The sequence below is a fragment of the Drosophila innubila genome (assembly GCF_004354385.1).
Source record: "Drosophila innubila isolate TH190305 chromosome 2R unlocalized genomic scaffold, UK_Dinn_1.0 1_C_2R, whole genome shotgun sequence".
Taxonomy (NCBI): domain Eukaryota; kingdom Metazoa; phylum Arthropoda; class Insecta; order Diptera; family Drosophilidae; genus Drosophila; species Drosophila innubila.
This window is the reverse complement of record NW_022995374.1, coordinates 18,708,394-18,848,486: the sequence shown is the minus strand read 5'-3', so window position 1 is coordinate 18,848,486 and position 140,093 is coordinate 18,708,394. Positions and strand designations below refer to the sequence as shown.

Sequence of the window (140,093 nt, the reverse complement as noted above, 5' to 3'; positions counted from 1 at the left end):
AATGGGAGGATAACAATAAGCAGGAACAGCAAACGACAGACGCTTAAGCAGTTGCAGGAGCTAAACTGGAGAAAAAGCTGCAGCAAAGTGGCAAAGTTCACGCCAACCCTCTCGGAAGGGATGGAAGGGGCGGAAAGTAACCCGAGAAATACCCAAAGAGGATAATAATGCGAATGCGAATGCGAGAGAGACTAAAAACAAATATGTGAGACTCGATCTGTGGCTGCCCCTTCTAGGGAAGTGTGTGTGGCAAGCGCGCGAGGCAGCAACAAACAGAAAATAGAATCAAATAGCAATAAAACGAAACGGAATCCCCTTAATGCGGCGTGTAAACAAAAGAGGCACGTGACACGCCTTCTCCCGCCCCTTCAAAGCACTGAGAACTATAAAACTTGTGTCCTGCTGCCGCCGGACAAATTACCAAGTGAAGATTATCCGAACAGAGGCTGCAGCACAACAAAACATGCAACCGCCTTTCGGCAAGGAATCACGTGGGTAAATAAAACTATTTTCACCAAACACAGTTACGAACTGGCTGTTCCCAGTTCCAGACATTTCAGAGGCTTTATTTGCCCTTGAATAGCTGTCAAGTCGTGTCCTCTTTACAAATCGTTGCAGATTCTCAAATCAAATACAATATTTTGTGAGCATGAAGAAATGTGCAACAATATAAAAGACATAAAAGTATCTGATGTGTCCGAGAAGTGTCCATTGGATTCTGTTGCAAGCTGCAATACTTTGCCGCAGTCCGCAACAAAAGCAACTCCAAGTCCGACACTTCCCTCTCTCCCTCTCTCCCTCTCTCCCTACCTCCTCCCGCCCTCCCATTGTCTGTTGAACGATTTGCTGCCACATTTTGGGGCATTTCCTTCATTGCTGCAACGCTTTCACTCTGCACTCCTATTGTCAGCCCTTTTCCGATGTCATGAAAGAAGCAGGAAATTTACAGAGGCAGAAGAAGAGAGAGAAGGGAGGGGTTGGCAGGAGGTGCTGCCATTTACAGTTGAAATGCCTTTAATTTTGATATTTGTGATTCAGTTTCTTCTTCTGCTGCATCTGGTGGAGATTCCCTTTGGCCAGTTGCCAGCTTTCCATTGCCTCACGTATTGCCAAGTGGTTAATTACATCGCTAAATGGAGAATTACAGCATTGGCAGCACATGGGGCAACAGCCTGCAAATTGGCCCAAAGCAAATGGCCAACTGCACTTCATTTTATGCGTCACAATTTGCTTTTAGTCTTTCTCATTCCACAATCTCCGATAGGATTGCCTTCTTAGACTAAACAGGATTACAACTAGACTGGGAACAATCAAGATTTTTATGAGTAAAGTTATGAAGTCCGAAAGATAATAATGGGCCAACACTTGATGCTTGGCACTAATTCAAAATCCGCCAACAAGTTGGACAGACGCCGGAGGCCAAGGCCAAGTTGGCTCAGTAGTTGGCCGTAAACTAAGAGACAGAGAGCTACACTGAGAGAAATGGCCAGCAATCATTCACGACAATCACTTTTTACGATATTATGAGTATTCCTATTGGCCAAAACAAACTTCAGACACGCAACGAGCTAAGAAAGTCAGGCGAGTAAATTGTTTGATGCTTTGAGGCACAAACTGAGAAGCAACCGCTGGTGGAAGGAGTTAGGAGTAAGAGAGGAAGTGGTCGGAAGCGACGGGAAACTTTGCTTGCCAACAGCAGTAGCCATCAAATGTCGGACGGGACTTCGAGACGGGGATGTCGGCAAAGGGCCAAAAGGATAAACAGCGTTGCAATATGAAAGATCTGCCTCTATGCAGGACACGAGGTGGGAGAGGGAAGAGAAGGAGAGAGGGCACAGGAATAAGGAGAACTTCTTTGCTCAATGCTATTACTCCTCGTTCTTATTTGTCTGGATGGAGTCTGAAAACAGTGCCAAATTCATATGATTGAAAAAGCTATAGGACCAGACACTATTCTGAAAATGGGGTTTGGGGCTGTAACTGAGGGAGCATGTTGTGGGGATGTCGGACTATGGAAGCTGTACCAAAGTAAATGAAGCGTGTCGCTTTGTTTTCCTTTGATTTAGTTTTATGAGTCTACATCGGATGTAATTGAATTATGCAACTTGTCGCCCAACGTCAGACGACTTTATTAGCATTCGATCGTAAAAAGAGTCTAAATTGGAGGATTGGGGATGACGATGACGATGACGATGACGATGAAAGCCATGATGACTATGACGATGTTGTTGATAATAGAGTGGATGCGGCTGTTGCACAAACAGACAGCCTGTGGCAAGTATAGATGGATGCGGAAACAGAGGGAGATGGCAACATGGTTACGCTTTTTAGCGGTGATATTTGAATTTAGATGCCTTGTTCTTGCTCGCGATGAAATGAGTTGGAAAATATGTCTGCGGTTGCCCGTCAGTCCATCTATATCCACATCCACATCGATATCCTGTCGTATCCGAGGAGAGACTCAATGAACGCAAACGAATTTCCATAACTCAATAAAGGGAGGCATTAGCTGATAAAGAGCCGTTGTCAGAGGACTCACTGTACTCTGCTGATGATGAATGATGACATTGGAACATAACTTGTCGTCCAATGAAGTCAATGGAATCAGCAATAATATGAAAATTTGAGCTGCAACGTCAGACAGATAACAAAGCGATAAACACATCGTATCCGAGTTCTATTTGGAATCATAATTAATAAGGAACTGAAACTTAGCCCAAAAGAATGAGAGAGAGAGAGAGAGAGAGAGAGAAGAGATACACACAATTACTGTCAGGTTAATTCCCAAATGAGAAAGAAAAGTTGTCGGAATGAAAACGAGTTTTGTTTCATGTTCTTGAGACCTGCCCATAATTAATATGCGAGTTTCCATGGAGCAATCTGTCATTTTGGATAAGAAGTGGAAGCGAAAGTCACACCAACCCCTCGATTAGTCCCTGTTACCATTACAAGCCCTTAGACAAGCCATGTGGTAAGTGGCAAGAGGCATGTGGCATGTGCCACAAGGACAGATTCGGATGCAGACAGCTCGCTCCAGTGGCTTCCAATTACAGTTTGCACTTCCACAGAACATCACTGTATCGCTGGACTCTGACTCTGAATGTCAGTTGAGTTTCAGAAAGAGTTTAAAACTGAAGCCATTGACAAATTGAAATCAAAGACACCCTGTATCTTCCCCTCGCTTCCATATATGCTTTCCTGCAATTGGAGTCCCAGTTGAGAGGTCTGGCATCATTTGTGTTGTTTGTGTCCTGTTGGACAAGGACTAAGCTGTGTAAATGACGGCTGCAGTTGGCCTGGTCAACAGAGATGGCTCACGCATTGACACTGCAGCTTACAGGACTCAAATGATATCGTAATTCCAATCAACTCGAGTGAGCGAATTGATGACGAAGAAGATAAGGGAATTCTCGAGTTAACACAACAAGTTGAAGACCAGTCATGAGAAGATTATTGCAGCCATCGACTGGAGGAGAATAAAGCTGAGGGGAAGCCAAGACAAAGGTTCCTCCTCTTCAACTCAAAGCTCGTTCAACTTCAACTCCAAGACGCGTCGCAAAGTTACCCAAAAATACTCACGTCCTATGAACGTGACCAAAATGTTTGGCCATAAATTAGCAAAATATGAAAATGGTTAAATGAAACCCACAAATAAAAGAAGAAACTCGTACTAAAGTTTCTCCGTTTACCAGTCAGTTAGTGAGTTCATATGTTTTCTGAGTTGAGAGTTGAGTTTGCACGAAACCTTTGAAAAATTCATCAATGAGTCGTGAGGCGTTAACTTTTCTCCTCTTCCATCCACGCTCTCTTTTCTCTTAGCCACTAGACATTAACCCCAATAGGCTAAGTGGCGCATTAGGTCAGTGGGGAAGGCTTCAACAGTGTCTGTCTGTATTCATGTCCAAGTCACTCGTCACTCCACTGTTTTGCCCATTCAGAAGTTTTCCCTATTCAACCATTCGCTCGTTTGGGGCATTCACTCAATACAAATGAAAATGAAAATGAAAATGGCAATGGAAATAGAAGGAAAACGCAACCGAGTTGCACTGCTGCGTGGTCAGTTATAATTAGGAGCGCTTTTAGGGTTTTATGAGCTAAGCGATTAGCGCCAAGAGCCAACAGAAAATGGCCAGAAGAAAGAAGAAAGGCCAAGAGAAGGAAACGCTTTCAAGCTGACCCACTCCGAGGAAATGTTGACTTTAGTCTTAGGGCCAGAAGGGATGTCTTCTTCATCCTCCCTCCTCCTCTGCACAATTTCAATATTGTTAATTGGCGACATGGTTATAGAGAATTCCAGGAACCCAAGTGACCCATAAACATATCGGTTACAGCTGTATCCCAATTCAAAGTAGCTCTAAGTTATGTTCGCAATGTTTGTCTATACCCAAAAGGGAGGACGGACGCTTAAAGGGGACTTGAAATGGGCACGGTTTTGGGTCACGGGTTGTGGATACACATAAGTCATTGGAAACAGGTTTACATATCTTCCTCTGTTTCTGGATCTGATGTAGAGCTGATTAATTGGCCATAAACCCAACGATTATTATCATAATTCTGAAACAGGGAAGATTCGACTTAAGGAAGTTCTTAAATAAACACATTTGGAAAAAGTGTAAGACTGGACCAAGGGAGTATAAAAGTAAGGAGAAGACGCAGAGGAACGTTTACCGTTATGTTTGTCCTCCCCTGACATTTTCCTGTTGAACTGTTGATTTTCATTTGAAGTTACCCGAAACTCACAGAGCTACCCCATAATCAAGGGGATGTGGATGCGGTTCCTGCACGGGAAGGGAACGGAACGGAATGGGTTGGAACGGGGCAGGAGAGCACAAGAGAAGGGCAACTCGCAGAGCTGTAATTGCTTAATTTGATTACGTGCCGCCGTAAAAAGCAGAACAGGAAATTTGCACACACACTACACAACATACACACACACACACACACACACTCGGTCTGCACTCGGTAATGAAGTTGATTCGCCGTTTGGATGGATGGTTGAATGGATGGATTGGTGGATAGATGGATAGGCAGTTAGCAGGCAGGTTGCCCACCGGTTGTTAGAGAAGTTTCCTTTCCTCGGTTCCCTGTCCTCGCACAGTCTGGCAGCTCCCGCGATTTTAAACTGTATCCCAGATTCCCCAACAACTTAATTTATGATTCGGCTGAAGCTGAAACCCTTTTGGCCCAATGTCGCCAACAACAGTGCGGACAACAACAACAACAAGAAGTGCTAAGTAACTGTAAATTCAGTGGCAACAATGGCGTCAAAGGCACGAAATGGAAAACCGTTAAGTTAAGTTCGCTTCGGTTCGTTTCTCTCATGCGATAATTAGAAGCGACCTCCGCACGCTCAATTAGAAGATTGTAAGCATTACACCCAACGGAGGAGAGGACGAGGAAGGGAGTGGAAGGGGAAGGAATTGGGACACGAATATATGAGTATAAACACTCTCTAACAGAAATGCAGTAACAACAAGTAGCAGGCAAAATGGCCGCAGTGTTGAAGGCAAAACACGCGACAAACTGCAGTTGAAAGGGAGTAAAGGAAGGTGTAGGAGGAACAGGGAGGAGAATGGAGAAGGAAAGATGTAGGGAGAGATTAGGCCGGAACACAGGCATACAGTGGGGTAAAGAGGCAAACGGCGACTCAAATGTCTTAATTAACTGTTATTTGAACTCTCGACCAAATCGACGGGAGCACGACAGTGCAGTGGGAGGGAGGTAGATAGAACTAGAACAGGAGGTGGAACGGGAGTAGGAGAGAGAGTGGGAGTGGGGGTGGGAGGGAAAGGGAAAGGGAGAGTTACTGCCTCTGCTTGTCGCCATTGTTGCCACTAAATAATGCCGAGGATGTCGACGTCATGCCACAACTTATTTATGATTTGCAATTATTTTAGAGAGGCTCGCTTCGGTTCAAGGCAGAAGTAGAGAGAGAGAGGGAGAGGGAAGAGGGGGAGGAGCTGAACTTATCTGATTTCGGGATACACGAAGTGTGCATAAACGTGAACACGTCGCCATCATCAACACACACACACACACACACAAACTAGGACACACATGTGAGTTTGGTTTGGTTTTTGTTTTTTTTTTTTTGGTGGCGCCGCCAGACGAAAGTGTTGGCTAGATAAATGACAAGGGAGGAGGGATGAGGAGGGTGCCAAGGGGTTGCTGCAGGGACTGGGACAGAGACTGGGGTTACATGTCACTTGGCCATAAAAAAGTTTATGTCTGCCATGAGCCAAAAACAATTTGCATATATTTTCAACTGGATAACAACTTAATTTGGACTGAGACAATTGTGTAGGGATAGAGAGGAGGATGCCGGAACAAATGGAGGAGTAAAGGGAGTTGACTGGCTGTCATAGCAATTAAAGTGAACGAACAACAGCTCGTTGAAAGGGTTATTTAATAAAAGAAATGCTCTATGATTTCCCTTTACATTTGATCGCAATCCAATTGCATTTTTATAGACTGTTATTAAAAGTAGTGTGAGTCTATTAGATCATCAAAATACTGTGTCTGCCACAGTCCAGTTCACTCCACTATATCCTTTCAAATTGCTTTTGCAATTTATGAATATTTTTATTGCACGAGTATTTTATGAATATTTTATAAAAGGAAATATCTGGCATTCATATTGTTAATATTGAATGCGTCTCATTGTCAGATGCTTTATTAGCTTTTCACACGGTAAAATTCCATTTTTCTTGCATTTCCATTTTTTTTTACCTTTCTCACATTTTGCACCTTTCGTTTGAATTCGCAGCGGGGGGCTTACACTTGCATTGAAATTGCTTTTCAACATATTTTTTTTTGTTTTCTACTTAGCCTTTTACCTTCACAAAAAAGTGCTGAAGAGAGGGATGAGTGGGATGAGAGGGGGGAGAGGAGGGGAGGGGGAAGACAGACTGGTAGCTGGGAGATCTTTTCGCTGCACCCAAATGCAATTTATTTGCTGTCGCGAGCATTAAACGCGCTGCGCTGACTTTTGACTGACGCCATATTTTCCGCCACATTTGCGGCGCGGCGCGACTTCCGCTGCTTTATGGCTACAGCTGACACGCCCACCGCCCACCGCCCACACAGCCCACACGGCTCGTTCATTTTTCAAAACTGTCAGTTGTGCACAATTCACCATTTCCATCTCCAGCTCCTTTGCTTTCAACTCCTCCTTTTGCCACGCTTAATCCTGCATTCTCCATTGGATTTTGGAGTATTCATTGTGCGAGTGTCGCACTTTGTGCTTAGCCATCGAAGTGTGGAGTTAATGGCCAGCGCACACTCTTAACATGGCTTTCACAGCTCCAAGACCTTAATTACACAAAAAGGCAACAACTTCTAGAGGAACAGGGAAAGGGAAAGGGAAACGGAAAGAAGTGTGAGGCGTTTGCTGAAAATGGGAATTATGCAGCATTTTTCATTAAAGTGGCAAACGGCATTGTGTGTGTGTGTGTGTGTGTGTGCCCCCGTGGCGGAAGTGGAAGTGCGACGGAAGTGAAGCGGATGTTGCCAAAGCAAAGGCAAAGGCAAAAGACGGCGACATCGACAAACCTTTGTGAAGCGTCGTCCTCTGGATGGATTTGTGTGGCTGACAGGTTTACAGCTGTTCCCGCTCCTGTTGCAGTTGCTCCTTATCCGCCTCCTTAGCCTCCTGCTACTTCTCCAGTTACTTCTCTAGTTTCATCTCTACACAGTCAAAAATAAAGTCACATTACCAGTATTAAATCCATCCCAGACGGAGCCAAAAATTCCATAATTTTGGAAATATTATACTTGACTATATTTAGTTTTAAAAATTATTATTTAATTTTTTTTTTCATTGTTAGACATATTTAAATTTTGTATTATTTTTATTGTCTTACATCCTAGGGCCACAAAATTTCCTTATATATTAAAACACTAGCCACAATAAATAAAGCTGGTTACAATTTTTTATTTGCACAATTTTTTAAATATTTACATTATTGATTCAGCAAATATTTAAAGTATTAAGGCTCTATGTATTAAATCAAATATTTTAGATATATTGCCATTTTTATGCTAAGTCACAACTATTTAATTCGCGTATAGTCCTAATTATTTTTAAATAGTAAAAAGTGTATTATAAAATCAAGAGTTTTTAACTTGCATTATTTTTCTCAGTGTAGCTTTTACTGGTGAACATGGCATAACATGTTCACTAGGATTTCGTGTTCGTTTTCGTGTTCAGAGTCAACTTGAAATTAGCATAATCAACATGAAAAGGCGGCACACACACACACACACACACACACACAGAGTTATAGACATGGCCAGGATATATACAGGACTAAGCAACTCACTCAAGTCCTTTTGCAAGTGTGCCTTGGGGCTGAACTGAACTGAGCTGAGCTGAGCTGAGCGGACTGCCTCTCTCAGCTGTGGTCGAGCTGCTTTTTGGAGCGCCTTTAATTACACAGCGTTGCACAAATGATGAGTTGGCAAATTCCTGTGCAGTGGGCGTGTCCTTCTGTGGCAAGTGGGTGGTCGGGGGGATGACTAAGAGATTGCAAAAAGGGTCCGCAGCCAGAGAAAACCAAACTAGACGAGAACAGACCCAGAACCAGACCTAAGCCAAACAACAGAGAGTAGACAAAGCGATTAGTAATCGTATTTTATGGAGTGCAGAAAAAGATGCAGAGCAAAGTGGGGGCAAATTCAGGGGCTCAAATTGAGATAAACTTGAAATAAAGTGGATGAAAATGAATCGCATAATAAAAAGATGCCAGCCAGATGAGATGAATTTGGATAATATATACAAATATACGAGTATATTCGCTTTTGTATTCGTTACAAGTCACTCCGACGATAAGTGGAAAGTTAAAGGGATTCCAAGCTAAAGCCAAGGGGAGAAATTCAATTGTTGTTCCAAAGTTTGCCTTTTGTTCCTTCAGGACAATTGGTTCAACAATAGACCCTTCAATTATGAACAACAACGAGCAAGTGAACGAGTGTGAAGGTTAAAAGCAGCCTACAAATGTCAACAAAGATTGATTTCATTGCACACCAACACTTTTCTCCATTTTCCTCTTCTTCCTCTTCCTCTTCCACTTTCCAGCCAAGATCTTTGTTTGTGGCAAGGGATTAGAGCTCCTACATGTATGTGCCCCCCCGTTGGAGATAGGGACTGAGAAAGCAAACGAAATTAATTTCATGCCTCACAGATCTCAAATTGAAAATAATTGTTGTTGAAAGAGAAAAAAATGGGAGAGAAATCGACAAACAATTGCAAGAGGGAAAAGTCCCAGACATATTTCCCACAACATTGATGTAAAGCTGCAAAAAGAAAAGGTGTAAATGGGGAACATAATAAAGTTTAAAGATACAGCAAGAAAAATTAAAAAGAGAGTATGGAGAAGGGAGAAGCAGAGAGTTTTTTTTTCTGAAATTCCAATTAAAAAGCAAAGTTCTCTTTTAATTATTATTACTAAGATTATTCAGAAAATAATCGAAAATGTAAAAAAAATTTTAAATTTAACATCAACAAAATTAATTTTATTTATGAAGTATAAATTTAATAAATTACGTATTTTTTTTGAGTACTAACTCGAATTTAAAAAAAATAATATACTCGTAAAGAAATAGAAAATTGTTAATCTATAAAGTAAAACGCTAAGAAATCCCCAATTCAAAGGTAATAAAATAAATTTGAGCAAATAAAGAGAGAAATGATATACATTTTGAGCTTAAAGTCGACAAGTGTAATCGACTTTCTCTACAATCAATTTGAGCCTTAACCACGACAAAGTTTTCCATAATATTTGATTGGCCAATTGTCATGTCTTTGTGCAATGTTGCAATTAAAATATGTGGTTTTGTCACTAAGGAGCCAACTCCCAGTGTCTTCGATTGAATTGTTGGGTGAGTTGTGTGTGTTTTTGCATGAAAAGTGCACTTCAAAGTGCAAGTTTGATACTCTTAATTGTGGGAGAAGTTTCCGAGTGCTGCCCCAAGGACTTGCAACTCATCAAAGATTCAAGTAATGTGTGTGCGGTTGTGTGTGTTGTTCCTGAACAAGGACTTCCGGAACAAACTCTTGAAGCAAAGTCAAAGCGAAGACGAAGGTACGAAGACCAGGCCAACATAGTCAATGTGGTTAGATGGTTCGGGTGCTTTTGGGTGGTGTTTTCTTCTGTTTCTGTTTCTGTTGCTGCTTCTGCTGCATTGATAATGTAAATACATGTGCGAAACAGAGCACCTGAGTTATCAGTCGAGGCAATTGACTCAGCTGAAAGGGAGTTTGCACGCTTGCACAACAATAAAAACCGAAATGATACAAATTGAGCACCCCTCAATAGGGTGGGTACTACATTATGCGTTGTGGTATTGATCCAAAATTGAATGCAAATGGCGGCCGTGTGCCGTGTGCCGTGCAAAACGCAGCTCAAATGAATCAAAATGAATCAAACGTGGCCTTATACACGTGGGAAATTCACAGCCGGCGAACTTCTCATACTCGTACTCGTACTTTCGGTAGAGAAATTGGTATTGGCATTGCAAACTTGGCAACAAACAGAGCACTTACTTGTCTAAATCGGAGAGTCAGAGTCAGAGACAGAGACAGAGTTCTGCTAAATCATTCAGCGGCCATTAAACTGGCAACTGGCAACTTGTAACTAGAAAACCGGCAACTGGCAAAGGGTATTGGCCAAGTCGAGTGGGTGGCTGCTTTGGCTATGCACTTGGCTAAGTGTCATTGACTTTCTCCGTAACTTAAAGCTGTTGCATGCTGGTCAGACTCTGGTCAGACTCTGCCAGTCCGGTCGTAATTCCTGTAGATAACTATGAGGGCCGAGACATGAAAAGCCATTACATCTTATCTCGGCCAATTGCTTTCGGTCGCACTGGTCGGTCGGCTCTTGGCTCTCGGCTCTGTTAGCTGGAAAAGCCATTTACCGACTGAGGGAATTTATGCAGAGGCCACGGCCAAAAGCCAAACATGCGAATAATTTAAATCAGCTGCAAGCAACACCTGTGAAAATTCCTACCTATCAGCACTTGACGATTTACGTAGGGGAATTCCCCGTTTTCCTTTTCCGACATTTGCCACTGGAATTTCAAGTATTTTCTTAAAGCAGCGGCAAAAATAGAAATGAAAGAATAGTCTATCCAATTCACTTCCTCTCTATCGTACATCATGCATATTCTTTCTTTTTGGCTGTGCTATGCCTCTTCCTCTTCCCATCACTTTTATGACTTTATATTGTATGTGGCAACTTCATTGGGTTGTTGTTGCTGCTGTTGTCGTCGGCAGATTTTACGACCATGATGGCGCATTACATTTTATGGCTTATCAAAGAGACCCTCCAACTACAATATTCCAATGCCGCAACCCAAACAAGGACCTTCCCCCACCCCACCCCTCCACTCCACTCATTTGCCACTTGCCACGAAAGTCATTCAATTGTTGGTTAACTGTAAATTGGCTGTGTGCTGCATGTGCGACGAGCGTTAATTGAATTTCGCGTCAAACAAAAGACTCTTCGGGCTGAAATGAAATGTGGCTTGTCACACGAACCGTCGAAAGTGTCCCCCGGAAAGATTCACGGATTCACATTTGAGTTAATATGACTCTGGGCTCTTATAATGAAATTTCCTTGATGAAAAACCATTGTCACATGTAACACTTTATTTTCTTTCAACTCAGAAAAAGGGAGGGGAAATTTGCAAAGCAATTTTAACAACAACAACTATAATAATAAGGTTGAAAAGTTTATTTAATATCTAGATTTAATATCTAGATATATTATTATTTTATTTTTGTAATTTGGCTCTTGGTCTAATCTTATTCTTATTTTTTCAGGAAAACAGATCTCAAAACTTCAACTTCTTAATATAACTCTGCTAAAACTGAACCCATTTCTCCCCGCATTATTTTTCTAAATTTTATTTGAATACATAATTATTTTGCATGTAAATTTAAATAACAATTTAAGGTAATTTTTCTTGAATTCAGTTTTTTTTAAAATAATATTCTTTCTAAGAAGAATTAAGATTTTTCAGTTCTTAAAATTGAATAGCTTTGTTAAAACTAAACCGAAAAGCTCGGAAAATCGTTCTGATCATGATTTCAAATCAAAATAATTGTGCACGTAAATTTGATTGAAACTTTTGGTTTGGGTGAATTCTAATTTTTTGTTGTTGGATAATTAAAACATTTTCCAAATTTTGTTGTTTTCATGATGGTTATTTTTTTTTAAAGTGTTTCGGTGTCTAGATTCATTCATCATCTAAATTTTAGTTGATAATAAATTCAAAGGTTGGCCACATTATAAGACTTTTTTTGTTAAAGTCTCAACTTATTTAACTTTGCAAAAATGTAATAGATTTTCAAGAGATTTTCTCAGTTATGCAACGTAAATTATAAGTGCAACTACAGGCTTAAGAATAGAATTTGCAACTACAGCCTTGTCTCCCTTTAAATATATATTCAATATGGTAATTGTTTCAGCCAGAATGCAGAAGCTGTAGTAAAAAAGTGTGGGACGAGAATTATGCAAGCAATTTTGATTGAGAAAATTATTATTATAAATTTCTATTGAATATTCGTGAATGTGTGTGTGTGTGTGTGTTGAGTGTATTAAATGCAATTGTTGGTTTGCAATCAATGCCAATTAAAATCATTATCAATCTGGTTATGGTGAATGTATTTTTGTGTCTGTTATTGATCTCTATATTAAACACAGACACACACTAAACCACAAGTAAAACAAATGAATTTTACAAGGATTAACAATTACAAATCTGCATGGCAATTGATTTAAATGGAAATTAAAATTTAAAGCGCAATCGAAATCGATTAATTGGCCCAACGCAGAATTTAATTGAAATTTTGTTTTGTGGCCAGAAAGGAAATAGCCAAGATTAAGCCACATCATTAACGGATTGAAAGCACAAATTGAAATTGAAATTGAAACTGCATTAAATGCTGTGCTTCTTCATGTTGTTGTTGTTGCTGTAGTCAATTATTGTTTATTCTTGTTGTTGCACATTTGCTGTGGCTGTGCCACATGTGCAACTTAAATTGGCTTTGGCTGCAAATTAACAATTTCATTTGATAAATCAAAGGGTCAGTGCGACATGGCAAGCAAACAAACAACAACGGTTCAAAATTGACTCACATTCACACTCATTCACATTCAGAGTCGCATTCACATTCGTTCAGTTTCAGATGCACGCAACATTGCACACAATAGCTGCTGTGTGTGTTTGTGATTGTGTGTGTTTGTGTGCGTGGTTGGTTGTGAGTTTATATGCAACATGACATGAACACATCGAACACCCACGCATCGAGTAGCATTCATTATGCATTGTTGCTTTCACACACACACACAGACACACACACACACACATTTGCATAATTCCGTCTGTCATTGGCATTGGTTTTCTGCCAACAATTGCAATCGAATTTATCCCTCTCTTTCTCTTTCTCTATCTCTTTGTCCCTATCTTCCTCTGGCATAAATTGAACCATTTTACTTTGTGTTCAATATGTTTAACAAGCAAAATTTCACATTACACAGCAAATTTGTCAGGGATGTTCCCAATTTCTATTCAGCTCAATAAGAAATATTCATATAAATTTAAAAGAAATTCAACTAAAGTTGAAAGTGTTACTAACTATGATCAAATGTCTAAGTTTAAGATACTTAAACCTGCTAATCAACTAATTTAGAGTAATGCTAAGAAGTTATAAAGGACCGTTTATTTATAGTCCACTTAAATTTAAACTGGCAAAAAGATTCGAAAATGACTTCCATTAAAACTTAAAAATTTATCTTTTAGATAGTAAACTAAACACTTAAATAGAAAAACAAAAAAGAGGACGGATAGAAATAAATGAACACTAAAAAGTCCATACCAAATGAATTACTATTTTAAAACACAAGAAAAATCATGTAATTTTCATAAAACAAAAATGTAGCATAGTTTTTTAAACAAATAATTATACTAAAAAATATATTATCATTATAAACAAAGATTACACTTCTTCAATAAACAAATAATATTAATAATAAAAGTAGTCATGAACGTAATGCCTTCTCTTATTTCGCAAATGATTTTATTTATTCAAATCTACTTTCAAAACTATTTCGAATTTTTTGAATGCATCTCTGTTATATGGACTTTAAATGGAAAAGTGAGAAAACTAATAGAGTTACTAGTGATGAAAATGCATAAAGTTAATCAGTCTGCTATAACATTTGTACGATGAAACTTATGATTAAAAAATGTTTGAGACTTACTTTAAAGTTTAAACAATATTCAAACAATATTTTCTTTTTTTTACTTGTTTGTGCAATAAATTTATAAAATAACAATAAGTTAAAACCTGAAATTCATGAATTATTGATTGCGTTAAGTATTTTCGTGTTATTTTGTCAAAAATTAAACGATATTGCGAATGATGACTTTAAACATTTGGGAATAATAATGGTTGATGACTGAGCCTCTAACTGTACTCTGATAACTAAGTCGTGAAATTCTAAAATACAATCAGCTCCAGAGAAACAGAGATAGATACACTGAGAGTGAGATAGAGAGAGTGTGGTCCGTTCAAATATGTATATTCCAATTTGTTTTCACACTCGACGCACGCTTGACATGAGCAAATAACAGAGCTGCCAGGGTCAGGGCTGCATCATTGAAATATCAAAGGAGCGTCGGGCTCTGACTAGAAATTTAAAATCATATCGAATGCGAGTAAATATTGAAAATGCGAAGGCAAATCCAACACAGATATTTTTGCAGATGAATTCTGATTTTTAATTAAAAGGCTTTGTGGCAACAATTTTGTTAAATCATGCACGTATGTGTGCATGTGTATGTAGATTAAGAGGGGTTTGTAGGAGGGGAAAAGGGGTGGCAGTTGTAAATGTTTCAAATTTAAAACGAATCAATAAACAGTAGAGTTAAAGTCCTTTACGGAATATGGACTGCACTGCGACTAACAGCTGAGTCATTTATTTTATGAGGAATTTCTGTTAATATCCATCAGTTTTACTCTATCTCTGTCTCAGTATGTGGGTGTGTGTGTGTGTGTGTGCACTTCATTTATTTTATGCGTTGTATCCCTTAAATGTGCATGTACTTGGTTAGTCACTCTGCTCCCTCCTCTCCCCTTTTCTTCTGCTCCCCTCTCCTCGTTCCGCTGCATAAAATTTATTTCGTTTTTATTATCATTTCATGCATGTGCCACCCCCTTAACACCCCGCACACCCCCACATATGCAACATGAGGAAACGAAAAAAAATTCCGAGAAACGCCTGCAATTGACCTCCGCCCTCTGTCCTTCCGCCTTTGCCCTTTGTTGCCCTCTCTCTCTCTCTCTCGAGTCCTAGCCAAGAGTCTATAAAATGTTTTTCAAGGGACAACGAAGCCAAACAAAACAAAGTGATGAAGAGACCAACCCAGTGAGAGGGAGAGAGAGGGGGAAGTGGAGAAAGAAGTTGAAAAAACAAGGTGGCAAAAAAATAGTTGCGCCCTCTTTTGTTAAAATATGTAAACTTGCAACACATGAAGACTATCAAGTGTTGTTGTAGTTGCTACTGTTGTTGTTGCTGTTGCTGTTGTTGCACTTGCTGCTTAAAATATGTATACAAAAAATGCAACAGCAACAACTATAAAAATGGGGGCAGAGAGAGATAGGGGAAAGGGGAGACTGTCTATTTTAGTTGTTGGCGTAATTTTTTCACATTTTGCTCTGTTCTCTCGCTTTCTTTATTTTTATGTTTTGCGTTCAAATAATGTCATTTCGTAAATTGCTTCAATTTTCAACCCCCGATACAAAAACACACACACACACAGACAGAGTACACCCTCCCACAAACACATAGATGTAGACAACAATTTGAGCTGCCCTCGATGGCATATTTTTTAGGGCTTCTTTCACATTTGCCGCTTTTATTGTGTTGGAATGTCGTTGTTGTTGGTCTTGTCGTTGTTGTTTTCGTTGCCGTTAACAATTGGCCTTTTTAGTCGTCCTGTCGTCCTTTCGTCCCTTTGTTTTGCTGCGTCTGTTCGCTTGTCCTGCCTCTCTTATCCTTTGCCCCTCCAACTTTGCCTTTGTTTGGCGCGAAAATCAATTAACGCGCTCAATGAGCTTCAAAAACTTTGCAGCACACACACACACCACAACACACACCCCCAACACACACACGTACAGAATACAAAGCCAATTTACAGTTAACCAAAATGTAAATGGCGTCAAGGGAGCCGCTTGTCCCGTTGTCCTGAACCTGTTCATGTCGCTGTCAATGTGGTTGCCAGCCACAAACTGAAACTGAAACAGAAACTCAAACTGAAACTGAAGCTGAGGCTGCGGAAGTGTCAACTGTTTTGATAAGCTGTAAAATTTAATGTGCTGCAATGTCATAAAAATCTGTGGCACGGCCGCAAGGACAACGCACATGAAGACATCAAGGGTAACGAGAAGCTTCCCCTGAAAGAAAAGGGATGGAGTGGGAAGGAAAGGGAACATGAAGCTTAGTTAGGCCATTTTTGCTAGATGAATCTGCATTTAATTCCGTCTGAAAGAATCTAGACAACGGGTCTATCAAAAACAGAAAAATTGATAAATTAAAAAAAATCGCAATAAATAAATAAAGAATGCTTTAAAAAATATATAACAATAAAAAAATTTTTTTGTATGAATTGAACCAAGGTTCGAACCCAAACCTTGGGTTCAGGGGGTAGTTAAACCAATTCGCGAACCGAACCGATGTCTTGCTCTATGGTTCGAACCGCAGAACCGAACCTTTAACCAATTTTTGGAAGTTGGTAGCCTTGAAAAAAAGTACCATTTACGAGAGCAGTTCTTTAACATTCAGGAAAATTAGTTTTGGTAAAGTATTAATTTTAAGACATACAACAATTTCGATTACTGAAAATAACTTGATTGTATGTTGGTGTTTTCTTGTACTTTTCTCTCCTGAAGAATTATTATTAAAAAAAAGTTTTAGGACAAATATTTTTGATTTAAGAAGTCTATTTTTTTTTTTAATCAGTGTACAGTCTTGAGTTTAGCTATACGTAATAAGTATCGTAATGCCCGATGCTACAAAAAATGATGATCATGATCGCTTAATAAACTCGAAGTTAAATCAGAAAATCATGTTTGATATTAGGCCAAAAGAGAGCATATAATAGGGAGAAAGACTGCGGATTGTTTACTTATTTGTGTTTTACAGATTTAATATAGGGTCTCTTGCAGTCGGGTTTGCTCAACTGAATTATTTTTTAGCTAGTTCTCACTTCAGCAGTCGCGAGTGACAATGTGGCAGCTGCAAGTTTCCCCACGTGCCACACAATTTTAACTCCATATTCAATTTGAGATCAATAGAGCAACAGACAACGGAAAACAGGATAACAACAACATTTATACTTAATATTCTACACTTTTTTTATGGTTACTTTGCGGCGTCGCTAAAGCGATTTGGTAACGAGTACACCCCTCCCAACTACCCTCTTACCCTTATACTCAGCCCTCCCTTGGTCTTAACTGCCTCAGTTGGAGGCGTGGCAGCCACACGGAGTTAAGAAGACGCCTTTGTGGCGTGCTGATTTCTCAGGTGGTCGCATTCGCACATGTATTTACATTCACAATGTGACTGAATCATCGTTGAGTACTCAAAGTACCACAACTCTGTCTCCCCTCAATTCCCTCAACACTCCGTCTGTTTATTGACAAACGATTCACTTAGTCATGTGGCGTGTGGCAAGCTGCAAGCTGCAAGTTGCAAGTTGTTCGTATTCGCATGAACAAACATTGCTTGCATCTTTGATAAGTCAAACGAATCCTGTCGAGACTTGTTCAACAATTAAAAGTACTCGTTTCCAAGTTGCACTTTGAATCAGATTCAAGTGGGCAACCACCGAAAGACCTTTTGGGTGGTGCAGGTGGTGCAAACTTTAATTGCAATTGTCCGGCTCAAAGTAAGCACAATTGAGCCAATCAAACGAGTTGTAAACTTTGACAATTGTTTTTGATTTCATAGGCCAAGTGTTGTCCTATCGGAGAGCGGGGGAAAATTGGGGAGAGTCGCTTTTCAAAGTTGTGTGTGTTGCAATTGCGGTCTGTGTTCGATCTTTGTCTTGGACTGACATATATTGACCTCCCCGAACTATAAGAAAAACTTTCAACATTTATCTTCACTTGTCTCCCCAAGTTTCCATTTGATTTTCAGTGGTTTTTCCCAAAAATTCCTGCACCCTGCACAAAATTTCCACTATTGCTGACATGTTGTGTGTGTTATGTGTGTGTATTGTGTGTGTGTGGCTTTTTCAACATTCTGTTTATAATTGTTTACGATTTGTGTTTTTTGAGCCATGAAATTAATTCCACTGCTTGTTTTCAAACTATATTAAAGCCCACTCACTATCAACTTTAAACTTGGCCAGAAAGTTTTTCATTAAGTGCCAAGTGCCCTTTGACCTTCATCAGGGCTTCACAATTGCTTCATAAATGCCACGAATAAGTTTTTAAACATGTGGTGCAACTTCAGAACGAGAATTCCCGCATTATTCAAGTTTAAAATGTTTTTATTATTATAAAAAAAAAAGAATTCCAATTTGCTAAAGTTGTCTTAATTAAGTCAAATATTTTTAACATTTTTTTTAAATTTGTACACAAGAAGAATAATAAAGCTGTTCGCAAAAATGTTTTTTATTATTTTCCACCTTTGATGTGCAGTTTCCTATCTAATTTGGTCACTTTCCTCCTGAAAAAAGCCTCTATAAAACTGAAGAACTTTTATTAATTAATTTTAAAAAGTTCTTATAACTAATGAATCAAGTACTCTGTTCGTAGTAGTAGTGTTACAATTAGACTCATTTCAGGCAAATATCTTTGTAAATTTCTTTCATCAATTTTTCAGCTATATTCCAAAGTTTTTATTATTTTTAACTCCCAAATAAAAACCTCTGCATATGTAGAACCCTGAATATTACATTGTACTCGTAAATAAGCAAATCGAATCAACGATGCGTGACTTTTCACCACACATTCCTGATGCACTGTGGCCTTTTCATCATTCTGGCCAGGTTGTGTATCCATGCCAACTGGTTAACTGGTTGGATGTGCTCGTATCTGGCATCCTGGTGCTTGTATAGAAGTGCGTAGAGCCGTGGATTTGGATTGTCCGCATGCATGAATGCTTCTTGACTTTCGGCTCTGTTCTCAGTTCTCAGTTCTCTGATTTCTGCTCTCGATATGCCAATTGCAAATTGCTAAAGTGTTTCACAGTCTGTCTGTTGGCCAGGGTTGCCAGGGCAACATTAACAGGCACCAGTCGACTGGCAGTCCCAATCCCAATCCCAATTTCAACTTCAATTTCAATTCCCATTCCCATTCCAATGGCAATCAGTAACAGGCAACGCTTGTTAACGGCTTCAAGCTGTGACGTTTAACGTGAATTTGAGTGGGCCTTCAGTTATAGTCGAGCTATCATTGAGTTTTAGCCAGCTGAACATGGATTAAAAATGCTTTCAGTGTGCACGATTTTTGGCCAGAGCAAAGTGCAACTTAAACTGTAGATGGAGCAGCCAAATTAGCTTAAAAGGCAGCAGCAACTTGATGACTAAAAACCAAAAATAAAACAGAAAACTGAAAAAAAAAAAATGCTGGCAAATTAATTTCAATGTGAGCTGTGTTTTTTTTTTGTGCCTGGGAAAAGTTTTGCAACTTGGCTCCATGGCAAAAAGGCAACAGAGAGGAAATTCCGTTTGACAGTGAATAAAATTGCGCGCGTTGCGTCTGCAAAATGAAATTCATTTGGCGCCCAACGTACGCCATTTTGGCGCCCATACACATGCTGAGCAGAGAAAAAAAAAAAAGGGAGAGCCTGAAGAAGAAGCAGCAGCAGGAGAAGTAGAAAATAGAGAGAGTAGGAAAATGGGAAAGTAGCTGCTAGCAAACGACATGCAATGGCAAAGTTTGGACTCACTTTTGGGCCCTTTTGCGAAAGTTTCAAGTTTATTAGCGTGCCACGTAGTGTTGTACAGTGCTGCAATAGTGTTGGCAAGTGCATGCACATGAAATCGAAATAATAAAAAAGAAGAAGAGAAGAGCAGAGAAGCTTCCAGCCAGCATTTGACACTAGTAAAAGCGTTTGCCCATGAAGCCAAAGGTGAAAGCAAACGCAAAATGCATTTAAAGTTCCACAAAGCAAAAGGTTCAGTTCCTCCTCAGTGTCTACGTCCCGTTAGCTAGCTTAATGCCTCGGCCCGGTCACGGCAAATGGCTTTTTTCTCTGCTTTTATGGTAGCACACGCCACAAAGTGGCTTAGAAAGTGAAATCCATTTTCGTGTCCTACACACAAAATGAATGAAACCGATTTTATTTTCTGTCTCTTTTGCCTTTCTCTCTCCCTCTCTCTTCCTTTATTCCCACAATTGTGCAGTTGCTATTGGATTAGAGTGTTGCCTTTCATAACTGTAAACGCAGCTGAAATTGGCTCTAATCATATTATTTATCAGCTGGCCTAATCAAAAGCACTTCAAACGCAACAGAAATTGGCTAGAAATGGAATCAAAGACGAGCAAATTGTTAAGTGTTCTCTGTTCAAAGTTGCCTTGGGTTATAATAAATTGACTTGTCTCCTTCTCCATTTTTTAGCCTTAGCTAATAACTGATAATCTTTAAGGGAACACTAATTGTCAGACGAGAAGTCTCTTGACCGTAGTTTCATTTGGGTCTCGGTTTGATTATGCTAATACATCAAGTCAAGTCGGTAGTCTTCTCGTCTCATTTTCAACTCAAGAGTGAAGTAGGAAGTCATGACACTTTGAGAAATTGCTTCACATTGCGTCGTCTGCCTCTTGGCCACATGCATCTCTGTCAGGAGTCGTTGCCTCGCTGCACTGGCAGCTGCCTCAAGTGCTCTCCATCTCTATCTTTCTCTCTTTCTCTCGAGAGTGGTTGAGCGGATGAGCTTACGGCTATTGCAAATGTTGCGGAAAATATGGCGTCAGTCAAAAGTCAGACTGACGACAGCAAATAAATTGCATTTCAGGTACGAGTTCTCTCAGCAGTTAAGCTAAGCTATTTATGGACCAACCGCCAAGGGTCAGTTGTCAAATAATTGGTGAAGTCTCCCCCTCCCCTCATCTGACTTTCCCCCGTCTTCCCTTGAGGGACATTATTGAAATTAAATTTGTAACTAGTTAGATTTACAACTACATATTTCATTACGTACTGGAATCTTTCTTTATCTCTCTTCATCTACCACTCTTACTCCCTTTATCTCACTCCTCTCACAGTCATAGTCACAGCTCGAATGTATCCTAAATTAAGTTGTTATCCAGTTGGAAATATATGCAAATTGTTTTTGGCTCATGTCAGACATAAACTTTTTTATGGCCAAGTGACATGTAACCCCAGTCTCTGTCCCAGTTCCTGCAGCAACCCCTTGGCTCCCTCCTCATCCCTCCTCCCTCGTCATTTATCTAGCCAACACTTTCGTCTGGCGGCGCCACAAAAAAAAAAAAAACAAAAACCAAACTCACATTTATGTCCTAGTTTGTGTGTGTGTGTGTTGATGATGGCGACGTGTTCACGTTTATGCACACTTCGTGTATCCCGAAATCAGATAAGTTCAGCTCCTCCCCCTCTTCCCTCTCCCTCTCTCTCTCTACTTCTGCCTTGAACCGAAGCGAACCTCTCTAAAATAATTGCAAATCATAAATAAGTTGAGGCATGACGTCGACATCCTCGACATTATTTAGTGGCAACAATGGCGACAAGCAGAGGCAGTAACTCTCCCTTTCCCTCCCACCCCACCCCACCCCCACTCCTACTCTCTCTCCTACTCCCATTCCACCTCCTGTTCTAGTTCTATCTCCCTCCCTCCCACTGCACTGCGAGTGCTCCCGTCGATTTGGCCGAGAGTTCAACTAACTGTTAATTAAGACATTTGAGTCGCCGTTTGCCTCTTTCCCTACATTCGCTACTTCTCTCGTTCTTCATTGTCCTCCCTTCTCTTACTACACCTTTCTTTCCTCCCTTTTAACTGCAGTTTGTCGCGTGTTTTGCCTTCAACACTGCGGCCATTTTGCCTGCTACTTGTTGTTACTGCAATTCTGTTAGAGAGTGTTTATACTCATATATTCGTGTCCCAATTCCTCCACCTTTCACTCCCTTCCCCGTCCTCTGCTCCGTTGGGTGTAATGCTTACAATCTTCTAATTGAGCGTGCGGAGGTCGCTTCTAATTATCGCATGAGAGAAACGAACCGAAGCGAACTTAACTTAACGGTTTTCCATTTCGTGCCTTTGACGCCATTGTTGCCACTGAATTTACAGTTCTTTAGCACTCCTTGTTGTTGTTTCTTTTGCTGTTTTTGTTGTTGTTGTTGTCCGCACTATTGCTGGCGACATTGGGGCAAAAGGGAAACCTTTTCAGTCTTCAGCCAAAACATAAATTACGTTATTGGGGAATCTGGGAAACAGTTTAAAGTCGTTGGAGCTGCCAGACTATTTGAGGAGGAGAAGGCAAAGAGGGAAAACTTCTCAAACAGCCCGTGTGCAACCTGCCAGCTAACTGCCTATCCATCTATCCACCAATCCATCCATTCAACCATCCATCCAAACGGCGAATCAACTTCATTACCGAGTGCAGACCGAGTGTGTGTGTGTGTGTGTGTGTATGTTGTGTAGTGTGTGTGCAAATTTCCTGTTCTGCTTTTTACGGCGGCACGTAATCAAATTAAGCAATTACAGCTCTGCGAGTTGCCCTTCTCTTGTGCTCTCCTGCCCCGTTCCAACCCATTCCGTTCCGTTCCCTTCCCGTGCAGGAACCGCATCCACATCCCCTTGATTATGGGGTAGCTCTGTGAGTTTCTGCAACTTCAAATGAAAATCAACAGTTCAACAGGAAAATGTCAGGGGACAAACATAACGGTAAACGTTCCTCTGCGTCTTCTCCTTACTTTTATACTCCCTTGGTCCAGTCTTACACTTTTTCCAAATGTGTTTATTTAAGAACTTCCTTAAGTCGAATCTTCCCTGTTTCAGAATTATGATAATAATCGTTGGGTTTATGGCCAATTAATCAGCTCTACATCAGATCCAGAAACAGAGGAAGATATGTAAACCTGTTTCCAATGACTTATGTGTATCCACAACCCGTGACCCAAAACCATGCCCATTTTAAGCGTCCGTCCTCCCTTTTGGGTATAGACAAACATTGCGAACATAACTTAGAGCTACTTTGAATTGGGATACAGCTGTAACCGATATGTTTATGGGTCGCTTGGGTTCCTGGAATTCTCTATAACCATGTCGCCAATTAACAATATTGAAATTGGGCAGAGGAGGAGGGAGGATGAACAAGATATCCCTTCTGTCCCTAAGACTAAAGTCAATGTTTCCTCGGAGTGGGTCAACGTGAAAGCGTTTCCTTCTCTTGGCCTTTCTTCTGGCCATTTTCTGTTGGCTCTTGGCGCTAATCGCTTAGCTCATAAAACCCTAAAAGCGCTCCTAATTATAACTGACCACGCAGCAGTGCAACTCGGTTGCGTTTTCCTTCTATTTCCATTGCCATTTTCATTTTCATTTTCATTTGTATTGAGTGAATGCCCCAACGAGCGAATGGTTGAATAGGGAAAACTTCTGAATGGGCAAAACAGTCGAGTGACGAGAGACTTGGACATGAATACAGACAGACACTGTTGAAGCCTTCCCTACTGACCTAATGCGCCACTTAGCCTATTGGGGTTAATGTCTAGTGGCTAAGAGAAGAGAGAGGGTGGATGGAAAAGGAGAAAAGTTAACGCCTCACGACTCATTGATGAATTTTTCAAAGGTTTCGTGCAAACTCAACTCTCAACTCAGAAAACATATGAACTCACTAACTGACTGGTAAACGGAGAAACTTTAGTACGAGTTTCTTCTTTTATTTGTGGGTTTCATTTAACCATTTTCATATTTTGCTAATTTATGGCCAAACATTTTGGTCACGTTCATAGGACGTGAGTATTTTTGGGTAACTTTGCGACGCGTCTTGGAGTTGAAGTTGAACGAGCTTTGAGTTGAAGAGGAGGAACCTTTGTCTTGGCTTCCCCTCAGCTTTATTCTCCTCCAGTCGATGGCTGCAATAATCTTCTCATGACTGGTCTTCAACTTGTTGTGTTAACTCGAGAATTCCCTTATCTTCTTCGTCATCAATTCGCTCACTCGAGTTGATTGGAATTACGATATCATTTGAGTCCTGTAAGCTGCAGTGTCAATGCGTGAGCCATCTCTGTTGACCAGGCCAACTGCAGCCGTCATTTACACAGCTTAGTCCTTGTCCAACAGGACACAAACAACACAAATGATGCCAGACCTCTCAACTGGGACTCCAATTGCAGGAAAGCATATATGGAAGGAGGGAAGATACAGGGTGTCTTTGATTTCAATTTGTCAATGGCTTCAGTTTTAAACTCTTTCTGAAACTCAACTGACATTCAGAGTCAGAGTCCAGCGATACAGTGATGTTCTGTGGAAGTGCAAACTGTAATTGGAAGCCACTGGAGCGAGCTGTCTGCATCCGAATCTGTCCTTGTGGCACATGCCACATGCCTCTTGCCACTTACCACATGGCTTGTCTAAGGGCTTGTAATGGTAACAGGGACTAATCGAGGGGTTGGTGTGACTTTCGCTTCCACTTCTTATCCAAAATGACAGATTGCTCCATGGAAACTCGCATATTAATTATGGGCAGGTCTCAAGAACATGAAACAAAACTCGTTTTCATTCCGACAACTTTTCTTTCTCATTTGGGAATTAACCTGACAGTAATTGTGTGTATCTCTTCTCTCTCTCTCTCTCTCTCTCTCTCATTCTTTTGGGCTAAGTTTCAGTTCCTTATTAATTATGATTCCAAATAGAACTCGGATACGATGTGTTTATCGCTTTGTTATCTGTCTGACGTTGCAGCTCAAATTTTCATATTATTGCTGATTCCATTGACTTCATTGGACGACAAGTTATGTTCCAATGTCATCATTCATCATCAGCAGAGTACAGTGAGTCCTCTGACAACGGCTCTTTATCAGCTAATGCCTCCCTTTATTGAGTTATGGAAATTCGTTTGCGTTCATTGAGTCTCTCCTCGGATACGACAGGATATCGATGTGGATGTGGATATAGATGGACTGACGGGCAACCGCAGACATATTTTCCAACTCATTTCATCGCGAGCAAGAACAAGGCATCTAAATTCAAATATCACCGCTAAAAAGCGTAACCATGTTGCCATCTCCCTCTGTTTCCGCATCCATCTATACTTGCCACAGGCTGTCTGTTTGTGCAACAGCCGCATCCACTCTATTATCAGCAACATCGTCATAGTCATCATGGCTTTCATCGTCATCGTCATCCCCAATCCTCCCCTTTAGACTCTTTTTACGATCGAATGCTAATAAAGTCGTCTGACGTTGGGCGCCAAGTTGCATAATTCAATTACATCCGATGTAGACTCATAAAACTAAATCAAAGGAAAACAAAGCGACACGCTTCATTTACTTTAGTACAGCTTCCATAGTCCGACATCCCCACAGCATGCTCCCTCAGTTACAGCCCCAATCCCCAATTTCAGAATAGTGTCTGGTCCTATAGCTTTTTCAATCATATGAATTTGGCACTGATTTCAGACTCCATCCAGACAAATAAGAACGAGGAGTAATAGCATTGAGCAAAGAAGTTCTTCTTATTCCTCTGCCCTCTCTCCTTCTCTTCCCTCTCCCACCTCTCTCGTGTCCTGCATAGGAGCAAATCTTTCATATTGCGGCGCTGTTTATCCTTTTGGCCCTTTGCCGTCTCGAAGTCCCGTCCGACATTTGATGGCTACTGCTGTTGGCAAGCAAAGTTTCCCGTCGCTTCCGACCACTTCCTCTCTTACTCCTCCCTCCTTCCACCAGCGGTTGCTTCTCAGTTTGTGCCTCAAAGCATCAAACAATTTACTCGCCTGACTTTCGTGGCTCGTTGCGTGTCTGAAGTTTGTTTTGGCCAATAGGAATACTCATAATATCGTAAAAAGTGATTGTCGTGAATGATTGCTAGCCATTTCTCTCAGTGTAGCTCTCTGTCTCTTAGTTTATTGCCAACTACTGAGCCAACTTGGCCTTGGCCTCCGGCGTCTGTCAAACTTGTTGGCGGATTTTGAATTAGTGCCAAGCATCAAGTGTTGGCCCATTATTATCTTTCGGACTTCATAACTTTACTCATAAAAATCTTGATTATTCCCAGTCTAGTTGCAATCCTGTTCAGTCTAAGATGGCAATCCTATCAGAGATTGTGGTATGGGAAACACTAAAAGCAAATTGTGACGCATAAAATGAAGTGCAGTTGGCCATTTGCTTTGGGCCAATTTGCAGGCTGTTGCCCCATGTGCTGCCAATGCTGTAATTCTCCATTTAGCGATGTAATTAACCACTTGGCAATACGTGAGGCAATGGAAACCTGGCAACTGGCCAAAGGGAGTCTCCACCAGATGCAGCAGAAGAAGAAACTGAATCACAAATATCAAAATTAAAGGCATTTCAACTGTAAATGGCAGCACCTCCTGCCAACCCCTCCCTTCTCTCTCTTCATCTGCCTCTGTAAATTTCCTGCTTCTTTCACGACATCGGAAAAGGGCTGACAATAGGAGTGCAGATTGAAAGCGTTGCAGCAATGAAGGAAATGCCCCAAAATGTGGCAGCAAATCGTTCAACAGACAATGGGAGGAGGTAGAGAGAGAGGGAAGGGTCGGACTTGGAGTTGCTTTTGTTGCGGACTGCGGCAAAGTATTGCAGCTTGCAACAGAATCCAATGGACACTTCTCGGACACATCAGATACTTTTATGTCTTTTATATTGTTGCACATTTCTTTATGCTCACAAAATATTGTGTTTGATTTGAGAATCTGCAACGATTTGTAAAGAGGCCACGACTTGACAGCCATTCAAGGATAACTAAAGCCTCTGATAAGTCTGGAACTGAGAACAGGCAGTTCGTAACTGTATCTACTCGGTCAAGTGTGAATAATTCAGCACTCAACCAGAGGCAATAGAATGTCTACGCAGACTGCTCAAGTCTCCCTCTCATTGTTGTATTTTATGATGGCGCCACAGGACACCAACAACTGCAGCTGCAACTTCAAAACTCCTGTCAGGATTATTTTCACGCGGCAATTCGTTGGGCGCCAGCAATTTGAACAGTTTGAAGAGTTTTCCGGAAGGGGAACTTGTAGTGTCCGTCTGCGGGTCACGTGCCCCTTTTGTTTACATTCCACATTAAGAGGATTCCGTTTCGTTTTATTGCTATTTGATTCTATTTTCTGTTTGTTGCTGCCTCGCGTGCTTGCCACACACACACACATATATATACATCTATAGAAGGGGCAGCCACAGATCGAGTCTCACATATTTGTTTTTCTACTCTCTCGCATTCGCATTCGCATTATTATCCTCTTTGGGTATTTCTCCGGTTACTTTCCTCCCCCACCCTTGCATCCCCTTTCCAAAGGGGGTTGGCGTGAACTTTGCCACTTTGCTGCAGCTTTTTCTGTTTAGCTCTTGCAACTGTTTAAGCGTCTGTCGTTTGTTGTTGTTCCTTGTTGTTCCTGCTTATTGTTATCTTCCATTTCCGAGCTTACCACACAAAATTTGTTGCACATGGGGGTGTCTAGCTTAACCTTACATTTTCCCTTTTTTTGCAGACTGGTTTTTCTTCGCTGAAAAGTGGGCAAGTCTCTGCTGACTGTTTGATAAGTGCATGTCAGTCCATTTTGTTTTTGTTCGCTTTTTAGTCAGTTATCAGCACTCTAAACTGTATAGCAGGCAATCTATTTGCTTGCCACACGTGCCACACGCGCTTGCAACAATGAATTCAGCAACAATTCACATCTTTTACTGCTTTCATTTATCATTTTCATAGCTTCAATTGGTTTGCTGATTTATTTGCTATTTTTCAAGAGTTTTAACATCAATTTCAGTTGTTGGAATATTTGGCAAAACTAGTGATTTTAATTAAAGCAAGTTTTAGTCAAAATCAAATCAATGACAATTGATACAGTGACATTCTGTGTGATGAACGTTTGATGGACGTGTCCTCACTTTGGTAATTGAACTGACAAGTTGTCCAATTTGTCTGGCTGCATGTTTTTGGACTAATCAAATTTGCATGACAGCATTTGGGTCTGGAATTAGTTATGCGAATTTGAATATACGAAAAAGTGACAAAAGTGACACCAAATTGGATTAGACCATGGTTTTCATTTGCATGGACACAGGCAGAGCAGAACTGAATAGAAAACTTGATTGTGAGAGACCCTGTACTGCTTCTGTAAAAAAAAAAGAATTTAAAAATATTTTTTTCAAAAAAATGAATAAATAAATACAATGGAATTATTAAAATTACAAATAAAATAATTTCCGAAGTTTGTTTTAATTTGTTCAAGTTATATTTCCTATGATATCTAGATTCCTTCAATCTACCTCTAAACTATAAAAATTATCATGTTTAATATCTTGGCTGTACATACTCCAATTGAAATGAAATTTTCATCACAAATCTTCAACATTTAAGCTTTGTAACTAGTTTTTTTTGTTATTTTGATAAATTTTTAAATAAACCTGATCTGCTGAATGTTTACAGACCAAGTTTCGTGTCTCTAGCTCTTGCTCTTATAGACTCAGAGAGCTAGACGGATATATGACTTTATCTTTTACGAACTTAATAGACCGTTTTTGCTTTTTAGGTACAGGACTTACAAAGGAGGCGCAACAGTTGCAACTTGGAATGCGGTCAAAAACTCCACTGCGCATGTGACCACAGTGAAGATTCGTAATATGGAATTCGGAATACAGGATTCGGTTTATCCACCGCTTTCGTATTTGTTATGTAAACAAAACGGCAGACGATGGTGATGATGTTGATAATGATGATGTTGCTTATAATGATGTTGATGGGCTTTGCGACACTTGGCAATGTCCAAGATTTAAGTCAAACAATCGATAAATTTTGGGCAATCTAAGGCAACTTAAAGTCGCCTTGGCCTATTATCCTTTTTAGTCCTGTTTGGCTTGTCAAACATAAAATCCCATTTCCAACACCTTTTGCGAGTTATTTAATTTATTTAGCCAGTGGTCCGCATGTTATCCCTAAATGCCAGCTTGTAAATGCTCACAAGGTGGGGTTGAACATGGGAAACCCCCTTTTCCTTCACTCTCCATTGTCCTCCAACTGGTGACAACAAGAACGGCAAAAAATAGCATTTGAGCTGATTGCATTTTGATAAGTATGCTTCTAATGTATGTAAGAGATTGTGTGTGTGTGTGTGTGAGTGTGTGTGTGTGTGTGTGAGTGTGTGTGTTTTACTAAAACGTTTACTCAGCTCATCCTAAAAGCCACAACCAGCTAGTAAGCAGACAGTTGTCGACCCACTTCACACATGTAAACAATTATTTAATGCCCTGCAAACCATTAAAAAAAAGTATATTGACTTTATTATTGAGAAAACTTACTCCACATTTATTACCATTAAACTTGTAGCTGTTTCAATTCCAAATATTTAAATCGGAAAATAACGAGAGGTACGGGCTTGAAAAATATATCTAGATAAATGAAAAATTCCCAGAATTTATTGGATATATTTCTTGGATAAGAAAGTTTTTATATTTAAATATTATTATTTAAAAGTAAGATAATTTTTTTAAATAACTAAATAATTACTAAATTAGAAATAACAATTGAATGCAATATTTTTTTTTTTTTTGATTCGGAAGATGTTTTTAATAGTTTAATAATAAAAATTTTAAAAGACAAGTTTTTATTTTTTGTACAATAAAAATTGATGTTGAGTTATTATTAATAAAAATTATAAGCCACATATTATTTGTAATAAAAAATTAAATTGCCTGTATTTATTTTTATTAAAATAAAACAAAAATGTATAATAAAATATTATTGAAAAATTTAAGACATCAATTTTTTTTGTATATAATAATTCACAGGGTGTCCCATAGTCGCAGCAGTAGGATGGATGTGTGTGCATGTTAGTTTGTGTGCCCAATAACCGCAGCATTGCGTGACCAACCTTCATATGGCTGTGTGTGTGTGTTTGTGGCTTAGGGTTTGCTTTTGTGGGCTGTGGGCTGTGGACCGTTGGATGTAAGTACGAGTACTGTATGTGTGTGTGCGTGTGTGGCTGTATGTGGTCTTAAATGAAATCAAAAAGAACTTTGACACTAATTGAAATATGCCAGAGATTAGACCGTGCTCTTAAGTAATTCCAAGTAACTGACGGTCCGGTATTACCACGCCACCTATTTCCTCCTTCCACTTCTTTGGTCCCTAATCTCCCCCCTTCACCAAGTGTCCTAGTGTAAATGAAATTTATGCAAATTTCTCGTTGCGCTTGGACACTTTTCAATGGTATGGCAAAGAAGTGCCTCAACCCTCGTTCTATTTTTCCTCCCTAAGTTTGATTGAATAGCCACTAAGTGCTTTAGCTTCGATGTGGATCATAAACAGCAACAACAACAATTAAAGTGCAACAGAAACGTGCGCCATAAATGTGTTGACATACCCTGTAACTTTGAGTATAAAAGAAAGTAACTTTAAGTATTAGAACTGTTGGTAACGCATAGAAAAAGTACGGTAGCAGTTCTATAGTTATCATAAATATATCTATTAAAGAAGGGAATTTCTTTTTATATTTTTTTTAAATAAACTGTATTCCATAACATTTTCAAGGGTATCGCAACTTCGGTGTAACCTACAGACAGATTTTGTTCATAGCGTTTTAGACCATAGATTAGGCACGAACTGAGCTTGGAATAATTCAATTTGCGTTTCAAGTCGGCCAAGTGAACGTAAAAAGGACATGAGCCTAAGTAGGCCAAGTGTGGCAGCATAATTCGCAAATGCTAACGAGAGTTCGTTGACTTGGTCTAGAATCGTAGGAGTACTCCAAGTCGTATCTGGGCTATCATCGGGCAGACAGTCAGCTTTGCTTGGCATAAAATTCAAGTCTAATAACCAAAATGACGGTCATAAATCAATGATTATTGGCCATTGTGTGGGATGGAAGATGGGCTCAAGTTGTTTGCCGCTTTAAACTGAGAAATCCGAGATATTTTTATGGGCATTTGCCAGATAAAAAGACTGTCCAGACCTATCTCTTTCTCTTTCTCTCTCTGTCTGCTGCGATTCTGTCGCTTTGTCACTTTGTCGCTTTATGCACAATAAATTCAGCCACATAATATGGAAATTCCCAGCCAAGGGCCTCAGTGTTGAGTTATAAAATGTAATTGAGGTTGTATTTCATGCCAAATGGTGGCTCTGTTGGGATTCGGTTGCAATTGGCAGGTGGCTCTCGAGAATCTCGCCGAATATTATGAACGATGATAACCAAATTTATGCATTCGATAATACTCCAGTCAGAATATTCCATTAAGTAACTCACTCTCCTTTATTCACAAATTGAGAAAGGACTTACAAGTAAAAGAAATATCGATTTGCATTCAAGAAATTCTAGGATGACTTCCAAGAAAAAACCTAAGGTTAAATATTCTTAAAATTAGTTGTTGTATTTGTATTTTATTAAAATCAGTAAATCGTTTAAAAACAATTCAGATAGTAAAATAAGTTTTATAATATTTATTTAATTTATAAAACCACAATTACAATTATAGTTCTGTAAATTATACAAATGTAAGCAAACTCTCAGGCTTATCGAGCTTAAAGCTCAGCACAGCTTAAGCATTTACACATATTAATATGAAATATAATTTTATTAATAGTATTTCAAGCGATTTTATTAAATATTTATTCAGTTTGTTTTCAATTTTCATTTAACTCGAGCTGTGAAATATTGATACACTTTAATCCTCTCATAATTATTAATTTGCCATAAATTGAAAGGCGTAAATTATATTTTATCTGTAGCTGGCATTCGTACTTTTTGTATACCCTATATATCCTCTTTTATCGAATTCCCAACGATACCTTGGGACAAGTAAACTCATATAGGGATGTAGAACAACAATGACAGCTTCAGTTGTCATTGTCTACTAAGAGCTGGGCTTATTCCAATCGAAACAATGAGATTTTCCCCTGTATATTCATTCCTCTAATAATACTAGACTCCTGGCCGTACCTAATGTAAATTAATTGGCCATACAAATTAGGCAACAAAACAAAAATGTTTCGATTTAAGCCCAAAGAAAATTGTTGGCGTAAACAGCCTGACCAGAATGTAGACTGGCTATAGTCGACTTAAAGATACCTTACATTTGGCAGAATACTTAGTTCTGTACGGAAACCTTGAAAAGTTAAGTAAAAAATGGAATAAGAGTTATATGCAGTGCAATCGACTAGAAGATACCCTGTATTAAAAAACAGTACTTTATAATTTTTTTTAAAAATTTACTTTTAGTTTAAAAAGTATATAGTAAAAAAGATAGCAAATAAGATACCCTGTATAACAGCTTTTGAAACCAATTAACTGTGAGTTTAAAGAGAAAACGAGTCATGTGTTACCTACACACTAAGCAACATATATACCCCATTAATGCGTGGTATATGAACAACCGCAACATGGCAATATGGCCGTGTGGCAGGTAAACAAAGGCCGACATGTCGCTCGTTATTTTTAATCAGCTATCAAAATTTATCGCTTTAAATTTGTCTGGCCATTCCCTAAAAACCAGGAACAGGGATTCAGGGATGCAAAGGACCCTCCTAACAACAGTTTGTTTCTATCTGTTTTTAACACGTATTTTGTATAAAAATTTAATTTTGTATTCAACATTTACGCGAGTTTAATGAAGTTGCTGAAAATGTGTGCAACACATTAAATTTAACGGGCAAACAGAAACGATAAACACCCAGAGGATATGGATATCGAGATGAAAAGAGAGAAAGAGGAGGAGAGAGACAGAGACAGAGAGAGTGCACAACAATGGCAGTTCATAAAACTACTTGAAACGCTGAAATGCTGAATTGAAATTCGATATTCTGTGCGTAAACTGAGCCAAAACTATTTGCCAAATGAACAAATAGCCGGCAGTGGTTGCTCTTCCTCTTCCCTACCCTTCCCCATCTACTCTTCTCTCAGCCAAGTGGCGTTCAAATTCTCCTCTGTTTTGTTTCAAGTTCTACAAATAGATTTGAAGCGTTTTAATAACAAAGAAAATGCCCAGCAGCAGATTTAAGCTTGTCACTTTCAATTGAAGTCAACGACTTTAAGATACCCTAGGCTAGATTGTTAAAAGTCTCATGCTCGTTCGCTAAACACCCAAAGGAAAAGAGAAGAATTTGTAGAAAACGCATTTTAATCCCCCAGCGGCAATGAGAACGTGGTTTGCCTCGCAATTAAAATCACCATGGAACCAGGTGTCGACTTAGGGAAAAGAAATTAAATTCAAGTAGAAGGAGGGCAGGGGAAGGAGTAAAAACATTAGCTTAACTTAACTCTCCGACTCAAGATTCAATTAGAAACGAAAGCCATTTTATAATTGAAATGAGCCTGCCACGCCCCCAAGCGTAGTTGATTCTAAGCATCAATAAATATTCTGAAGAACAAGAATTTTAAAGAAAGACAAAGTCTATGATGATGGTAATGAGGAGGGAGTTGGAGACAGAGAGAGAAGAAAAGACAACCTTAACAGTTTATCAGTGTTGTCCAATTTTAAACATCAAAATTTCTGTTTTTAATGGAGATTAGGTAAAAAAAAGCAAAATTTTCTTAAAGAAAATCTGAATAGAATTTTAAAGATTTTTACTTCTGCATAATGTTTAATTTTTTTCGTGCTAAAACACTATACATACAATAAATTAATGTTGTCATAATCAACATGTTTTATTTAAACTTAAAAAATATTTTTTTGGTTAAAAAAAGCGAAAACACCAAATATTTTAAACAACAGAATTTCTTTTGCTGGCCGAATCTTTCAAACATTAAGCTCTAGCTACAAATAAGCTAAGCTGTCAACACTGCAAGTGATATTGAAAAAATTTTAGATTTGACGGGAAAAAAGCTATGCTGCCAGCACTCACATGAATTGTCATTAGACGCTGAATCAAGTAATTGAAAAGTTTCTGACACAACTGACAGAACTCACATCATCATCATCAACATCAACATCAACATCAACATCATCTTCTTTACGCGGAGTAAACCCCATGCTAAATTTATTACCAGCGAGCAAAGGGGCGAGTGGGGAGTGAGGGGGCGTGACAGCTGGCACTGGCTATAGGGACTGACTGATGATGCGTGTGACTAAGCAGAAAATTTCCAGCAATGTGTCTCCGATTCATCGAGCTTCTCCTCTGTCTGCCAGACAGTCACAACAGACAGTTGTCGACACCCCACTTCCCTACTCCCTACACTTTCCCGCGCTCATCCTGCGCCCTGATTATGATTGAGTTGACGTCGTTAATATGTTATCGATGACGTACTGCTCCATGGGGAAGAGTGGGAGATAGGGGAAAGCGAGGGGAGAGAAAGCAGACGCTTCTTGACTGCCTGCTGGCTGTTTGTCTGTCTGTTTATCTGGCTGTTTGTCTGTTGCTCCATTTAAATCAGTTACATTCTTCGCCAAGTAAACACAAATACACACACACACACACAAACACACACACATGTGCTTTTACATTTTCTTATTTGTCTTTTGAATTATTAATGAATTCGTTGAATGTCGTGGGCTCCTCGGAAAAGCTCTGACTGCAATTGACGTCCTGATGATCTGGCTCTTAATCAAGTGAGCAGACGCTCTCATCTCAGATAAGTTTAATTAAAATCCCAGTCACATTCCTTGGCTGGACCACTGCGATGACCGCGCTTTCGAAAACTTTAAATAGTTTTCCTCTGGCTGCGGAAAAACTGTTCATGAAAAGCTACAACGCAAGAGGCAACAAAGTTTTCGGATTTCGATTTTTATTGCGGCCAAAAATTCAGCAAAAGAAAAAACTTGCAATGCGATTGCCATGGAAATTGGAGAGGGGAAAAACAGAGGGAGCGGGCAGAGGGAGAAAGTGCAAGCAGGTGAAATTGGAGGTTGGTTTCTTGGCAACAATTTCATATTAAAGGCACTTGACTGTCGTTCATCCATTTCCAATCCCATTCCCATTTCCATACCAACTCTTGACTTTTTCACCTGGTTCTGTTTCTCTTTCTACTTGGAATTCTTTTCAAGTTGCTGCACGCAACCAGAAGAGGGGTGCAACCATAAGAAGGGTGCAACCACTTGAACCACAAAATCCACACAAAACATTTTTGCAAGCCGAAAGTTGTTCCTTGTTTGTCTGTAGTCTGTTTTCTGTTTCGTTCTCCCATTGCCAATGCCCACTGTACTGTATTATTTATGCCAGAGCAACAACCAAATATTAGCTCGAATTTATTAAAACATCAGACGAAACAACTCATGTGAGTTTGGAATTTGAAGGATAGAAGGAGGATTCTTCCCTTAAATAGATGGAGGTGCGACTCTCTAAGCTGTTAATCTTTTTTCCACTTTGTAATTACTTTTGCAGTCAGAAAAGTTTTGAGAATTTGAAGAGCACATTTGGAAATTGCTTGCAAAATAAGAGGAAATAAAGCCACTGAACCACAACTCCACTGTCTCTATAGAACCGCACACTCTCTAGAATCAACTTCAACTTCTGCCCGAGACTCTACTAAATCACTTTCTATTCAACAGGACTCTTTAACGAGCAGACGACACAAAAAGGACAACAGGACAACGAGGACAACCAGGACACGTGCTCAACACCAACAACAACTGGATGCAACCACTGACCAGCGGGCGAGACGTTGCCAACGTGACGATCCACGCAATCAGCAGCAGGAACAGCAACCAGTTGGTCAAATCAGGACCAGGAGGAAGTGCAGGAAGTGGAGGAAGAGGAGGAGGGAAGGCCAATAAAAAAGCTAACGAAAATGCTGATGGCTCTGGCAGTCGACAGGCGATACCAGCACCACCATCAGCAACAGCAACAACACCAACAACAGCAACAACAACAACGGACGCAACCGCAACAAAAACAAAACTGGCAAAGTTGAACTCAGTTCGTCTCCATAGCCAGAAGCCAGAGAACGAGAAAGAGGCAAGAGCAGAGAGAGGAGGAGCGACAGCGACAGCAAAAGAGGCAGGAGCACAGAAAGGGGAAGGCAAAGAGTCTGCAGTTGAGGCTAAAAAGTTCCAAATTTGGCAGACAGAATCCTCGTCGCCTTGTGACCACATCCGGATGCGGAACCGAAACTGGAACTGCAACTGGAGCCGAAACTGGAACTGTTAGTAGCAGTTGTCGAAGCTGTTGCTGAAATTCAAATTGCGAATTTGATTTTAACGCTTCTTTGGGAGTCACCCGCGACTCCTATTTGGCAACTTCCAATTGGCAACCAAATCAAAGTTCTGCCCCCAAACGGAAGCGTCTTCTCAAACTCATTTCCCACTCTCCAGTCTACATTCTGCAAAAAAGAGAACGCTTCAATGTTCTCACATTGAAATTGGCTGTCATCGAGCAAAAAGGAAGAAAAGGGGTAACCCATTCCCACTTATAGGGGAATATTTGAGATGACAAGTTATTAAGTGCCCAGACTAGATTCCAAGACTAGATTCTCCCTCACTTCACCCATCATGGCATTCTTCGGAAGTCTGCTTCTCCTCCTTGTCTCACTTTTGGCTTGGAAAACGCCTCTGGTCAGCGGATATCTCAACATTTTCATCAGCCACCACGAGGTGATGAAACTGATGGGTAAGTACCTAATACAACATGGAAAATGTCCCCACCTAGACCTATTTAAGGCAGGGGAAAACATATTTCGATTTCAAAATAATCGTTAAGACAGTTGCGGGAACTTTCACCGGAGACACGCCTCCAACCGAGTCCCCGCCCCAAAGATATGATTAATAGTTGAGGGGCAAAGTGCGACAGGACAAATTCATTGCTTCTCGAAAGGAAAAACAAACAGAGCATGTCTGGGAGGGAGGGGGGAAGCGGGGCAGTGGGGCATAGGCCAAGGCGTAGGCCACGTCCTAGTCATTAATAGTTCCGAAATAATTGTTGTTGACCATGACGACGACAACAACAACGACCACAAAAGTTGCGCGAAACACGACAAAACAAATCCAAGCACAAATCGATTTCCGGCTTGAGTCACCCTCTCATCCCCTCTCTCTCTTTCTGCCCCCTTGTCACCTTCGCCACCCTGTTGACAGCTGCAAGTAGCTGCTTCTTTCTCTCCTACTGTTCCCTCCCAATCCACTTTCTCTTCCTTCCTCGCTGCTAACGACTTCACAGTCCAGTGGAACAGTTTGTTGTTTGTTTTGCTGTTTTTCCGTTTGTTGCTTCACGCGAGTTCTCGTTATTGATGGTGCCAAGCATTCAAGTGCCTCCTGAGCGACCTTGTGCCTAGTGCCTGCCCCTGCTCCTGCTTCCAATCCCAACTCGAGTCCTACAAAATAGTTACTGTAATAGGCATTCATTCGACGTGCCAAGCCGGAATGATGTCGTGTTTCTCCTCACATTGATTAATGGTGCTCGACTCCGAAATGTGAATCGAAACTGTTCCTCCTATTCCGTCTCCTTCTTCTTCCCACTCCCTGTGACCACTCCATCATTCGTTCGTTTTCCGGCACTTAAATGTAATTGGAGCAAAATGCTTCCATCTCATTATGCTCCTATGAGTAGTCACTGAATCAGGGCACTTCAATTAGCTAACAGCATAAAAATATTCCCTACAAGTGTTGCACAAATCCGAGATTTGAGATTGATGAATGATGCTGAGCTCGGACCTCTTCAATTAAAGGTCCCTGCTGCAGCTGTCGTTTACGTCATTGGGTCAGCGACTTCTCTTCCTCTTCCTGCTCCTCCTTTACTTTTACCTCGAGGTAGTCTTCATCTCTTTCTCTGTAGGATTTTTCATTTCTCTCTCTGGTTGCGATTGCATTCGAGTTCGCTGAGGCATTCACATCTCCCGGGCAATTGACACTTCACAAAGCGGACAGTTTGCCCCTCCTCCTCGTTGGCCTCTTCCATCCTTTGAATTCAAATTGGATTTCATTAGCGACAACTCAAAGAATCTTCCACTTTGTTTGTTGCTCTTTGTAATTTCCTGTCGTTTTCGTGATTGTCCGAGATTCATTCTTCTTATTCATCTTTACTCCCTCCAAATGCGCTCGTTATGTTTTTAACGACCAGTTAACACCCCATTCCCCACTGTCATATTTACCACCCCAGGGGCTGTTTCTATTTCAAAACAAGTTTGAAGGCTATAGTCGAGTCACCAACTAGAAAATACCTGTCACTCAACTTAACTATTTTTTCATTTTGTAAGACTTTTTAACTGCAAAGGTCTAAAAAATACTCCCCGACTGGCCATAACTTTAGTTATATTTATTCGATCTTGTATTCCATGCCTTCCTCTCCCAGTTACATAAATCAAAACAAATACAATATACCCTTACTCCTTGCGAGTAACGGGTATAATTAACAAGCAGCATGAAATCATAAAAACTGATTTACCTCTACCCTCTGGCCTCCTCCGCTGACCCCATAAAGCAACCAGCTTCCATCGCAACATGACGTTGCATGATTGCATGATTCAGGCCTCCCCAACTCCCCAACTCCCCTCTTGACTCTCCTCTATGGATATTTGTTCATGTGGAAGACGCGTGACGGTTGCATGACCCAACTTCAATCTCCTTCTCTCGGCTCTACATTTTTTATTCCCCATTGAACGCATATCTTGAATAACTTCACTCAATGTCAGCTCCCACATTGCTGGCTCTGTGATTGACGTGATGCATTCCCACGATATATATAGAAATATATATAAAAATCGTGCACATAGTTTCCTACAGTATTTCTCTACTTGCCACATGTCGAGTCAAAATTCGACTTTGTTGCACATTGTGAACTGTAAACAAGAGTTAAACGATTTCAATTCAACCCCCTGCAATGTATCCTTCCTCTACGGGTATTTCTCTCGATTCTTTACCCTTCGATGGAGTGACGACAACATTAAAATTAAATATTTTTTACGCTATTGTACTAGATTTTCCGCTCTGCCTTCCATTTCGTCATGTTGCCCCAGCAACAAGCAATTTTCGTTTCATCGCTGCCAGGAACAACCAGTCAGGGAGGATTGCCTTCTCCCCCTGCTGTCCCTTCCCCAGCGAGCAACCCCAACACCTTCAAGAACTCACTGTGCAAGGGCGCGTAAAAATGCAATTTCAACAAGTTTCACTTTGATGTGCACATTTCTTGGGACGGATCTCGAACCCGAACTCCCCTTTCTACTTTCCACCATCAACATCTTGAAATGAAGGAAATTTCCCTTTAAATTAAAAGTTAATGCAAAAGAAAATTATTTTTAATGAATAGAAAACAGTCCGAAAATCGCCACATTAATAAAACCAACCCTCAAAACCCGCTCTCCCTTATCCTCCATCCAAATTTCAGAATGTTTCGGGTGTCGATACACTTGATCGCTGAGTAGGAAGGAAGACGAAGGAAGAATAGATGAAAGTGTGAGGAATTTTTAAACTGTGCCAATTAAATTCCGAACTCGACTCTGATTCAAGTAGCAGGCAATTAAAAGATTCACATTTAGAGTAAGTCCTGACAAGGTGTGACCGACATAAGGAAAGTGGAGGAAAGGAGAGAGTGAGATGTGCAATGATAATTTCAGGGAATGCAGAATGCACTCCTTTACAGACAACCAGGGTTGCCAGCTAATGACACTAATTATCCTCTTAATCTTTTATGCAAATTGTGTGCCGCCATTGTCAAAGTGGAACCAGACGCTGGCACTCCTCAGCACCACTCCCAGATGCCCCTCTTTCTCCCAGTCACTGCCTTCGCCTCCAACTTCCCTGTTTTCCCCCTCTGTCTGCGGCTGCAACGTCACGTATGTGTGTGGCAAAGCTATTCAGACAATCGCAGGTATTATAATTATGGGGATGCAGGATACGGAATGCAGGAGACTCCAGCAGTCTTAAGGAGAGACTGGGAAAGTCACTGGGCCACGGCAGACTCATAAACGAGGCGAAACTTTTGAAGCCGACGGTAAAGTTGGCGTTGTGCAAGGCGCGTGATATGAAAGACGACCAAAGTTCGACTTGGACTTGGAACCGTAACCAAGTTGGGTGTCGTCTTTATCTATGCGAGAGCCAAGCAGAAACGAGGCTACATACATATTAAAGACTCTTTGGTTAGTTGTTTAAAATTCGCTAAAGAGCCAATCGAAAAGTTGAAAGTCGTTTTCGAGAGTGAATCACATCCGTTTCGAATCACAGCTGAATTAATTAAACTTGTCACAAGTGCATTTCCCTTCCCTTTCCGTCCCATTCCACTTTGCCCATTCCCTATTCCCTTTGCGGTAACAGGGTAACCCTGGTATCCCTCTAACATTGTTGTCGTAGGACAGACAAACACAGTGGAGATGAAGGGACTGACTGTCATTGTCCTTTTTTCGTATGCTTGTGCATATTTAATGAGAGTCACTTTGAGGTTATGTTTGTGTTTTTAGACCCTACACTTAAAAAGTACAAGGGGACTTTTAAGGTTGGCAAAAGCGAAATGTGTTTAAGAGACATGAGTATATATATTCTTGATTAGCATCAATATAGACATGTCCGTCTGTATGAAGAACATTATCTTAGTATAAGAGCTATTTATTTATTTCAACATTTTTTAATTATTTGTGCCATTCATATTTAAATTTAAAATTATAATTTAACGCATTTAAAGGATCTCTTAAAATCGGGTCCTCGACTACAGCCTTCTTATTAGTTTAGTTTAGACTAGTGTTTCCCCATAATGGATGAACAACAAAGGAAACAAGAGGACAGTTGAAACATTTCTTTTACTCTATTCCTTTTGTTGAGAACTGTGCCGTTTGTCGACGAAAAACGGAAAAGGAAAGTAACAAGCTGGGAAGCAGGGAAACTCAACGGGGTGCTTAATAATTTCGTATTCAAAAATGAAATGAAACTGTAGCATAAAGCGTCAAGGTCTTAAAAAGGGGCTACAGTGAGTCACGGATAAAAGCTAACGAAAAATGCTTTTTCTTGTTCTGTAATTGGATTTCAAATTGTTTTAAAAATTGAGAAAGCGCCGACTTCTCCATCTCTCATACATATACGCTTTACTTCCTGTATTACTTCCTCAGTCCAAACGCAGCATTCAACATCCGGCAGAGACTCATAGTTGAAAGGACAAAGGGGCAGCCTGGCAATGAAGTTGAAGAGAGGAAAGTAAACAGCATTTGCGACTTTCAAGACGAACGCGGACGTAGCTTATCCCTGATCCCAGGAAGAAACTGACGTCATATAAAACGCCCGACTAGGACAAAAAGGAACATGGGTGTGAGTCGGGAGTAAAGTGAAGAGACAACAATAAAAGCGGATGAAGAAATTTCATTTCACGTCTTTTTAACTCGAACTAGAGCTCGTCTTTCACTACCAGATGAATGGGTGGGGTAAGGGTAAGAGAGGTAAAAATCAGGGATTAGGACGTTCCCTTAGCTAGTTAGAGTTACACAAAGCAAACGATGGCGACGATGATGATGAAGTCTCGTCTCAAATCGAGTTAGACTACAATTGACACCTTTTAATATTTGCACCCCTCTTATCGACATGCCCCTTCCCACCACCCCCTGGAACGACTGTCGCGCGTCATTTGAGACAACCCGAAAGCGAGAACCAATTGACGCTCCTTGCATTGTCGCCTGCTGGTGACGGATTCGATTTCGATTATTATTGTGTCTTGGGTTTTGTTTACCGAACTTGACAACCGCCCCCACCCTCCCCCGCCATTCATCCCCCTCATGTCGAGAAAATCAATTTCCGTTGTATGTAGGTGGAAAAGTGGAAAATGGCAAGTGGGGGAAAATGATGCCGTCAACTTGCGGGAAAAGTAAACACAAACTGCACAAAGTTTGCACAGCAGTGGAAAATTCTAAGGACTGTGAAAATGAGACGGGGATGGTGTAACAAAACAAATTGTGAAATAAACTTTCCCTTTATGCTTGCAATGCATTCTCATACCCAACTCATTCCCATTCCCATTCCCAATCTCAATTCTCAATCCTCTTTCAGAGCCAAAGGTGGATTTGGTTTGCATGCACAAGGGAGCCATTAACACATACGCGATGCACTCCTGGAGCTCTCCTGTCAGACTCTTATCGCTTATCCGGTAATCCAGCTCTCCCCTCCTTACCACTTCCAATTTCATATGCACTTCATTGGCTGGTAACCTCAACAGGTGTGCTCTTTGATAACCATCGACATAACTACAGGTGAAGCTGGAAACACAAAGGAATATTTGCGGAGCTCATAAAGCCAATTTGATGCGTCGAAAACAAATTACTCAAACCCTTACAGTTTAACATTGATATTAAACATCAAATCCTTCTAAAAGCAGCCTCTCTCGAACTGAAGCAGTCTATTCCTCAAGGTTATCCAACTACATTTGGTTACAGCTTATCCAAGTGCATCTCCATCAATATCTAGATCTACATGATGACACCCTAGGGTCTGTTTGAGGACAGTACATCAGGCTTTGAGTTAATCAAAGCCTTTGATATTTTTCGAGGCACGTACCATGTGCCGGTTCCAAATGGGAATAAATCCCGATGAAATTTAGTCTTCAATCAAAACTTAGAACTATTAGACGATGGCTCCATCGGTTGCTTCCACATCGAATAACCAAATCAAGTCACCTTTCTACGATGATAAAAATTAAATTCTAATTTATATTTACGAGCTGATAAAGCTCCTGCCGAGCGTTAAACTCGCAACAAGAGCCATTCATAAATATAGTACTCCTTCTCTCCTCTCTTCCTTCCATCAGATTGCCACCTGCCGGGGGGTTACTGTACTAGGGGTTGCTTTGGGGGTATCTCTGGAGTTGGGGCAAGTTTTGCGTGGCACTCACGTACTTCATGCCACGAGGAAAAGCGACCCACAGACACACTGCCGGAGCAACAGAGGTGAATTATGTAGATACGAGTGAGTGTCTGAGTGCGTGAGTGGGTGAGTGTCTGAGTGGAGTGAGTGTCTCAGTATGACTGTGAGTGTGAAGTGAATGAATGGGGGACCGTGTGAGTCTGTTTAGATAAGCAGAATGTGCTTCAGAGCACCAAACACAAGCACCCATGTCTGTTCCTCTATCTTCATCCTTGCCATTGGCGATTGCACATCCAAATACTCAATGGGTGGAAATTAGGAAACTAAATTTAAATAGAAGCACAATAGAAACCACCAAAAAGCAGATATCAAACCACAAGAATAATCTGTAGCACATAAAGACGAATCCCTGAAATTAATGCTGAACTTTGTCACATTGTTGCCTTTTTACTATCTTTATTTCCCTCCCTTTTTTCTAGTTACTTTTTCTGTTTTCCTTTCTTCTTTTTTTACTCACAAATTCAACTTCTTGGCCTTGGCAAATCTGTCGCAAATTAGAATAAATTATTTAGCAGCTTCTTTTCTTCTGTTTTTTTTCCTGGTAAACAGTTCATAGACCCAAGCGACGCCATCGTTTATTTTACTCCTAGACAACGTTTCTCTACGTCTTCCACTCTTCCTTCTCTATCTCATGATTGTTAGGCTCATTTTCGTCACCATCTTCTAACGCAATTTCCATCGACGCTTAATTAATTATTCAATTTCCATAGAGACTCCTTTGAATTTTTATTTGATGCTTATTTCTTGACATTTTTGCGCCTCCTTTTATCCTCTTCAGCTCATTATGCTACTTCGCCCTGGCCTCTCTAAGAATTTATTTGTTTCGAATTCAATTTCATACACATTATGGTAACGGCTTCGAAGCATTTAGCATCATGGATTTCTGGATAACTTCGAGCATAGACCAAGAGTCATCAACTGAATTACAACAAAAGTGAAGACCCCAAATTGAAGTCGAGTGTTGCATATGCCTCTTCTGCCTGGAGTTGGTGCAAGGAGCTGTGGCAGGGGAAGGCGGGTGCCAGCCATAATTATGGCTTACCCCTTGTTATGCTCCCCATTGGTCGCAAAGAGGAAGAGAGAGAGAGAGAGAGGAAGCAAAAGCAGGGGGGATAGAGATACACTCATTTAGACAAACAATTATATCCAAGTGCACACACACACACACTGATCTGCTCACTTGTGTGGAAATATCTCATTTTATGTGGATGTGTGGAGCTGCTGCCTTTCTCCTTGCCGCCCTTGCTGCCTTTTCTGTGGCTTCTATTAAATCAGTCTATAAATGTTGGCCAAATTGCTTTAATGTGCAGTGAAAGTTTAACTAACGACAGCGGGGACTACAACAATTACACCAGATGGAAGAGGAGGAAAAGAGTATGAAAATGTGTGGAAATGGGGGAAGTAGCGGGGGGTAAATAACAATAAAAACAACAGCGAACAGAAGCCAGACTACAGCTGTTGAAACATGACTTTGTGCTTGTTTAGAAATACTTGCAAAATATTATTGCAGCAACAACAAAAAGAGCACCCTCAAGTGGGATGGAAGGGGGAACCACCAAACGGCGAAGAACTGATGTCGCTGCCAACGTCGTCAAAGCTGATTCCTAGTCAAAGTAAAAAGAAGAAGCAAAAAAGCATTAGAATATTGGATGAGAGTCAAACTTCGTTGCGAAGGAATGGAGAGAGAAATGGGCTGCGATGGAACTTGCTCAGCAAAATGCAAGAGAGTAAAAGCAGAAGAAACGGGAAAGAGTTGTAAGGGTCTAAAATGCGAAGCCAACTCAACGCATTTGAATACCAATAGGTGCAAAGTTGAAAGTTGGAGCTGATGCGTGAGCAACTGAAGCGCAACAGAGAATACAGAAGATAGAAAGATAGTGAGAGAAAATTAATGACAAAAGCAGAGACTGCGAAAAGTTTAAAATTAATTTCATGGAATGGAGTATTTTATGGGAATTACTAGAGAGATTCCCACAACGTGAACAGGTGCTAATTAAAAATGTTGTCGTCGCCTCATTAAAGAAATTTGTAAATCAACCTGCAAATGACGCGCGCAGCATGAGAAAAGTTAAGCCTAGGACTAGAAAGGTACATGCAAAGGTAAGGGGCAATGGGGAGTAGGTGAGGGTCCCCCTTTTCGGAGAGTTACAACTTGGGGCGGCACGTACACTGTTAATGGATTTCCCACTGTTGTTCTTTTGATTAAAACGCATTATTTACATTTGCGACACAGCCAGAACAGAGAAGGGAGGGGAAAAGGGGGAAGAGACGACAATTTAATGTCTGTGTCGGGCTTTAGGTCCTGCAGGGAACTTGCCGTTGGCAAAGGTTGACAAATTGCGCAGCCATCGCTTGATTTTTGTTCAGTTTTTGTTCAGTTTTTGTTCAGTTTTTGCATTTTCTTCTTTTTTGGTTTTTCTTCTTGGGTTTTGTGGACCAGGTTTTGGCTCCTGTCAGGATAGTGGCAAACTACGGCGGATGCTTTTGTCTGCCATTACACTATTGATTGCTTCCTGTCAGCCGCAGAGAGACAAACGGAAGTCGCCAACGGATGTTGCCATTGTTGCCTGTTACCCTGTTATCCTGTCACCCTGTTGGCCAGTTACCCAGCTAGCCTGCAAGTTTGGCTCTCGGACATGGGCTTTGTGTGGGATTTGTCTAGCCACAGTGCGGCACTTCACATAAGCAGCTTCCATTTCCTGTGCCTCTACCTCACCTCCCCTCGTTGACCATTTGCTCGCGGTTTTTGCACCATCCATTTCCCCAGTGGCTTCTGTGTGTTTCCCATTGATTTCATTGCGGTCAAGTTTTGACCTAAAATGGGGACATTAGTCGCACTGTTGCTGTCTGCTAAGAGGGGTTGAAGGGATTGACAAAAAGCAATGATTAGCACACTTTCGTTGCAGCAAAACAACTGGTAGGTCGAAGTTTCATATCAAGGGTATGGAATGGTATGAAAACTTAATTGATAGTCGGAAATTTGAGGCAAAATCATAATCAAAATGTCATTCCGAATGAAAATCGGTTGAGTTTTGACGAAGTTATGAGAGATTAAAGTTACTCAGACTTTCGACCTAGCAAATTTACTATTCAAAAATGTTGTCCAATTTGGCTTGATTTTTTACAAATAATACAAAATCAGAATTCATGCTGTCTATAGCTTTCGATTTTCTCCCACAATCGAACGTTAAAAAAATAAAACAATGATGTTAAGCAACAGGACAAGGAATCTGAGCCAACTATTCGAAGTGTTCTTTAATCATTCGATGCACTTTAATATTATTTCACAAGTTCAAGAAACACTCAGTAATTAAGTGGAACACACAATTAAAATGCAAGCTTAAAGTAAACAAACAGCAGCAATTGAAATGCGATTATGGCTGACATGTAATCATTCAATATTCATGAGTGCACTCGTTGCACAGTATCAAGAATAACCATCAATCAAATGTAAATTGCCGTTGAATCACATTACGCTCATATCAAATGTTCGGAATATTTCACACTAATTGCATCAAAGTGCAGACAAGTGAGAGAGGAAATTGGAGTGGACGCCTGGCGAATATACAACAAATTACGACGAAGCCTGATAACTGTCGAGATATGAGAGTGCGTTACCTGTGTAGAGATAATTATATTAATCGAAATCGATTGAACATCGAAAATCACTTGCAGGCAACTTAACACAAATTAATGTTGCCAGGTTGTAAATTTGAAGAAAGACAGAGAAAAGGATCTTACAAAAATTAATAAATGTGGAAAGTTTTTGGCATTGATTTCAGTTTGAGTAAGCGTGGTATTTATGAAAGTGCAGCAGCAACAACTTCAAGCACACAAATTGAAATATAAACGTGTTGTGGGTCCTAACTTTTAATCTTCCACACACCGCCTACAAGCAGAACAGCGTGAAGCGCCCCCTATGACACGGCGACACCTGGTGACTAATTTATGTTCATTAAGCAGGCGTTAAGTCGCCTTAAGAGCAGCTGGCGCCTTCCTCTTTCTCCCACACTTCGCTACCACACATTTGCATATACATATTTAGGGAGAATGCGGGGAGAGCCGTCACGCAATTGCCGAAAAGCGGCAAGCAACAAACACACACACACACGCACCCACACAGAAAGAGAGGGAGGAGAGCTGTTTACTGAGCCTGTGCCGAGGTGACAAACCAAAATGTGTAGTTTCATGTAATTTTGCTGCTGCTGCCTCTGTCGGGCAGATTAGTATGCAAATACATGTAGAATGGAGTGAGAGAGCAGGAAGAGTAAGAGCAACGCTTTGAGCAGAGATTACGCGCGAGACGGAAACAAGCGGCAAAAGATGGAGCCAAAACAGCAACAACAACAGCAGGCAGCAAGCAACAGGAGCAGACACAAAAAATCAATTTACAAAACGCTCTCTACTCTCTTATCCCTCTCTTTCGCTCATTCTCTAATTTGTGTGTAGTGCATTTTCGTGTCTCATGTCCGGAAATGGCGAGAATTAAAGCAAGAGTAAAGAAAAGTGAAGCTTAACCAGCCACACACACATACAGTAGGTCGAGTAATTATTGGGACAACGACCAAAAATTCACATTTTTTATTTTGCAATACAAAAAATAACTTTTCATTAAAAATTCTTTTTACATTTTATTTGTTATTATTAAACGGATTTTTGGTTCTCAAAAAAGTTAGATAGAAAATAATGAGTTTTATTGTATTTAATTATATTTTTATAAATAAAAAATTCCAGATATTTTTCCTTGTCAAAACAATTACTTCACATACTGTATGTACAGATACTGGCAGACCATGAGCTGTGGTAATCAGCTTGAGAGCTTTGTTGCTCCGAAAACCCATTTGCCATTTTGTCATTTGGCGGTTCGCATAAAAACCCGCGTAAATCCCATCAAATCTATCAAAATCATTTACGCAAATCGCACCACGTATTTTCCACAGCAATATAAATTAAATTCAGGCTTCCGACAAGGTTCCATCAGTGTCAGCTGCATTGGATTTGTGATCCAATAAATGGGGAGCTGCAAAACTTTATTAAAAGCCAGCAAAATTGTTCGCACCCAAAAATGGCGTCAAACTGACATTGATACCGACAGCTTAGGAGACGACAAACGGACAGTCAGACAAACAGACAGACAGCCAAGCTGGCAGTCAGTCAATTGTAGTTGTAGTTTCGTGGCTGTTGGCTCAAAGTTTTAATTACAAGTTCGTTGTGCCGAGACAGGGGAATTGAGAGTGAAGTATTGGGAATTGTGGACTGTGTGTTGTGGAATGTGGGCTGGGAAATTGCCGGCAGGGACAAGGGCAGCAACATTTTCGGCGTGCCAAAACAGCAGACGAAGTTACGCCTGTGTTGGCCTTGGCTCTTGTTCCACCTTGTTCGCTTCCTCTCTCTCGCCGCGCTCTTACTTTATATGCGCTCTCTGAGCTGGGCAGTCCATGTTCAATGTTGTTGTTGTTGCAGCTGGTAGCTGCATGCAAAAGTGTCGTTGTTTCGCATTTACTTGGCGACAAAGATTTATCACCCCGAACAGACGCACAACAACAACAACAACAAGCACAATAGAGACAGAAAGTATGTTGCCAGGGCTGCTTTAAGTGTTGTCTGTAGTTCTTATAAAAATATTTTATTCATAACAAGGACAATATTATTGTTAAAAAAAAAGAAAAACTTAAAAAATAAAATTTACAAAATTGATACTATTTTAAAAGTGACAGTGTCTAATTTGAAAATAAAAAATTTGCAAAATAATTATAGTGCAAATTATGCAGTGAATGTGACTAATAATTTGTAAAACCGGAAAATCAGTTTAATACTCAAAAAGTAATGAAGCAATGGAAGTGATTGGTAGACCTTCATGCTCAGGATCGGTGAGGAGACTTGACATTATCTGAAATCATGTTGATTTATTAGCCCAAAATGCTGAGCATTATTTAGATTCCAGAACCTAATCTTATCTTATCTTGTTAATTGTGGGTCGGTGACACCGCAGCTCATCAGAGCTCATATTTTTATTTAAAATTTTTATATTAAACTGAATTTTGTTCGTCACTAAATTGGATATCAGAAATTTTGGGGCTAGAAATTGCTTTCGTCACTAGACTTTTACCTCATGAGGAGGTTTTTTTTGTGGGCTTAAAAAATAGACGAAAACATCGATAATTACAAATATATGAGCGCGATTTTTAACTTGTGTTTCCACTCAAAGTGGTAGTTTTACTATTTTATTGCAGTTTGCGATTGGATGCAATCTCGTTTAAAAAAAAAAATTGGCGGCAAAGGCAAACGGACAAAATATCGCACAATAATATCGCATAATTATATTGATATTGATATCAATGATATTTCGAAAAACCTTCTTATCATCCCTAGCGTCGGCATCGCCAATAAGAAAAAAGGCGGTAAAAGCGCCCTTTAACTGTATTCTATGAATTGAGAAGAAATAAGTTTGGTTTGTTGTTAAAAGTGCGAAATGTATGTTAAGAAATTTGTGCTTGATGGAGTCCGCGTTGCTTAAGAAACAGCAAGCTATGTTAAGTGTTCGGACCGAATTCCAGAGCCTAAAAGATGCCGATGAAACGGATTCGAAGGCCTACGAGGATGCCCAGCGAAAGTATGAGGCTGTATCGCAGGGTCTTTTCACTGACGAGGATGGCCAGGCCACTACACTCCAGGAGCAATTAATTGGTAAGTCCTTAACTTCACCAAATTGATAACTTGATTCGCTAATGTGTTGGTCCTAATCGATAGCTGCCAAGCAACAGCTGAGCGAGTTCAAACGCGCCTGGAAGGCGGTCAACGAACACTTTAGCGGCATATTTAGCACCCTGTTGCCCGGCGCCCAAGCATTACTCAATCTCGTCGAAACAAACGGCATCCTGAGCGGGCTCGAGATAAAAGTGGGCTTCAATGGCGTCTTTAAAGAAAGCCTAGGTGAGCTGTCGGGTGGCCAAAGATCTTTTGGTAGCATTATCACTCGTCCTGGCCATGCTCAAGTTCTCACCAGCTCCGCTCTACATTCTTGATGAGGTGGATGCCGCGCTGGACATGTCGCACAGTCAAAATATTGGCAACAGGTTGAAGCAGCACTTTCGAAGCTCACAATTTCTTATCGTCTCTCTGAAGGATGGTCTCTTCAACCTCTAGTTTATCAATGTAGTTGTCGGATAGATACAGAACGTGAAGCTTCTTCATATTAGAGTAGAGTCGGGGAAACTCCTTTAATATGTTGCCAGACAAGTCCAACATCTCAATGGATGAATTATCAAAGTTGGGGAATTCCATGGGACCTCGTTGGAAACAGTTAGCCTGAAACCATTTGACCTTCAAGCATTCGCCCTCCGCAATCCTATTATAAGGATTAAGATCGGGCAAAGTCAAGGCTCTGATCTCTTCGAAGACATGACTGCAAATAAGAACAGCAACAGTTTTAATTGCGGAGATCACAAATAAGATCTAAGAGATAGGGATTTAAGTACCTACTAAAACGGATTCTCTTGTTTTCCCCTTTAATTTATGCATGAGAATATTATCCCTTATATTAAATTATTTTACATTTATGTATTATTTAACAAATTTATTATAAGAATGTGATTTCTATTAAAAATAAAAACAAGGTGAAGAAAATAAATGTTCAATCTAACTAATTTTTAATTGGTTAAACGAAACTTTTGAATAGTAAATGTAATATTTATGTTATATTCTATTATGAACGTTTATGTTATTTTAATGACTTTAAAGCTTAAACCAATATTGAATTTTGTTAGTACATTAAGTCGTTTATTAACTAAAAAAACCAAAAAGTTTCTTCATTTGTTTTCCTGTTTATGAACCTGATTTCACAACGCTTTCATCATAGCTCAGAAAGTGTTAAAACAGCCCACTGCAAGTTCACCACGCTATCTGTTGCCGTTGCAGTTTTGTGGGGAGTTTTGGCGGCTGTTGGATCGTGGGTGGGTGGGTGGTGATATTGCTTGTTGGCTGGTTGAATTCGACTTCCACTTGCAGCTGAATGGGAGTGGGGAGAGGGAGCGTGGAGCGGGGAGTACGCGGTTTGTCAGCTTGATGTCGCTGATGATGGAGTGCGGCATTGTTGCATTTTAATTGAAATTTCTTTGTAAACTCGGCAACAACAACAACAACGAGCCTAACGAGAGAGCGGAACGACAGCAACAACAACAACGTGTCGCCTGCAATCAAAAAACAAGAAACAAGAGAACAACGTGAACAACGTCAAAGTAGCAATAATAATGAATGAATAAAGCGTATAAAAGCAACAACAACAACAGCAACTACAACCGCAGTAACAACAGCAACAACAACAATTGCTGTTTGTTTTTATTGCTGTGCTTTTGTTGTTGTTGTTTTTGTTGTTGCAGCTGCCACAAGAGTTTGGGGCTAGTCGATGTTTTGGGGCACGAACATTTTTGCGGCACAACGCAAATATAATAATAAATTTCGCATATTGCTGCTGCTTCAGCTATTATTTTTCATAAATGAAACTGTTGTCAATGGGATCTGTTGTTTTTGTTGTTCATGTTGTTGCTGTTGTTGTCGCGTCCTGGTTGTTGAACCAGTACAAAAATAAATACAGAATGTATTGGGTTTGCGACCATTCAAATGAAATTTTAGATTTCAGAGTGTATAAAACTTAAAAATATAACAGGAGCAAATCGAAGCATCAGCTTTGCGATTTTACACAATGTATGTGTGATATTTTTCAAACGTTTGCTAAAAACTTTATATTAATCGATTTATAATAGAGAAATCGCTGTTAATAGTCTAATTCAGGTCCGATGGCCAACAATTGCTTTGGTTTTCGACGCAGGCGATGCTTCAAAATTATAAACTCTAAATATTTGTATCTCTTCTATTACTTAGCACTTTATTTATTAAATATTTTTCTAAACTTTTCAATATGTTTTGCCACAGTTTCCATTAAAAACAAAAAATACAACATTTTAAAATTGCGTTCAAAACTTTATTTTTATCAGGTATAATTTTTGGTGTTCATTAAATTTTTAGTGCAAAGATACTGGTGCTGGGCATCTGAAAGTCGAGCAGCTCAACTGTAACGTTGTCGCTTGTTTGGTTTTTGTCACCGCTTTATTGTTTTACCACCCACCGACTGGCATTGCGGTCACTTTATTGTTTGCCGGATATGGCCAGCACACTTGCCACTTGCCACTTGCCAGTTGCCAGTTACCAGTTGGCAGTTGTAAAAGTGGCCAGGAGCTGAAGAGCCGTCGGCTGACTGGCAAACCACGTAATTTGCCGTCTGATGAAGATTTACGACATGAAAGCCGCAAAATAAACGCCAAAATACAAAGCACATAAAGCACAAAAAGCCAATAGACTGAGAGAGTACGAGTTTTCCCACCTTCACCTCTCTTCCTCTTCCTCATCCCGCCCGCCGCCTTTACATGATGGATGCACTGTGGCGACCAAGACGATAACCCTACTCTGGACTCCCTTCAAGTAGTAGGCTCCATTTATGTAAATTAAGCAACAAAATGAGCAGATTTGTCTTGTGTTTATTAGCCAAGTTGTAGCCAAAAGTTGGTCATAACTCACACGCAGCCAAAGCAGAAAACTAGACCCAGGAGACAGTTGACTCTTTAAGGCTTATGAAAACAAATTGAGCCTCCATCAAATGAGTGGGCGTGATGGGAGCTCAAACACGCCCCCTTTTCCAGGCAAACAATGCACATATGTAGCCAAGTATCTGCTCTTAATAGCAGCTTTATTAGATACATAGATAGAGGAATCCCCTGTCTGCTCCCTCTTCCCCTGCCAAATACTCTGCTTATGAATACTACTCTGGATGCTGTCCAATAAATAATTCATGCTGCAAGTAAGATGTCTGCACGGAAATGCCGCCCAGCTGAGCCTCGAGTGCCCCCGAAAATGGGCGTGGTCCATACGGATATAGATGATTGTGAATGATTGTGGGTGCAGATGGGAATGACAACGGGAATGGGGTTAAGGATAAAGATGAGGATGCGGATGCAGGCAGAGAGTCAGTCGAACAGACATCCTCAAAGGCGGAAATGTGAATTGCAATTCACGAAACCAAATGAACGGTTTAATGCCTGTGAGTTCTCTACCCACCTAATCGGATAAAGGACAACACATGTTTCGGACTACAAAGCAGACAATTGAAAGATGAGTTATCTACAGTAAAAATATTTAAAAATGTAAGTCATCAGAGATTGCAAATTAGAGTTATACATACATAATAAAAAATCAAACCTGAAAAAAATTATCTGGATAAATGAAGAAATCATGTATATTCGGTCTATAATAGAATATATTGGAAACATAATTAACTTCTATCTTAAATTTTTATCATAAAAATACAATGCTTCAAAAAAATACCTATATTAATTGATATATTTATTATTTGTTATTTTGCATAAAGTTACTATTTAATCTTTATTACTATGTTACTTTAATTTTAAATTTAAATATCAAAGAATTTACTTTCTTTTTATATTTATGTATAATATACAAATTTTAAGTAATAATAAAATAAAAAATTTAAATATGTCTTAATGTCTTTTTAAATAAAAATTTAAATTGAATTATAGTTTCATTAATTTTGTATTCATTTTTAACAAATTTGTAAGCACTCATTCTTGAAAATCTGTAAATGAAGTCTAAAGTCGTTAAAAAAAAATGTAAATCTTTCAGGACGCCACCTAGCGAATTAAGCTAGCAATGTGATTGCTTTTGTGCTGAATACTTCTCACAAGTATCTGAGTAAGTTACACGCGCCATCTGGCGTATGTTTCTGGTATTTTGATGGAACTAAGGAGACTGGAAGAATTAGAAATTATTAAATGCTGGGGTGTTAGTTGGAATTGAGAGAAGACTGAAAAGTAGGAGTATCATTCAATTATTTATTATCACACCATAGTAATTGGCTATCTACATTCATACACGCTAAGAAGTGTCTACAAAGTAGGTAAAACAGGAGATTGATTCTTACATTTGGCTAGTTTCAATTACAGTTACATAATAAATTTGAGCAACTTGAGAGAGCGCAAGAGTGCGACTGATTCATTAAAGTACTATTGCAACTTGGTGAAGACATGTCTGGCATGGTTCTTGTATAGCATGAGGGATATGTTGACCAGAAAGGGAGCTGCCAGCCAGAAAATGCGTGTGCCAATGCCAGTTGCCTCGCGATGGAAGATGCCGGAGGCAGCGCCTCGTCCTGTATTGCAAAAGGATTCCTCACAGCAAGATGTGCAGGCATAGAGCTTGGTGCGCTCACCAATGATGATGCAACCGGGCTCACAGTTGGCCGTGCAGCGACGATCCAGTGACCACATCTTTGGCGAACTGGTCGAGTTCTCCGTGCTGGTGGTGTAAGAGAAGCGCTTGACCTGCAAGGAAATACTTGATTAGAATTGAATTTGAATTGAATTGGAGACTCCTCTTACCATGCAGATGAACTCCTCGCCTTGGCATTTCTTCATCAACGTCGTGTCATTGCGTATTATAACATCGACACAGGCCTGTCCATCATCCATCGTATCACAGGCATAGCACCACAATTTATTTATCCGCTCAATGGCCGCCGCCGTGCGATGAATGTGCCCGCCACTGGTCAATGAATTGCTCAGGCTTCCACCTGAACTTGGTCCCGATCCTCCAGGCGAGCTGGTGCCCGTGCCAGTTACTGTTTAAATTTATTTACTTATTGATTTTCCATTTCGAGTCGAAGGTCGTCCACTTACCGTTATTGATGCAGGCGGTGAACACAATGGAACAGGAAGTCAGCACAAAGTAGGCGAGTGTCAAAAGAGCTCTGAACATGATGTGGACTCCAACTGGTTCAACTAACCTACTTATTGCTGGCCAGCTTAACTACAATCAAAAACTCACAAATCCAATGCAAACCTCAAGCTGGCGACCTTTGTTTATACAACGCCAGCGAATGTCAGAAGAGACGCAGACGCCAATCACATGCGCAGTGTCCTGCCGCTACTTTAGTAACCAAACCATAGGTGGCGTATTTATGTTTCGCAAAAAAGACACAGTTTTATAGATGTTAACGTTGCTAATGCCAAAAGCTTTCTGCTACAGCCCTTTCAACTTAAGTTTGAACTCGAATTTGCATATTTATTTCGATTAACAGCGCAATTTAGATGAATAGTAAAACAAAAAAAATGTAGAACTTTAGTAAAGTCGCAGATACTGCAGAGCCTGACGACTCTGCATGGGATACAGTTCGCCTATGTTGTACATGAGATCAACGATGTGTGTGGGACGCAGCATGCGCCAAGGCATGAACTTGAGGGTCTTCTTGTCGCAGTGTATATCCTTCTCCTGTTCTAGAGGAAGCGGCACCTCATTGTACAGCATGCGACCATCGACACTACGCTGCAGGGTGCAGGGCAAACCGATCTGATCGGCAAAGCACTTGAAGAGTATGGCACGCTCAAACTGACATCCACTGCGCACCTCGCCGATTGGAATAAAATTGGTGTGATAGACATAGCGCAGTTCCTGCAGATGGCAACGGACCGTGTGGCGGGAACACTCCTCGGTGGTGTTCAGATCCAGTATCTTGATGTTCTCGCACATCACGCCGTTAACGGCCTCGGCAATTATCTTACAGCGCTTGGCCACGTTATCAAAGTCAATGCTGCGTCGAATTCTGTCAGGATTCTCCACCAGACCATGTATCTGGAAGGGATATGAGGATGCAAGTACATAGAGTACAATAAGAAATAAATCAGTACAATTAGAAGTCAATTTATAGAAATTATTAGCTTCAGATTTTTCGAAAACTTCAAACTGGCATAACTTTGTCAAATCTTAATTGATTTCCTTGCGAAATGTCAATTCTATTATTATTTGAATCCTCTTAGATTTTTGCTGGTCTTTTTCAATATGTATATTACTAAGGACTAGGTTGGAAGAAACCCTTTAATACTCACAGCCAATGTCTGATTGAGAGCCTCCAGATATTCGGGAAGCCTGGCATCTCCAGGACGCTTGCAGTAGTGCCACTTGCTATCTCCCGCGCCATCGATCCCGTGCAGACAATGATCCGGCACACAGATCACATCACTTTCATCGGCAACGGGGCGATCAAAGTTCACCACAAGCACAGCCTCCAGGGGAGAGCAGTCGGTGCACAGCAGACACTGAAACTGGCGAAAATCTTCAAACTTGCGTTTCGACACATAAAAATCCTTGCCAGCCGTAATGTCCGTGAAGGTGAGACAATTACGGATGCAGAATTTCATGGTTGGACACTTGGACAAGATGCTCTCGATGGCCGGTCCCCAGGTGGACACACAGAAGGCATGTTTCTGGTACATCAGCAGACTGTAAATTAGATAGATATTGTAATCGGATTGATCTCTTCCAGCTTTTCAACTTACACTTCGAGTACGCCACGATCTATGTAGGCATCCACGAATTCATTGAAGCGAGTTGTCTGCAGTATGAAGTTGGTAACAGCCGTCTTCACCAGATTGGACAGCGATTTAAGAGCACGCTTGATTGAGGACACTATATAATTGCTGAGCAATGTCAAACGGGCGGGCTCCTCGTCGATAATGGTGCACAGGCAGCGAAATATGTTGTGCACCAGGATGGCATGGGCATAGGAACGCTGCAGGAGGAGAAGCAATCATTAATTTCCTAAGAGGCATTAATTTCCCAAGTTGCCTAGTTCTCACAAGGATAGAAATTAATAATTTAAAATATATAAATATATTTTTGTATTTATAATCTCCGAGTTGAAAACATACTTGAAAAAAGAAGTTCGTTCTGAAATACAATTCAAACTAGATTTAAGATTTTTTTAAATTGGACTTCAACTAAATTCGTTTGAGCTTGATTTGTGATTAAAAAATTTAAAAGAATTGCATAAAGAATTTTGTAACTACTTTCTAATTAATCTAGAGCTTAACTTGATTCAGGATACTTTTTTCTTGTATCAAGAATATCAAGAAAATCAAGTTCTTGGTTAAAGAATATTAGTTTCTGTAAAGAAATTACCATGAGAAGCTGTGCAATTTGCTCGGTGAGTGGAATACTTGTGCCCAGAATCGAGCGATACTCATCATTGCTGGCGAGTCCTTCGATAATGGAGAGTATGGATAGTATCAAATCTATGGATAACTCCGGCAGTCCCTGCTGTATGGTCTTCGCCATTCCTGAGGCAATGTCCATTTGCATCAGCTGCTCGGCCGTCACACGGAAGGAGCTGGTCAACAAATGGCCGACAAGTTCGGCGGACTGTTCTCGGGTCTTGATCGAGATCTGTGGTGATCGGATGAGGTTAACCAGGTGGGTCAAAACACCTTTCTCATATTCGGCCACAACGATGCGCAATGCCTCCGGATGCTCAATCATGCGATTGAGACCCATGATGACATAGGGAGCCGGTTCGGGCTTACTCTTCATAAGGCAGTTGATGAACATCTCGGTAATGTCCGCGTTGTGCATCCTGCCCAGAAACTGTTGATACTTGGCCGCCTCGGCGAATATGGAGATAATGGTGCAAACGACATTGGGAAGCAGAATTTCCATGTCCAGCCTCAGTTGCTCCACCATCTGCTCGAAGAGATTCTGCTCAAAGAAGAGCTTAGTCATTTTCTCAGATCGCAGAGCCGTTGCCAGGGCCTCGATGATGCCGAGGGCATCGGCAGCCTGAGGATTATCGCAGAACGCCTTGACCAGCTGCTGCAGCACAAAGAAGCAACGGTGCAGTGGCTCAAAGACACTCTCATCGCTGGTATCGGCCAGCAGAGTCTTTAGCACCTTCAGCGAGGCCAGGCGAATCTCCAGAAACTCGTTGGTCAACTCACAGATAATGCGATCCACCGGAAATCCTGGAAGTGTCGTAAACTGCAACATCTCCTCGGCGCTCTGAACCTGCAGAATTTTGTGCAATGCTTCAATAGAATTGAACACGGTATCGGGATTATCCGAGTTATTGAAAATATTCTTAAACTTTTCAAGAAATTCAATGTTTTCGAGTATATTCTGTGCCACTTGCGGATCTCGCAGACACAAGTTAATTATATAAGTCAGATATTCCACACAAAAGTCATCGTTATCCTTCAGATAATAACGGTAACTCACGTCCAACAATTGTGAGGTTTTCTCTGTTTCGTATTCCCCCAATTCAGTGTGATCCAGTATAGCAGTGATAAGATATAAAGCAAATCGTCGTATTATCACATTACTTGAATCAATAAAAAACTCTTTTTCCAGTAACAATTCCAATAAACGTTGCTCTTTCAGTTCCAATATATTGTCATCCACTTTGCGTGCGAATTCCGTTAGGTTATTGAGTACAGTCTGCAAAACGGCATCTTCCTTGGAACTGAGCAACAACAAAGCCGTCTCTAGTTTGTTAATGAAAATATTCAAACCCGAAAATGCATTGTCATTGGATTTGGTACGATCTGGATATTTGACGCGTGGCTCATAGATGCGCTTCGTTGCGGCGGCCATTTTTTGATTATAATCTCAATATTTTGAAATATATATTTTATGTACTATTCACGTGACTATAAAGGCAACGTACTAATTGGAATTGTTTTTAAACATAAATTCAAACATATTTTTGTAGCACTAAGCATTTGTCACACTAAAAGCTGCAGCAGTAAATAAATCATTGCAAAGGGTTCTTGACATTTTTAAAAATATCAATATCAATATTATTACGATATGAAAAATGCCAATTTTACTTAATATTTTTGAATAAAAAATAAAGATAATATCGATGATATAAATATCTGGGCGCGAGTTAAAATTTGTCGTGTTTTCACTTAAGTTAGTTGTGCTTAAACTCACTTTTACTATTTTACTGCACGGTTTGCGTTATCCATTTTGTCCAAGTAGTTTTTTGATTCCATGTCTCAAAAAGAATCAACATTTGCGGCAAAGGCAAACTATTAATATTATCGTCAGATGAAAATATCGCTCAAAAGTGTATCATCGCAAAAATCTATCTGTATATCGATATAAAAGTTCATATTAAACAAATGCGGCGTTTGCTTGTGTTTGTGCTATCATTTAAAAATAAAAATTGTGATGCCGTAAAATTTAAAAAATTAAGCGGTTTTAAAAACAATTGCAAAAGAACAATAATAAATATATAAGACCGCACAAAAAAATAAAAAATGGCTAAGCCAAAGGCAACAACAAGAAGGAAGCGTAACAAAAAGGCAACTGAAAAGGAAAACGGTGAATTTCAGACTATCGATGGGACTGCGACGGCCAACAACAACAACGGAGCGGAGCGCACAGTGGGACAAGGTCCCATGTACACAATTCTATCCAATGCGCAACTGAATGAGACTTTTCACAAGCACTACATCAAAGAGCTGAAGCTACTGTACTCCAAGGTGCGTGTTGTTGTTGTTTTTTATGTTGTGTTTAATAAATTCCTATTTTACAGCTGGATCACGATGCTTTCATGTTTACGTTCACCGAGATGTTTAAAACAGTGCTGCAAGCGGATGAGAATAATGAGTATGGAAATACGGCGCTCGCATATTGCGCCAAGTTTGTGACCAGCTTCGAGTCGGAGAGAACACATCCCATACTGGCCGATACGTTCTCATGGCTGATGTCGGTATGTCCTTACTGTACCTTCTCTCTACGCACATGCTTATCCACTTATCTCTTCTCTGAAAGACAATTTCCAATAGTCCGCACATTCGATATCGCATCTGTTTCTCAGTAAATCTCATACTGAAACATTTGGGACCATATGCCGCATTGGATGACTCACAGTGTGATCAGATTTTGCATTATATGCTCGACCGACTCAAGGACGTGTCGCCCAGTGTGCGCAAGGAGGCTGTCCTGGCCATGCAGCGTCTGCAGATGCCGGACAATCCAAATGATCCAGTAATCTGTGCCTATCGCTATCATTTAAGCTCGGATCCTTCGTGCAGTGTGCGTCAGTGCGTCATCTCGTGCATGGGACGCAACCATCTGACAGTGCCACACATACTGCAGCGTCTCTGGGATGTGGATGAGAAGGTGCGACGTCACACCTACATCAACATGTGCAACTATCCGGTGCGATCCTACAAGGTGTCGCAGCGTCTCATGCTCATCGAGCGTGGCCTCAACGACAGTTCCGATATTGTGCGCAAAAATGTCATCAAGTACATGCTGAAGGCTTGGGTTGAATCCTACCAGCAGAACTACATACAGCTCACGGCTGCGCTCAAACTGGACTCCAACGAGGAGGAGATCTTACGCTTCCGTCGCGTCGCCCGCCAAATGCTGTTGGTCATCTTCGAGAAAGTCGATAATCAGGAACTTATTGCCCAGCTGCCCCTGTCCGCGGATTGTGAACTGCATCGCTGTGTACCACATGAGGAACTCACCGTGGAGCTGCTGCTCTACTGGCAATGCCTCAGCTCCTACTTGCAACAGACCATTGCCGACGAATTCGAGCTGATTCTGCCGGAGCTGAGCGTATTCTGCGACTATGTCAAAAAGTAAGTGATGCCCAAAGAGTTGGCACACAGAATGCTATGAAGTCCAGATAGAATATTTGAGATATAACTCTCCTTTGTATTGTAAAAGTTCTCTTTTGTTACTATCTAATATACTATTTAATTTCATCAAGATCGGACATATATTAAGCTAGTTTTGTCATTTTTAAATTATAGCCTAAAAGTAACTTCAGTAAAGGGTATCTCATAGTCGGGGACTCGTCTTTAGCTCTCTTACTTATCATCTGTTCAACTCTGCTGCAGATTCTGTCAGTTCCAGAAGCCCGAAATGGATAATTTCGCACAGATCGAGTTCCAGTGCATGTTGCTCTCGTTGGTGGAAATACTGCAGACCTACGATTTGGGCGATGAGGTTGGGCGTGAGAATTTGAAGGAGCTGATCTCGCATCTGCTGAAGGAGTGTCTGTTGATCACAAGATTGTCTGGTCCTGGTGCGCTGCATGGAGCAGCTGGTAAGCGATGTGAGTGCACGCCTGCAGTACTTCATTGAGATCATCTATGAGATTTGTGAGCTGAATGCCAAGCAAAATGATTTGGTACACGATCGCAGTTTGATCGAAAAATTGGGCGATGTAGACACTTCGCTGGTCACGCAACTCACCTGCTCAAGGTGAAGATACTGGAGCTGGAGGAACTGGAGGAGAACTTTGTGCGCCAAAAGGAGTACATACGGGCCCAGGCTGTCAATGATGAGAAAATTGCCGTGTCTGATGAATACAGAGAGCTGATACAGCCGCAGCTGGAGAAGCACGGTGTGCTAGAGCTGCACGCAAGTCCCAAGCTGTCCAAACAGGAGCGTGTGCTCAAGGGACTCTACATATCCTATCACATTGTCGCCTCCGAGCATGTGAGTTCGCTGAATCCTACCATTTGCAAGCTCTACAAGGTAAATATTTCAAGTGAACCAATTTATAAATTCTTAGAAATGTTTTTCTCCTCAATTGCAATGCAGGATTTCATCTGCCGCCATTTGGCATCCACGGAGCTGGACATTTTCGAGTGGGCTATTAAATGTGGCACCACATTCAGCATGCTCTATGAGGCATACACCAAGGAAGTATTCCATGTGCTTTACGATCAGTTTTACACGGACAACAATTTAAGTTTATGCGAGACTGCAGCAAAGTGTATATTCGAATTGATTGATCACTATGGTATTGACTATTTTATGGATTTAAATCAATCCGAGGAGGACAGAATTCAATCAAAAAGCAGCAATCAGAATACGGATATTATTGCCGTGATGGGTTTCTTTGTTGAAAAGGTCGTGGACAAGGGCATACTCCTGGCCATTGTGACGGGTCTTTGCCGTTTAGTGTTGCGCGGACAACTCGACAATCGTCCCGATGTGCTGGAGAAGCTGCTAAAGCGTTATTTTAATCCCAATACAGGTAAGTTTTAATTTTCTATGTATAAAATCCTTAGTAAAATGTTTTGTTGCTTGCAGAACCCATTGTTAGCCAGGTGCTCGGCATGTTCTTTGAGAGCATTGTGGACCAGAAACTGCAGAGTATACTGCAGCCTTTCCTGCTGCCCATTGTGTGGTCTATTATGAGTAGCAGCTACGATTCCCCGCTACACGACGTCGCACCCGGACATGTGATCAAGTTCTTTGTCGATCTGACGGCGCTGGAGAAGAGCACGCCTGAGAACAATATACACAATCAAATAGCAATTAGTTTTCTACAGTATATACAAAACTATTACACGGAGCGCAAGGAAATGTGCCGTCTGTTGGCCAAGGACCTCACCACACTGAAACTCAATGTGATAAACTGCACACAACTGAAAGATGAGATGCTCGAACTGGCCGACAATCTGATTAATGTAGCTAAATCAATTTAAATTATAGATTTCAATTGCTAATGGTATTGTTCAACACTTTGCAGAGCGAGCTGGAGCCACGTTTGATACGCAGTATTGTTGACTTCAAGGATATGCTCAACGGCAGCTTTAATCTTATACCCGAACGCAATACAGAGGGTCATGACAGCGACGTCGATGGCGAGGAGTGTGAAAGCGTCACGGCCCCCACAGCATCCACATCGGAACCTGCAGTTCCAGCAGCAATTGTGCCAACAATATTAATAACTAAAGATAGTGGCGAAGTCAGCAGAGTGCCTTCATCACCATCACCAGCAGTAGCACTAGAAGTAGCAACTGTTCCCACTGAGAACGTGGCGCCCGTATTGACCACCTATGGTACCAATAATCAAGTGGGCATACGCTACCTGCGACGTTCGTTGCACAATTCGATTAGTTAATCGGATAGAGACAGTATATGCAGCTCACAATCCCCTGCCAGGGGGTCGGATATTATTTAAATAATAAAAGTAAAGTAAACACATGATTTCATTTAAAACATTTTTCTACAGCACAATAATGATTCGGAAGTCATTAAGGATTCTCCCACATCCTAAACCACGAGCAGAAGCACCATGCACAGTGGAACTATCCTAAGAGTGCGCTTGAGGCGCATCCACAAAAATAACAAGAGCACAGCAGCAACAGCTTCTATATAATTTATATAAATTAATTAATTATAGCCTTGTGTTAAAATTTCTACATCTAAATTGCGCGCCTTCCTTTTAGCTTCGCTCTGCCAACACTGACGGCCAAGCTGCCAAGCAGCCAGCACTGAGAAATAGATTAAATAAAGAACATTTTAATGAAGGTTTACAATTCGTCATCCCTCGGGGAGAGAAGCTGCAAAATTAATTCATTAACACCAATAAGAGCCAATGTCTTACGTAGCTCTCTCGAGCTTCGGTCAGTCGCTCAAAACGTGGGCGAGGACTAAGGATCAATAAATCATTGCAATTAGGTTGTTGTTATTTTTAAAAATATCAATATCCATATTATTTCGAGATGAAAAAAATATCAATTTTACTTAATATTTTTGAGTTAAAAATAAAGATAATATCGATGATATAATTATCTGGACGCGAGTTAAAATTAGTTGTGCTTAAACTAATTTTTACTATTTTACTGCACGATTTGCATTTGCAGTGTTATCCATTTTATCAAAGAATATTTTTGATTTCATGTCTCAAAAACAAACAACGTTTCCGGAAAAGTCAAAAACAACGGCTAAAAATTTCGAACAATAATATTGCATAATTATATCGATATCAATATTATCGTCACATAAAAATATCGCTCAAAAGTGCGTCATTAAAAGTGTATAAAATCTATCGGTATATCGATATAAAAATTCATATAAACAAACGCGACGCTTGCTTGTGTTTGTGGTAGCATCTAAAAAAATAAAAAATTGTGATGCCGTAAAATTAAAAAACTTAAGCGATTTTTAAAAAAATAATAATAAATATATAAGACCACAAAAAAAAATAAAAAATGGCCAAGCCAAAGGCAACAACAAGAAGGAAGCGCAACAAAAAGGCAACTGAAAAGGAAAATGGTGAATTGCAGACTATTGATGGGACTGCGACGGCCAACAACAACAACGGAGCGGAGCGCACAGTGGGACAAGGTCCCATGTACACAATTCTATCCAATGCGCAACTGAATGAGACTTTTCACAAGCGCTACATCAAAGAGCTGAAGCTACTGTACTCCAAGGTGCGTGTTGTTGTTGTTTTTTATGTTGTGTTTACTAAATTCCTTTTTTACAGCTGGATCACGATGCCTTCATGGTTACGTTTATCAAGATGTTTAAAACAGTGCTGGAAGCGGATGAGAATAATGAGTATGGAAATACGGCGCTCGCATATTGCGCCAAGTTTGTGACCAGCTTCGAGTCGGAGAGAACACATCCCATACTGGCCGGAATGTTCTCCTGGCTGCTGTCGGTATGGGCCTACTGTACCTTTTCTCTAAGCACATGCTTATCCACTTATCTCTTCTCTGACAGACAATTTCCAATAGTCCGCACATTCGATATCGCATCTGTTTCTCAGTCAATCTCATACTGAAACATTTGGGACCATATGCCGCATTGGATGACTCACAGTGTGATCAGATTTTGCATTATATGCTCGACCGACTCAAGGACGTGTCGCCCAGTGTGCGCAAGGAGGCTGTCCTGGCCATGCAGCGTCTGCAGATGCCGGACAATCCAAATGATCCAGTAATCTGTGCCTATCGCTATCATTTAAGCTCGGATCCTTCGTCCAGTGTGCGTCAGTGCGTCATCTCATGCATGGGACGCAACCATCTGACAGTGCCACACATACTGCAGCGTCTCTGGGATGTGGATGAGAAGGTGCGACGTCACACCTACATCAACATGTGCAACTATCCGGTGCGATCCTACAAGGTGTCGCAGCGTCTCATGCTCATCGAGCGTGGCCTCAACGACAGTTCCGATATTGTGCGCAAAAATGTCATCAAGTACATGCTGAAGGCTTGGGTTGAATCCTACCAGCAGAACTACATACAGCTCACGGCTGCGCTCAAACTGGACTCCAACGAGGAGGAGATCTTACGCTTCCGTCGCGTCGCCCGCCAAATGCTGTTGGTCATCTTCGAGAAAGTCGATAATCAGGAACTTATTGCCCAGCTGCCCCTGTCCGCGGATTGTGAACTGCATCGCTGTGTACCACATGAGGAACTCACCGTGGAGCTGCTGCTCTACTGGCAATGCCTCAGCTCCTACTTGCAACAGACCATTGCCGACGAATTCGAGCTGATTCTGCCGGAGCTGAGCGTATTCTGCGACTATGTCAAAAAGTAAGTGATGCCCAAAGAGTAAATATTATTATATTAGCTAGTCGTAGTACTTAAGGGTATATTGTATTCGTTAAGATGTATTTAACTGTGATAAGGAGGCATCTCAGACTCTATGGTGTATATATGTAAGCATCAACAGCAGAGTAAACAATTACCGAATAACTAGATCTTAGAGATAATAAGAGCTAAAGCTACCAAAGTTGACACACAGAATGCTATGAAGTCCCGATAGAATATTTGAGATACAACTCTCCTTTGTATGGTAAAAGTTCTCTTTTGTTACTATCTATTATACTACTTAATTTCATCATGTTCGGACATATATTAAGCTAGTTTTGTCATTTTTAAATTATAGCCTAAAAGTAACTTCAGTAAAGGGTATCTCATAGTCGGGGACTCGTCTTTAGCTCTCTTACTTATCATCTGTTCAACTCTGCTGCAGATTCTGTCAGTTCCAGAAGCCCGAAATGGATAATTTCGCACAGATCGAGTTCCAGTGCATGTTGCTCTCGTTGGTGGAAATACTGCAGACCTACGATTTGGGCGATGAGGTTGGGCGTGAGAATTTGAAGGAGCTGATCTCGCATCTGCTGAAGGAGTGTCTGTTGGATCACAAGATTGTCTGCGTCCTGGTGCGCTGCATGGAGCAGCTGGTAAGCGATGTGAGTGCACGCCTGCAGTACTTCATTGAGATCATCTATGAGATTTGTGAGCTGAATGCCAAGCAAAATGATTTGGTACACGATCGCAGTTTGATCGAAAAATTGGGCGATGTAGACACTTCGCTGGTCACGCAACTCAATTCGCTCAAGGTGAAGATACTGGAGCTGGAGGAACTGGAGGAGAACTTTGTGCGCCAAAAGGAGTACATACGGGCCCAGGCTGTCAATGATGAGAAAATTGCCGTGTCTGATGAATACAGAGAGCTGATACAGCCGCAGCTGGAGAAGCACGGTGTGCTAGAGCTGCACGCAAGTCCCAAGCTGTCCAAACAGGAGCGTGTGCTCAAGGGACTCTACATATCCTATCACATTGTCGCCTCCGAGCATGTGAGTTCGCTGAATCCTACCATTTGCAAGCTCTACAAGGTAAATATTTCAAGTGAACCAATTTATAAATTCTTAGAAATGTTTTTCTCCTCAATTGCAATGCAGGATTTCATCTGCCGCCATTTGGCATCCACGGAGCTGGACATTTTCGAGTGGGCTATTAAATGTGGCACCACATTCAGCATGCTCTATGAGGCATACACCAAGGAAGTATTCCATGTGCTTTACGATCAGTTTTACACGGACAACAATTTAAGTTTATGCGAGACTGCAGCAAAGTGTATATTCGAATTGATTGATCACTATGGTATTGACTACTTTATGGATTTAAATCAATCCGTCACCGGACCGGGACAGGCGTCCAAATCGAAACGTCGCATGTTGTACACCATGCAGGACTTTTACGACGGCGAGGAGGACAGAAGTCAATCACAAAGCAGCGATAAAAATACGGACATTATTGCCGTGATGGGATTCTTTGTTGAAAAGGTCGTGGACAAGGGCATACTCCTGGCCATTGTGACGGGTCTTTGCCGTTTAGTGTTGCGCGGACAACTCGACAATCGTCCCGATGTGCTGGAGAAGCTGCTAAAGCGTTATTTTAATCCCAATACAGGTAAGTTTCAATTATCTATGAATAAATTCCTTAGTAAAATGTGTTGTTGCTTACAGAACCCATTGTTAGCCAGGTGCTCGGCATGTTCTTTGAGAGCATTGTGGACCAGAAACTGCAGAGTATACTGGAACCTTGCCTGCTGCCCATTGTGTGGTCTATTATGAATAGCAGCTACGATTCCCCGCTGCACGACGTCGCACCCGGACATGTGATCAAGTTCTTTGTCGATCTGACGGCGCTGGGGAAGAGCACGCCTGAGAACAATATACACAATCAAATAGCAATTAGTTTTCTACAGTATATACAAAACTATTACACGGAGCGCAAGGAAATGTGCCGTCTGTTGGCCAAGGACCTCACCACACTGAAACTCAATGTGATAAACTGCACACAACTGAAAGATGAGATGCTCGAACTGGCCGACAATCTGATTAATGTAGCTAAATCAATTTAAATTATAGATTTCAATTGCTAATGGTATTGTTCAACACTTTGCAGAGCGAGCTGGAGCCACGTTTGATACGCAGTATTGTTGACTTCAAGGATATGCTCAACGGCAGCTTTAATCCTATACCCGAACGCAATACAGAGGGTCATGACAGCGATGTCGACGGCGAGGAGTGTGAAAGCGTCACGGCCCCCACAGCATCCACATCGGAACCTGCAGCTCCAGCATCAATTGTGCCAACAATATTAATAAATAAAGATACTGGCGAAGTCAGCAGAGTGCCTTCATCACCATCACCAGCAGTAGCACCAGAAGTAGCAACTGTTCCCACTGAGAACGTGGCGCCCGTATTGACCACCTATGGTACCAATAATCAGGTGGGCATACGCTACCTGCGACGTTCGTTGCACAATTCGATTAGTCAATCGGATGGAGACAGTATATGCGGCTCACAATCCCCTGCCAGGGAGTCGGAAATAGCAACAAGATCGCAGAGCGAAGTCAGTGAATTAAGTAGACGGAATCTGCGTCGAGAGAAAACGATACAGCAGCTGGAACAGGCAATGGCACATGCCTCCAAGACGCCGGAAAAGAGAGCAGCAACTCCAAAAGTCGTGGAAACAGATGAAAATACAACAATTGTAGATGTCAATCGTACATCTACAGCAGAGGAATCTGTAAGTTATTTGAATAATGAAAGTAAAGTAAACACATGAATACATTTAAAACATTTTCCAGCAGCACAATAATGATTCGGAAGTAATTGAGGATTCTCCCACATCCTCAACCACGAGCAGAAGCACCATGCACAGTGGAACTAACCTGAGAGTGCGCTTGAGGCGCACCCACAAAAATAACAACAACAACAACAAGAGCACAGCAGCAACAGCAGAAGCAACATCAACAACTCGCATTTCTCCATCGGCTGGCAGTAAAGTGAGTACTCGTAGTACACGCATGCGCTTGCAGCCTTAAGCAAGAAATCAGCCCTGAGACAGACTGACAGGCACTAGATCCTCCCATCCCCAAGCTACAACCCTAACACATCATGGAGACGATGATCAAGCAAAAATATACAAAAAAAAGACAACAAATACTTTAAATATGTAGACAGCAATTTGAATATCTTTCGAGAAACAAAAAATTTTTTTAAATCATATAACAACAAAAAAAAACAAGCACTGAACGTTTTTAAAACTTAAAGAAACACAATTAAACTAAAAACGTTGTTTTCTTTCTGTTATGTTTAATTAAATTTAAGCTCCCGCAATTTTCTAATTTTTATATAGTTATATTTCAGTTAGCCACATTTCTTGGTTAACATTTTAATTTGTAGTTTTCCTATTTATTTTCTGGTTCTTCTATTTTTATGTGTTGCAGCAGCGTAAAGTTCTTCACCTTGAGATGACGACGCCGCTGCGCAATAGGCGTAAACGTGTTCTGCGCAAATCTCTGCGTTCCCAATCCTCCGAATCGGGTACATCCTTGCAACGAATCTCTCCCTTGCGGAAACAGCAACGTTTGGACGCCAAGAAGCCCACAAGGCAGAGCAGCGCGGCAGCCGCAACAGCAGCTGCGGATGAGAAGATCCACAGCAGTCCGACGGGCAGCACCACCTCATCCGTGAAGGAGAACACGATGCCAGCGACAGCGGATGCAACACATAAAACGCCACAGTCTAGAAGGAGATCCGCATCGCACTCGAACAGCACGCCTGCATCCCGGGTGACGACACGGCAGTCGGCTCGCAAGCAGCGCATCAACGCCATGTGCATGACCCGCAAACGCATGTCCCTGGAGTTAAGCCTGAGCGAAGGACATCTGAAAATGCCCACGCCAAAGCGAGTGCGACAGGACAAAACACACCGAAAGACAGCCAACAACACAAGCAGTCCCAGAAACGCGAGAACAACAACGAGAGAAACCCAAGCAACCACAACAGCAGTAGCTTCCCCTTCCCCTTCCATATCCGCTTCCACTTCATCCACATCAGCATTAACTCGCACTCGTCGCAAGTAGAATTTCCCTACGCCCCAAAGGACAAATTTACAATGTTTTAATGTTTATTTGTGTTACACAGACTTACAGTCACTTTTTAATTTATTATGATTACTCGCTTTCCAATGTTTTTCCTTGTAAATTTATGTATACTACGTAGTCGTCTTTTAATAAACTTATTTAAAACATAAAAAAATTACGCAAATTATGTGATTTTCTCAAAAATATTTTCCTTGATCAATTGGCAACGATTTTAAGCTGAAATACTGCATAATCTATATCTAATATGAGAGTTTTTATACCTCTCTTTTCGATATTAATTTAATATTAATAATAGAGGATAATGTGTAAAAAAAAAGGAAAAAGTATACAATAGTAAAAAAAGAAGGTATAGACGTAAAGATCTGCTAATTCCGCAACATTTTTTGAAAGAATCAGTGCGTTAGATATATATTTGCACTCAAGGATAATCGAATTAATATTATTATAAATTAATAAGGATTTTTAGAATTCGAATTTTTCTGAAACTTTACAATCATATTTTATGCTGCACTTGAAGAAAAAAATGTTTTAACATTATAATGGCTAGCAGAATATTTTGTATCATATTTTATATAATGTAAATATAAAAATTTATTTGAAGTAATGATAATATTTTCTTTGTTGATTTTACAGAATGTATTTATTTTGTAAATTATATGTTTGTTTGGCGATATAGGAAGGTACAGTACATACAAATTATGTGATATAGATGATAGATATTTATATAATTAATTAATAACTAGAATAGTTGCATTATCGGATAAGTAAATGCTGAGATTCGTTCATACATTGTGATTAAAGTATGAATTGTGTTAGAAATATTTTGAGCAGTGATTGTAGTGCTGTGGTGTGTAGATCCCATTCCTGTTGCTGCAACGCCTCAAACGCAACAACAACAAGAGCACAGCAGCAACTGCTGCTATATAATTTATATAAATTAATTAATTATAGCCTTGTTTTAAAATTTCTACATCTAAATTGCGCGCTTTTCTTTCAGCTTTCAGATTCGCTCTGCCAACATTGACGGCCAAGCTGCCAGCACTGACAAATAGATAAAATAAAGAACATTTTAATGAAGGTTTACAATTCGTCATCCCTCGGGGAGAGAAGCTGCAAAATTAATTCATTAACACCAATAAGAGCCAATGTCTTACGTCGCTCTCTCGAGCTTCGGTCAGTCGCTCAAAACGTGGGCGAGGACTAAGGATCAATAAATCATTGCAATTAGGTTGTTGATATTTTTAAAAATATCAATATCCATATTATTTCGAGATGAAAAAAATGCCAATTTTACTTAATATTTTTGAATTAAAAATATAGATAATATCGATGATATAAATATCTGGACGCGAGTTAAAATTAGTTGTGCTTAAACCAATTTTTACTATTTTACTGCATGATTTGCATTTGCAGTGTTATCCATTTTATCAAAGAATATTTTTGATTCCATGTCTCAAAAACAAAACAACAACATTTCCGGAAAAGTCAAAAACAACGGCTAAAACTTTCGAACAATAATATCGCATAATTATATCGATATTATATTATCGTCAGATAAAAATATCGCTCAAAAGTGTATCATCAAAAGTGTATAAAATCTATCGGTATATCGATATAAAAATTCATATTAAACAAACGCGACGCTTGCTTGTGTTTGTGCTAGCATCTAAAAAAATAAAAAATTGTGATGCCGTAAAATTTAAAAACTTAAGCGATTTTAAAAACAATAAGACCACACAAAAAAATAAAAAATGGCCAAGCCAAAGGCAACAACAAGAAGGAAGCGCAACAAAAAGGCAACTGAAAAGGAAAATGGTGAATTGCAGACTAACGATGGGACTGCGACGGCCAACAACAACAACGGAGCGGAGCGCACAGTGGGACAAGGTCCCATGTACACAATTCTATCCAATGCGCAACTGAATGAGACTTTTCACAAGCGCTACATCAAAGAGCTGAAGCTACTGTACTCCAAGGTGCGTGTTGTTGTTGTTTTTTATGTTGTGTTTACTAAATTCCTTTTTTACAGCTGGATCACGATGCCTTCATGGTTACGTTTATCAAGATGTTTAAAACAGTGCTGGAAGCGGATGAGAATAATGAGTATGGAAATACGGCGCTCGCATATTGCGCCAAGTTCGTGACCAGCTTCGAGTCGGAGAGAACACATCCCATACTGGCCGGAATGTTCTCCTGGCTGCTGTCGGTATGTCCCTACTGTACCTTCTCTCTACGCACATGCTTATCCACTAATCTCTTCTCTGACAGACAATTTCCAATAGTCCGCACATTCGATATCGCATCTGTTTCTCAGTCAATCTCATACTGAAACATTTGGGACCATATGCCGCATTGGATGACTCACAGTGTGATCAGATTTTGCATTATATGCTCGACCGACTCAAGGACGTGTCGCCCAGTGTGCGCAAGGAGGCTGTCCTGGCCATGCAGCGTCTGCAGATGCCGGACAATCCAAATGATCCAGTAATCTGTGCCTATCGCTATCATTTAAGCTCGGATCCTTCGTCCAGTGTGCGTCAGTGCGTCATCTCATGCATGGGACGCAACCATCTGACAGTGCCACACATACTGCAGCGTCTCTGGGATGTGGATGAGAAGGTGCGACGTCACACCTACATCAACATGTGCAACTATCCGGTGCGATCCTACAAGGTGTCGCAGCGTCTCATGCTCATCGAGCGTGGCCTCAACGACAGTTCCGATATTGTGCGCAAAAATGTCATCAAGTACATGCTGAAGGCTTGGGTTGAATCCTACCAGCAGAACTACATACAGCTCACGGCTGCGCTCAAACTGGACTCCAACGAGGAGGAGATCTTACGCTTCCGTCGCGTCGCCCGCCAAATGCTGTTGGTCATCTTCGAGAAAGTCGATAATCAGGAACTTATTGCCCAGCTGCCCCTGTCCGCGGATTGTGAACTGCATCGCTGTGTACCACATGAGGAACTCACCGTGGAGCTGCTGCTCTACTGGCAATGCCTCAGCTCCTACTTGCAACAGACCATTGCCGACGAATTCGAGCTGATTCTGCCGGAGCTGAGCGTATTCTGCGACTATGTCAAAAAGTAAGTGATGCCCAAAGAGTAAATATTATTATATTAGCTAGTCGTAGTACTTAAGGGTATATTGTATTCGTTAAGATGTATTTAACTGTGATAAGGAGGCATCTCAGACTCTATGGTGTATATATGTAAGCATCAACAGCAGAGTAAACAATTACCGAATAACTAGATCTTAGAGATAATAAGAGCTAAAGCTACCAAAGTTGACACACAGAATGCTATGAAGTCCCGATAGAATATTTGAGATACAACTCTCCTTTGTATGGTAAAAGTTCTCTTTTGTTACTATCTATTATACTACTTAATTTCATCATGTTCGGACATATATTAAGCTAGTTTTGTCATTTTTAAATTATAGCCTAAAAGTAACTTCAGTAAAGGGTATCTCATAGTCGGGGACTCGTCTTTAGCTCTCTTACTTATCATCTGTTCAACTCTGCTGCAGATTCTGTCAGTTCCAGAAGCCCGAAATGGATAATTTCGCACAGATCGAGTTCCAGTGCATGTTGCTCTCGTTGGTGGAAATACTGCAGACCTACGATTTGGGCGATGAGGTTGGGCGTGAGAATTTGAAGGAGCTGATCTCGCATCTGCTGAAGGAGTGTCTGTTGGATCACAAGATTGTCTGCGTCCTGGTGCGCTGCATGGAGCAGCTGGTAAGCGATGTGAGTGCACGCCTGCAGTACTTCATTGAGATCATCTATGAGATTTGTGAGCTGAATGCCAAGCAAAATGATTTGGTACACGATCGCAGTTTGATCGAAAAATTGGGCGATGTAGACACTTCGCTGGTCACGCAACTCAATTCGCTCAAGGTGAAGATACTGGAGCTGGAGGAACTGGAGGAGAACTTTGTGCGCCAAAAGGAGTACATACGGGCCCAGGCTGTCAATGATGAGAAAATTGCCGTGTCTGATGAATACAGAGAGCTGATACAGCCGCAGCTGGAGAAGCACGGTGTGCTAGAGCTGCACGCAAGTCCCAAGCTGTCCAAACAGGAGCGTGTGCTCAAGGGACTCTACATATCCTATTACCTGGTCGCCTCCGAGCATGTGAGTTCGCTGAATCATAGCATTTGCAAGCTCTACAAGGTAAATATTTCAAGTGAACCAATTTATAAATTCTTAGAAATGTTTTTCTCCTCAATTGCAATGCAGGATTTCATCTGCCGCCATTTGGCATCCACGGAGCTGGACATTTTCGAGTGGGCTATTAAATGTGGCACCACATTCAGCATGCTCTATGAGGCATACACCAAGGAAGTATTCCATGTGCTTTACGATCAGTTTTACACGGACAACAATTTAAGTTTATGCGAGACTGCAGCAAAGTGTATATTCGAATTGATTGATCACTATGGTATTGACTACTTTATGGATTTAAATCAATCCGTCACCGGACCGGGACAGGCGTCCAAATCGAAACGTCGCATGTTGTACACCATGCAGGACTTTTACGACGGCGAGGAGGACAGAAGTCAATCACAAAGCAGCGATAAAAATACGGACATTATTGCCGTGATGGGATTCTTTGTTGAAAAGGTCGTGGACAAGGGCATACTCCTGGCCATTGTGACGGGTCTTTGCCGTTTAGTGTTGCGCGGACAACTCGACAATCGTCCCGATGTGCTGGAGAAGCTGCTAAAGCGTTATTTTAATCCCAATACGGGTAAGTTTCAATTATCTATGAATAAATTCCTTAGTAAAATGTGTTGTTGCTTACAGAACCCATTGTTAGCCAGGTGCTCGGCATGTTCTTTGAGAGCATTGTGGACCAGAAACTGCAGAGTATACTGGAACCTTGCCTGCTGCCCATTGTGTGGTCTATTATGAATAGCAGCTACGATTCCCCGCTGCACGACGTCGCACCCGGACATGTGATCAAGTTCTTTGTCGATCTGACGGCGCTGGGGAAGAGCACGCCTGAGAACAATATACACAATCAAATAGCAATTAGTTTTCTACAGTATATACAAAACTATTACACGGAGCGCAAGGAAATGTGCCGTCTGTTGGCCAAGGACCTCACCACACTGAAACTCAATGTGATAAACTGCACACAACTGAAAGATGAGATGCTCGAACTGGCCGACAATCTGATTAATGTAGCTAAATCAATTTAAATTATAGATTTCAATTGCTAATGGTATTGTTCAACACTTTGCAGAGCGAGCTGGAGCCACGTTTGATACGCAGTATTGTTGACTTCAAGGATATGCTCAACGGCAGCTTTAATCCTATACCCGAACGCAATACAGAGGGTCATGACAGCGATGTCGACGGCGAGGAGTGTGAAAGCGTCACGGCCCCCACAGCATCCACATCGGAACCTGCAGCTCCAGCATCAATTGTGCCAACAATATTAATAAATAAAGATACTGGCGAAGTCATCAGAGTGCCTTCATCACCATCACCAGCAGTAGCACCAGAAGTAGCAACTGTTCCCACTGAGAACGTGGCGCCCGTATTGACCACCTATGGTACCAATAATCAGGTGGGCATACGCTACCTGCGACGTTCGTTGCACAATTCGATTAGTCAATCGGATGGAGACAGTATATGCGGCTCACAATCCCCTGCCAGGGAGTCGGAAATAGCAACAAGATCGCAGAGCGAAGTCAGTGAATTAAGTAGACGGAATCTACGTCGAGAGAAAACGATACAGCAGCTGGAACAGGCAATGGCACATGCCTCCAAGACGCCGGAAAAGAGAGCAGCAACTCCAAAAGTCGTGGAAGCAAATGAAAATACAACAATTGTAGATGTCAATCGTACATCTATAGCAGAGGAATCTGTAAGTTATTTAAATAATAAAAGTAAAGTAAACACATGAATACATTTAAAACATTTTCCAGCAGCACAATAATTATTCGGAAGTAATTGAGGATTCTCCCACATCCTCAACCACGAGCAGAAGCACCATGCACAGTGGAACTAACCTGAGAGTGCGCTTGAGGCGCACCCACAAAAATAACAACAACAACAACAAGAGCACAGCAGCAACAGCAGAAGCAACATCAACAACTCGCATTTCTCCATCGGCTGGCAGTAAAGTGAGTACTCGTAGTACACGCATGCGCTTGCAGCCTTAAGCAAGAAATCAGCCCTGAGACAGACTGACAGGCACTAGATCCTCCCATCCCCAAGCTACAACCCTAACACATCATGGAGACGATGATCAAGCAAAAATATACAAAAAAAAGACAACAAATACTTTAAATATGTAGACAGCAATTTGAATATCTTTCGAGAAACAAAAAATTTTTTTAAATCATATAACAACAACAAAAAACAAGAACTGAACGTTTTTAAAACTTAAAGAAACACAATAAAACTAAAAACGTTGTTTTCTTTCTGTTATGTTTAATTAAATTTAAATTTCAGTTAGCCACATTTCTTGGTTAACATTTTAATTTGTAGTTTTCCTATTTATTTTCTGGTTCTTCTATTATTTTGTGTTGCAGCAGCGTAAAGTTCTTCACCTTGAGATGCCGACGCCGCTGCGCAATGGACGTAAACGTGTTCTGCGCAAATCTCTGCGTTCCCAATCCTCCGAATCGGGTACATCCTTGCAACGAATCTCTCCCTTGCGGAAACAGCAACGTTTGGACGCCAATAAGCCCACAAGGCAGAGCAGCGCGGCAGCCGCAACAGCAGCTGCGGATGAGAAGATCCACAGCAGTCCGACGGGCAGCACCACCTCATCCGTGAAGGAGAACACGATGCCAGCGACAGCGGATGCAACACATAAAACGCCACAGTCTAGAAGGAGATCCGCATCGCACTCGAACAGCACGCCTGCATCCCGGGTGACGACACGGCAGTCGGCTCGCAAGCAGCGCATCAACGCCATGTGCATGACCCGCAAACGCATGTCCCTGGAGTTAAGCCTGAGCGAAGGACATCTGAAAATGCCCACGCCAAAGCGAGTGCGACAGGACAAAACACACCGAAAGACAGCCAACAACACAAGCAGTCCCAGAAACGCGAGAACAACAACGAGAGAAACCCAAGCAACCACAACAGCAGTAGCTTCCCCTTCCCCTTCCATATCCGCTTCCACTTCATCCACATCAGCATTAACTCGCACTCGTCGCAAGTAGAATTTCCCTACGCCCCAAAGGACAAATTTACAATGTTTTAATGTTTATTTGTGTTACACAGACTTACAGTCACTTTTTAATTTTTTATGATTACTCGCTTTCCAATGTTTTTCCTTGTAAATTTATGTATACTACGTAGTCGTCTTTTAATAAACTTACTTAAAACATAAAAAATTACGCAAATTATGTGATTTCCTCAAAAATATTTTCCTTAATCAATTGGCAACGATTTTAAGCTGCTCTCAAGGATAGTCAAATTTCGAGTTATCACACCCAAGGACTATAAATTAATAAGGATTTTTAGAATTCAAATTTTTTTGAAACTGCACTTGAAGAAAAAAAATGTTTTAATATTATAATGGCTAACAGAATATTTTGTATCATATTTTATATAATGTAAATATAAAAATTTATTCAAAGTAATGATAATATTTTCTTTGTTGATTTTACAGAATGTATTTATTTTGTAAATTATATGTAATTCTTTAATATGTTTGATTGCATGCAAATCTGGCGATATAGGAAGGTACAGTACATACAAATTATGTGATATAGTTGATAGATATTTATATAATTAATTAATAACTAGAATAGTTGCATTATCGGATAAGTACATGCTGAGATTCGTTCATACATTGTGATTAACGTATGAATTGTGTTAGAAACATTTTGAGCAGTGATTAAGTTAAGTTCGATTTAAGGATGTCTTAGATACGATAACTAACTAAAAACGAACTTGAAATGCTACAGATACAATTATGTTGAAGTAGATGATAAGGCCAAGGAGGTTTGTTTTGAACAGGCACAGGGTTTCCTTGTGTGTGTGTGTGTGAGGGAATTTTTAAATAATCCCATCTTAGTCATTCCATATTCAGAGTTTGATTCCCTTCAACTTGACGGCTGTGGTGTGTAGATCCCATTCCTGTTGCTGCAACGCCTCAAACGCAGCTGACAGACTGAGTTCCATGTCCGATAGCATGTTTTGGAGTTTAATAAGCTTGATGGACTTGTGCACATCCCAGTTGATGAACTCCAGTGCGCCGAGGCAGCGTGTTGGCGTGCTCTGTGAGAATATTGAAAGAAAAATTACAAGAAACTTTAAAATTTTCAAGATATTACTTACATCCTTGCCTAAGACTTTGACCATGATGCGCACTTCATCCGAGTCGACGCCACGCTCGCAGCCCCGTGGTTTCTTGTCAGAGAACTCGAGTAGATCCTCACAGCTCACGGAATTGGAGTCGGCCAAACGAGCGGCACTGGCAGCAAAATATTCTGCCTCCGTTTGTGGTTTCTGTGGAGGCGTGGCAGTGACTACAGTTGCTCCATTGCTAGCTCCATCGCTGCCGTTGACGGAGCTGCGATTCATGGCCAGATTGACGGAGGCGCGCACCTTCTTGAAGAGCGCATTGCCAGCCAGTTCATTGTCCGTGCCACCAAAGCGTCTCGAACTTGGACCCTCCTGAACCGCCTCCGTTGTGGCTGCTTCCGCTGCAGCTACAGCTGCTGCTGCTGCCTCTGCCGAAGCTGCTGTGGGCGCCATCTCCTCAGGAACTGCAGCGGAGTCCAAGGTGGTGCAACTGCTGCTGCTGGCCAGAGGTTTGTCCAGATTCCGCAGCTCGTCGTCGTTCACATAGAGACCAGAAATCTGTGTTGGCTCAAAGCCCACGTCCTTGCTCTTGTTGTAGTGCTCCTTTTGAATGGAGAAGTTGTAGAAGCCATCGGTCACGTCCGGTGACTGCAGTACTCCGTCCTTGCCCATGTCCGCCTCCAGTATGGACTCGAACTGAAGCGATGCACTGTCTGTCAGTCCCGCGGCATCGGCTGGCGTCAGTTTCTCCAAATTCTGATAGGTATGCGCTGATGCAGTTGCTCCTCCACCTCCTCCTCCTGCTACCGCCGACATATTCTCATATTCCCTGGACTCCGACCGCCGGCAGACGCTGTTGGAGCGCACGGCGGCCACCACTTCAATGGAACGCGCCGGCTGCTGATGCTGGTGCTGTGGCATCTTTATCATGGCATCCTCACTGAAATCCGCCAGCTTGTTTAGCGTGCGCTGGACACCGTTGGCCGGTATAATCAATGGATACTTGCGCACATGCCGCTTGGTGCTGGTCTTCACCTGCTTTTTGCCCTCACGGGATGGCAATGGCAGCGGATTCGGCTCCTGTGGATCAGGGAACTTGTAGCTCGGATGTGTCATGTAGCTGGGACTCTCGCAGGATTCATTTGCTCCCACTGAATTGCGATTCTCATCGCTCTGTCGCTCCACACGCTCCGCTCCGTTCGTCTGCTCCGCTCTCCGCTCCCTCCGCTGAGCTGCTCCTCGCGTGGGCAACGTCATGGGACGCGGTGGTCGTAGACACTCTGCTGTCGCTGCTGAGCTGATGACTGCCAGTGGCTCCAGAGCAGCAGTCGCCGGATGACTCAGCTGACTGCCCAGGCGACGCGGCAGCGTCTTGGCATTCATCAGCTCAAACTCATCCGTGTCCATGTGACGCAGCAGCGTCGCCGCAGGACTGATCCCCATATCCAGCATGCCCCCCTTCCGCTCGATCAGGCTGTTGTACGCCTCGCGTCCCTCCTCCCCAATCAGCGACTGTGCGGAATGAAACGATAATCAAAATAATAACAGAAATATGTAAGAAAACAAGTGTAAACTAAAATCAATGTTAATAAAGCAATTATGTAAATAAATAAAAATGTTAACACAAATATGTAAAAAAAATAGTGTTAACATAACAGACAAAGGTTAGTAACAGCGCGCTGAAAGGATACCATGTTAAGAACTGTCAAGTTGGGAAGTTATTAATCTCAGCCGATTTCTTGGGGTTTTTGTTTTGCTTTATTAAATCCCTTTAAATATACACAACTTTTTTGATTACCAATTGGTTTTTGTCTTCTTTTTTTTTGTTTGGTTCTTAGAATGCAAACTTTGTATATATGTATATATAATTTACTTGGAAAAAGTTTTAGTTTAAGTTTAGGTTTTGTTGGTTTTTTGGTTGTGAAACGCTTTGAACGCATATTTTAGAATATCAATATATCAATTTGTTGTGTAATCTTGTAAGTAATGCTATATGAAATAGATATGAATTGTATGAACATTCAATTATAAGTAGTGTTATGTATATAAACTTTGTATATAAGTACTTATATATATTTTGGGCTTTTTCGTATTCCATTTCGGTTATCATTATTAATAAATGCATAGAATGCGACAAATCATTATTGTGTTTAAAGAATATTCATATCTATATATATATCTCTTTCATCTGAGCTCTCTATAAAAAAGTGTAGACAACTTGGATCAACTTGCTTTACAATCGTAGTGTTTTTAGAAGATGAAAATACATTTTTCTTATAGATCTACAAGTAAGTAATTTGAGATATTTTCCCATGCAAACGTGTATAACTAAATTTTGTCTTTTGCGACTGTATTTTCTCAGTATTTTATAAAGTATGTATAATATATATATTTTATTATATATAGTAAAAATGCAAGCGTAAGGATATGGCACATAATACTCATTTGCATATGTACGAGTTTTCGGACAATATATATTTTATCTCTTTTTTTTGAGTTTAATTGCTTTGGAATGTCGTTGGCGATGAAAAAAGGATTGTCAACTTGAGTGTGTGTGTGTCTCTCTGTTATCAGTGTGTGTGTCGATGACTGTCGTTGTTTTTTTTTGTGTGTATTTTGTTTTTGTTGTTTATACCCTGTTAAATAAGTTTGTATGAGGTGTTTTCGTTTAGATCAATATCAAATATTTTAACACTGATATTCCTAAGCTGATTTATTGATTATTTGATTGACTGCCAGACAATCAGAAGCTCTATTTGATGAGAATGAAGTTAATGATCAGTTAGGAAATTTAGCTTTATTCTTTTAAGTGAGAGTCACCCTTAATATTTCTATTAATTTGTTTCTGTCTTTAAATTTGGAAGTTTTTTCAACAGTTCAGTTAAGTTAAATTTGTCTCTTCTTCTTGTTGCTACTAAATATGTTTAATTAATATTGCTTTAATATTATTGAGCTGATTCTTATGGTATTTATTTATTATTAAGGGTTTCTTTTCCCCTAGTTTTCTTTGCTTTATTGCTTAATGTAATTCCCAATTGAATTGATCTGTATTTGTATCTGTATCTGTAACTGACATTATATCTGACATCAAAACAAGTGCGCAAAGTGTGCACATTGTGAGTACAGTGTAATGTGCTTAATTGCAAAACTGGGCGCATTATTATAAAATTATTATCATTTATTTTAGTTAAATTTTGGTAATCTTGTTTATTTTTTTAATTTATGACATAATTCAGGCATTTAAGTATTGGTGCAATTAAGCGCATTCCACTGTATTATTATCCGTTCTGAGAGGTCTTGCGTGTTTCCAAATAAGGCACACTCTCAACAAAATGCAAATCCATCAAAAATCCATATCTATATATGCTATTATCATAAAAATATTTCAAACGGCTGTAAATATTTTCTGCAATTTACTTTTCGACACACAACACAACACACCAGATGGTAACACACCACACTACAACAAAACACACCACACCACACCGTACACGTAGATTTAATCAATGGATTAATCCGAGAGCACATGTCCGAATAGTAAATTGAGAACATATTTCAGCATTTTCCTTAGTTATGGAGCCGGACTGGGCGGAATCCTTGGTGCAATGAATTCTTGTCGGAATTGGAACTCATCTCCGCTCTCCGTGCTCGAGGATGAGCTGCTGTCACTGGAATCCCTTCCAGCTGGTATCACCAAGGGAAGCTGTTGTTGTTGTTGTTGGAGTTGCCGCCAATGCAATTCGTGTTGCTTTACAGTGGACACATGTATCTTCTCGGGCCAATGGAACTCCGTGGGACGCTGCGGCTTGACGAGATGCGATCGCTGCTTCAACTCATCCGGCGAACTGCCCACAAAGTTGGTGGACGTGGGACTTTTGCCCGTTAGTCGACTGATGTCAAATTCATGCAACGTGACGCCGCTCACTGGACGCGGAGGCACTGCAGCCGTGGAGGAGGCAGTACGATATGTTGCCACCGCCGACGAGGCAGCCGACGAGGAGCCCGAGCCGGAGCTAAGTTTCTGAGATGGCGTTGGGGCCAACAGCGCGTGTTGTGCCTTGTAATTGTTGCCCGGTCCACGTCCGCCAAAGTCGTAGATGCGTTCGTCGTAATGGAACTGCTCGTAACCGGCTCCAGGTCGATGGAAGCTGCGTCGATTGCCGGCGAGATTGTAGTGAGGAGCCGATTTGATGCTGGAATTGGAGCCATAGAGTTGACGTGGCGAGATGATGGCATCCCGCTCATCCTGGCAGGCAGACTGCACCTGCCGATGATGGAGACCCGCCCGACGACGACGGCACAGGGAGCTGCTCGAGCTGGCCTGGACACGAGCACGAATATCACACTCGGAGCGCGCCAGATTCGGTTTGTTGGACTCCTCGCCGCCGCTGGAGGAGCTGCTCGAGTCCAGAGTCATGGGATTGTAGCTAAGTCGGCGCAGCGTGCGTGCCCGAATCGAGCGTGGCTTGTAAGATGCACTGCGTCGGGGCAGTGGCAGCTGTTGTGGCTGTGTCGCTGGCGGTGGACGCGAGCTGGACTTGATATCCGACAACACGGGGGAAATGGGCTGGAAGCTCTCATTGAAGGATGTGGAACGCTGGCGATAGCTTTTGGTGGCCACCGCATAGACTGCGCTGCTGCTGGCATTTAGGAAGGAGGACTTGACCGGAGATGCACTGGCCAGAAGCTGCTTGGTTGCCTGTCCGAATCTCTCGTAGCCGCTGCTCATCACCACCGGCGGAGCACTGTACAGTGTCTCCCCCTTGATGGGGAAGTAGCTCTCCTGTGGACTGTAGCTGCTCTTCTGGCTGCTGCGACGCGACAACGAGATGTTCGTGTCCCTCGAGGCGAATCCCGTGTCCGGTGTGCTGCTCCGCTTGTCCTCGTGCAGCTTCTGCTCCGTGGCACTCGTCAGCTGTTGACTCTGCAGCTGCGCCTGGTTGTGCATGTACTGCAGATGCTTGTCCAGGTGACTGGTCGCCGCATTGAAGTCAAACATGGTCTGGACCCCATTGCTGTAACTGTAGACAGCCGACTTGAGGCTGCCATTGGCACTGCCGATGCCATCGTCCAAGGAGCCCAGCAACTGAGGCACCTGGTCGTTCAGAATCGTATCGTTGGAGTCACTCTTGTCCAGCTCCGTGTACGTGTGCATAAAGTCCAAGTTGAGCGCCTTTAGAGTGTTCTCAATATCCATGATATTATCATTAATGTTCTTTGGTTCCCTTTCCAAATCTCTCGCTTCCTCGTTACTCCGCTCTCTGTTTAAGGGTCGACAGAGAATCTCGCGAGACTTCTCAAAGAGAAAGTCAGAGCTCTCCTTGTCAAAGATTGGAATACGCAGCTCGGAGCTGTTCTTAATCTCGCTCAAGGAACGAAATCGCTGCTTGATGATCGTGAGTTTAAGGAAGTCGGAACGAAACGAAAGGTCACAAAAAACAAACAACCAAAATAAAGCAAAGGGAATGAACGGAATTACAACGTGGAATGAGGGGGAATGTTTGAAAAATGAGAGAAAGAGAGAGAGAATGTGAAGACAAGAAAGACCGCCAAATTAGAAAACTAGAAAGAAAGGTGATCTTCGACACACCGAAGATTGATATGCTTGCAGAGCAGTGTATTCTATGTTCAACTGATTGTTTTTATAGCAGCCATTGTAGTCCGATTTAAACCATTCCATCACTGTCTATTTTTTTCCTGAACTTTTTTGTAAACTTTAAACTCTCATAACTTTGCACAACCTTAACCGAATTCCTTGCGGAATGTCAATTTTATCTGTTTTTTAACTCTATTTTTATTTTGTATCAAAATTCAAAAATATTTTTCTTTCATCACTGTCCACTTTTGTCCAAACTTTTTCCCTTTGACGCTTATCTAAAAGCTTCAATTCGTCATAATTTTGTCAAATCTTAACCGATTTCCTTGCGGATATAAATTTTTCATTAGTTTACCTATATATTTGAATCACTGTCCATTTTTTTCATTCATTTGTCAATATTGTTTAAAATCGGATAAACTAGTTTGGCATGGCTAGAACCACTCCTGATCAAGAGTTTATATAAATAATGAAATCTGGCACGACTTCTCCAATGCATCGTCCATTCTTCGAGCAATATTACAATATCCTCTGCAAGGGAATAATAACGACGGATCAAACAACATAACTATAACTAGCTCTACACTAATCCTGACTCTTTAAATATAGATTTAAATATTAAAAACTTTGTCTACCTGGATATCGGGTATGCTCTGCAGTTCCTCCGTAAAGTTCTTCTTTTTCGAGAAGGGCGATGCACTGCCGTGTGTGGGCGTAAGCGCCGAGTTGCCAGTGGCGCCTCCAACGACGCTGCTCGCCTTGTCGTTGCCTCCGCTGCTTAGATGAGGAAAACGAAAGCTGAACTTGCGCTTGGGACTGTGCGTGGCTGGAGTGTGATCCGAGACCAAGTCAATCATCGATCTGTAATTAGTAAAAAAAAAATAAGAGGAAATAAATATGAGACTTTAAGTGGAGACTCATTTGATGACTCACCTGGCACTGATCTCATTGGCAATTTCAATGGCATGATTCAGAATCTTCTCATCCTTGACCGAAATGGGCTTTACAGTGCCTGTGGCAGTTTTCTTCTTCGACAGCAGGCCATGTTTATTGCCATTGGTGTCGCCACTTTTATGTCCATATTTTGCCGACATTTCAGCGAATTCATTCTTTGTGTTCACACGATCAAAGTCCGGTGACTTTGGCTGACTGCCCGAGGCGCCGCTTATCGAGCCAAACATGGAGTTTATTTCATCCAAAAGTGAAGGTCCAAAGTCCAGTTTATCGCCGGTGATTTCATCATCGGATATCTCGTGGTATTCGTGCAAATCATCGGTTGCATTACGTGAGCTGGCACGCCAATTGGTCTCGGAGTGAATGCTCTTGCCATCGACGCCATAGTTGTTGTTCTGCAGAGCATACGCCAGCTGCTCCTCATCCAGTTTGTGCGAGGCAAAGGGATTTGAGCCAGCAAAGTCAAAGGAGCTCTGTCCATTGTTCGGTATCAATTTGGGCGTGTGTTCCGTGGAGGGAATAAACGTGGGATTCATTGAGGTACCAGCACCCTCGGGGAAATAACCACTGGCCGTTTGGAGAGAGTCGGGACTGGTCGGAGTTGGTGGCAGCAGCAAAGGTGTCTGTTCAATGTCCTCTGACGGTTTGTACGGCGTCACAATTTGCTTGGGCACATGATTATACTGTCCAATGAAATGGGAATAGATATTAAATTATAATACTGGGAGAGACAAATGATTTCTCTTACATTTTGGGAGCTGCCAAGGAAGGCAATGTCGCCAAAGGTGGCTCCATCAATGCCCACATGTCCTGTGTGCTTAAAGTCATTCTGCGGCTTGGAAATCATCTCCGTTCGCAGCTTACGCTTGCTGATGCGATGGTCGCCCACGCGACTAAAGGAATCCCGATTGGAGCAGGGCAATCCCTCCAGAAAGGCAACCGTATTCGAGGGATTGAAGTAACCCGTCTTGCCGGTGCTCAGCACACCCTTCCAGAAGGGTGTTCCAGTGTTGCGATCGAGCACACTGATAATGTCTCCCTGGCGATACAACAAATGATCCTTCTTCGGCTCCACGCAGTTGACAACAGCCTTGAGTTGCTCAGGCTTCATATCCGGCAGCTGTTCGTAGATTTCGCTAAACTTTGGACGCTTGGCGGCGTCATCCTGCCAGCACTTCATCATTAACGTATAGTACTCGCGGGGACAGCAGTCTGGCTGCTCCAGGCGTTGGTAATTGGGCGCATCGATGGCTTCCAGTATCTGCAGCCCTGTCAGCGCTGCCCAGGGCTGAAAGCCATAGGAGAACATCTCCCAGAGACAAACGCCGTAGGCCCATACATCGGAGGCGTTGGTGAAACGCAAGTAATTGATGCACTCGGGAGCACACCAAGCTATCGGCAGCTTAAGATTCACATTGAAGTTTGTCTTGTAGTAATCCTTGCCCACGCCCAACGCACGCGACAGGCCAAAGTCCGAGATTTTCACCTTATCCTTGCTAAAGACAAGAATATTCCTGGCAGCCAAATCCCTGTGTATGAGTCGCTTCTGTTCCAGGTATCGCATGCCATTGCAAATCTGCAGAGCGAACTCACAGAGTGTGGGAATCGTGAGGAAGCTGACACGCAATCCGGAATCCTTAAGGCACTCGAGCAAGGAACGTAGATGCGCCAATTCAGTGACGAGCATCAGGGAATCGGTGGCCAGCACCACGCCATAAAGACGCACAATATTCTCGTGCTCGATTGAATGCATTATCGCCGCCTCCTTGAGAAATTCCATGGGATTCGATTGCATACGCTCGCGACACAAGCACTTGATGGCCACTTGAATCTGTACAACAGACGGACGGAATTAATTACTCAACTCAACCGGAAACTGAAAAAGGGAGGGGATGGGGAGGGGGGGAGACTCACCCGCTCGCTGCCATTTGTCCAGACACCCTGCTGCACAATGCCGAACTCCCCGATGCCCAGCTGCTTGTTGACGCTAATGGAATCAGCTGGAATAATGTGCTTATTGTTGGGCACCTTGCTGCCCGGTGAGCTGCCCCCATTTCGTGTAACTGCTGTGGTTGCTGCCGTGCTGCTGTTGCAATCACTTGTCGCCTGTCCGCCCACGCCATCCTCACGCTTTACTATTGTGGCGGGCGCTTGGAGAAGCCGCTTTATCTTGCTGAGGTAACTGTGGGGAAAGTGCTTCTCGTAGAATTTACGCAGTCTTCGGATTTCCGGTCGCGATAGACCAATAAAACGTAAATCCTCATCCGTTGCATATTTAAATTGAGCTGCACTTGTTATTTTTAATTCGTTTCTATTTAGTAAAAGAGATAGGGAGAAAAATGTAAACAAGTCAAGTGGTTGATTAAGCTCAGTGTGCAGCTCACTAAATAAATAAAAATGTCGCTACGTTTATCAAAGCAAAAAACATAAAAACGGAAAGCTGTTTTCGATAATATGTCTATGGAGTGATTGATTAAGCTCAGCATGCAGGCCACTAATTAAATATATCGAATTTAAGTACTACAGAATACTAGTTATTATCAGAATACCATTCTTTTGGTCAATTTAGGTCAGAGAACTCTTACTTGATGGCATTATAGTACTGCTGCAGCTCGGACTCGGTGAGGAATTCATATAAATCAATCTGTGGACACTCTGGAAGATACAGAAAAATATAAAAATAAATACGAGTATATAAATGCATACTTAACTTAAGTATGCATGCGGCGTATCGGAGACCAAACAACAGCTGCACTCCATAATATTCAATGTTAACACAGATGTGTATTTATTTGTGTGTATGTGTGTGTGTGTGGGTGGTATAGATTTCTATACCCGCAACCAAAAAAAAAAATAAAATAAAAACGCCAATACATTTGCTTAACTTAATTTCCATTCATTGGTGGCGGCGGCGCCCTCATGTGGCAGCCTTAAAATATTTTCATTTCTTTCATTTTAATATCTTTATCTCCCGCTCACACTGCAGGCACACACACACACATTCAAACAGATCCACACAGATATTCTGGTTGCCTTTGCTGCTTCTTGTTGTTGTCTTTCTCAACCCGTAGCATTTGTCATTGTCGTGTTTTTGTTTGCCTTTGTAAAGGAAACAACGCAACACATTTATATATACACACACACACACACCCACATACATACTTGCATACATATTTGTATTTTGTGTGTACACAGATTGCCTGATAATGTCCGTTAAATGCCGTGGATTTGCAATTTTGAGTCATCAGCGCAGCATTCGACATTCATTGAGATAATAAATTCCATGGAAACAGACCACATCCGCTTGTTTGTTTTTTATTTTGTTATTGTATTTGTGTCTGTGTTCATTTGTGTGCATTTTCCTGTTCAAGTCAAATGACCGCTGGGCGTTGTAATTACATACATCGGCAAAGCTATCCCGTAGGATTAGCAGTTGTCCTTGAATTTGCAAAATAAAATCGATCGGCCAATACACACACACACACCAACACACTGTCTTCACATTCAGACACGGAAGATACTACTATGTAGCAGATACTATTTTTCCAGCACAGAAAACAGTTGTGTTTTCTTTATTTACAATCACTTTTCACTCGTATGCATTTTAGTATTGATTCATTTACAATTTGAGCATACTTTTTAACACATATTTGCAGTTTTTATTTCAATCTTACCCATTTTATTTTTGCGTGCGCATTGTTGTTTGGGACTACTGCTCTTCACCAGTGTGACACTCGCGAGAAAAGCGGAAAACAATAAAATTTATTTTCATATGGTTACACTATTTCAAATAACATAGCCATTTTGAGTTTAACAGGTAAACAAACAGAACAGCTGTTACAATTTACAAAACAGCGGCTACTGTTAATTTGATCCAAAACTACGAACGGCGCGCAATTAGAATTTTTTTGTAGCTATTTTTTAGCAATTAATTTATTTTGATATTCAATAAAACAAAGATGAATTTTGTAATAAATGGGAGTTTGTAATGCCTTACGGGGATAAGTTGTATAACAAAGTTTAGTTCAAGTATTTTAAAATTTTTGAATTCCAGCTTAAAAATTACAGAAGTTTTAGATTTAAGCTCATTTTGAATATTGATCACAATATGAAAATGGGCTTAGATCAGCGGTGCCCAGCCTTCTATACAGTGAGCATAGGATTTGTCTCTGCCGGCGTTCTGCTGCACATACACAGTATAAACGCATTTCGTGTGCTTCGCCATGTGCTTCGGCTTCGACACTCTCTTTTGTCACTTCAGCAGTGTTCCCAACTTAGCCTTTTTCTGAACAGATACATATGTCCTTTATAAAACTACGTCAGTATAAACGAATTTCGTGTGCCAACTTTTCAGGGCCGGTAAAAGCTGTATTGACATTTTAAAAAAGGTAGAAAAAGCTACAACATTTCAAAAAGAATTCAGACAAACAGCCAATACCCAGAGGTGCCACAAAATCGAAGCCAACCGAAAACCTTCCAAAAATGTATAGAGATTTGGAAGATTTTCGGTTGCTTCTGCTTTCTGATAGGCTTTATTGTTTTTATTATTATTCTAGTAATGAAAAGCATTTGTAGATCTTAGCATAACTATTATATTCCCCACCTATGTAGGATTGGTTTGGTCCCGGTTAATCACTCAGATTAGCAGTTATGGTTGAAATTCTTAATTGAGGCATCACGCATCCAGGCCTCTCACGATTATTGCTTATATTGTATTTTAGACATCTTGAGTTAGTGCGCACTCAAATCAAAAATTTTGAAACCCTTTGCAAGTGATGAAAAAGTGTTGTAAAGAAAGTGCAACAACTATCGATTAAAAGTTATGCTATGCTTAGATATTTCGATATGTTGGCAGAAGTTTTATAAATCAAAAAAGCCATTGCAACTTTCAATAGAGCTAGAAATCCCGTCACCCGCTAGATCACAACCACTAAGCAAATAACCTAGGTTATTTAATAATAATAAATCTTTAATTGGAAGCAAATTAAATTCATATACATAATTTATAATTGATTACTTTAGCTTGAAATACAATTAAACAGTGATAAAGAGATATAAATGTGCAATGCAGTACCCGCGATAATTTGATCAATAATAGCAAACATTATTTAGAATAAACGGAAGCTATTTGGAAAAGCGGTTACAGTCATACGATCTATTACGGCCTTGGTATGCTCATAACCCAATGCACTATTAATGGCCGCCAGCTCCTCAAAGTGATCCCGTGTGCGTTTATCTTCAATCATCTTGGACACGTATTTATACATGCGTCCATAGTGATTGTGCGCATAGGCATGCCACATTGCGAACTGAATGGCCTTGCTATCGGTAGCATCAACAAATTTGATTATCTCTGTGTATATATCATTGAGCTCGGCCAAGTGATCCTTGACACTATCATCCAGCACGCACAGCTTGGCAACAGCAATTCCTTTCTTGCTCAAGGCCTCGATGAGATTGTTCTTCTGTTTGTCCATGTTTCTATGATTGATAAATACAATTGATTAAGATGAAATTAATCAGCTATAACGAATTACTTACGTCTTGATCTTGATGGCATCCGGACGTGTGTCATTCTTGATTCCATAGTAAGACAAGAGCGCGTCAGCATCGGTTTCTTTTACTACAATATCTGCAAGTTTCACAATATGCTCCAAGGCGGAACGTTGCTTCTGATTATTATCAACGCTTCCGTCGTCGCCTTCCGAGCTTTTCTTCTGGTGTGCGGCGACAAACGCCAATGGAAGCTGAGTCTTCAATTCCGTCGACTCTATGTTTTGGATGAACTGCAAATGGGCTGGCAAATGCTTGGGATGTGCGGCAACCACATCGTTGTATATTTTCTCAGCCTTCTCCAGCTCTAAAGGGACAAAATGGGAATATAAGTAATAGACAATTTATTGGGATTAAAGGACTCACCGCACTTGGCAATGTGCGAGCACTGGAAGTCGCGCAGACTCTCGGCGTAGTCATCGGCGCTGGTCTTGCCTTTTTGGGGTGAGCTGGGTGCAACTCCACCTCCGTTGGCAAGGACTTCGTTTTGGAGTGTGGCACCATCGCCGCCCGCGGAGTTGGCCGTGTTGGTTGCTCCCTGGCACGTGGCTTGTGTCTTCGGCTTGGCTCCATTAGCGTTGACAGCGGCCGCTGCTGCTGGACTGGCATTATTGGAGCTACCTCCATTGGAAGCCCCATTGGAAGCGACTTTCTTCTCGGTCGGATTGAGAAAGTAAGTGAAGGGATGAATAGCAATGCGACGGGCAGCCTCGTCCTTGGGGAAGACAAGATTGCCGCTCAGCCAGGCGCACTGCGCCGGCAGATTCGCCTTGGTGATCCGATCCTGAGCAATGGGTGCAATATACAGCATTTTGTTTGTCTCACGCACCTTGGCGGTCGTAAACTTCCGTCCACTGACAATGCACTGATTGTAGCTGTCGTAAAAGTCTAGTGAGAGCATATTGGGAAGCTTATAGGCTGCAATGAGATTCGCCTCTGCGATCTTCTCCAGCATCTCCCGCTTTTCGTGTCGCACCTGCAAGCGCACCGTGTACTCGCCCTTCTCCAGCTTCGTGTAGAAGTTGTGAGAGTGTGCATCACCGGTTGCCACCAGGGATTTGTTCACATCGAACAGCATCCACATTTGAGACTCAAACTCCGATTCGTACAGTAAATCGTTAAACAGTGGTGCATACAAAGCCACCTCCGCAGCCTTGGCCACGTTCAGATTGTAGACCAGCATATTCTGATAGATCTGTCTGCCGTCGGGAATAACATCCCGTGTGGCGCTCAATGGCGAGATCTTGGCCTCGCTGGGTTTGAGCACAACCGCAGCGTTCTTTAGTTGGAGCAGCGGCTGCAGCTCCTCCGCCACCAGCGCACCAATCTCCAGCGGGTGAATGCCACGTCCTGCGTGCATCACATCTAATAACGAATAAAAAACATTTAGAAAAAATTCAAAAACTTAACTTTTAGCATATTTACATGCATTGGGATTTTGTGCAGCGACTCCTCGAAATTCAAGACTGTACTTTAAGTGACTCTGGCCGTGATTGGACCAGTATTTGGCTATGCACAGCTCCAGTATCTTGTTAGCCTACAAAGTATATAAGCCGAATATTAAATTAAAGATTGATAAAATCGAACTTCCCAATAGAAAATAAATAACTCATGCATGTCTCACCTTAACATGGAATGTGGCCGTGGATTCAAATTCCGAGTTAACACCAATTATCTTCATGGTTTCCAGTTTGCGGCAAGATTGATGAGGCAGCAGCTGATTTGTGTGCAAAAAGAATTTTCCAATATCATTGCCCCGATTAGGATCCGTAAGGCGAAGGCGCAGGACTAAAGAGAAGCAGTCATTGTAATTTATTAAAATATTTAACTTCTGTATATCGTTTTAAGGACACTCACCTGCCCAAGTGGCCTTGTTTGGAACGAGAATAAAGTCTCTTTGAATGGTATTCGGCTGAAACTCAACGCTCTTGTCAGCTCTTTGCGTAGTTGGCTCAAATACGGGCGTGCTCTGAACATTCTCCAGTACATGGGGCTGCACCACAGTGACGGGAATCTCAAATAATGGACCCTTTTGCACGCAGTCCGTGTCGTAGGCTTTAACGCTGCGTATGTTGGGATAAAAAAAATTTAATATCAATAAAATAGATTGGATTAAAGGAGGAGCTGCTTACACGGCACTGTGCACTCCTGGTTGAAGACTAGTTGGGTCGATTCTGACAACAATAGAGCGTACTCCATAGCTGAGATCCAGAAAAGAGCCACACTGCACCCAGGATTGAGAGGGTACAAGACTGAGACGCACATTAAAGTTGAACTTATCCTTGGGATCTGTTGGAATATAAAAATTCATAATTTGTAAATTTATTAAAAAGATGACACCATCTGCATCTTACCTGCTTCCTTGTCATTAAAGAACACGGGTTCAATGTTGACGTTGTAGTCGACGAACTTTCGCTGAACTCCCTCCCGCAGATGGATACCCTTCTCATGGTTGGCGCCCACGCGCACCGAGAAGCTGAAGCAGAAGAGAGTACACATATATAGATAACTAACTACTTTTCTGTAATCCCACTTACCGCAGCATGTTGTCCTTGGACTGGCGATGCTCAACCAAATGCTCGAAGGCCTTCTCCACATTTAGCAGACCATGACCTTGTGCGTAGGGATCCACATAGCCCAGTTTGGTGGCAGTTACGCTAATGGCCCGTTTAATACTATAAGGCGAATACGCAATATTCTGCTGCTTCAGTCCAGAGATGAGCAATGCGACTGCACCGGCTACATGAGGAGCTGCCATGCTTGTGCCGTTCATCAGCTGCGACTTGCTCATCGTGAACTGTGGCACGGATGTAATGGCGCCTCCGGGTGCGCACACCGTCACTCCTTGTCCGCCGTCGATGCAGGGATCACGCGATGTCCATGTGTAAACATTTCCAGGCAGCTTTTCACGCATTGCATATTCCGCCTCCATCATCTGCGGTGAGACGTAGGCACCTACACCTATCAAACTGGGCTGACTGATGTCCGGCGGAGTGCCCACCGTGCTGAGGGCTGGACCATGATTGCCAGCGGAGGCAATCCAAACCACGCCGTACTTGTTGACAACCTCATTCATCAATTCACCAATGCGGCTATAATATAAAACAGTTGGATTGGTTAAAGGCATTATATTAATGGGTAGTAGGGGTCTTGTCTGAGATACAAAGTAAACAGATAACTGAGAACTGGATTGTGTGAGTTGGAGACAGATCTTTTGGGTATCGCGTCAATTTACCTCGGAGCACTAATCTTTATTATTCTACGCTTTTTATCGGCTGACCAAGTGAGTGCGTCTAACTCTCTAAAATCACAATTATCATGTTCTCTCTCAATGCACAGTCACAACTCTAGAAGCTATTTAATAGTAGCTTGTGCTTACCCAGAATTCGACCAGTTGGAGTGCTCCCCATAGCTCATGTTAATAACATCGATGCGGCGACCCTCGCGGCACAGATCCATGACCTTCATGATGCCACGTATGAGTGCAGTGCCCGTTTCCATGGAACCCAAGCGACCATCTCCAATTGTAAGGGATACAATCTTGGCATTGGGCGCAACGCCATCAATGTCCCGGGAGCTGTGATTGCCACTGGCAATCGAGGCCACATGAGTGCCATGTGGGGCTGTAACCGATGAGAGGAATATATCAGCTTAATCAAGTGCAATTGATGATATGTCTACTTACAGCACATGCCCACCACTTCCAGCACATTGCCATCGTCATGCACATTGACAGAGACTGAGAGGAAATCATCGACATTCTTTGTCTCATGGGTCTTGGAGTACTCGCCAATGCGCAACGCATTCTCCAGGTCGCCCTGTTCAGTCGTATCGATGATGGTCAGCCAACCATTGTCCGTGGGGAAGAGCACACAGTCGAAGGAAGTCTTGATATCATTATACACTTTCTCGTAGCTGTTGAGCATTTCCAGTTCAAAGTCTAAATTCTCCTTGACAATCTTCTTGTCCCACGGCAGCTTTGACGCTTCTCCTGAAATAGAAAATCACTTAGTTCAGCTAGAAACAGTCGAAATTCTTAAATACTTACCTGGATTCTGAGATTCAAACTCGACAATTTTGCGACTGGCATTCGCCGTAGCCGTTTTATGTGGCTTGTCCCAGCTCTTCAACTTGGCCTGGGCCACAATGTTGTCCCGAACCTTTGGCGGCACCAAATCATTGAAACTTTTTAGGCCCACACGCACGGCACCATCCTTGTCTGTATTGAGGGCAACCAACTCTGGACTGAGCTTCAGTGTGCGACCGGACAAGCCCTTGAAGGTGGCCTTCTCATCGGGCGTTAGCTTCTTGCTCATGTCCACATCTCCACATCCAGAGCAGTCAAATCGCTCAATAACTTTTAGGGTTTTGCCATCGCAAAGCGTCTAACAAAAATAAAGTTCAACAGCTGTTAAAGAAACTATACCACACATAGGAAAACCACCTTACTCACCTCAAGTCCCGTTGCCCGCGGATCAACGCCAGAATCGAAAATGGCGATGGTCACATCCCGACCATCGTAGTCCGGATACTTTTGCAAGAAATTCAGCACACCCGTCTCCGCCTTGGGTACCTTGGATGAGAAAATACCCGAGTGAGCGACATTTACACAGTCGATTTAAAATGTATGTGTACCAACCAATGCACCCGTGGGAAACGATGACTCGACAATGCCGCTCAAATCGCTTGTCATTATTTCCTCAAATTTATTGCCGTTGTTATTGTTATCGTCGCTTCGAATATTCTTTGCACACTGTGTTGTTGGTAGTTCGTCAAGGCGAGCTCCCAGTATTATTTCCTTTATCTCACGTGATCGGTATGTAGATTGAGTCCTTCGTTCTACTCTTGATGCACCTTTAATAGAATGATTTTGCTGTAATTCTTCTCCTTTGCATACGTCTTCTATATTAGAGTTGTATCAAATCGTTCGGATTAAGTTCAATTGAACTAATCCCCAACGTGAACGAACGAACTAAATCCCTGATTATAGTTCATTTAGTTCAGTGACTAGACTCTCAATATAGCGCGTTCAGTGAATAGATCGCAAAACAATTCTTTCAGTGAATAGACCCAAAACAAATCGTTCAGTCAATAGATCCCAAAAAATTTCGTTGGTTGATTCGTATATACAAATTAAAGCCTCAATTGAAATTTGTTTAGATAGTAATTTGTTATAAACAGATAGATACTTCCTTAAAATCCAAATCAATACCATGGTCCACAGCGTCCCTTAAACCAACTCAGTTGTTGCCTAGTCTTAACGAACAAACTATATTGGGATTGAGATCTATTCACCGAACGAACTATGTATATGAATGACTTGTTCGTTGATCAAAAATTGAACTTCTGAGCTAAATCGTTCAATTGAACTACGATGAACAATCTAATAGCTATCCATATAACGATAGTTGACAATAGTTTATAAAGGTGCCGACACACGACAAACATATCCCACACACAGCGAACGGCTGTATAAAAAGCATAATTTTTACGTTTTCTACTAATATTTTGTTCCACTTTACTTGCTGACGTTTAAGTCAAAGTGATTTTTTGGTGTGATTCGAGCTGCGTTGCAAATCGAAACGAGCTCATCACACATACTTGTCGTGTGTGGGCGCCTTAACAGCTGTCGTCTCTCCATCTGTCATCTGGCCGTTTTATTTTTTGCAGCAAAATAATAAGAATTGTTGTGTTGCACTGAGAAAATGTGGTTCGAAATCCTACCTAGCGCTGCAATCATCACCGTGGCACTCTCCGTGCCCATATACGCAATGTACGGTCTGCAGAAGCTGACACTGGGCAACGTAAGTGTTTGATTCAACAATATACAGTTCTTATATAATCCTCGTTGAGTGGCGACCAACCGAAATTTATTAAACATTATTGAAACGCGTTTGCAATAAAATGCGCAAAACTTCAAACGCGTCCAAAACTAATCGTAGCACACTTATTTCACTGATAATTTTCTTTGATTAAATATGCTTTAATTCTCTCCACAGGCCTATCGTCGGAATATGGACGACCGTTTCTCCCGTGTGATGTATCAACGCGATTACCGACTGACTGATAATCCATACATTATGAACGTGAGTGGAAATTCAAATATTGTTTAATTATTTCCATTAGTTTCATTTATTTCCTTAATTTCATTGGTACCTGCTATTAACCCATTACAAAAGATATTAACCCATTACTGTCAGCATTATTTCACTGAATTTTTTTTGAAATTCTTCTTCATTTAATTACTATCTTTATCATGTAATTATTCATTTTGAATGTATGATGAAAATCAGATATTGCTTAGCTATAACTAAATAGTTATTAGTTTCTTTAACTTTATTGGTGTCTGTTATTAACCCATTACTACAGTTCAAATTCTTCCTCATTTAATAATTGCCTTGACCATCTTATCAATTTAATTTGCATTCTACCATTAATATTGCTTCCTATTATCAGAAATTGAGAAAGTCCATTCGTCTTTTACAGGGTCTACATGCTATTCCAGATGAGGGCAAAAAATAAATCTAACTTAGTTGAAATTTGATTAAGCTGAAGTGCAAGATGTGAATAAATCTACAGTACGAAATTCGAAAAACATTTTATCTATTGTTAGGATTTGTTTACAGATCTTTTGCTCAAAATGATTTCCAAAATCTTTGTGCTTGTATGATTTTCTGAAGCGTATTTCTTTGCAGGGTCTTGAGACAATTGAAGATGAAGATCCAAATGCAAATAACAGTAGTTCTGATGATGGAGGAAACTATGAAAACCCCAAATAGATCAGAGAAATGATAAATTTTATTGTGTTTACTTGACCTATAAAGAACACGATAGAATAAAATCTTCCTTTCCCAATGTTTGGCGCGCAAGAAACAACCCTGTTTTGCTTTTTGTTTGTGTGCGGAAAACCACCCCTATGGGGACGCTTGCTTCCCCCAATTGGGTTGTCAACTTTTGTGGTATTCTGAAAAAGGCGTCGACAGAGGCGAGTAGAGAATTCAATGTGTCTATATTTCCTTAAGCAAGTTGCGCTAAAATATTATAAATTAAAATAGTTGAAAGATATAACTGCAGTGAGATTGAGAGAAATATTTGAAAAATGAGTGAAATTCTGTTTAAAGGCGCCTAAAAATTGAAAAACGCGAAATTCCGTTGAATAGAAATAAGAAAAACTACTAAACTGTATACAGACACAGAGGGAAAAACAGTTATGGCAGCCGGATGGGGGTCTGTCGGGGGTTGGGGTGGCCCAAACTTTGTGTGTATAGTTGTTGTTGCCCTTGGGCTTTGCGTGTTATTGTTTACATGCGAGGTGAACGGCAATTCAGCGAATGCCATCGACATGGAGGAGCCGGCACGACGTCACCATCAACGACACCACACCGAATACGAGCGGACTGGGGGACGGGATGGGGAGCGGGAGGAGAAGGGCTACTGCGCGCCGTATAATGGTAAAATATGCAAGCAGTTCATCAGTGGACCCGTGTGGTACAGTCTGGAGGATCCAAGTGGCGGCTGGCGCAACGAACAGGTGACAACGGCTCTCTGGGATGAGTTAATTGTGGACTTGACGGGACTTTGCCGGGAAGCGGCTGAGGTAGTTTAACTTGGTCATATTTCCACTCGATTCTAAACTCACTGCATCCATTTAAATTTACAGAAATTGCTTTGTGCTTATGCCTTTCCACGTTGCCACGTGGAGAACGGACGTTCCATCAAAGCGCCGCTGTGCTTCGAGGATTGCCAGGCAACGCATCTGCAGTTCTGTTACAACGATTGGGTTCTGATCGAGGAGAAGCGGGAGCGCAACATGTTCCTCAAGAATCGCGCTCACTTCCGGCTGCCCAATTGCTCAGCGTTGCCTCACTATGATGCCGATGCCAGCATGCGGCGTCCCAGCTGCTCCTACATTGGCCTCGCTGAGATTAAGGAGTCGGAGGTCAGCTGTAAGTATCTGCGTTAATTATATCTTTATACCCTGTACTCGGAGAGCAAGGGTATATTTTAATTATTGGAATGTATGTAACAGGGAGAAGGAGGAATCTCCGACCCTATAAATTATATATATTATATATATATTCTTGATCAGCTTTAATGGTAAAGTCGTTATAATCATGTCGGTTCGTCCGTATATGTAGACAAAGATCCTAGAGATTATACAAAATTTAGCACAGTTTTAGAAATATACAGAGTTCTTTGGATTATACTTGTTGGACTCATCAGGTATATATTTATATTTATAAATATTTTAGTTTTGTTCTCCTTCAAAAGAATAAATAAATATAATATAGTAGTCACTAAATAAATTGTATGAAAGAACTTTCAAATAAAAATAAGTGCCTGATTTTTAAAATTATATTTTTATATCTGCTATGATGCTAACATAAAATAATGATGAAAATAATTCTATTTTAATTAATTAATAATTATTTAGATTTTTTTTGAAGGTTTTTATTATTTATAAACAGATTAATAATCTTATTTAATATATAACAACTTGGTAACTTATAATTTCTACATTTCCTACTCCTGTCAGATGACTGTCGCAATGGCAATGGGCGTTACTATATGGGCACCATGAATGTCAGCAAGTCGGGCATACCCTGTCAGCGCTGGGACACACAGCATCCGCATAAGCACATACAACCGCCTCTGGTCTTTCAGCAGTTGACCGAGGGCGAGAACTACTGTCGCAACGCAGGTGGAGAGGAGCCCCAGCCCTGGTGTTATACCCTGGATGAATCCGTGCGTTGGCAGCACTGCGATATACCCATTTGTCGTGAGTTTGCAGGGTATTACATCTGTTAATATGTTTCAATAACTTAAATCTTTCGCCTGTCAGCGGACTATGTGGATCCCAATGCCAAGGATCTCAACACGCCCATTAAAATGGAGGAGTTCTTCACACCCTCGATGATATTTCTGCTAGCCGGGATTGGATTCCTTGGAATTGTGGCTTTACATTTGATAATACTACTGGCTTATAAGATGACCAAGCACAAGGATTACACGCAGCCATCACAGGCACCTCACGGTGATTGCAACGCCTCGGTGCGAGGGGATTGCAATCTATCCGCCAGTCGAGAGACGCTCGGCTCGACAGGATTTGCTCCCACGAATGCCAAGTGCGGAACTATACGCAGCACGGCGACAATACACAGCAACTGTATCATGTTGACCACGACAGCGGCAATTCAGGAGCCGAAGACCAAGTTGAATGCACGCCTGGAGAAGCTGGAGTATCCACGGGGAGAGATTGTCTATGTGAGATCGCTGGGACAGGGCGCATTTGGACGTGTGTTTCAGGCCAGGGCGCCGGGCTTGGTTTCAGGCAAGGAGGATCTTCTTGTGGCCGTCAAGATGCTCAAGGATGATGCCAGTGACCAGATGCAAACGGACTTTGAGCGGGAGGCCTGCTTGCTGGCCGAATTTGAGCATCCCAACATTGTGAAGCTGCTGGGCGTCTGTGCTTTGGGTCGTCCAATGTGTCTGCTGTTTGAGTACATGTCGCCGGGAGATCTCAGCGAATTCCTGCGCGCCTGCTCGCCATATGCGACCCACCAGGCACAGCTGAGGAATCGTCAGCATCTGGATGAGCTGCAGCTCCTCCACATGGCCGCGAATGTCGCCTCGGGCATGCTGTATCTGTCCGAGCGCAAGTTTGTTCATCGCGACTTGGCCACACGCAATTGCCTCATCAACGAGCAGATGCAGGTGAAGATCGCTGACTTTGGGCTGTCACACAAGATCTATCTACAGGATTACTACAAGGGCGATGAGAACGATGTCATTCCCATACGCTGGATGCCAATTGAGAGCATTCTGTACAACAAGTTCTCGCTGGAATCGGATGTCTGGGCATTTGGCATCTGCCTCTGGGAGATCTTCTCCTTTGCTCTGCAGCCCTATTACGGTCTCACCCACGAGGAGGTCATCAAGTACATCAAGGAGGGCAACGTGCTCGGCTGTCCGGACAATACGCCCCTCTCCGTTTACGCCCTGATGCGTCGCTGCTGGAATCGCAAGCCGAGCGAGCGTCCCGGATTTGCGGAGATTAATCATTGCATACAGCATAGCATTGCGGAATGCGAGTGCAAGGCGATGCTCTAGGAATCACATCTGGATGTCGCCAACAAAACTGAAAATCAAATCGAAAATATTCCGTCACGTTGAAGACATTTGAAATGAATCCGTATCCGAAACCGAAATGCTCTCCAGTTGTCTTCCGGAGCATAAGCACAAAACAATGAAACCATGGACTAGCTACCAGGAACATTTACTATATACACACTATATATATACAAAGAAGCAGGTCCCCATCTCAAATTCTGTTGTATTTATAATCGACATCTGTTTCTGTTCAATTATGTCTATTGTATTTTTTAGCGTTCATTTCATTAAGAAGAATTCAGGAGTTAAGAGTTTATTGTTTGGTAGAGATACTATTACATGGTTTATAGAAACCTATGCATTAATAACAATATGATTATTATGATATTATATTACTTTCCACAACGAACGCAACAAGTCAGCCATTTTATTGGTATTCGTACTCTCATATCTAGTCCGTAGCGAACATAAGTTTAAAATATATTATATTAACAAACTCATATACAACAACAAATATGCATATAAATATATACATCTATATTATATCGTATATGTAATTTGGATTAAATTCCAATCGGTTTTTACTAGGTATAAGCATACAGTAGAGTCAAAATATCACTAAAGAGATGCACACAACACTCTTGGAAACGAATCACAAACACCGATGACCATCAAAACAATAAGGAATATTGATATATGAAATATGAAATATTTAGAGAACTGTCTACAGCCTCAATTTCTTAGGACATTTACATAATAATCTTGTATCAAACAAACAAATGTTGATGTAATTTGTATAATATACTTTACGCAATCAAAACTAAATATACACTATATCTATTAGCAATAATAACTGTCATAATAGTCATAGTCATAGGGGTACGGACGTCTACATGGATAAGGCACTGGAACGGGCAGAGGCACCACTCCGGCTCCAATCCCACCGTATCTATATGGTCTGTAGCCGCCATAACCAAAACCGCCGCCTCGTGGTGGTCCAAAGCCACCTCTTGGTGGGCCTCCAAAGCCGCCAGGTCGTCCTCCTCCAAAACCAGGTCGTCCACCTCCAAAGCCACCTGGTCTTCCGCCTCCCCGTCCTCCTCCTAAGCCATGGCCGCCTCCTCGTCCTCCACCAAAGCCGTGGCCACCGCCATGACCTCCGCCTCCACCGTGACCACCGCCTCCACCGTGACCCCCGCCTCCTCCTCCTCCGCCACGTGCCATTGACAACTCCAAGCAGCTCACCAACATAGCAAAGATTAACAATATCCACAGATTCCGCATTTTCAAAATTGTTCCTCTTCCAACTGTTTTCGAATCGAGACTAATCGAGAGATTGGCAAGTTCTACGTACTTCAAAATCTGACAAATTAATTAGAGTATCCATAATAATTGCTAATGACGACGGGAGTAAAATTACCCTACATCGTGCCCAAAAACACTTGTATCATTTTTCGCATATATGTATTTGTTTTGCGATATCACAGGAACCTAAAACTTAAACAATAGATTCAATAAACAATATGATGTGATATAAATAGGGGCATCACTTCAGTGCACTTTTGGGGCAATTGGTGTTTTTGCTGAGCACCAATCTCTCAGGATCCAAAGAGAGTCGCTTGAGCACATCATAGATCTTCTCACGAATCTCCAGGACAAAGTCTGTTTCACGACCCAAAATCCAAATTTGATCGGCATAGCCAAGGGAACCAATGCTACCACAAGACCACAATATGGCAAAGTTGTCGTAGTCCGTGTAAAGCACCTGATATTTGCCGGAACCGGGCAACAGGCGCGAAATCACCTCCGGAAAACGCGTGTTGAACTAGGAATTAAATTAAATTTAGTTATACTGATATACTATATGTAGTTATATGGAAAAGTAATTAAAACTTACCTTAAAGTCCATAATGGAGGATTTGCTGTTCTCTGGCGTGGCATAGCCAAGATTAACATTGGGATTTCCAGTTCTGAGGGAAATATTTAAAAATATAAATAAGTACACTATTAACAAATATTAATTTAAAATATTGTTTAATTAAGAAAACTTAAAAAAAATATATTTAACAATCAACGTTTCCCTTATTTAAAATCTTTTAGTTAGTCGACGCATTTATTTATTTATTTGGAAAATTTTATATTATTATCAAATAAATTTTGTCTAAAAAATGCATCAAGATAAAAGTGTAGATCAACCAAATGTTAATTTTTTTTTTGAATTTCACCTACATGCGATTGACGGTTTTTATAGCCACCTCGAGTTTGAAATTGTTAAACTTGGACAGATCCGCTTTATTGTAGGGCTGAAACTCGAAAGTGGTGCAACCCGAGGCGATTTCTGGCAAATAGAAAGAACGTTCCACCTCATACCAGTGGCCGAGTACCTGAAATGATCATAATTAAAAAAATACATTAGATGCGGCTCTTAAAGATCGACTCCATAATATAGTATATAGCATTTGGCTGTTTCTTGCGTTTCTCTCTGGGACGATGAGTAAGCATTTAACTGGGTTACTATTATACAAAGGTACAACAACAAAAAAGTCCGTAAAATATAAACATTTTTGGGTAAACTGGTTTCACTGCTGGCAGACGACAGTCGAGGCATCATCAACGCCATTATCATCTGCCCAGTGGCAGATAATATTTGTACCCACTGTCGGCTCAACGTCATAAAATACTCAGTTGGTAATAATTATTATTCTTGGGGTCGGGTCTTTGCCCTCGAAGCGAACGATGTCAAAGTGTTTTTACGCTCCCAGCTGTCAACAACTCAATTGGACAGAAGATTTATACAATTAGAGATAAGAGACGCAAATGCAGCTGCTTCTACTCGTCGCTAGAGATCGCCCTCTCGCTCTCGTCCGCTTTTGAAATTTGTTTTCATTTAATGCAAATGAATGATCATGAATGATTTTTCCAAGTCTCAGCTGAACTCGCTGAGTTTATTACATGTCGTATGATTAATGCAATTGAGCTGATAAATTGATTAAAACAATTTTCTAATTGGTCCAACTATGAGTGCTTGTAGAGCACTTTGGTTCTCTTGTCCTTGGCATGCCAATGATGTTGGACACGACTTGGACTAGGTTGATGGCTTCTTAAAAAAACAGTGAATGAAGTGGACTGTTTGCCATTGGACGACAGCTGCAGATACATTTACAGATACATATTCGTAGAGCTGTTTATTAAGTAGTTGTGTCTCCTTCGCTGTAAACTGGTTTGCATTTTTACATTGTCCAAAGACTTAAAATTAGTTCAAGTTCATCTTTATGCACAATCTATAAAATACTATTTTAGCCGACGCCTTGTACTAATTAATGGAAAACTTGACAGATACTCTTTGTTGTTCACTTTATAGTGTCAAATTAAATACAGCTTTAATGCTTTACCTTGAAGTCCCATTAATTTGAAGTTTATTCACTGTTTGTAGGGGTAGGATTGGGAACTTACTCGACTCATGTTGAACTTTGGCATCGATGGATACTTTGGACAACGTCCAAATCCATAAGCTGTTGTCTCGCCCACAAATGTCACCAAAAAAAACGGCCACAGCAGAGAAATTCGCAAGATTACGCAAAATTGATGTTCCGTCATATTGTTGGATCGAAAACACCGGAGAGAATTGGCACAGTTTTACGATTGATGGTAATGGTAATGTATGTTCTGTATAGAATTTATAATTTCAATCAAAACACTTAATTATGCACAGTGGAGCTTCCGTTTTGGATGTCAGTTGGCCAATGAACGGAGACGTTGTTGAGCTTCCATTTCCTCAATAGGGGAGTTTTTGTTTCTTGTTTTTGGTTTAGTTACTTGTAATGTTTGTTGTCACTCGATCTAGCTATTAATATTCCACATAAGAAATGTGTGCGATAATAAAAACGTGCTGCTTTGTCTCGCGATGTGTTTGGCTTAAATTGGACTCGGGTTTTGTTTTTAGGCGGTTGTTGACTGAAGTGAAAATGAAACGGGCACTTGTCGGACTTTGAAATATATTGTAAACTAGGTTGGCTCGTGCCTGACTAGGAGTTACGTAAAGGAAAAGCCAAAACCAGACCAGACACGACATGAACCGGCTGCCGAGTAGATTCCCCAAATCCCCCCCTTTTCAACCACTTTTCAGGCTGCAACTTGCAACTGGTTAGTGGTCACTTAGTGAATGGATGAGTGAATTTGAGTGCAACAGGAAAATGCACATTGCACATTGCACATTGCACACATTCATTCATAAACATAAACAAAAGTAAAAGGTCTAATAAAGGAAGTCACTTGTCATTTGTATTGCAGTTGCAGTTAAATAAACATGTTGCAATTGATTTTTCTCAAGTTCAAGTGAAAAACAACTGAGTGTAAGTTAAACAAATTACAGTAAAAACACCTGAGCACATAAAAAGAAAATACAATTTCCTCTAAATGGAGGAAGTCGAAATCTGTCAAAGTCACTGGGCGTTTTGTAATAGTTAGTATTGAAGTTGTTATTTAAGTTACTGCAGCCACTTAAAATACACAAAAATTGACAATTGGCCAACCAAGCATTCAAATTGCCATCCAAAATCACCGAGAAATAAGTGTTAATTTTTTTAAACTCACAAATAGCAGAAAAACAAACAAAAGACACTGAAACGATTCATTCAATTACAAATAATAGGTTGAATGGAAATGTTCGTTCAGAGACCAAAGCAATTGCAAAATTATGTTGTTTTATAAACTTGTTGTACATTGCTTTACTTGTTATCTTTTTGTTTACATGTTGTTTGTCGCGTTCTTTGCGTTTGTTTTATTATCTCACACAAGAAAATTGTCTGTTACAACTTATGCGCCCGACTGTCATTCCACTACGACCGACGACCAACGACCAAAGCGCTCGCTCTGCCAATAAAGAAATTTTTTATTGTAACTGCTTTTTTTTAAAGACGTTGCCACCTGCCAGAGTTGCCAGACCTAGAAATCTGATCTAGATCATTATTCTTATTTTTCCTTATTCCAAAAATTATCTTCCTTGGTAATTTTCTTAAATTTTGAAGCTAGAATTCTAAAAATATTTGTAAAATTATTGTTAGGATTTTGTCGAGTGTTTAAAATTTTTTTAAGAATAAAATTTTTAACTTCTTTCTATTTATTATTTATCTAATTTTAAATTGTATTTGATTTAAATTCACAGATTCAAACCACGCGCCGTTTTCGTGATCTGTACATAAAATATCGATACGTCAACCAGTGTGTGCCCATTAAATAATCGAATCTTAATAAATTATGTACACACTGTCAACAGCTATTTTTTCCTCTAAAAAGTTGGCAGCACTGCAAAAAACACAGCAAGCCTAATTTATTTAACATATTTGTTTTAAGCATTAACAAATGACGGTTGTATAGCTTTTGCAACAGAAATATCATAATTTAATTGGCCATGGCCGCCTGTGTGCTTTGCCTTGGATGCTGCAAAATCGGCGAGTCCTTTAAGATATTTTCGGAGGCAGGTTTGCGGCTAAACATTTGCCAAACAATAAACAAACATTTTTGGCTTGAGGTAAGGTCTCAATTTAAAGCAATTTAATCGTTGATTAACGTATATGAACTTCTAGTTGAACAGCGCGACCGGCGAAATTGAGGAAGTCTGTTATCAGTGCTGGGAATGTGTTAGCAACTTTAATGAGTTCTACCAAGGCGTCTACAACGCGCATCAGGAACGACGCGAAGTCAAAAATGTGCCCATCGATTTCTGTGCCGAATCTGAAGCCACTAATCCACTGGCCTTTGGAGCTGAGCTGGATGCACTGGACGAGGACTTCTTTGCATCTGGTAATGTTAAGGTGGAGGTGAACGAACTGGAACCATTGCCCAAGCTGGAAAATCTGGAGCAGCCAGTGCTTGAAGAACCAAAAGCCACAAAGCGCGCCATTGCCGATAATCCAACAACTACAACTGCAAAGCGTCGCATTAAAAAGGAGAAACTGACGATCCTCAGTGACTCCGATGGGGATGTACCACTCGCTGAGTTTCTTGACCTGAAAAGGGCTGGAAAACCAACGGCATCAGGGGATGATCAAACAGCAGCCAAGGGCAGACAATTGCGTAGGAGCTCTCGACGTGGCTGCAGAGTGAAAACATCGCCTGAATCATCTCCAGCAAATTTAAAGAAGGAGTTCTTGTCGGACGATGAGCTTGATAATGACAATGACATGGATTTCGCGGCTCCCGAGGCCGTGCTCGGCACCGATGACAGTGAGACTTCCAGTGAAAGCAGCGGCAGCGAGTCTGGAGACAGTTTGCCCGACGTGGAGCCAGAGGAGCGTTACGCCGAGATTCCCAAGCGAGTTGTAGTCAAGCCCAAGAAATATCGGAAGCGTGAGAAGCCACTGGTTGCACCCGTGCGCATGAGTCGGGAAGAGATTGAGAAGCGGAAAGCTCAGCAAAACGAATACGATGAGATTATATTTGACTTCTTCAAGAAACTGCCATGTCACATATGCAACCTGCTGGTGCAGAACTTTGGAGATATGCGACGCCATCTACGCATGACCCACAACATTGAAAGTGGATTTATTGCCTGCTGTGGTCGCAAATTCCATATACGCAAAGGTCTAGCTGAACATGTGCTCGTCCATAAAAATCCTGAGCACTTTATGTGCACCCAATGCGGTCGTGTTTTCCAGGACTCGAAGACTCTCGAGACGCACGAGCAAACACACACAAATCCTCAGACACAGGAGAAAACCACTTACCAGTGTGAAAAGTGTCCCAAGAGCTTTACCACAAAGGCAGCTCGCGAGTATCACAATTTGTCCAAACATGTACCCAAGTCGGACTTTAAGTTCCCCTGTCCCGAGTGCAACAAGAAGTAAGCTGTAACTATTTTGGGTAGATTAACAGTTTTTCCCAATCCTAATCTTCTATTTTATTACAGAATGCCGACGGAGCGTAAACTGAAGCAACATCTGCGTTACATGCACGATCCGGAGAGTGCCATCATCTGCGACAAGTGCGGCAAAACGTTGCGCACTCAGGCGAATCTCAAGAAGCACCACGAACTGGAACATTCCGATGCGCCGCGTCCCAAGCCAGATCGTGTGCAGTGCGAGATATGCGGCACATGGCTAAGCCACATGTCCGGCCTCAAGCAGCACATGAGCACCGTGCACGAGCCACCCGGAACCGAGCATCGTTGTCCCATCTGCGACAAGAAATCGACGAATGCGCGTGCTCTTAAACGCCACATTTACCATAATCATCAATGCGAGAGAAAGTTCCGGTGCACCATGTGTGAAAAGGCGTTCAAGAGGCCACAGGATCTAAGAGTAAGCATATACTTTGAGTAACAATAGCAAGCGACTCCAGCTAATCAATTGTATCCTTGCAGGAGCACACATCCACGCACACGGGCGAGGTGCTGTACACCTGTCCCAACTGTCCGCAGACGTTCTTCTCCAATGCCAACATGTACAAGCATCGCCAGCGACTGCATCGCGCTGAATGGGAGGCGGATCGCAAGAAACCCCTCCCGCCTAACATCATGAAACAAGCCTCTTCCACAATTAAGAAACGACAGGTGCTCACAATCACGACGGGCCTGGGAGTTTTTACACAATCCACTGACCTTGCTGCGGCTGTCCACAAGCAGGAGCCTCAACTGCAATAGTTTTTTATATTTATGACAAAATAGAATAAATCATTTACTCGATATATATATATATGATATGATATATATTCCGCACAGAAGTACATTCATAGATTAAAGATAAACTTAAACATACATATATAATATATATAGTGAATTAGTTAATGGTCATCCTGTGGTATTTGAATGGCCTCACAAATCCCCTCCTCCCGGTGTACACTGGCCCAGTGCTGGGACAACTGCTGACTGATGGCTCTGCGGAAAACCATGCAGGTGATGTGGGGCAGTTTCTCGAAGCGCACACGCAGCAGTCCCAGCTTGGCCAGTGCGAAGCGCCAGTTCTTCATCAGGCTGGCATTCTTGCCCACATGCTGTGAGTCGGGTGTGATGATGACTAGGATTCCCTCGGGATGCAACAGTTCATAGGCCTTGCGGCAGCAAAGTAATCGCTGCTCTGCTCGGGGCATGTACTCCAGCAACAGGCTGAATATGACGCAATGATAATAGTTGGCGGGTAACTTGTTAACACTCTGATTGCAGATGTCGGGTGCTGTAATAGTGGCATCCACATCGACAGTTAGGAAGTCTGCCTGCAGCACAAGAGCACCTTGTGCCGGACAGAGATCAATTGCTGTCACTTCCAGGTGCGGAATGTTGCCAAAGGGATTGAAACAACTGCCAACGTCCAACACATGCAGCCTGTCTGGCGGCTCATCCATATACGTGCACTCTACAGTCGCCAGTTCGTTGTATGACGTCATCAGACGCTGTTCCCGCTGTCTCTTTTGCAGGTAGATGCCCTCGGTGTAAAAGTACTTGGTAATGTAATCTATGGTCCACTTGATGCGACTGCGTGCCTGCAGTTCTGTCTTGTTGGTGTTCGTCTCCCATATGCCCGCCAGTTGCTGCATTGCCTCCGCATATTCCGCCAGCTTTTCGGCATTGTGCGGTCCCGTGTGTTCCTGCCACGCCCGATCTGCGCCGTACAGCTTTGTGAGTTGCCGCAGACTGTCGTGACAGCCCTTCACAATGTTGGCCAAACGTTGGTGCTCCTCCGTGGCCATATTCCGCTTTTATTTTCCCGATATGTGCAACATGTGAAAAGATCAAACCTATTTTTTCTTAAAAGGTTGCCACCTGGCAGAAAGAAGTTCCCATTTCTGATCTAGATCATATTTCATATTTTTTCCTTTTTCCAAAAATAATCTTTCTTTTCTTAATTTTGAATCTAGAGTTTTAAAAATTTTTACAGAATTTTTGTTAGAATTCTGTCGAGTTTTTTCAGAATTAAATCAAACAGTTGGCACTATTTTCAATTGTGTAATTTGTCATTGTGCATATGGAACTTTAAAATTGGTTTTTAGGTTTTTTAGATTAGGAAGAGGCAGTTAATAAGAACTTCTATTTTGAATTATGTTCATAGAAATTGTAATTAATCGCTTTTATTATAATTCACAATCTGCGTCTTAAGTTAAATGTGGTATACACGTATATAGAATGTAATTCCGTTGTCATAATTTATGTAAATACCAAACGTAACAAGATTACTCTGCTGGTAGTTACAAAATTTTATCTGAGTCGCAATTCGGTCTTATAAAACCTCGATGTACTGTGGGATAGAATCATCAGTTCAAAGCATCTAAACCAAAATGAAAACTATTGTGTTCATTGGCGTTCTGGTGCTATTAGTGTCTCTAGCACAGACGTATCCTGATTTCGATGAAGTGAACGAATTGGAGGCAGCAAATCCGAATCCAGCTAACAAGTTGAATCACCGCCAGAAACGTGGCTCTTGTAATCTTTCTCCCGCTGCTTGTTTCTTTCACTGCATTGCTTTGGGACGTAAAGGCGGTTATTGCAATGGAAGCAAGATTTGCATTTGCCGCCAATAATACTTATTTCAAGAGTTTTATATTGTGTAAAAAATATGATTATTGTTAAAATTGTAAACATTCACTAGAAAACAACCAAGAAAGGTGATTGGCTTTCGGGTCAATTATGTACAAACATAATTACAAATATTATTATTATTATAAAAAAAATATTTACACTTAGTTTAGTATTATGGTCAATTATGTACAAACATAATTATAAATATTATTATTATTATAAAAAAATTATTTACACTTAGTCAAATTAACGACTTAAGAAATTACAAAATTTGCATATTTTATTTTGTAATATACAAAATACCTAATCTGGGTTTATTAAAAATCACTTAGTGGGAGTTCCAGTACCTCATCAAGCGACACAGTTCGGACTTAGAGTATAAAACCTAGCTACAAAATTCAGTAGCACCAACAGTTTTAAAATTGTAGCAGTAACATCTGCATATTATCTATAAGGAAGATCATTCTGTGTCTTGGCGTTCTAGTCCTGTTCGTGTTCCTGTTCACTGGCCCAGGCGTATCCTGGGAAGTAGAAGATACATTCGTGGAAGCAGTAAATCCAGTTCCCAAGTTGAATCGTCAGAAACGTGCCACATGTGATCTAATTAATTGCAGCAAGATCGGACAAGAAAAACGGCAGCAATAACTAACCAAAGTTATTAATAATTAATTCAATACAATTACCTAAAAGTATGCAGTAGTTTTTATTAGGTAGTAATTTCTATAAAGTACTTTAATATATATTGAAATAAGTAATGGTTATTCTATGGTCAGGATCTCGACTATTGCCTTTTCGACTAGTTGTGAGCTGTGATAGCATCTGTTAAAGCTCATTTTTGAAATTTTTCCCCTGGGAATGAAAAACTTTATAATTTTTATATACTTTCTTTTTTTAAAAAGATCCAGTGGCTGCGGGGTTAATCTGCTCCCCTGCCCCTACCCTCATACGCCCTTGGTACTTTCCTTATCTTTATTGATCAGACTTAACAATAATTCAAATTAAAGTCCTAGTGAGAGCCCCAGTACCATATCAGCGATACAGTTCGGACTTAGAGTATAAAAACTGGCTGCAGCATTGAGTTGCATCAACAGTTTTACAATTGCAGCAGTAACATCAACATATTTTCATTATGAAGATATTTCTATGTCTTGGCTTTCTGGTCCATTTGGTGTTTTTGACACAGGCGTATCCTGAACCTCTCCCTGTGGAAGTAGAAGTGGGTGACATATTGATGAAAGCAGCAAGCCCAGTTCCCGATTTGAATCGCCAAAAACGTGCCACAAGTGATCGATTAACCAAAGAAAGACCCGGTCTTCTGCTCTGTTTTAATGAAAATACACAAAAAATTAGAGATTGCCGCTGATACAAATATATATTTATTATTATAATGAGAAAAAAATATTATAATTGTAAAAATTTTAATCGTGTACTTTGTTAATCTTTATTAAGAGTCATTAGCTTTCGGATTAAATATACACAAACATAATTACAAATACTACTTGTCGAAATTTTTACGAAATAAAATTCAAACAGCTTAATAAATTAATAATTCTGATCCTGTTAGTGTCACTGGCACAGGCGTATTCTGAGCCTCTCCAAGAGGTAGCGGAAAATATTTTGTCGGAAGAAGTAAATCCAATTCCCGAGGTGAACCGCCAGAAACTTGCCACAAGTGATAGATTTACCGGAGAGAGGCTCGATATCGCTTTCTGTTACATACAATGCCTTGACTTTGGTCGAAATGGTGGATATTATAATGCACAAGGAGTTTGAGTTTGCCGCAAATACAAAATATATAAATTGTTATAATGAGAAAAAAATTATGATTGTAAATTCTTTTCGATAAAATTTTTTTTTTTTAGAATTAAATTTTCCTACTTCTTTTCCCGAGTGCTGTCGAACTTCAAACCTTTATTAAAATGATAACTTAATTTTGTCTAATTTCTACGTTTTAATTTTCGTCAAATTTATTAACTTTTTTTTAGCTTTTTGCGTTTTTAAATTTTTGCAATTTTTATCAGTGGTGGGGCAACTAACTTTTTGGACATGTTTTGGACATATGCTTTGCCAGCACTGTTGCCAGCTTAGCTACTTTATAGATAATTCTGGCTAGTTTCAAAGTTTGATGCTAGAAATATGAAAAGCTTAATTTAGTTTGTCCAAAATTTCTACAAAAATATATTAAAAAATGAAAAAAGAATGCAAATTGGTCAATATGAAAATGGGCTTATAATCTATTAATGGGCTATTAAAACAAGTTGGCAGCACTGAAACTACATTTGAAAATAAGCTGTTCCGTCTCGGTCTCAGCTATTTTGCATCGTATTTCATCTATTTTACGGAAGCTTTCCAGCCAGAAACAGCTATTAAATCATTTGGTCACACTGCTAGATTTAAAAAAAAAATAGCGGCTCTTGTGTAAAATAAATAAACTTACAAGTTGTAAAGCGTGCGAAAATCGAATTTTAAAGTAACTAAGTTACAGTTACACGAGTAAAAAAACAGCATATTAATATTTTGTATGCAGTTCACATGTGCACTATTGGGATATTATTAGTTTGTGTAAAATCTATTCAAGAAATTTTGCGCATTTATTATTTGTCTACGGAATAAGTATTTGTTAATGACTTTACATGGCGGCGCTAAAAAAGCTGTTTTGTTTTTTTTTTTAGTGAAAAGTATTTACTTAATTTAAATTAACTTAAGCTGCAATGACAGTTATAAAACTATTATGCCATTTGCACTCAAAAGCGTAGATTTTAATAAAAATTGATGTTCCACTTGAGCCACAAAATCTGTAAGTTGAGAAAAAAGCAAATTACCTATTGAGCAGTACTTGATCCATAAATAGCATGACTAATGAGATGTTGTTTGTATACAGCGTAGAAAACTTAAAAAAGCTGGCTAATCTATTTTCAGTTGGCAATCTGGTTAATAGGTGTACGCCTTAATAAGTCAAGGTGTGCAATAACATTTATATCAAGTATAACGAGTATGATAATAAAACAATGTCTCGTGTACTTAATAACAGCTCTATATATGTGCATGTGGAAATATATATGCATATTTATATATTTATTGTTTACATGATAAAGCGTAAAGCAATCGACACACAAGATGACTAAGCAAATTGTGGGATGGGCACGTAAACAGGGTAAAAAAAAATAGAGCAGAGTCTAACATTTAAATACAGAAGGTGAATGATAAGACTAAGACTACTCAACATAGAAACTATTTGTCGAAATTCTTATCATTTCGTGAACAACTAGACTGTTGCGAACTGAGAATATAAAAGAGTTCCGAAAGTGTATCATACTAAAGGTCAAGACTGAATGGAAATACATGCATAAAATAAGTGACGCATATATGTATGTACGAGTATGTTGAATACTTTGTACTCTAATCGTAAACTACCAAAAACTTAATGTACCTGCTTTATATGGGCCTAACAAGTTGATAAACAGTATTAGTATTATTAAACTAGTATTAATGTGCAATTAACCAAATATTATACTATTAAAGTGACCAGTAAATTCTTGAAATGAGTCGCCAGACAAACTTGTTTCTATAGCAACAAAGCATTACATTTGTAATTGCAGATAGTGAGCAATATAGAATTTGAGTTTGTCTAGTTATTTTCTTTATCAACATTAAATTATCGCTGGGGTAATCACTGAATTTAGTTCTTTGACTGTTAACACCGATTTTCGATTTTCAATGGTTGCTGCTCAACATGAGGCAAGACTAGCGATAAGGATAAGAACAAGTATTCATATTGGAATTTCATTTGTCCGACTGTTTAGTCGTTGAAGGGTCGCCTACCAAGTCAGTTGGTACTCTCTGTTGAACAACATGAAGATCGAATGGGCACCCGCTAAAGTTCCGTTTAATCGGCGCTTGCAAACACTTGTGACTGGCCTTTTTACATTATTCTTCTTCTCGTTGCCTGTGACATCATTTGCAGTTGTGGCGCTACTTTTGGTAAGCAGTATAAACAGTATATTGTTTCCCAAATTTTTGTGATATAAATATATCTTTATAAAATTTTATTCGCATTCCCTGCAGTATTATGGCGGCATGATAATACGCACTCTCGTCTTCATTTATTTAGTCTATATAGTTGTGGAGCACAAACGAAATTATTCGGCCATGGATGGCAATGGGTAAGCAATAGATCTTACTCAATTTATTAACTTCAATACTTATATGAATTTCCTTAGCTGGATGTTGAATCGATCTAATCCCTTAAATCACCTGTATCGCAATTATTTCCCCGTTTCTTTGGTCAAGACAGCCGATCTGCCGCCCAATAAAAACTATATACTAGCCAGTTTTCCACACGGCATTCTTGGGTAAGTCTAGAATAGTACTACTGTATCTTATCTGAACTGAACTAAATATAATTCTTGGGTGCTATTATTTCTGCTTGCAGCACGGGCATTTGCATTAACATGGGTCTTGAAATCAGCCAGTGGCTGAAACTGTTTCCTCAAGTGCGTCCAAAGGTGGGAACACTAGATCAGCATTTCATGATTCCAATTCTGAGGGACTTGCTGCGCTGGTGGGGATTGATTTCGGTCTCCAAAGGCTCTTTAGTGTACTATCTGACCAAGTCGAATGACCCAAAGGATCCAGGCAATCGAGATGGCTTCACATCCAATGCAATTGCCATTTTAGTAGGTGGTGCTCAGGAAGCAATCGATTCCCGTCCGGGACAATATATTCTGACCCTTAAGAATCGTAAGGGATTCGTCAAAATGGCCATACGCACAGGGTAAGCAGACAAAGATTATTGCAATAGATTAAATCTAATTGAGTTGTTTCCATTTGCAGTTCCTCGATTGTGCCCAGCATTTCATTTGGAGAAGTTGATATCTTCGATCAAGTGAAGAATCCGCCAAAATCCTTGCTGCGTCGCCTGCAAACGTTGGTCAAGAAAATAACTGGAGTGGCGCCATTGATTCCAGTGGGTCGCGGATTCTTGAACTACACATTTGGATTCCTCCCTTACCGCCGACCCATTGTTCAAGTTGGTAAGTATTAAATACATCTTAAAATCCATTTTATTTCTTGCTACATATTTCCGATTTTCCTCATTTAGTTGGCACGCCAATTGATGTGATACAGAGCTCTGAGCCTTCAGCAGACTATGTGGATGAGTTGCACGGCAAGGTAATGGTGGAATTGGAGCAAATGTTTGAAAAATACAAACATAAATATATGCCAAACTCAACAAAAACTAAGCTGGTCTTTGTCTAGACAACGATAGCAACTGTGGCGCTAATTGGTGCTAATTTATGATCCGCCATTATTCTTCAAACAAACAAATGCCGTTAGAATGCGGCGCGGTGTCCTTAAACAGAGGGCTGCCCATCCGGTAAAAATTTCCGATCTGGTTTGATTATTTGTACTTAAAAAACAAGTACATTTCCGAAATTGGGTGGTTTTAATTTTTGTACCTAATTTCGGATTTTTTCTCTAGAATTTTCTAAATTTTTGCATAATTTTTTTTTTAGAATTAAATTTTTCTTACTTCTCTTCCCGAGTGCTGCCTTACTTCAAACCTTTATTAACATGTTAATCTTTTTTCTAATTTAATCTAATTTCTAAATTTTAGTTTTCATCAAATTTATTAATTTTTTATTGAGTTTTTTGCGATTTAAAATTTGCAATTTTTATCCGTGATGGAACTTTAGCAACTGTGGCGACACCTATAGTCTTTGTCTATAAGCATTTGCTACCTAAGCGGCACTGCCAACTTGTTTTAAAATAAGCCAAAGCTGTTAATTTTAAATAGTGTAAATGAAATATTTTATAAGCACTAAATTGTAAGCTTAATTGTAATTAGTACAATAATAAAAGTAAGTTTGTTAATTTTAACGAAAGCGTATGTTCTTTTATTATTAATGTTAATTTACCAATTATATTTGTTACTTCGTACATAAATATTATATACAAAAGGAAAAAGAGGAGATGAATTTTATATTGGAAAACTTAACTAAATGTTCTTTTATGCCATGTGCCATTATCTTTTTTTCATTCGCCTATTTGGTTTTTATTCTTCTTTTAATTTTAATTGTTATTATTTAAGTAAGTACTATATAGAATTTTGGTTTAACAACTATGTATATTATAAGGAATTTTAAAAATACAATATTATGCTAGTAAGGTACAATTAATTTTTATTTAGCAACAAATCACCTTTTATAAAATTCTCTAAAGCAACATTGTGGGGACAACTAAAACTGAAAAAAAATAATTTGTATAGTAAGTTGCCTAATTAATTGTAGTTGGCTTGATAATTAAATCAAAAATATTATCTACAATAATAATGAAAAGAAAACTAAAAACACACACAAATGAATTAACAAATTCTGGAAATATCAGAAAGGAACACTTGGCATAACTGGATTAAGATTTGGTTATAGCTGGTTATAGAAAATGCATATACGTTATGTTGTTCTTGTCTGTAATCTGTAACAACAATATGTACGTATTTATATTAGTCAACTATAGGGTATAGTCGTATGTAAGTATGATTATCTCTGTAATTGTTGTAAAAATAATATTCTGTGGGCTCTGCTTATACTGTCTAGTATTAGTATTAGTCAAATAATTTCTCACTTAATAATTTATATATTTTCTTGTATACTTCAGGGCCTAGTTGGGTAATCTAGTTATGCGTGTGTGGGTGACAAAAATATATATATATTTATATATATTTTATTGTATATGTTCTAAGTATAGGCAATTGAATTGCTATACATTCCAACTATATATATATAATTTGATTAATTGATTTAGCAATACAAAATGTAAAGTTTATTTTTTTTTGGCATAATTTATATGTATTTATGTGTGTATGTTCGCCGATGCGTTTTTTAAGATTTCAAAGTTTTTTTTATTTCTATCAATTAGTAAAGAGCCTAAAAACATTTGCTAATTTCATATTATATTATATCATTTAAATGCTAGCTCTCTTTTTATTTTTTTTTAAATAATTAATTATTTATTTCTACGGTTTAGGTACTAGCCAGGCAGCCGACTTGTGAATGGGCGCAACAATGCAAAAGGCTTACGATATTTGCTGTGGTTCCAAAAAGCGTATGTCTTTTTTATAAATTTGTTTGTATTTTGTTTTTTTTTAAATATTTTTTTTGGTTGCTTTAAATCAATCCCTGAGTGCATTTTTAATCATTTTTTTTTCATTTTAAGATTCTGCTTTTTATTGCTGCTTGATTTGTTTTGGTGTTTGCTTCTTGAAATTGTTAATGGTATATACTTTTCAGCTTATTAGAATTGATTTGGTTGTCCTTTATTGAGTTTTTGTAGAGCGCATGTGCCTTAAATGAAACAATTATTCATTAACTACATTTAGATACGAATTCTTTACAATTTTATATAAAATTTTTTTGTTACCAATTAGTTAAAAATGTGGCGTTTGCTTTAGTTAAGTCGAGAAAAAACGTTTAGTAATTTTGGAATCGTTTTTGAGCGTAAAATGTGCATGGAAGATTAACAAGGGATTAGTGTGAGAGTGTGTGTGTGTGTGTGTGTATTTGGAATAATCCATATTAACATACTTATTTTCATTTTAACATTGAACATTTATTAATCGTAGTCGATTACTCGTTAGGTTGTTTCTTCTTTCCATTATTATTGGTGTTTCAATTGCGGGCCTTACGGTGAGCTCTAATTAATATTAATCAATTATTTAATTAATCAATTAATTTTGTAAGTATGTATCTACAAAAGGTTTGCTTCATATTCTTACTCCTGACTTCCTTTAACAAGTTCAAAATATAATAATTTTTCTTATTGTTTGTGTTTTTTTTTTATTAATCGCAACATATGTCAACACATATGCTCAATATATATTTATTTATTTGGTTTTTAACGTGTATATTTAATATATATATGTATAATTTATTTTATTTTTTTTTTTGTATAATTACAATTGAATTTATAATATGTACGTATCTGTTTTCTGGGGGCATTTGGTTAACAGAGGGAGGGGGATTCAACTGCATACGCTTCTCATCATACCATAATAATACAATTTGAGGGATCATATATGTAAGTACCATCCATAATACAATATTTGAATTTATCAACTTGTCAATGATAACTACAACAATGTTTAATGTTATCAATTAATATTCTCTCTAATCGAAATCTCAATTTGTTCAGCTTGCTAGTAATTTAGCTCGTCAAGATGCCTAAAAAATGCCTAAAGAATTACTAATTTCAAGTTTTAGCAAATTAACAATATGTAGCTTTCAATTAAATTTCATGCACTTCATAAGAATGTTTTACATAATTTTGGGTTTGTTTTTGTTTCCTGTTCTACGCGTGATCAGCTCGCTTTCCATACTATCTATAGACCTACGATACTCATATATAATCCAACAATTCTTGCGTCTTATTAATTGCACGCAAGCAAACAAAAAAGTTACTTAAAATTAACAAAGAAAACATGAGTACACTTTTATAAAATTTATAAAAAATTCCATTATACGTGACTGTATGTGTATATATATCTGTATTTGTATCTGTATAGGGTGGTATCAGCTGTCTAGACAGCTACAATGGCCGCCATCTACGAGGCAGTCGGCACGGGATTAAAATAATGCAGGCCATTGGTCTGAAAGAAAGACAAGAAACCACATACAATATCATATAATGAAAGATTGTGCAGTTTTTACTCACGGCCATATCGTATTCTGTAATATAGGCGGGTATTTCCAGCTGATCCTTTGTGATGGCCGAATACAGATGCTCTACACCGGGCAGAGAATGAACTTTGGCCTTGATGGCAGGCGCCATGAATGTGGTGAACCACCAGGTCATCATTTTAGTCCAGAACGTGGGATGCACAATATAAAAGGCCTTCAGATTCTTCTTGTATCTTTAGATGAAGAAAGAGAATTAATTAATTTAATATTTATATTTATGGATAAAATAATAAATTACTTGTATGGCAAGACACTGTAGACCTCACGCAGCCAATGCAGCGATGGATAATTATTGGTGGATGTGAGGGTATGGAAGTAAGCGATCACATAGTCGCCTTTAACAATAGGATCCAGCAATTTTATCAGATACAACAGCGCCTGTAAAACAGATTTATGCCCAATTAAGTTTAATTTTCAATTTACAATTTACTCATTTTTCTACTTACCTTTTCTAGGTCAACATTCTGTGCTGGAAACCATTTGCCGCAGAACACAATCACAGGTCGACCCAAACGATCCACACCGCTCTGATATAGACATCCAATGCCCGATACTTCATTCAGATCTTCAACTTGTGCCCGCTGCAGTAGACGCTCGTATCTGTAAATAAATGAACGAATAATTCCAATTACAAATATTTCCATAGCCCATTTAAGATGCCCTAACAATTGTTATCCATCTAAATAATGTGCTAATAGCACTGCTAACTAAGTAGATCGATCATGCAAATATACAAAAAATGACCGACAATGAATCTCCCGTAATGGTCAGACTTATTGTTTATTTGCTTGTCAATCAATTCAACAATAATATCTAAAAGAAAAAAATATATATGTGATATACAAAACAAATCAAAAGCTAACTTCAATGAGGAGCATGAGTAACCGTTAAAATTTTGTTGTGTTTGCCTTGCAAACTGTTTAAAATTCTTAGCACATTTATTTGTACTTATTTGTGCGACTGATTATACATATATTATATATTTTGAATGGTGTGCTCAGATTTACGAATTCGCTTTTTGCTTTAATTTTCGTGCTAAAATGAGCGCAAATAATTGTGAAACAAGTTCAAAAGTGATTTACACATTTCAACCTATTAATAATTAATTATTGTATTATTTCAAAACATTGCAATCACTATTTTCTGACACGCTACGTTAAGTGATAACAGAGAAACAGACTGTTAAAGTTATGAGAAGATGCTGTTCACTGTTAATTAATTTGTGCAGCGATAATTAGAAATTGAAACTAATTGAATCATAATCAAGGATCGCAAATTAGAGTAGTAAGTTTAATGTTAATGAAAAATAATCAAATCTGAAAAAATTGAGCTGGATAAATGAAAAAAAATCTTAGATATACTATATATTTATGTAGGGCATAAAATGAGAAAAAATTTTAATTTAAATTCTTTATCATTATTATATAAATACAACCAATTTTTAGTGATTATAAAATAAAATAAATGCACATACCAAAATAGATTAAATATATTATACATATCAGATAAAAAAATGGATTATATTTTTTAAGTTCCTGATAAAAAATAACCAATATTTTATTTTATAATTCAATTTAAAAAAAAAATTGTGTAACGTAATTTTAGCTATAATAATTTTAGATTTATTATTATTTTTGGTAAGAATATTAATCATGGGTTAAGCATTATTTATCTAGTAAATTTTAATGTCTACAGTGATCTCCTTCCTAACTTCATTCTTCTAGCGAATTTTAACAGTTGTAGGCATCATTTATTTAGGTCGCATTTATCCATATGCCAAATGGTGTTAATGAACCAGTTTTTTTTTTTTTTTTCATCTTAAATCTCTGACACACGCTGCATACGGTTATTATATTTATTTATATATTTTGTGTGTGTGTGTTTTTATTTTGTTTAATGCAAAGTGACGCAGTGGCGTCGCAGTCAACGTAACGTAACTGCGGTAGCAGCTGGCTAGCGATAAGAGAATATCCCCACTGATAAGAGAAGCGACAGCATCTGCATCCCCCCAGAAACAGATACAGATAAGACTTGCCACAAAACATAAGATAATTTTAAAGCCAAATGCGACGCATTGTGACGCAGTGTGTAAATATGCGATTAATACGAGCACATTCCATAATCTTGATGAACTTCAATATACCCTTTACACATTAGCAAATATTTATATGCATTAACAATTGCCGTGTGAAATTGTATCTGATCAATTAAAATGCTGTTTAAATTCAGCTACAACTCATGAGCTTTTTGGCACGTGTCTGAATGTACAGTGGAAATCGCTTAAGATGAATTGAATGAAGAAAAAATTATTTTGAAAAACCCCGATCTTTATTTAAAAACTGATTTTCAAATTGTATTATAAATTTTAAGTAAATAAATAATACATTTTATATGATTTCGAGCTTTTCTGTTTTAATTCTCAAGTTAAAAGGCAATATTATGCTCTGGTCATTTTTAACCGGACCTACGTTTTTAATATTTTCTTTTCCTATTAATGTAAAATAAAAACCGCTAATGATGAATTGCCCCAAGGAATATATTGAGATTGCACTGACTTATAAGCGATTTATTTTAGTCAGTTTTTACTGGAATTATGACTTTTATTCATATTTGCATTTCCTATTAATGTAAAATAAAAACCGCTAATGATGAATTGCTCCAAGGAATATATTGAGATTTCACTGACTTATAAGCAATTTGTTTAAGTCAGTTTTTACTCGAATTATGACTGTTATTCATATTTGCTTTTTCTAGTAATGTAAAAGGAATATCATTAGATTATAATTTTTCCATGACTTATTAGCAATTTGTACTCAGGTTGCGAGGCAACATTATGCTTTAGTCAGTTTCTACTGTACATGTGGCTGTTATTCATATTTTTTTTTCCTGCTTAGCCCCTCTGTACAGTGTACACCCGCAAATTGCATGTTATTGCTCAGTTGAATTGACAGCTGGGTGGTTCAGTGGTTCAGTGATTGTGGGTGGTACCTCATTCTCAGGGTCGTAAATGCTTTTAATAATGCATGACTACTGATGAGTTGTCTAAAGGACTTTATCGACATTCTCGAGCATCGGCTATAAATAGACGATAACTAGTTAGACTTATGGCAAATCATTTTGGCAGTGGGTCAAATGACGTCACGCAATTAAAATGAAGAGTAGAAAATAATGAAAATTGAAGCGACGTCATCATATGAATTGAATGGTTTGACTCTTTCAGTTCATTTCTTGAGCTTCTACTGCTGTTTACCTCTCTTCCGGCGTCTCAATGAGCTCATCGGCCGCCATCATGTCCCCGGTGGTCTCCTGCATGGGACTGGAGCCCAAGTCTATGGACGTCATGCCCTCGAGCATTGTCATTGTGTGTGGTTTAATTCAGTTGGGTGGGTTATTTGTTTGTATTTGTTGCCTTCTCCTTTTTTTCTTTTAGTTCAATTATTCTTTTTATTGTTGTTGCTGTTGGCTTTACAAGTTTATCGATTGCCTATTTTCCAATTGCACTTTTCTCAACTGACGCAAATGGCGCAGACGTTTTGCCTTTTTATAAATAGATTTCTCAATATTTTCTTTTAATGTTGTTGTTTTTTTTTAAATATTATTTTTTTGAAATGTGGCAGCTATTTTGGCCAGACTTTTGTGTTGCGTTCGGAAGCCGCTAGAAATGTTTATCTAATATTAACGAAAAAAGTATAAGCGGTTTGCAAATATATATATAGCATATATGCTATATCTGAAGCACAAGTATTGAGTTTATATAAATCTGTTTTGCCAATCTATTCTAAACTTATGACACGAACACACGACCGTTCGCAACGAGCTGCGTTTCTCGACTGACACGACGGATGCTCTGGAATGTTCAGAGCCCCCAAAGACCCCAAAATGCGCCGATGTTTCTCAGCTGCCCAAACGACAGCAATATACGTATGTACACCAAGAGTTTTATAGTCAGGAAGTGCACGCTCTCTCACTCTCACCGGTTCTCACCGGCTCTCTTTTTCTTTCTTTCTCTCCCTCTCTCTTTGTTCGTCTCTCTTGCGTCTGCGCCCTTATTTTTTGCTGTACAATGACATCAACATGAGCACAAGAAATAACAACAATTATAATTGAGGGAGGACAGGAAATTGTCCAAGGACATGACAGCTTTTTACCTGACAGCCGCCAATCGCATAATGCAAATGTCATGTCTCCCCTCGCTCTCTCTCTCTCTCTCTGCGTTCTCCACTTCAAGCTGTCCAAAGAATCAGTTAAATCAGTCAAATTTTGAGTTTTTGTGGCACATTTCGAACAGCGCAACGTGACGTATGCGTTATTTTCTTTGCTTCCATTTCATTTCCTTTCAAGTTACACTGTGTGAACCCGGCTTTAATGCATTGAACCAAACGTCTGTCTTTCGATTACTTACGAGTATATTAAATAAATTTATTAAGATTTAAATGCGATGACACACGATACTTGAACCCGAAAGCAAATGAAGCAAACTCTGTGGTTGCATTCAATGAACTGCAACATTTAAATTCGAATTATGAATTCTGAATGGGGAAAAATAACGGGCTGTAATCATCATTAACCCATAATTAAGTTGACAGCTAAAGTTGACATTGAAAGCGAAGTTAATGCCGAATGACATTCAATTTTTGTACGATTTATATTTGAGCAATTCCCCAATGCACACTTGAGATTGTATTCGATTGGGTTGCGGTGTCATTTATAGACTGAAATGCAAATCAGGATGCAAAAAAGAAGAAAGACCAACTGTGAATACAAACGTAGACGAGGGTTGTCTAATTAGTTGTCAGAAAATCTTTGGTTATTGGAAATTGTTCAAATTATTCTTGTATAAAAGCCTATATTTATTTTTAAGGGCGAATTATTTTTCTTTAAATTTATCAGAGATTTCATAAATTTAAATAAAATTAAGGATTAACACTTAATTTTCTTTCTTTCAGCTTAGGATCAACATATATAGTTACAACATTTTGTCATAGTTTGCATTGAAGCTTTAAAATAATTTTAAAAATTGGCATATCAATTGAAGTGTAGCAAAAACTTCAGAGAAATAAAAACTTCACTTATTATGCTCTTTTCTTAGTTTTAGAATCCAAAACTTGGGGGAATAACAAAAAAGTTTCTCCAAATTTTATTTTTGAGTTCTGAACGTATTATTATATCAATTTTATAAACTTTTTATAATTACAATTTAACACAAATTTTCACGAATTTCCTCAAAAAGCTAAATTAAAGTAATATATTAAAATCTATTAAAATATACCATACCATACCATATATTATGTTAGCAACTGTTTAAACCACCCTCGTAATAATAACTAATAATGTAGCTATTTACTATCTTTGGATTGGCATTCGTATACCAGTTTCTATTCTCAGTTCGTCACAGTCTTATGTATTTTTAGGAAATGACCCTTAAAATGCTAAACGAATATGAATTGGGACATGCAATTGATGACGTAAAGACCTCAGGTCAATGACGTAGTTTCTTAGACCGCAAGAAGGTAAGTAAGGCAGGAGAAGTGGACTTCAATTGCACGAAACGCTTTCGCGTGCCAATGTCCTGTAAAATTTGCATAGGGGAAGGAAAGGAGAGAGGAATAAAGGAATTGTCGGGCAAAGGAGTCATTTGTTAGACGCTTAAGATATTTCCGGCACGCGTCCGCAATATATATGAATATATTTATTTATCAACGAGTATTACGAGTATTACAATTGTGTTTATAAGCCTATCCGACAAATGGACAACTAAGACACTAGAAGGTGTGGGAGTGGAGAGGGAAGGGGAAGGCACAATCCTGTGACAGTTTTATGAACTGCAGTCAGTTATAAGTGACGCAATCGGACACTTGATATGACTGCGACTGTTTACGTGCGTGATGATATCACGGCGTAATGAAAACAGCCAGCAAGCAAACAAACACCCAACAAAAACAATAAAAATATAAAGGTAAGAAGGTAATATATTTCCCATATTTACCAACTGTGGTATTATATTAATTGTAATTCAGTTAATCAATCAATGAACAGCTTTTGGGAAAGCTTAAAGTCCTTTTACACTAATATACGTAAATTGAGCTATAACTGATTATTTATATATCAGAGATAATTCCTTACCGGCTTTTGAGGGAGCTTTAAGCTTAACTTTTGTGATGCACTATATCAATTTCAATGATTAATTCGACCCAAATTGTTAAACCTTTTTAAGAGAGCTTTCAGCTCAATCCTTGAATAGCTTTTGAAGAAGCTATTAGCTCGGTTATGCTATTATATTTTGATCACTTGATCAATCAAAATCAATCACTTATAAGCTTTTGGAGAAGCTTAAAGATTCAGTCCAATACTACAGCAATTCAGTTTATCAATCAGGAATAGTCTTTAAAAGACTGTGGCAAAGCTTAAAGCTCTCATTCTAAAGCGATTCGATTTATCAATCAGAGTCAATGCTATAAAAACATTTGGAGAGCTTTAAGCTCAGCTATACCTTATAGTTTTAGAGAAGCTTTAAGCTCGGCTGTATGATCAATGAAAGTTGAGCATCTAAAAGCTTTAGTGAGCTTTAAGCTAAGCTTTACTATCATACACTCAAGTATGCTGAATAAGGGTCAACTGATTAATAGCTGTGGGGAATAAGCTTAAAGCTCTGTTAAGCTCTTACCTCTCTTGATGCTCCATTCCCTCAATGCCCTCGGCAACGACGCTCTCATAGACTCCAGTTCTGGGCCGATCGCTCAACAGATGCTGCCTATCCAGATCGAGCTGTGTATATAGAAAAAAAGAGATCAGATCAGGCTTATATTGAGTTGTTGTTGTTCTGTCTCTCTCTTACCTGTAGCTGTGCCTGCAGTCCGCTGCTGTAGGAATTGAGGCTGAGGCCATTCATATCCCTGGTGCCATATTCCAGATCCGAACTATTGCCCTCCATATCGTGTGGACTAACGTCTGAATCGTCGTCAGCTGAGGGAGGGAGAGAGAGATGGAAGAGAATAAGAAAAAGAGAGAGCTATAGTTATGATTGCATAGAATATTTATATTTATTATGTTATTATGGATCAACTATAGACATTTTGCAAATATTTCCACACTTATTGCTTTAAATTAAATTTTTATAGTTAATATAATTTGTTTTAAGTATTACTTTAATTCATATTTTCTAATTTAGCTTTAAATTTAATTGATTTTTTATCGAAATAAATTCTGATATGTCAATGCATTTACATGAGAATTCAAATGAGTTGTTTATCATTTTTGTTTTTATTTTGCTGTTGTTGTTGTTGTTGTGGTATTATCAACTCGTGGTCTCAGCCTCAATGCTTTGATCAGAGTCACAAATATTTTTGTGCTCTTATCCCAACTTCAGTGCTGCGAAATTTGTTATGAACTGAAAGCGACGCCGACGTCGTTCGCTTTTGGCCGCTGCTTTTGTCAACTGCAGCGACGACGGCGACGTCGACGGCGACGACAGCTGCGACGTGAGAGCAGAAGGCGAAGTGACGCCCCCAGCAAAAACAACAACAACAGCTCAGGGAACAGAGCAAGAGGGGAAGTTGAAAGATGAAACGATAAGCGAGTTGCGTTTGTTTTCAAACGTTGACATGATTTAAGCGAGCCAAGAAGAAACTTTGCCAAGAATCAGCTAAAAACATGGCTGACATTCATCTTAACTGACTGTCACGATAAGCCAAACAGTTAATTTAAATGTTTACCTATGACTTTTTTGATTAACTTGCGTAATTGCCCCCAAACAGAAGCTCCTGGTCAAGTAAGAATATCATCAGCAATACTTAAGTAATCTTAATCATAACAAATAATTATCAGTACTTTGATAAAACCAGGGAATCAACCCGAAACAAATATCGGTTGAAATTTCGAAAAACACAAGCGAGACACGCTGCATAAGTTTGAAAACAAAATGAATTTAGGGGCCAAACTACGATCAAAATGACATTCCGCTTGAAAATTGGTTAAGTTTTGACAAAGTTAAGAAAGTTCAAATTTTTTTTGAAAAAATGTAGGGGTTGGTAAGGAAAATTGAATAATAAATGGCTGATGGTCCAAAAATTTGAAATTTTCTAAGTGAACTAAATTTAAATGCAGCATAAATTTGGAGTCCAAATGACGATCAAAATGACATTGCGCATAAAAAAGTTACGAAGGGTTAAAGTTTAACTGACTTTGCATCTTGCAGCTTTAAAAGTCAGAATTTTTGTTCAATTTTGATTCACTAATCTTATTTATTTTTATAAATTGTCGAGTTACCAATTCCATGGCAGACGATATTTAAAATTTCCCAACTATCTAAAAATGGCATTCAATTAATTCCTCAAGAAATTTCCCTTTGTCTTTTTCTGACGGCCGAAAAGTATGCAACAATTTTTAGCAAGCGACAATGACGTCAGCAGCTATTTTTCGGATGTTTTGCAAGCAGAAGCAGCTATTTTTTCTCTAAAAAGTTGGCACCACTGACGTCAGCAGAGGAAACTACCCAAATTATTCACATCAGTTTATTATTGTTATTTAAAGCAATTAAATGCCACTATTCACAGTACAAAATAACAATGATTGTAATGAATATATTTACGTGGAGTACTTTACAAAATATTCACTTACAAAATGTGCGTAGAAATTGAGTTAAATTCGCAAACTTGGGAGAAGCTTGAATTAAAACACAATAATTGTTAAATCAATTGTAAAATTAATAACAAAACGATAGAAAATGCTGCCAATTAATACAATTGCCGTTCTGTAACTACACGAAAGCGTCTTTAAAACGTAACTGAAACCATAGAAATGAGTGTGGAGGCAATTTGACGAACTTGGATTCACAATCGGATACCGTTCGGGACTCGTAACAACGCACAAGTGTGTGTGTGTGTGTGTGTGTGTGTGTGTGTGTGTAATCTTATCAACATTGACATTATCGGCAGCTGTTGAGGGACTAAACAAAAATTACAAAAAACTCAAGGAACATTTCTGCAAACTGTATAATGTCAACGATGAGCTGATTAGCTGATAAACGATAGCTGATAACTCAAGTGCGATAACAACAGACGTCATCGATAGCACTTACTCTGACGGTGACGCATGTGCACACTGTGACTGTGACTGTGCTGTGGATTGCGTATGATGCGTATCTGACGATCAGGATCCGGATGCTGAGGCTCTCCCAGCTCACCGCCCGTATCCTTGGGCAATTGCCACAGTGCACTGCGCTCCTCCAGCTGATCGCGGGGAAAATAAAGCGGTGCAAGGACTTCATAAGTTCCACGCTCGCTGCTATTCACGCACAGTATCACAACCTGCTGTGTAAACTTGTCCAGATAACGACGAATGGTGCCTGGAAGAAAAAGATTACCATGAATAAGAATGCAAATCTACTGATATGTAATAAGTGATAGTACATATATAATTTCAAGTTTAGTTGTTTAAAAATAAAACTATCTGTAATTTCTACAATTTTGTAATCATAGATTACATTCAGTTTTTTCAGATTAACAAAGAGTAAAGAAAAAAATAAACCTGGATTTTATTGATTGGCAAACTGTTATTTTCAGTTGTGTAATACTTAATTATACAACTGGTATATTGTTTAATATTTATCAAAATTAAAAAAATAAATGGATTCTACAGTTTTAAAAAAAAACTATTAAAGTTTCTAGTGATATAATTTATGGTTTATCACTTAAAATAGACAACAAATGTTAAATTTGCTTTAGTATTGCATTATAGAATATAATCTGCACTAATTGTTATACTATAGTAAAGATAGTACATTATTGAAGAAAAAAATGAAATGAGAGATAAAATGAGTCTTCTGGAGTAATATATTAAAAATAGAAATCTACTTGATAAGAAATGATTATTTAACTACTCATGCCCTATACTAAATGCACTATCAAACAGATGAGTAAATACTCGTAAGCAAGTTGTAGGATCGGTGAATTCACTACTCACGCAGGGCAATGTGCGCAGCGACGTCTGCTGGAAAGGATTTCTGATTGCTACTAACATTGCACACGGCAATTGTGCGAAGATTGAGCTCCTTGGCCTTGCAAAGCACGTTTCTGTCAAGGAATGGAAAGAAACAAATCAAGAATTTTAAAGACTATATGTAAAGGAGGCCTTCAGTCAGACGTACCTGTAGCAACAGTGTAGTGCATTCTCGGCGGCCGTCTTGAGCTTCTCCTTGTAGGCGGGTGCAACAGTGTGCAGAACATACTTGGCTGGTAGATTGTAACCACGCGTCACACGCACATCTCCAATGCGGCATTCTAAAAGATTGTGAAAGGTTAAAGAATTATATAAATAATCGGGAAAAATATCTTACCCTTCACAGTTGTGCTGAGTTCCTCTTTGAGCTGATTGCCCGCAACGGCGATAATGCGCTCCGATATGATATTGCTTTCAGTCAGGGTCTCATCGCTGCTATTCGTGATGGCGTCCACATCCAATGTGGTCATGTCGCCATCCCTGAAAACGAAATTACCACAATTAATTGGATAACTAGCTGATGATTAGTGTCAAATGAAATTTACCAAATCACTAGACGATTGTTGACATCTTTGGATAATGGAAAGGGACTACAATTATGTCTCGGTCCGCCAAGTGTGGAATAATCTGTTATGGGCAGCCGTGTATCCGTCTTTTGTGAGCCACCCCAGGTGGCCAAGTTGTCCAATTTCACAATCTAAAACAAAAGATCAGAGTCAAATTAGAAGTGAGTTAAAGGTAGGCATCTTAACTATTAAAATTAAAGTAATAATTTCACTTTTATTAAAAAAAAATAAAAATTATTATTTCATAATCTTATTAATAAAAAATTATGATATTTGTTATCATAACTGTTCATTGCGATTAAGATACTTACACATGAGTTGGAACTGGAACTGGAGCTGGAGTCGAACGCTTTAAAGTCCACATTTGAGTTCGTGTCGAGACGCATTGCGCTGTAAGATAATTGAAATAAATATAAACAAATTTGTTTATTTTACTGTCTTTATCACATAAAGAAATTTCACATTCACAAGTTTTTTATCTTGATTTGAATCACAGCTCAAACATTTAGGTCAAAGTTGCATTTCCTGTCATTCCAAAAATTTCTCGTCTCAGCATTTGTAGGCCAATTGAGGCCAAGTCAACTGCCTGCTAACCAAGTCAGCTGTCACCACTTCAAACTGGTCCAAACCGAAACAAAGTATGCCAGAAATGTGCTCTTATCTCAACTCAACCAGACTGTGCTCTGACTCAGGCACAATAATCCACACACACACACACACTAATCACTGGAAAGTTTAAAAAGGGGGAACGTCAACGAACTGCTTTTATTCTAGACCTGTTTTTGTCCCACTCTAGACGATCCATCGAAATGCAAAAATCAAATATTTACATAGCTCTAACTTGGGTCAGAAACAACCGTCAAAAGTCGCTGCCTTATTTGCAAGTAAACACTAAAAAAAATGACGGAATAAAACGGGGGAAAAAATCAGTTATCTATGGGTTGATGAAGTATAGATACTCTAGCTGAAGTGGATAGATTATATTCTTTATTGATAGCAAAGTCAGAGAAGTTTCAAGTAGTAAAAAATACAGATTTAAAGATAAAATATTTGAAAATAGATTGAGAACATGTAACTTCAAAATTTATAGTCAATCTTCAAAAATGAATTTGGTTAAGATCAAATATAATAAATATATTTAGATAAATTTCATATTATTTTGTATTTCAATACTTATAATAAATGTCAGCTTAATTTAGAAAAAGTATAAAAATATTAATACTATTATATTCTTAATTTAGACTCCTTAAAAAATTAGGATTTTTAATTTTACAATTTATTTTTAATTTAGACAATCGAAAAAAAATTGAGAAAATATAATTCTTCGTTTGAATAAAAAATAACCAAACTTCGCACCATCGAGCTGAACCTTCTCAAAACTTGTTTGGGGTTTTGTTGTATTTATTTCTATATATATTACTATCCTTGACATAATATATGTACATTGATAAATGTTTGACAATTTAGTTATACCCGCTGTGAGGGTATATGGAATCTTTTTTTCTGGCGGAAACAATGAAGAATATCTCAGTTTTTATTCATATTCATAGCACGAGTGTTGCATGGAAGCTCAGCTCACCTTTCAGCTTCTATTTGTGGCATGTGCGTCACGAGTTGAACGGCAGGTGAAAACAAAGGAGCCTTCTTTTTTCGTTTTTGTTGGCTGCTGCAAAAAACTGCAGCTGCCTAATTGGCATAGCGATAGGCAGCAGCTGAACTTTGCCCTTTGCACAGGTTGCAAGTAACAGGCAGTTGCAACAACGCTGCAAGTGTCTATATACATAAGGTTGCAACACTGGCCTAAATTGATTTCAGTAATCTGGCTCAAGGTGCCACATTCAAGTGCCAGAAGATAACAAAAGCGCAGCCACAATTGAAAAACTTTTCACAGGTGTGAGTGTGAGTGTGAGTACACTCAAAGTATTCATACACTTTCCTCTTCGTTATGTAAGAGTATATAAGTTATCGAATTTATTAAATGTTTGCATTTAAATATCACAATAACAACAGGTGTGAATAGGTGTTGCAGAATTTTCGACTTATACATACCCTGTTTTGAAGAGCATGTCAATATTTTGTCTTTGATTGTTTTTATTTTATTATTTTATTATCGAGTATGAGTCTTAAATTAATTAACACAAGTAAAAATAAAATACAATAATAAAATGAATTTAAGTGAAAATAGAAACAAAGATCGAACAAAACAATACTCCGACTGAGCATGGTGAAGATACTCGGTATCTATAAGTTTTTACACTTCTGTGTATATATACACTTAATACAACCGGATGTCTCCATTATTGCTATCTCAACAATAAATTATTATAGGCAACAAATTTGCATATTTATTACAGTCTCATTATTTTCCTGCTACTTTTATAATTGAATTTAATAAATTTACTTATTTATGGAAATGAAACTTCACGTTCTTTAGATTTAAATATATTTAAATATATTAAATATGGATTCTAACTTTTCTTGGGTATTTTTTTGTAGTTAATAAAAAAAAATATAAATTATCTACGTAACAGAGAACTGCAACGGGTATGTTCGAGTATGATTGAGCACCAGAGCGACAAGTTCGATCAAATCAACTCAGAGACTCGGTAGCAACGGGTTCGATCGAGTCACGGGTCTATTTGTTTACGATCGAGTCGCGGGTATGATTTTTTTTTGCTTTCGAACAATTCGGGTCGAGTAGCGTTCGAGTCATACGATCTGATTTGATTGTGATTGTTTGTGAGCGTTCGTTTCGATCCGATCACGTTCGAGTAGCAATGATCGAAATGATTTTTGAGCGTTTGTGAGCGTTCGTTTCGATCGAGTCACGAGTCATGATCGAACTTGCTGACTGATTTGATTTGATTGTGATTGTTCGAGTACGATCGAAAACGACACTGTTGATTTTGTATTTTTCTCCTGCTTCTTCTTCTAAGTAAATGTGCGCATATATGTACATACATTTATATATATGTAATTATATTATATTTATGTAAATGCATATTTATATGAACGCAATTATGTACACTCATTTTATTAAAACTATTATTTATAATTTATTTATTATTTATTTAGTTTTAAATATTTTTTTATTTATTTAATGTCAACTTAGAATAGTTCATAAAATATAAAATAAAATGATGAAAAATGTCTGTTAAAAATTTAAATTTTAAATTAAAAGTAAAATGAAAAAATTAAATTAATTAATATTATAAAAGTATAATTTATTTTAAATAATTTAAAGTTTGATAGTTTTTCCAGTCTTTAAAAAAATTAAAATAGTATTATTTTATTATGGGCATGTAATTGCGTATGTATGTATACGCATATGTATGTACGAATGTATACGCAGCCCGTAATAAATTTTACAATAAACGTCTTAAGCATAAATACTATTGCATTTATATACATATTTACGCGCATAAATACATATCATTGCAAGCGCAAACGCTGCCACGTGCGCGCTCTGCCTCGCACATTTTCTGAACGAGTCAACTCGAGTATGACTCGATGATTGATCCGATCGTTTGAACAAAACGGGTATGAATCAAATCAAATCAACCAGCAAGTTCGATCGTGACTCGTGACTCGATCGAAACGAACGCTCACAAACGATCAGCATGATTGCGGACGATTTGATTCGAGCTGACCGTTCGAATCAAACGCTCAGTTCGAACGATCCGCTCCGATCGCTTGAACAAAGTGAAAAAATCACAACGAGTACGAGTCAATGTTCGAGTCTGATCGAACATCTCTTACCCGTTGCAGTTCTCTGGTATGAATCAAATCAAATCAACCCGCAAGTTCGATCATGACTCGTGACTCGATCGAAACGAACGCTCACAAACGTCAGCATGATTGCGGACGATTTGATTCGAGCTGACCGTTCGAATCAAACGCTTGGATTCGAACGATCCGCTCCGTCGCTTGAACAAAGTGAAAAAATCACAACAGTACGAGTCAATGTTCGGAGTCTGATCGAACATCTCTTACCCGTTGCATTCTCTGGTATGAATCAAATCAAATCAACCAGCAGGATTTCGATCATGACTCGTGACTCGTCGAAACGAACGCTCACAAACGATCAGCATGATTGCGGACGATTTGATTCGAGCTGACCGTTCGAATCAAACGCTCAGTTCGAACGATCCGCCCGATCGCTTGAACAAAGTGAAAAATCACAACGAGTACGAGTCACAATGTTCGAGTCACAGTCGAACATCTCTTAACCGTTGCAGTTCTCTGGTATGAATCAAATCAAATCAACCAGCAAGTTCGATCATGACTCGTGACTCGATCGAAACGAACGCTCACAAACGTCAGCATGATTGCGGACGATTTGATTCGAGCTGACCGTTCGAATCAAACGCTCAATTCCGAACGATCGCTCTCCGATCGCTTGAGCAAAGTGAAAAAATCACAACGAGTACGAGTCAATGTTCGAGTCTGATCGAACATCTCTTACCCGTTGCAGTTCTCTGGTATGAATCAAATCAAATCAACCAGCAAGTTCGATCATGACTCGTGACTCGATCGAAACGAACGCTCACAAACGATCAGCATGATTGCGGACGATTTGATTCGAGCTGACCGTTCGAATCAAACGCTCAGTTCGAACGATCCGCTCCGATCGCTTGAACAAAGTGAAAAAATCACAACGAGTACGAGTCAATGTTCGAGTCTGATCGAACATCTCTTACCCGTTGCAGTTCTCTGCTACGTTAATGTATTTTATTTAAAAGGCTTTACGTATGCTTAAACATATTTGTTGATCTTTTATTTCCTAAAGCTTCGTTACCAGCTGGAATATTTGCATTCTCTGACAGAGAAGAGTTGAAGACTTCCATCACTGTCGGACGTGAATACACACCTATTTGTCAGTCACTGTTCTTTAACTTAATGTCAAGATTTACTTCTGTTCAGTTAGTTGAGTGAGTTTTTGGACAATTTGAGAAGCTGGCCATAAATGATGTGCGTTAAAAATAAGGTTATAAAGGCGTCGAGTGCAACTTGATGCTGACCAACAAATCGCCTTTTAACACTTGTATCTGTGGCTAATAAAGTTGCTGACGGTGTTGCCAATTTAGCATGCACCTAGCATATTTTGAAAATGCTTAAACATGTTTTTGAATTAAGGAACATTTTTTTATTTAACATAAATATTATTATAGATCATCAACAAAAGTTGTTGTTATAGTTTAATACGTTTTCTACATTTTTTCTACATTTAATTATTTCTTTAAATTTTTATTTTATATTCATCTTTTTCAAGTCTTCATTTATTTGTTTAAAAACTATTTTTAAAAATTATATTCCTTTTGAATGCTTTTCAATTCTAGTTACTCAGTCACGATGTCCATAAATCATATATAGCAATGCTATATTGTATGCAATTTTATTACGTGATTTATTTGTGTAGTTTGCTTTGATGTCACAGCACACCCTGTATACAAGTCAAGCAGGTCTGTCCGGCCACAACAATTGACAAATCTCAACAAATGAGGAAGACAGAGAGAAAGAGAGAGAGAGAGAAAGATAGAGCAAGAAAGAGAGAGAGAGAGAGAATGGTTATTCTCTATGGACAAAGCTGAAGCTGTTAATGAGCCACAAATTGCGCTCTTGGCTAGATGAGTAACTAGTTTCCAAAGCAGACTCGCTGTATGTATGTGTGTGTGTATTGTGTTGACTTTTGAGTAAATTACGTCTCAACTTGGCTCGGAGACATTTAATTGCCTGACACTGGCCTTAGTTGCACACGCCTGAAAACAACAAACGCAAATATATGCCGTAAACAAAAAAGAAACTTGAACGTACTTTTTACTACTAAGTTCTATACGGGCATGTGGGTGTGCGTGTGTGAGTGTGTGTGCTTTGGAATGTGCGTCAGACGATCACATCATCGTTTAGTTAGCCAAAAAAAAAAGAAGATAATTAACTGTGCTGTCTGAGATTTTGTTGTACTGCAGCCCCAATTGCAACCAAACAGACATTACGTATACGCAGTGTGGCAACCGTTATTACTGTCAAATGCATTAAATATGAGCTATCGAGTAGTAAATGCCACTGCACACACCTCGCTCTCCCCTCTCTCCCCTTCAAGTCGCCCCCAACTATATGGAATTTAACAGACTTGAGCTTAAGCTTCGAGCAATAAACCCAGCAACAACATTGACTGACATTCAATAGGGGAACTCGTTGTTTTTGGTGTTGTTGACGTTGACGTGTTTCAGTCAATTATAGTATTACTTGTACTGAACGAACTGCATGCCATGTTTTGACTTGTAATTTTCTACAACTGCTCAAGACAGGCGACTTTTAATACGAATACGAATTATACAGTTTTTCTCATACGATTAATGCTTATAGCAATCGCATAAATGATAATTGTACGAGAATAATTGATTTGTAAATATACTTAAAAGTTTCCTAATTGTATAAACAAAACACAAAGTAATCCTACTATGACATAAATGTTAAGGGTTTAAACAGAAACATTTAGGAAACTGCTTTTATTTTAAAATTAATTGAACTGCTTATACCTTAACTGAAATCATTTAATATAATATTATGATATATCACAAACTTGAATTATTTGGGCTTATATTTCAAATTATACATTTTATGTTTATAAATAAATTTTTAAATAAATATTTTGGTTTTTTCTTAAATTTCACTTGCCGCAACTCAACCAAAGATACTTTCTAAGCATTATAAAATAGTGAAATGTCTGTTCATTGATTTTTGTTGCCTACAGAGTAAGCGCGGTGCCGATCACACTCTGCTTTTCTTTGGCTGTTTCTTTTGGAGTTCAGCCAACTCTTACGTGTGCTTGCTGGAAGACGACGACTCCTGGTTGTCGCGTTTGTTTACGCTACACGCTCAATCCGCCAAACTGTTGCATAATCAATGCGAAATTTCTCGCCCACTTGCCAAGGGGCTGCCAAGGACTTACAAACCTGCCAACCTGACTGCCTAACAGCCTGACTGCCATGTCGTGGTCCCTGTTTCACTTTATCGTGTGCCACATACACATGCTATATTCTATATATTTATGTATGTATGATTGTAAAGGTATATACTGCCTTAATATGCTTGTATGTGGTAAATGCGCTTGGCACGATACAAGCAATGACATTACGTATACGTAATATTGGCATTTTCTGGCATTGTCCTTAGCTTTTTGATCTCTTGGCCGAAACGAAGTAACGAAAGAAATGACAATGCCAACTTTTTTTTTTTCAGTTCAGTACCAGTCAGCGAGAGTTCGATTTGTGTATCTTTAAGTACGATATTCGACGCTTAATGCCAACGTCAACCATATTATTTCTTTGTTGTTATTATTCTTATTATTATTGTTGTTGATTTTGTTGTTTTGCTTTTCTGTTTATATTTATTTTGAATGCGTCATTCGTCGCGCTTTGTGGGCTCGGTCTCCGGGTCTTTGAACACCCAGTCAAAAACAATCTGAGAATTACGTGTATCCCGAATTGTTTTTAGAAAATAGCCAGGTTTTGTAATCATACTTAATGTCACTTTGTGGGACAAAAAAATAAACAATTTAAATTACTGCAATTTGTGGGCATTTAATCACTGGCGAGTTAGACAAATTACACTTATATTGGCATTTACATAATATATTAGGCAAACGTCTATAGAACTCATTTACACTATACTTTATATATGTGCATATATATATATATATATATATATATATATATATATATATCGTTTAAATATTTATCTGCACATTTGCATAAGCAAATAATTGATAGAAAACTATTTGCTTTAGTGCCAGCTCCACATTTTTTTTAATAATAAACATTGTGGCAATATATTTCATTGAGCGTGCACAGTGGGCATAACAAAGCAATAGACTTAATAATAATATTTATATTACCATATGCAGTAAGCCAAGTAATTGTTTTTACAGTTTATACTTTTCGGAACAACAACATTGCTTTACCTTTTTTCTTTTTGAATTTTTAGCATTACTATTTATTGAAATTATCTACAATTCTTAGAACAGACTCAAAAACTGAATATTAATTTTAAAAAATGAAAAGTATATATTAAACTTATTTACCGTGTCAAAACAATTGCTTGTTTTGATTCATAACTTTATGTATATAATAAATAGACACCAGGTAAAGTAATTGTTTAAATTTAAACTAATATTTAATTATTCTAAGAACACGTTAAAAAGAGAAATAATAAGTTCCATTGGGTATAAATATTTTTAAAAAATTTTAAAAAATAAGAAATATGTGTATAATTTTCTATGTCAACAAAATTACTTGATTAACTGTATGCAAATAAAAGTTAATGTTATTTAATTATATAAATTAACAAATGGATAAAGCTAATGAAGTTATTATCGGATATTTGTCTATCTGCAGCTGCTTCTGTAAAAGGGGTGTCAATATTAATACTATTTGATCGAAAAGTTAATACTATATCTATATGCACATCAGGTTAAAAGCATTTGCTTACCAAATTGCAAGAGTCCCTTCAAGCGGGAAATTAGATACACACATGTTAATAATGTGTGAGTACAATGCACATGTGTAAACAGAACACAAGTCTAAAAGGGGAAGGCGAAAGGGGGAGTGAGATAAGGGGAACAGTTAAAGCTTGTCTCATTCTGACAGTTAATCAGTCCCTTGGTGGAAGTTGCCTTCGCACGTATATCTATGTGTGTGTGTGTGTGTGTGTGTGTATCTATGAGTGTTGTGCACTTTGCTGTTTTGCCCTGAACACATGCACCTGGGCATTTACAAATGAATACGTTATGACGGCATGCAGTTGTTGGTATTGCCTTGGTTTGCCATTTTGGCTTATAGTACCGCCTCCACCAACAAAAACGTCAAAAGTTGATTTTAATACTATAGCAACAACTTGTATAGGAATTTATTTATTAATTGCATAAACTTGCAACACAAACAGTGGATCTCAGCTTATATGAACCCCTAAGAATAATAAATTTTTATTTAAATTAAATTTAAATTAGGTAAAAGAATGTATTTTTTTTGTAGGTATTGAATATGCTTACAAGAGAACCAAATTTGACAATTATTTATATTTATATCTTCTTCATATTCTAGAGACTTTTTTTTATATTAAATTTTAATCAATTGTTCAATTGACCAACAGGACATTTAATGCAAAGCCTTTAAATAAGTATTAATAAAAAATTATCAACCTAAAACCAAGAAAACATGAACAATTTTAAGGAAAACATTTTATAATGAAGCTTTGTGATAAAATATAAATATAATAAAATATATATGGCGTGCCAAATAAGCTGTGAACCACTGTACAGTATGTATATTTTGAAGTATAAATTTCGAATGCATTTGCGACACCCACAACCTCAATTCTCTTACTCAATTATGGCTTCCACTTACAGTTAGTTTTGTTATTTTTTCGTCGCTCTCTTTCCGATCCGATGCTGCTAAGCTGCTGCTGCTGCGGCTGCAGAAACGTTGCACAAGCTCTGAAGGTTACTCTTTATATTGATACGTTACAAACACAGATATGTATGTATGTGTGTCTCTTCGTAATGTGTGTGTGTCTGTGTGTGTGCTGGTTACTCTCACAGCTTAAGTAAAGAACGCGCTTTGGCTATTTGCCTATTGAGTCAAACAAAAAAATATATAATGTTGGTATTGTATAACTGGAATTAAAGCACAACTGGTTGATGGGTTTTGTTGTTTTAGTTGGCAATTAGTATTTTGAATTGAAACTAAAAATAACATTTATTTATAAAGTTTATTTTTTATAGCATTTCAATTTCCACGCACGACTTTAGTGACTTTTATTTTTTTGAAATGAAAACACCAAAGAAAAGCCAGGCAACATAAAAAATTCACGCACCTACACACGCACACACTCACATACATACACACACAGATACGTAGTGGGTGGTTGGGGGCAAAGGGGAGTAAAAAGAAAATGCGGTAGTCGGTTGTGTGGCAGGTAACTCTCGTCCGTGTGTATGTATGTGTGTGTGTGTGTGTTGGTATTGCTGGAAATAAAAACTTGAATGCTTCTTTTTTTTGTTGCCTTTTTTACGCACTTTTCTCAATGAATCAAACTTGTATTATAATTTAAACACTTGTTTTTTCTTTATGTCTCACTTTGTTTTATGGTTATTTTCCGCTTAATTGTTTTAACTTTACTTTGTGCACTTTTCAGAATTTTTGTGTTGCTGTGTGTTTTTGTGTTTTGTGTGTGTGTTGCAAGTTAACTGGCTCTGCAAGCTCGTCGCTTCTGCCCACCGCTCGTCACGAATCCACGTTCGACACTAAAAGCTCCAGTTTTTTTTTTGAGAGCTTAGACGTTTTTGGAGCTAGCGGTGGCGTTGTAGACAGTATTCAATGTTGCCAACTTAGCTATTTAATTGCTAGTTCTGGCTATTTTCAGAGTTCGTTTGCTAGAAAAATTTCAAAATTGCTATTAGCTGGAAGTCTGGCTAATTTAAATATATTTTTAGCTAAGTTTTGCTATTAATATTTTTGGTGCTAAAGTGACCACAATAACAAATTTTGAAATTTTAAAGCCAGAATCAGCTATTGTTCCCCTAAAAACTTGGCAGCACTGAGTAGAAGCACTGTTTTGGCCCAAAGGCTGCCACCCTGCAAAATTTTCCGATCTGGAAGCGTGTACCATTTTAATCAATTTGAAAACAGTTGGAACTAAGAAAATTCCACCATTTTTTTTTTAATTTTTCCCAATATTGAAGATAGAATTTTTTAAAAATTTTATTAGAATTTTGTCGACTTTTTTTTGAATATATTTCTTAGAATTAAATTTGTAACTTCTCTCCCCTTGGGGTGACGAACTCAAACTTTCATTAAAATGATTTCCTTAATTTGATCTAATTTCGAATTTTAAATTCTCATAAAGTTATTAATTTATTGCAATAATAATTGCATTTTGAATTTGCATTAAGCTAATTTTACATTTACCAGTGTTTACATTTAATACTGATTCAGTATTTATTAATTACCAGATGTTCTGGTATGAAGCAGATTAATATGGCTGGCTGAGCTGTGACAAAAGCTAACAGCTATGCTGCGCGTATTGAAGTGAAAGCTTTTTGCTGCGCGCCAAATTTGAATTGTATTTTGAATATAAGAATAAACAATTTAAAGTAAATAATGCATGTTTTGATTTTACTAAGCCATTTAATTAATCTATTAGTCAAATAGCTGCTGCCAAAAATATCTATGAACACGTATCTATTGTGTAGCCTGTTTTGAGCTGCGACAGCTTAATCAAAATGCAAAAATCATAAATCAAGCTCGCGGCAACAGAATATTTGTCATATTTTATATTTAAGCGTAACTTATCAACAACAGCCGGGTTCAAACACATACTTATGACACGGACTGTGGCCGCTGTTGCTGCTCAAATATTATACAATAAAGGAAAAAGAAAAATTTTCGAATTAAATGTTGTGCTGAGAGTGAAACCAACTGTGCAAC

General features: G+C 39.6%; 15 protein-coding genes and 1 pseudogene across 26 annotated transcripts; 8 read left to right on the top strand and 8 right to left on the bottom strand.

Annotated features, from left to right (window-relative positions):
- Positions 1-53,840: 53,840 nt before the first annotated feature.
- Positions 53,841-54,886, bottom strand: LOC117784157. Its single transcript, XM_034621815.1, has 3 exons — positions 54,704-54,886; positions 54,407-54,645; positions 53,841-54,349 (listed from the first exon to the last, which is right to left on the bottom strand). Exons 1-3 carry the CDS (start codon positions 54,780-54,782, stop codon positions 54,032-54,034), a joined length of 636 nt encoding a protein of 211 aa, XP_034477706.1. The 5' UTR covers positions 54,783-54,886; the 3' UTR covers positions 53,841-54,031.
- A 176-nt stretch (positions 54,887-55,062) lies between these two features.
- Positions 55,063-58,493, bottom strand: LOC117783827. Its single transcript, XM_034621374.1, has 4 exons — positions 56,982-58,493; positions 56,360-56,592; positions 55,910-56,303; positions 55,063-55,655 (listed from the first exon to the last, which is right to left on the bottom strand). The coding sequence occupies exons 1-4, from the start codon at positions 58,443-58,445 to the stop codon at positions 55,146-55,148; spliced, it is 2,601 nt and encodes an 866-aa protein (XP_034477265.1). The 5' UTR covers positions 58,446-58,493; the 3' UTR covers positions 55,063-55,145.
- Positions 58,494-59,114: 621 nt separating this feature from the next.
- On the top strand, positions 59,115-62,793 carry LOC117783744 (annotated as a pseudogene).
- A 1,024-nt stretch (positions 62,794-63,817) lies between these two features.
- Positions 63,818-69,471, top strand: LOC117783337 (condensin complex subunit 3-like). Of its 2 annotated transcripts, none has more exons than XM_034620713.1 (9): positions 63,818-64,051; positions 64,105-64,281; positions 64,344-65,161; positions 65,604-66,249; positions 66,316-66,826; positions 66,883-67,262; positions 67,325-67,951; positions 68,016-68,210; positions 68,655-69,471. In XM_034620713.1, exons 1-9 carry the CDS (start codon positions 63,827-63,829, stop codon positions 69,291-69,293), a joined length of 4,218 nt encoding a protein of 1,405 aa, XP_034476604.1. In that variant the 5' UTR covers positions 63,818-63,826; the 3' UTR covers positions 69,294-69,471. The 2 variants fall into 2 exon arrangements, with proteins under 2 accessions (XP_034476604.1, XP_034476603.1); XM_034620712.1 differs by having other exon boundaries at positions 68,013-68,210.
- Positions 69,472-71,027: 1,556 nt separating this feature from the next.
- LOC117783524 (condensin complex subunit 3-like) lies at positions 71,028-76,676 on the top strand. The gene is made up of 9 exons (XM_034620948.1): positions 71,028-71,290; positions 71,344-71,520; positions 71,583-72,400; positions 72,843-73,488; positions 73,555-74,065; positions 74,122-74,501; positions 74,564-75,190; positions 75,252-75,449; positions 75,861-76,676. Exons 1-9 carry the CDS (start codon positions 71,066-71,068, stop codon positions 76,497-76,499), a joined length of 4,221 nt encoding a protein of 1,406 aa, XP_034476839.1. The 5' UTR covers positions 71,028-71,065; the 3' UTR covers positions 76,500-76,676.
- A 254-nt stretch (positions 76,677-76,930) lies between these two features.
- On the bottom strand, positions 76,931-87,934 carry LOC117783522 (activated Cdc42 kinase-like). 2 transcript variants are annotated; one of them, XM_034620947.1, is made up of 8 exons: positions 87,814-87,913; positions 86,725-86,794; positions 86,054-86,450; positions 84,888-85,970; positions 84,119-84,822; positions 83,821-84,046; positions 77,623-79,101; positions 76,931-77,562 (listed from the first exon to the last, which is right to left on the bottom strand). In XM_034620947.1, exons 1-8 carry the CDS (start codon positions 87,815-87,817, stop codon positions 77,371-77,373), a joined length of 4,155 nt encoding a protein of 1,384 aa, XP_034476838.1. In that variant the 5' UTR covers positions 87,818-87,913; the 3' UTR covers positions 76,931-77,370. The 2 variants fall into 2 exon arrangements, with proteins under 2 accessions (XP_034476838.1, XP_034476837.1); XM_034620946.1 differs by lacking the exons at positions 76,931-77,562; positions 77,623-79,101 and adding an exon at positions 80,596-82,972 and having other exon boundaries at positions 87,814-87,934.
- A 1,189-nt stretch (positions 87,935-89,123) lies between these two features.
- Positions 89,124-94,621, bottom strand: LOC117783525 (tripeptidyl-peptidase 2). The gene is made up of 14 exons (XM_034620949.1): positions 94,332-94,621; positions 94,146-94,265; positions 93,741-94,077; positions 93,378-93,683; positions 93,072-93,315; positions 92,230-92,784; positions 92,047-92,168; positions 91,825-91,981; positions 91,550-91,755; positions 91,317-91,480; positions 91,118-91,229; positions 90,059-91,057; positions 89,681-89,999; positions 89,124-89,620 (listed from the first exon to the last, which is right to left on the bottom strand). Exons 1-14 carry the CDS (start codon positions 94,383-94,385, stop codon positions 89,248-89,250), a joined length of 4,068 nt encoding a protein of 1,355 aa, XP_034476840.1. The 5' UTR covers positions 94,386-94,621; the 3' UTR covers positions 89,124-89,247.
- A 662-nt stretch (positions 94,622-95,283) lies between these two features.
- LOC117783536 lies at positions 95,284-96,319 on the top strand. Its single transcript, XM_034620977.1, has 3 exons — positions 95,284-95,496; positions 95,692-95,778; positions 96,179-96,319. The coding sequence occupies exons 1-3, from the start codon at positions 95,398-95,400 to the stop codon at positions 96,212-96,214; spliced, it is 222 nt and encodes a 73-aa protein (XP_034476868.1). The 5' UTR covers positions 95,284-95,397; the 3' UTR covers positions 96,215-96,319.
- Positions 96,320-96,440: 121 nt separating this feature from the next.
- Positions 96,441-100,622, top strand: LOC117783527 (tyrosine-protein kinase transmembrane receptor Ror2). Its single transcript, XM_034620960.1, has 4 exons — positions 96,441-97,289; positions 97,353-97,638; positions 98,229-98,471; positions 98,535-100,622. Exons 1-4 carry the CDS (start codon positions 96,903-96,905, stop codon positions 99,800-99,802), a joined length of 2,184 nt encoding a protein of 727 aa, XP_034476851.1. The 5' UTR covers positions 96,441-96,902; the 3' UTR covers positions 99,803-100,622.
- A 20-nt stretch (positions 100,623-100,642) lies between these two features.
- Positions 100,643-101,086, bottom strand: LOC117783743 (ctenidin-3-like). The gene has a single exon (XM_034621287.1). The coding sequence runs from the start codon at positions 101,084-101,086 to the stop codon at positions 100,643-100,645; it is 444 nt and encodes a 147-aa protein (XP_034477178.1).
- A 163-nt stretch (positions 101,087-101,249) lies between these two features.
- LOC117783533 (apolipoprotein D) lies at positions 101,250-104,683 on the bottom strand. Of its 3 annotated transcripts, none has more exons than XM_034620973.1 (5): positions 104,534-104,683; positions 103,256-103,646; positions 102,032-102,186; positions 101,700-101,772; positions 101,250-101,627 (listed from the first exon to the last, which is right to left on the bottom strand). In XM_034620973.1, exons 2-5 carry the CDS (start codon positions 103,397-103,399, stop codon positions 101,349-101,351), a joined length of 651 nt encoding a protein of 216 aa, XP_034476864.1. In that variant the 5' UTR covers positions 103,400-103,646; positions 104,534-104,683; the 3' UTR covers positions 101,250-101,348. The 3 variants fall into 3 exon arrangements, with proteins under 3 accessions (XP_034476864.1, XP_034476866.1, XP_034476865.1); XM_034620975.1 differs by having other exon boundaries at positions 103,256-103,468; XM_034620974.1 differs by having other exon boundaries at positions 104,553-104,683.
- Positions 104,684-105,113: 430 nt separating this feature from the next.
- On the top strand, positions 105,114-107,564 carry LOC117783528 (transcription factor grauzone). The gene is made up of 4 exons (XM_034620961.1): positions 105,114-105,332; positions 105,388-106,643; positions 106,710-107,100; positions 107,163-107,564. Exons 1-4 carry the CDS (start codon positions 105,213-105,215, stop codon positions 107,439-107,441), a joined length of 2,046 nt encoding a protein of 681 aa, XP_034476852.1. The 5' UTR covers positions 105,114-105,212; the 3' UTR covers positions 107,442-107,564.
- Positions 107,463-108,573, bottom strand: LOC117783532 (S-adenosylmethionine sensor upstream of mTORC1). The gene has a single exon (XM_034620972.1). The coding sequence runs from the start codon at positions 108,482-108,484 to the stop codon at positions 107,582-107,584; it is 903 nt and encodes a 300-aa protein (XP_034476863.1). The 5' UTR covers positions 108,485-108,573; the 3' UTR covers positions 107,463-107,581.
- A 488-nt stretch (positions 108,574-109,061) lies between these two features.
- LOC117783535 (defensin) lies at positions 109,062-109,464 on the top strand. Its single transcript, XM_034620976.1, has one exon. The coding sequence runs from the start codon at positions 109,070-109,072 to the stop codon at positions 109,310-109,312; it is 243 nt and encodes an 80-aa protein (XP_034476867.1). The 5' UTR covers positions 109,062-109,069; the 3' UTR covers positions 109,313-109,464.
- Positions 109,465-113,083: 3,619 nt separating this feature from the next.
- LOC117783531 (2-acylglycerol O-acyltransferase 2-A-like) lies at positions 113,084-114,630 on the top strand. Its single transcript, XM_034620971.1, has 6 exons — positions 113,084-113,291; positions 113,376-113,473; positions 113,531-113,662; positions 113,743-114,084; positions 114,144-114,343; positions 114,412-114,630. The coding sequence occupies exons 1-6, from the start codon at positions 113,163-113,165 to the stop codon at positions 114,567-114,569; spliced, it is 1,059 nt and encodes a 352-aa protein (XP_034476862.1). The 5' UTR covers positions 113,084-113,162; the 3' UTR covers positions 114,570-114,630.
- Positions 114,631-117,244: 2,614 nt separating this feature from the next.
- On the bottom strand, positions 117,245-138,926 carry LOC117783530 (protein GDAP2 homolog). Of its 8 annotated transcripts, none has more exons than XM_034620962.1 (14): positions 138,744-138,926; positions 138,012-138,236; positions 128,919-128,997; positions 128,587-128,738; positions 128,379-128,521; positions 128,190-128,322; positions 128,006-128,115; positions 127,122-127,388; positions 124,881-125,008; positions 124,710-124,810; positions 118,492-118,645; positions 118,284-118,423; positions 118,020-118,218; positions 117,245-117,954 (listed from the first exon to the last, which is right to left on the bottom strand). In XM_034620962.1, the coding sequence occupies exons 3-14, from the start codon at positions 128,991-128,993 to the stop codon at positions 117,910-117,912; spliced, it is 1,647 nt and encodes a 548-aa protein (XP_034476853.1). In that variant the 5' UTR covers positions 128,994-128,997; positions 138,012-138,236; positions 138,744-138,926; the 3' UTR covers positions 117,245-117,909. The 8 variants fall into 8 exon arrangements, with proteins under 8 accessions (XP_034476853.1, XP_034476855.1, XP_034476856.1 ...); XM_034620964.1 differs by having other exon boundaries at positions 138,786-138,926; XM_034620965.1 differs by having other exon boundaries at positions 138,885-138,902.
- Positions 138,927-140,093: the final 1,167 nt, after the last annotated feature.

What these genes read in the sequence shown, in the direction of transcription:
- LOC117783535 (XM_034620976.1), top strand. Translation starts at nt 109,070, where the DNA reads ATGAAAACTATTGTGTTCATTGGCGTTCTGGTGCTATTAGTGTCTCTA.
- LOC117784157 (XM_034621815.1), bottom strand. Translation starts at nt 54,782, where the DNA reads ATGTTCAGAGCTCTTTTGACACTCGCCTACTTTGTGCTGACTTCCTGT. An exon ending in CACCGCCTGCATCAATAACG is followed by an intron (nt 54,646 to 54,703) that starts GTAAGTGGACGA and finishes AAATTTAAACAG; the next exon opens with TAACTGGCACGGGCACCAGC. An exon ending in GCGAGGAGTTCATCTGCATG is followed by an intron (nt 54,350 to 54,406) that starts GTAAGAGGAGTC and finishes ATTTCCTTGCAG; the next exon opens with GTCAAGCGCTTCTCTTACAC.
- LOC117783522 (XM_034620946.1), bottom strand. An exon ending in CAGTACTATAATGCCATCAA is followed by an intron (nt 86,451 to 86,724) that starts GTAAGAGTTCTC and finishes TTTACTAAATAG; the next exon opens with AAACGAATTAAAAATAACAA. An exon ending in AGAGCATACCCGATATCCAG is followed by an intron (nt 82,973 to 83,820) that starts GTAGACAAAGTT and finishes ATCATCAAGCAG; the next exon opens with CGATTTCGTTCCTTGAGCGA.
- LOC117783337 (XM_034620712.1), top strand. Translation starts at nt 63,827, where the DNA reads ATGGCCAAGCCAAAGGCAACAACAAGAAGGAAGCGCAACAAAAAGGCA. An exon ending in TTCTGCGACTATGTCAAAAA is followed by an intron (nt 65,162 to 65,603) that starts GTAAGTGATGCC and finishes ACTCTGCTGCAG; the next exon opens with ATTCTGTCAGTTCCAGAAGC. An exon ending in CATCTACAGCAGAGGAATCT is followed by an intron (nt 67,952 to 68,012) that starts GTAAGTTATTTG and finishes AACATTTTCCAG; the next exon opens with CAGCACAATAATGATTCGGA.
- LOC117783524 (XM_034620948.1), top strand. Translation starts at nt 71,066, where the DNA reads ATGGCCAAGCCAAAGGCAACAACAAGAAGGAAGCGCAACAAAAAGGCA. An exon ending in TGAAGCTACTGTACTCCAAG is followed by an intron (nt 71,291 to 71,343) that starts GTGCGTGTTGTT and finishes CCTTTTTTACAG; the next exon opens with CTGGATCACGATGCCTTCAT. An exon ending in GCATTTGCAAGCTCTACAAG is followed by an intron (nt 73,489 to 73,554) that starts GTAAATATTTCA and finishes ATTGCAATGCAG; the next exon opens with GATTTCATCTGCCGCCATTT.
- LOC117783525 (XM_034620949.1), bottom strand. Translation starts at nt 94,385, where the DNA reads ATGACAAGCGATTTGAGCGGCATTGTCGAGTCATCGTTTCCCACGGGT. An exon ending in TGCACAAAATCCCAATGCAT is followed by an intron (nt 91,058 to 91,117) that starts GTAAATATGCTA and finishes ATTCGTTATTAG; the next exon opens with ATGTGATGCACGCAGGACGT. An exon ending in CTCGCACATTGCCAAGTGCG is followed by an intron (nt 90,000 to 90,058) that starts GTGAGTCCTTTA and finishes TTGTCCCTTTAG; the next exon opens with AGCTGGAGAAGGCTGAGAAA.
- LOC117783536 (XM_034620977.1), top strand. Translation starts at nt 95,398, where the DNA reads ATGTGGTTCGAAATCCTACCTAGCGCTGCAATCATCACCGTGGCACTC. An exon ending in AGAAGCTGACACTGGGCAAC is followed by an intron (nt 95,497 to 95,691) that starts GTAAGTGTTTGA and finishes TTCTCTCCACAG; the next exon opens with GCCTATCGTCGGAATATGGA. An exon ending in ATAATCCATACATTATGAAC is followed by an intron (nt 95,779 to 96,178) that starts GTGAGTGGAAAT and finishes CGTCTTTTACAG; the next exon opens with GGTCTACATGCTATTCCAGA.
- LOC117783527 (XM_034620960.1), top strand. Translation starts at nt 96,903, where the DNA reads ATGGCAGCCGGATGGGGGTCTGTCGGGGGTTGGGGTGGCCCAAACTTT. An exon ending in TAAGGAGTCGGAGGTCAGCT is followed by an intron (nt 97,639 to 98,228) that starts GTAAGTATCTGC and finishes TACTCCTGTCAG; the next exon opens with ATGACTGTCGCAATGGCAAT. An exon ending in CTGCGATATACCCATTTGTC is followed by an intron (nt 98,472 to 98,534) that starts GTGAGTTTGCAG and finishes TTCGCCTGTCAG; the next exon opens with CGGACTATGTGGATCCCAAT.
- LOC117783533 (XM_034620973.1), bottom strand. Translation starts at nt 103,399, where the DNA reads ATGACGGAACATCAATTTTGCGTAATCTTGCGAATTTCTCTGCTGTGG. An exon ending in CAAAGTTCAACATGAGTCGA is followed by an intron (nt 102,187 to 103,255) that starts GTAAGTTCCCAA and finishes TGATCATTTCAG; the next exon opens with GTACTCGGCCACTGGTATGA. An exon ending in CCTCCATTATGGACTTTAAG is followed by an intron (nt 101,628 to 101,699) that starts GTAAGTTTTAAT and finishes TTTAATTCCTAG; the next exon opens with TTCAACACGCGTTTTCCGGA.
- LOC117783827 (XM_034621374.1), bottom strand. Translation starts at nt 58,445, where the DNA reads ATGGCCGCCGCAACGAAGCGCATCTATGAGCCACGCGTCAAATATCCA. An exon ending in AAATTGCACAGCTTCTCATG is followed by an intron (nt 56,593 to 56,981) that starts GTAATTTCTTTA and finishes CTCCTCCTGCAG; the next exon opens with CGTTCCTATGCCCATGCCAT. An exon ending in CTCTCAATCAGACATTGGCT is followed by an intron (nt 55,656 to 55,909) that starts GTGAGTATTAAA and finishes TATCCCTTCCAG; the next exon opens with ATACATGGTCTGGTGGAGAA.
- LOC117783532 (XM_034620972.1), bottom strand. Translation starts at nt 108,484, where the DNA reads ATGGCCACGGAGGAGCACCAACGTTTGGCCAACATTGTGAAGGGCTGT.
- LOC117783531 (XM_034620971.1), top strand. Translation starts at nt 113,163, where the DNA reads ATGAAGATCGAATGGGCACCCGCTAAAGTTCCGTTTAATCGGCGCTTG. An exon ending in TCGGCCATGGATGGCAATGG is followed by an intron (nt 113,474 to 113,530) that starts GTAAGCAATAGA and finishes GAATTTCCTTAG; the next exon opens with CTGGATGTTGAATCGATCTA. An exon ending in TTTCCACACGGCATTCTTGG is followed by an intron (nt 113,663 to 113,742) that starts GTAAGTCTAGAA and finishes TTCTGCTTGCAG; the next exon opens with CACGGGCATTTGCATTAACA.
- LOC117783530 (XM_034620962.1), bottom strand. Translation starts at nt 128,993, where the DNA reads ATGCGTCTCGACACGAACTCAAATGTGGACTTTAAAGCGTTCGACTCC. An exon ending in GCACATGCGTCACCGTCAGA is followed by an intron (nt 125,009 to 127,121) that starts GTAAGTGCTATC and finishes TCCCTCCCTCAG; the next exon opens with CTGACGACGATTCAGACGTT. An exon ending in AGAATGTTGACCTAGAAAAG is followed by an intron (nt 118,424 to 118,491) that starts GTAAGTAGAAAA and finishes TCTGTTTTACAG; the next exon opens with GCGCTGTTGTATCTGATAAA.
- LOC117783743 (XM_034621287.1), bottom strand. Translation starts at nt 101,086, where the DNA reads ATGCGGAATCTGTGGATATTGTTAATCTTTGCTATGTTGGTGAGCTGC.
- LOC117783528 (XM_034620961.1), top strand. Translation starts at nt 105,213, where the DNA reads ATGGCCGCCTGTGTGCTTTGCCTTGGATGCTGCAAAATCGGCGAGTCC. An exon ending in ACAAACATTTTTGGCTTGAG is followed by an intron (nt 105,333 to 105,387) that starts GTAAGGTCTCAA and finishes ATGAACTTCTAG; the next exon opens with TTGAACAGCGCGACCGGCGA. An exon ending in TGTCCCGAGTGCAACAAGAA is followed by an intron (nt 106,644 to 106,709) that starts GTAAGCTGTAAC and finishes ATTTTATTACAG; the next exon opens with AATGCCGACGGAGCGTAAAC.